The sequence below is a fragment of the Gossypium hirsutum genome, chromosome A09, assembly GCF_007990345.1.
Source record: "Gossypium hirsutum isolate 1008001.06 chromosome A09, Gossypium_hirsutum_v2.1, whole genome shotgun sequence".
Classification (NCBI taxonomy): domain Eukaryota; kingdom Viridiplantae; phylum Streptophyta; class Magnoliopsida; order Malvales; family Malvaceae; genus Gossypium; species Gossypium hirsutum.
The window spans coordinates 64,286,121-64,422,509 of NC_053432.1; the positions used below are offsets into that span (position 1 = coordinate 64,286,121).

Below are 136,389 nucleotides of genomic sequence, written 5' to 3' on the forward strand. Positions count from 1 at the left end.
TTTCGTTAGGAAATTTTAATGTTTGGGTAGTTAATTAAAGGAAAAGGACTAAATTGTAAAAGGTGTAAAAGTGGATGAGATGATTAAATAGCTTAAGTGTCTAATGAGAGAGGATTTAAAAGGAAATTAGACCCAAAATTTATTTGGGCTGGATGGCAAGGGCGTGAAATCAGCAGGAAAATTGATAAATTAAGGGAAAAATTAGAATATTGCAAAATTAACTAAATAAAACTAGGACTAAATAGGAAATATCTAGATTTCTCTTCATTTATCTTCAATTCCAGCAGCTAAAAATGCCATAGGAGGGTTCTCTAAGATGGTATTCCATAATTTTTGCACCAAGTGAGTTAATCCTTGCCTTTTTCTTGTAATTTTTGTGTTTCTAAGACTTTTACAACTAGGTCCTACTACTAAATTCATTAGTTTTTGATTTCATGGATGAAATTGAAAGTCACCATGGTTGAGTTCTGTAAGTTTATGATTAAATATAATGAAATTAAAGCTTTAATTTGTTTATGAGATGATTTTATTAGGTAATTTCAATAGAAATTGATTTTTAGGACCTAATTGTGAAAATATTTGGAATTAAAGTCTATTGCTGAAATTTTGATTCCTAAAGGTTGTAAACTAGTTTAAGGTGATAGAATAAAGTGTTAATTGAGAAAAATCAGCTCAATTGAGGGGCTAATTGAGTAGGGATGAAATTGTTATTTATTAAAAGCTTAAGGGAAAAATAGTAATAAACAAACTTGCACTAAGACAATATTGGACAGCAGCAGTAGACTAACTTTGAAAAATCACCATAAATTGTAAGAATCGAATTTGAAGATGAACAAAATATGAAATTAAAGCTTATTGAGTCTAGTTTCTCATAGAAGAAACGGTGTAAAAAATGGATCTATAAATCATAAGATATAATGAATTTTGTGAGATAAGGTCAGAATGAATTCCAATTCCCCTGTTTTGACTTTGAAAAATCATAAAAAATTTAATAAAAATAATTATCGGCTTAAATTTATATGCCTAGAATCCTGAATTAGTCTATTTTCAAGAGAAAGAAATGGAAACATCATCTAAATTCTGTATGAAGATATAATTAATTTTTAGTGAAGAAGGGTCAGAACTGTCAGACAGCAGAATAGGGGTGAATTTAAAGAATAAACTGTACTTATTGGCTAAACCAAAAATTCTGAAAATTTTATGGTAAGAAAATATATGAGTCTAGTTTCAGGGAAAATTAACGGATTTTAATTTGGAGTTCCATATCTTGACTTATAAATAATTTAGTGACTATGACTCAAATAGACAGCTTTGAATAAACTATAAATAATAATAATGAAATTATAGAAATTGTAGCATATGAACATGAAATGTATTAAATTGATAATTAAATTTATTTATTTAGATCCAGAAGATTCAAATACGAAGCTAGATCGATGAAAGGAAAAAGTTCAGGATTAGTAGATTTTTGTACACGAACAAGTATCAAGGTAAGTTCGTGTAACTTGAATTATATTCTTAAATGCTTGAAATGTATGTTATTGATGTGAATATGATTTGAATGTTCATTGTATGAAAATTGATGAAACATTGATATATTTGATAAAAAGGGGAAGAAATCCCTGTTGGATGGAAGGAAAATTCGATGGATCTCTGAGAAGAAATTGACGGTAAAAAGGATCTAGCCCGGACGGGTGATCCTATCTCTGATATAGCCCTCCCGAAGAATATGTGGAAAATGGATTTAGCCCAGACGGGTAATCCGAATTAGGGTCTGAATTTAGCCTGGACTGGTAATTCAGATCCAAGCTCATTAGAGTAATTGACGTTGCAGGGGATTTAGCCTGGACTGATAATCCCGACAATACTCTATGAGTTTATATTGCAGGGGGTTTAGCTTGGACTGGTAATCCCGCTGCAAGGATGAGGTTCGCGGGAGTGTGCTATCTGAAATTGAAATGTGCGCACATGAATATGAATTGACGGACCCGGAAATGTACACTAAAAGTGTACCTCTGAAAATCCATCGAAATTCCGAGAAATTCAACGGGATAAATATGAAAAAATAATAAGGGAAAGAAAATCATGGTATTGATGAGTACATCAATTATGATATATATTATTATTGACACAAGGAAATTATTGCACTAACTTGAATGTTGAGTTTTGCATATTAGGGTAATAATGCATTGAATGGTGTTTATTGTATTGTATTGAAAATATTAGGTAAGTATAATTCTTGTTACATGAGCTTACTAAGCACAAAGTGCTTACCCTGTTTCATTTTCCCCTGTTTTGTAGTGTTAAGAGCTCGGAGGTCGGATTTGGTCGGAGACACATCACACTATCAACCTCAGGATTTCGGTATAAAAAAATTAATTCGTAAACTCCGGTAATACCTTATACCCTATTTCGACAATGAATACGGGTAGGGGGTATTACATTCAGTCTTTGTTGTCTGAGCTTTATGCTCCTGTTAAGACAAAGGCGTTGGTTTGGTGCGATAGTTCAGCTGCTATTGCAGTTGCAAGCAACCTTGTCATGCATTCCAAGTTTAAGCACGTCGAGTTGGATCTATTCTTTGTAAGAGAGAAGGTTGCAGATGGATCCTTTCAAGTAGGACATATATCCAATCAAAGATCAAATTGCTGATATTTTGACAAAACCTCTCTCAATAGGTTTATTCAGCAAGTTTAGAAGCCAGTTACAAGTGGTGCCAAACAATCGTGAAGTTTTGAGCAGGGAAGAAAGTTGATAAAGCTCGGGGCATGTTATGAATAGCTTTAGTATTAGTAGACGGTAGTTATGTAGTTAAACAAGATTAGTTAAACGGTTAATACTGTTAGTTAGCTAATACGAGTGTCTGTATTAAATACACCCCCCTAAACTCAGTAAATGATATGATAGAATTCTTCTTTTCTCATTATTGCTGTTGTTAACATCTAGTGACTAAATTGTACCTTTTTTTAATTAAGTGACCACAAAAAAAACTTACCCATAGTTTATTGACTAATGGTATAGTTTACTCTTTTTTAACTACAGTAAAAAATATTTTTGAAAAGTATCATAAAAACATGATTTAAAATTTTAATTATTTAGCATTACAGTTAAAATATAAAAAGAATTAAAATATTTATTTTAAATATGATTTTATAAAGTAAAAAATAAATGAATTTAAATTATATTCAAATTTATTAATAATATGATATAGGATAAACTGCAAATTCAGTTACTCTTAAATTATGTTTTAATCACTGAACTTTAAAAATATATATAATCCCTAACGTTATCGATTTGTTTCATATTTTTTGTCTGTTTGGTCATTGACATACTTCTTTTTTTTTTTTTTTTCTTGGAGGTTTGTATAAAAATTTAGATTGTTTCATTGTTGTCCTTTATTTTTGGATAAAAAAATATTTGATTCTTCAACTTGAATTTTTTTTGTTAATAATAATCATTCAACTTGAATTTCGTGGAAAAAAGTTATCTTTTTTAACACTATTATTAATAATCTCACTAGTCCAATCAATAATTTAAAAAATTATATTCTTATTACACAAAATATATTAAGATTATTTCAAAATTTAAGTTTCGATCTCATAAGAAAATTATTTTATACACCGTTAGTGAAATTTTCTAAACTCCACAAACTAGTTAAAGGTTTGACAAGTGTATTATAAGATGTAATAAAACAATTAATTATATAAGTAAATTCACCACTTTTCACACTCTCAAACTGTTTGTGAAATTGGAAAAAATTCCATTATTACAACCAAAGATAAGAAAAGGCTTTTAAGTGTTTACTGAACATTTATTGGGCCTAAACCCAGTTCAGAAAAAGAGCCCAACTCAAATCTGAGCATTGGTTAAACGGTTTTGAAAAGTGGATCAACTATATTTGATATTTTATTTTTGGCATAATTTCAAATTTAGCATTCAAAGGTGTTTTTCTTTTTATGAATTTGATTATTATTTTTTTAAACTAAAATGTTAATCTTTTAACGATGTTGGTATGACTACCCATGTGATAATTCATGTGTATTTTATGTTAACATGACACCATTTATTTTAAACATCACGCATCAACAAATAATATAAAAAATGAAAAGTTTTTAAAGATTCAAAAAAATATTAGCATGAAATATATGTGAATTGACATACGGATTGTTATGTTCAAAAATTTAACATTTTAGTTAGTATTTTTATTAAAATAACAATTTGACTCTCGTTAAAAAGTTAATAATCGAATTCGACTCGTTTTTAAAAGTTGAATGTCAAATTTAACTCAAAAAATAATAAAATTAAATTGATAAAAAAAATATAAATTAAATTGATATTATGCCCCCTTTTTTTCTAGGATCATTTGAAATCGGATGGAATAAAATAATTCAATCAGGATCCGAGGTGGTCCAAACACTGTAATATAATCGGAAATATGACTTGGGTTTCAACAAATTATGCTTCAATGATCAGCACCAGTTTTTTTTATAAAAACCTTTTAGTATTTATTTATTTTAATAATTTTATATATATTTTTGTTGTTTTTCTTTAGAAAGTTTATTTTTATTTTCATATTTTTTGAAAAAAAAAATAGAATCGAAAATAAATTAATAAAATGCGTAAATATAAAAGACTAAATTTATTATTATGTCTAATAAAAAAGTTACATAAGCCTTCCGTTAATTATTTAATGGAAAGGTGACCATAAAAATCAAATATTTTTATAGTTATATGATCAAAATAAAAACACTTTCATAATTGAGTACTATCCGAAAGAAAATAGGAAACATTGAAAATTAAAACGTAAAAAGGAAAAAAATCTTTTTCTTTGGCACATTTGGTAAGAAACATGAAAAAATTAAAGCTGAAAAATTAGAGAAATGAAAATAAAAATATTAAAAACTACTTCTTCTTTTTTTTACGATTTGATTTACACTTTCTCATTTTCTCTCATTTTATTATTACAGATCAGAACAATAAATAAATGAAAATTTTTGCTATTTTCTCCTGTCTCTTTTATTTCTTATTAAACACATCTAAAATTCATTTTCTTTCCTATTTTTCACTCCAGTCATTATGTATAAACAATTTTATCTCAATGCATCAAATATAATTTATTGAGTAAACTATCTGGATAGCCTTCCAAGTTTTAAGGCATTTTTGTTTTGGTCGCCTAATTATTTTGTTATTTTAATCACTTTAATTAGATTAATTGCACTCCCCCTCTTTTCGGTTACCAAATATAATATTAGTATAACAACAAATTAAGCACTCAATATTTACTCATTTTATTAATTTTATCTTATTTTAGAAAAAAAATATAAATTTATCCTTCAATATTTATATACTTTTATCAAATTGATCTTGATTATAAACATTTGAATAGTTTATCAATAAAAAATTCTAATTTTTTAAAATTAAATATAAATTTTTTAGATTTCAAATTAATTGGTTTTATTTAGTCGAGTTATTTTAGTTTTAAAATTAACTTAATTAAGTAATTTGAATTGAAGTGAAAGTTTGATTTTTACAATTCTAATATTTGAAAATTCAAATAACAAATTTATGTCGTTTTTTGGTTTAAGCATTTTTTTTTTAAATCTGTACTTTGGGATAATACCCATTTAAGTTACCATCAATTTTGAAAACAAGTGAATCCTATTCTTTTTTAAAAAAAAAAATAAATTTAAACTCAACCAATCAAAGTTGTAAAAATAATATAGTATTAAAAATTTAAAATCTTAAAAATAAAAAAATTCAAAAAATATTAAAATCTTAAAAATTCAAAAATAATGAATTTAAAATAATATTTTTTATTTAAAATCCAAGAAAATGAAAATTAATAAATTCTATAAAGGTTTTGAAAAAATTACAAAATAATCTTTAAAATTCCAAATATTCATTAAAATTTCTAAAAAAAAATAAAAGGACAAAATATTAAAATTTTTTAAAAATCTAAAATTATTTTCCCTCATTTTGCTTTTAAAAAAGTTTTCAAATGAATGATGAACAAGTTTTAATTAGGCTTGCTTAAATTCTTTTAATTTAACTTGAATAAATTTATGTTGATTGTGCATTACTTCAATAAGTATTGTTGCTATTACACAATTAGAATGATATGGGTTCAAATACGTTGAAGCGTATTTTTCCTTCAATTTAGATGTGTGGAGGGATTATGGGTAAAAGTAAGCTCTTTTCATTAAAAAACTTGAACAAAATTATTTTATTCAACTCGACTCAAGTTCCATTTCATTTCTCAAAAAATATTTCAAGTGATTCGATTTCTCTCTCAATTAATATAGTACCTTTCACTCTACTCTGTCAACACTTTATTATAATGCTAAAAGTAGTATTTTTGATTTTTTCCCAAGCTATGAATCCTCATAAATGGCATAGTACAAAGAGAAATAAATTATGTATTGGATGTTCTATGAAAAAGATAATCAAACCACCTCCCTTAAGTGCTAGTGCTAGCATACAAGAAGGAGCAATGCAGCTCAAACGAATGTGAGCGGAGCGAAAAATGTAAATTACGAGAGAAGCGAAATACACGAGAAAGCAATTAGCTTCTTTGGTTTTGATTATGAGGTGACAATCACAACTTACATGCAACAATATTTATAACCTTGATTTAATAGCTTAATTTCATATTTTAAGAATTAGAGAATAAATACTATATACCATATTAATGAATTTGTTTAATGACATGTTTAACATTGTGAAGGGAGGCAAATTTTCTCAAGAGAATCTTCAAAGTGTCGTCCATCGATAGCTAACAAACTCTTCAACGGGCCAGTATTGTCTCCAATCAAAATTTTATCTCTCGACTCTGCAAAGAGCTTAAGGTTACCTAAAGAGACGACGAATTCACAAAGGGAGAATGCCTCGTCGAAAAAGATCATGAGTGGTACATAACCATCTACTAAGGAAATTTGGACATTCACTTGGTAGTGTTTAACCCATACTCTTATATGACATCACAGCATCTTATGAAAAACATCTTACCAACAATGCAAAAACTTCCTCAATGCCTCAGACAAGGTCATTTTATAACATTCCATTTAACAAGAGGCTATTGTTATATGTTTACATTGTGTTTGGATGACTTGATTAGGTTGACTGACTATCATGTATGGAGACCTTGCATTCTCAACTTTTGGGATAATCTTATCAACATTTCTCCTCACCAAATACTACATGACTACGGACACGTAACCTTTACACATCCTACACTTATCCCATATAACTTTATGAGCCATATAAGACTCTTCTTATTACCCAAGTAGGGGTAGACTCATTAAGACAAAAAAAATCATAAAAGAGAAAAGAGCTCCTCTTCTTTAAAAAAACCCTTTACAGCTCTCATACTTGGAGAATACCTTCAACCTTTAACCACTTACGTAACTCTTAATTTTCCGACGAACTATCATCAACATCAACAGCTAAATTCATATTTTCTCATCAATAGATATATATCTACTTATATTTAAAATATTTATTATATCATAGAGACACAAATAAATATGAAATACAATATGTAAGGATTGTGAGATCTAAAGAACAAATAACTAAATTCCAATTGCCAGCGCAAGCACTGCTTAATGCTAATTGTCGCACCAATAATCATTAATTATTTTTGTAAACTCTTTTTTTAAAGAAGGTTCCAGCTAATTATTAACTCCACGCAGCGATCTTTTGGTCGTCCCTTGTTTTGTCGGTTCCACTTAAATAATCCAAGTCTAACTGAATTGCATAAAGCTATATTAAATTCTTTCTTATATTACTAATATTATTATTAGCGACATCTATTCTACACGCGCTAGATGAACGCGTGAGGATATTTGTCGCCTTGTCGGTGATAAATGATCCTCGTGTAAATCTATTTAACATATGGGAAATTTTGGATTATTATCTTCTATATAAATGTCCAATATTCAAGTTAAAAAAATTTTTAAACTGATGAGAATTTTTTTTATTATAATATTAAATGACATTTAAAATAATTATAATAAACTAAAAAGACTTGGAAAAGAAATATATTACAATAGTTATATTTAAAAATTGTGATAATTATAATATAATTTAGAGAATAGATTACGATAATTATTCTTGAAAAAACGCCTTTTTTATTTTTTTTCACACTTTTTTAAATAAATATTGAAGTTTTATTGATTATCTTAAAATGTGGCTGTAATTTAATACGTTTTCACTTATTTTTTTATTTATGTATTCATTAATTATAAATAAAAGTTTATAATATTAAGAAGACACTATAAAAATATATATATTACAAATTAATTTAAAAAATATAATTTTGTTAAGTATTCATTTAAATATCGAATAAGTTTAGTAGAAAACATTCGAAAATGACTATTGTACACTGTATAATTAATAGAAAACGACGATGTTTATTTTATGAATTAATATTTTATGGAAAAATAATTTTAAATTTATAAATTAACGACATATTTGTAATAATAATTAAATCTTGAATAAATTTTAATAGAAAAATACCTTTCTTGACTCCCCGAAAGGAGCTACCCTTACTGGATTGCGTTAAAGGAGCGTTCGAAGCTTAGCTCGGCATCAATCTGCAACTGACTTCTTGAAAGAATAAGCAATTATTAGAAAGTATTTAAAATAATTTGTACTAATAAATTTAAATTAAAATATCATAAAATTAATTTACTATTAACAAAATAAATCAAGCGGTGAATGTTTAACAAACATAAAACAATTAATTTCAAATATTAAAAATTTCAATTAAACAAACTTAATTAATTTAAAAAATGGCATAATGATTTATTTGGCCCTCTAACTTTATAAAAAAAGTCATTTTAGCCCTCCATTTAATTTTTTTTACCTTTTTTAGCACTTAAACTTGTACTGTTTGTCAAATCACTTTAAAATGGATGAAAAAGTTAACTTTTTAACTTTACTGACATGGCATAAACGTGAATTGCCACATAGATGAAATGTCATCATTTAATTAATCTTTAAAAATTTAAAAAATTTAAAAAAAAATTATTTTTTTTTTAATTTTAAAAATTAATAATTAAATACTGATATGTCATCCACAGCGGGCTAATATCTTTTTAGTTTTTTATGAGAGTTAAAAATATAATTTTACTATTGTATTGACTTATATATTTGTAGTTTTTAGAATGACTAAACCAAAAAGTATCAATTTTGGGGGGACAAACAATAATTTTACTATATATTAGCATATAATTTAATCGATTTTGGGAGGTCTAAAACATAATTTTCTCAATTCAAGGGGCCAAGGCCCCTACTTGCACCTTTATGCCTTCACCCTAGATTTTAGGTAAGGTGAGACTTAAACTTGAACACTCAAAGTTGGAGCCTCAACTTTTACCAATTGTAGTAGGACATCGTTGCCGTAAGAAAATGATAAAACTATGTACGCTTCAAAATTTTAGAATTTAGTCATTATACTTTTATTTTTAGAAATCTAGCCCCTCTATCAATTTCAAAATTTAAGTCTATTTGTTAACCATGTTAAATTTTTTTGTTAAATTCATATTAATTACAATCAATTTTTTAAATTATATGGCTACTAAGTGAGTATTTTTTTTATTTCATAATATCACACCAACAAATTTAACAAAAAAATTAACAGTATTAATAATTAGACTTAAATTTTAAAATAAAAAAATAAAAGACTAAATTCTTAGAAATAAAAGAATATATACTAAATTTTAAAATTTTGAAAAATAAAAAAATTTATAACATAATTTAATCAAAATAAAACATTACTATTTTAAATTATCTGGAAAAAGTACGACGGAATGAGTTTTAATTGAAAAATTAATTGTAACTGCATCATCGTAAATCACATGTGTCGGTTCCGACTTGAAAAAAAAAGATGAAGAGAAGTTTCTATGACAGTTCTAATTTTTGAACAAGTTGATTAAATCACGCAAGTGTCTTCAATTATTGAATTAAATAAACATCACAATAAATAAGGATTAGAGAAAGGAATCAAATAAATGATTTATAAATGCAACGGTTTGTCTGGTGATTCGTCAATTTTATTATGTTATAACAATGTATATTAATTTTGAACTTCAATAATCAGCTGGGTCAATTAAATTGAAAGTTAAAAATTTTACTAGTAAAATATAATTAAAAATAATCATTTTGAAATTATGTTGTGATTTGGTAGTTAGGTATTCATCTAAATTAATTATATTGTTATTATGGTTTTACCCTCCCACCAAAAATGAAAATAATCATTTGAATAAATAGAAAATATTAAAAATTAGATATTTTGATTATTTTTAAATTTATATGAAAAATGATAATTTTGAATTTTTTTTTATTTTTAGGTTGTATTAAAAATTTTAAATTTTCATTATGTTCCAATTAATTTTATCATTAAGCTTTTGTATATGTGAACTCTTGTTAGTTTTTAGGAGTACATGTTAACATAGGGTATTTGTGTTTTTAAGAAGGATTAATTTTCATAAATTGCCCTGAGAATTAGGGTGTTCATCACTATAGGTGTGATTTAGGTTTGAGACGTGTTAGTTACATTGTTATTAGAACTTTATCTTTTTTTTATAATTCATCAAAATAAAAATAACTTACAAAAGAGGTTAAAATATGCTATTAGTCCTTATATTTTTATAAAATTTAAGATTTAATTCTTTTACTTTGAAAGTTAAAAATTCAACTATATAACGTTTTCAATTTAAAAATCTTAATCTAAAAATTATGATAGTTTATATTAAAATTTATTAATTTAGATATTTATTTTCTGTCAATCATGCAGCATATTACATGAGGTAAACTTAATCAATATAATTTAAATAAAAAATACTTATAATTTTAATAATTCAACTGAATTTTTTAAATAAAATAATTATAATTTTGAACTAAATCTTTAATTTTCTCGTAGTCACTAACAGCATATTTTGACGTTAATCAGGTTGGAAATTAAAATAAGGTACAAAATCTCATAAAAAAAAAAAGACAAAGGTGACCCTCCGTAACGAACACGGTGCACACAGTAAAATTCCTTCGGGATTGGTGCGTAGCCGAAAAAAGAAAGAAAAAGCGCGTGGAAAATGTTTTGTTGAGAAAATTAGTAGTGAATTTAATTTTTCATTTTTCTGCTCCAGAAGGTGTATTAGCCCACGTGACCATCGAGATATACAGCTCATTGTGAGTAATCCCAGTCGCATCACCATCATTCGTACAACGCCATGGAATACGGGTCCACCACGCATATTTTTATTTTACAACTTGCACAACTCCAAACCAATACTAGCCTCCTCCCCCATTCCAATTTCAATCCGAAATTCAACGCCAAAAATTAATAATTCCTCCTCATCGTTGTATGCTATTTCTATCAAATTTTCTTTATCAATTACAATAATTTTTGGGCACGAGTTCCCACTCGGTTTGGTTTAATTAGTTAATCAACAAAAGTATTTAATTTTAAATCTAAAATATATTTAAAAATTAATTTTTTATGTCTTTTGTTATGGTATTCATCATTACCGACCCGCTACCCAATTACCCGATCGGGTTCCGGCTCGTAGTTTACATTGTTCACACCCTGAGTTCGTGCATGAGGTGTTCGCGTCCTTCAATGAGCTCACATAATGTGGATTCACATTACTATGCAGGCTAACCCACACATAGAAAACATGTTTTAATCTTAGAGTAGGATGTGTTGGCATGCATTGGGACTTACCTATGACGTCACAGCCATGAACAATAACAGTATCATATAAATAGAGAATTTAACCCTTTTGAAAGGGATATACACACAATTTGGTGCGTTGAGCATGAACAGACTTTCGATCTTTAAATAATCAGAAAACCAAGATGATTCACCTTAATAAGAATTTCCCTAACAATTTCCTATCGAACCAGGTAGAAGGTTCTAGCACTGACAATCAACCCAATAAAATAGACCTTTTTGTTGGTTGGTTTGCTGATCGACTAGAAAATTTGGGCAACTTAGGTCAAGTAGGAGCCTCCAATTCTTTTGATCTCAATGCTCCCTCTAGTTAGGGGCCGTCATTTCCCTCTGATCAGGGAGTATCGTCACAACAAATATTTGTTTTACAGGAGCAACTGAGGTTGATGAAGGAACATAACTCAACAAAAAGCTAGGTTTGAACAACAAGTTTTTCACAAGAGCTACTAAGAAAAAACGAAGAGCTGAGGAGAAAGATGCAATTTGACCACTCTAATTTTCAAGACTATGTCACTCCTTTTAGGGAGGAGGTTGTGGGAGTACATGCAAAGCCATGACAGAATGAGGTGGATGCTTTGCGTAGAAATGTTCGAACGTTGCACCTTGATGTGCAATATATGAATTAGTTGTTTTGTTCTAACAACCTTTTTATCTCCATAAATAGCAGTTGTGAGCTACCATCCGAGTTTAAAGTGCCGAAAAAGATGATTAAAGGCAGGATAGATCCATAGCCCATCTCATGCAGTATAATGATTACATGAATGTATTAGGGGCCTTAGATGCGACGAAGTGTAAAGCTTTTTCGACGACTCTTAGGGGAAATGCGAATGATTGATATTTATCTTTACCTCATGGCTCCATTCAAAGCTTCTCACAGTTGGGACATATGTTTCTGGAAAGATTTCGAGTCCATGGGACAATAACGAGCACTTTTATGGGTTTGATATTAGTGAAATGGAGGGATGAATAATCTTTGTAGGATTATGTAAAGCGATTCCATGCTACCACGTTGAACACAAAGAAGTTAGAGAACCAATAGGCCATTGATGCCTTCATCATAGGAGTCTAAAAATGAGCACATGCAATATTCATTTATTGACAATAGGCCACAGAGTTTGACTGACTTGTATGAGAGGGCGCATAAGTTCGTTGATTAGAGGAAATTAAAAAAAATCGTAACACTTTTCAGAGGGATGACATGCACTTTAGGGGTTATCATGGTGTGCGCAGCCAATAAGGTCCTCCTTCTTAAAGCCTCGTATACAAGATGGGGGACAATAGATGAATTATTTGTAGAATGAATCGCTAAGGGTATTTCATATACCTCAGGGAGAGCACACTAGAAGGTATGTTATTCATGGAAAATTTAAAGCTTATGTTCCCTAAATGCTTCGCGTATCTACATTCTTAATTAGGTTAAGAGTTTAAGCATTTTTCCAAGCCCTCCACCTATCCGACGTAGTCAGTCAAGAACTAACTTAAGAGGCAAATGTAATTTTCACAATGGCATGGGGTACAATACCGAAGATTGTTTTTTTTTTGAAAGATGTAATAAAGAGAGGCAGTTAGAAATGGCGAGTTAAAAGATTTTGTGCCTCAATATGCCTCGCCATTATGTTAGAGTTCACGGGGCGTTGATAAAGGTAAACAAAAGGTTAAAAGCATAATAAATGTGATAATTGATACAAATGAATAGTGGGTGACTTCTAACATGAAAAGAAAGGCTCATATTAGAAGTGTGATATCAGTCAGTTTGTCGAAGAGGCTGTTACGTCAATAAGACAAGTGGAGAGTAGAATTTAATGAAGAGGATGAGGATTCAACATGTGATGAGGAAGAAAATAACCCTATGGTCATATTAGAAACTATAACAAGATTTTGAGGTTAAAAGAATTTTTGTTGATAGTGGAAGTGTTGTAGAGGTGTTAACTTGGGACACGTATAAGATGATAGGGATAAAAGAGTAAACTTTGAAGAAAGCTAGCCCTTTATATAGTTTTTCGAACCATCTAATCAAAGTGAAATGGTGTATTACCTTACCTATTACCTTAGGAGATGGCAAACAAACTGCCACAAAATATGTTGAGTTCTTTGTGGTAGACCATTCAATGGCTTACAGTACCATTTTTGGGCATCCTATTATGAGAATTGATAAAATAATGATTGCCACTTTTTGTCTGAAGATTAAATTCTCTACTAGGACGGGGATATGTTTCATCAAAACAACTAAGCAGTATCATATGTTGTCAGTTAAGCAAACGCGTGAGCAAAAGCCACAGGGCCAGAGTTTGTAATAGGTAAAGGTGGCTAGCCAGGTTTTAGATTTAGAAAATCTGGATTTTAGAAGTGAAGAAAGAATTCGCAAGCCAGAAGTTGTAGAAATCATAGAAACTTTGCAATTTTTTTATGATAACATGGATAAGTTGGTAAGGATCTTATTAGAATTAGTAGAAGAAGAAAATGAGGACTTAGTCTAGTGCTTGAGAGAGAATTTAGACATTTTTGCCTAGGCAGCATTGAACATGCCTCGTGTGGATCCTCAGGTGATTTCTTATTGGTTAAATAGGTACTTCGAGGTTAAAGCAGTCAAGCAGCAAAAAAGAAGGTTTGCTCCACAGGTTGTGGAGGCCACTAGACAGTAGGTATGCAAGCTACTTTCAACGGGATTTACTAGGGAGGTGGTGGACCCGGACTGGATGTAAAATGTTGTGATAATGAAAAAGGTTAATGGAAAATGGAGAATGTGTATTAATTTTACTAGTTTTAACAAGGCTTGCCCGAAGGATAGTTTTCATTTGTCTTCAATTGACAGATTGGTAGATGCGTCATTAGGCCACAAGTTCATAAGCTTTATAGATGTGTTCTCTGGGTATAACCAAATTCCCATAGCTCTAATAGATCAAGATGAAATAGCCTTTGTCACGAAAGATGACTTATTTTGCTATTGAGTTATGCCTTTTGGGTTGAAGAACGCAGATGCAACTTATCAGAGATTGGTTAATAAGATTTTCAAAGAGCAGATTGGTAGTAGTGTTGAGGTCTACGTAGACGGGATATTAGTAAAAAGTTCTACACTGAAAGGGCATATTGGCGATTTTTCTGAAGCTTTTGTTGTTCTGCAAGCCTTTAATATGAAGTTAAATTCAGATAAGTGCACTTTTGGTGTAAGAGAAGGGAAATTCTTAGGCTTTCTGGTTTCAGAGAGAGGCATAAAGGCTAACCTTAAGAAGATTCAGACCATTCTAGATGTACCCCAGCGCTTAACGGGGAGAGTGGTCACACTCAACAAGTTTGTCTTCAGAATGGTAGATAAGTGCTTACATTTCTTTAAGATCTTAAGAACTTCTTTTAGTTGGACAAAGGAGTGCTAAGTTGATTTTGAAAAGATCAAGTTTTACCTCATGTCTCTATTGCTTTTGATGTTACCTCAAGTGGGGGGGACTCTTTATTTTTATCTGGCAACCTCTGAAAATATAGTAGCAGTAGTTTTAATTAAAACAGAAGGGGTTCACCAATTTTCCATGTACTATGTTAGCAAAGTGTTGTAGAATGGCGAATAAAGATACTAAAAGACACAAGAAAGTTTCTTTTCAGTTTAATAGTGGTAGTTCGCAAATTGTGACCATACTTTCAAGCTCATCCAATGACGGTCATGACAAGTCAACCCGTCAAAGAAATATTGTCTAAAGTAGATACCCCGGATAGAATGACCGAATGGGGAATTAAGCTAGTAGAATTTGGAATAAAGTATGCCTCAAGAACAACAATCAAAGCTCAAATCTTAGTTGATTTCATGGTGGAATGTTCTTTAACAGATCATTAGAGCCCATAGGAAGCTTTTTAATTTGAAACAATATAACTCACATAAATGATGCGATAGTATGTCACATTGATTATTGGAATTTTATTTGACAAAGTACTCATTTTGCTTCATAGTATTTTATTGCAAATATATATATTTGGTTCTAAAAAATTTTTCTTGTTGATTATACAAGATGTAGTAGTTAGCTGATCATAGGACAAACTAGCCTAACAGCAAAGCTAAAATGCTGGACAGTTCATAGGGACAAACTAGCCTAACAACGAAGCTAAAATACTGGACAGTTTATGTGGATGGCTCAACAATAAAGAGGGGATTTGGACCGAGCATTCTTCTTATAAACCCTGATGAGAATGAATGGTAGTATGGACTCTTATTTGGCTTCCAGGCATTTAATAATGCTGCGGAGTGTGAGGCATTAATTCCTAAACTACAATTAGCTTTACAGTTTAGGGCAAGGGAGTATGAGGTATTAATTTCCATATCTTCTCAGCTACTCATTCAATTTGGCAAGACAGAAGTCAAACAGTTATCTAGGACAGAGAATACCAAAGCTGACATTTGATTTAAGTTAGTGTCCTCTATAACTATCGAGCAAAAAGGGAAAATTTTTTAGAACATAGAGCCACCCTAAGTTGTGACACCCATCAAGTGCTTAATATGAGTCAATAGAAAACATGTATGACCCTAATAATACAAGCTCTATAAGGGGAAAATCACCAACTCGAAAAAAAAAGCTCGCTAAATACAACATAATGCTACAAAGTACGATATTATTGTTTGCATTTAATATATTCTTGTATCAACAAGTTCTTTGACCCTCATTCAATTAAAATTGTTTAATCTATCACCTTTAGATATATCATGTTGGAGGGTGTTCTTTATAAAAAAAGGTTATTCCCAACCACTTTTGAGATGTCTCGATCCCATTAAAGCTGAATATGTTATGAGAAAGATACACAAGAGAATATATGACAATCATTTAGGAGGAAGACTATTAGTAGAAAAGGTTCTCAGGTAGGGATATTACTGACCAATTGTATAAAAAGATGCACATTACATGGTTCACACTTGTGATTCTTGCTAGAAACATGCTCAAGTGCAGTGATCACCAACTGAGCCTCTACAAGTGATGTATGGTCCTTGGACATTTGCAACTTGGGGAATAGATATTTTAGGTCCATTTCTAGTAGCCACAACTCAGAATAAATTCATAGTTGTAACTGTGGACTATTTTACTAAATGGATAGAAGCTGAAGCTCTAACTGCAATCATAGAGAGAAAAATGAAATATTTTCTCTGAAAATCCATTGTTTGCAGGTTTGACATTCCATGTTTGATTATAATAGACAATGGAACCCAACTCCAGGGAAAATTTAAGAACTTCTTTAAGGACCTACAGATTTCTCTTGCTTAAAGCTCTATAAAAACACCTCAAACGAATGGTAAAATAGAAGCAATGAATAAGAAAATCCTAACAACTTTAAATAAAAGGCTGATAAGGCCAAAGGTGCCTGGTTAGAAGAGTTATCGGGAATTATATGGGCCTTGCAAACTTCTCCTTACACAGCAATTGGAAAGACAATATTCTTACTAGTATATAGGGTAGAAGTAGTAATCCTTGTTGAGATAGGCTTGTGATCCCACAGAATATCACATTTTGATGAAAATGCCAACTAAGAGGCCATCAAACTTATCTTAGATCTTATTGATGAAGTCAGAGAGACAACAAAAATTAAAAATGTTGCGCGAGCTCAGCAAATTGCTCGATACTTTAACTCTAGAGTGAAAAACAAACAATTTCATGTGAGCAATCTAGTCTTGAGGAATATTGAAGCCAGTTTTCCAACATCACAACAAGGAAAATGACCCTAATTGGGAGAGACCCTACAAAATTGTTGAAAAAATAGGCTATGGAGCTTATAGAATAGCGAAAATGGATGGTCATGTTCTTTCTCGTACATGGAATGTACGTTGTAATAGTCTATTTTCAGTGGTGTCAGAAACAATAGTTTCGAAACCGTAAGTTTGACTAGTGAGTCAATGTTTTATTATTTATTTAATATTTATTTGGTTATTAAAGTATCGTATTAAAATATGGTTAAAAATTGTAATGTTTAGATGACTAATTAAGTAAAAAGGACTAAATCGTAAAAGTTGTAAAAGTTAATTGCTATTAGTTAATTATATTTAATGATTGTGAATTTATGATTTGAAGGATTTAAAAGGTAATTAGACCATAATATGTTTGTGTGGATGATTATGGGTTAGTAAATTGTTAAATTTATTATGTTAATTGAGGGTAATTTGGTAAATAGGTAATTAAAACATAAACAAAAGAAAATAAACAAGTCATCATCATCTTCCTTTAGCCTTTACCGAAATTTAGAAGAAAAATATCCATGGGAAGAGCTTGAACATTCGGCAGTCTAGGGTGCTTGCATGTAAGTGATTTTTGCTTTGGTTTTTAGTAATTTTATTTTTTTGAGATCATTGAAGCTTAATTTAGCTAGACCAGGGATTAAATTGAAAAAAATTAAAATATTAGGGCGTTACCATCACGGAGGTATATGTGTTTTTGAATTTAATTGATAGATTCATGAGCTTGATGTTTAAATAGGAACATTTTGTCAAGTAGTTTTAATTAGTTTTGATTATAAGGATTTAGTTGTTATAATATTGAAATTGCCATGGTTTTGATTGTAAAAATTCTGTTATTAAGGGTTGTAGAGGGACTATAATAAATTCAGCTTAGGGGTTTTTGGGTTAATTGTGTAAATTTTGCAAGTTTTGACATAAAGACTAAATTGTATAAAGGATGAAATTTTAAGGTAAAATTGTAAAATGTTAATAAAAGGGATTATATGCATAATTTTAATTTTTTAAATTTATTTTAAGTGGATAATTGAATTAAATTTACTATCTAGATTAAGAAACAAATCAATCGGGCACAAATTGTGAAAAACCAAAGTTAGCAGAATAGTTGTCGGTATCGTGTTTGTAATCATTTTTTAGTAGGCAAGTACGTAAATTGTTTAAACTTATTAATTTTTGTTTTTGGTAATATGTTAACTATTATTCATGTTATGAATGAATTAACTTGATTGGTATATGACATTTAGTGAATTGGACTAAATTGTAGCATTAGCTAAATTTATGATTATGTCTGAAAAATGAGAACTATATAGATATGTGCTTGTAGTGGTAAAATGTGAATAAAGTTAAATGGTTTGGATGTGGAATGTGGCCCGTATGAACATCGTGAATACTTAGCATACAAATGACATGTCATTAGGGTTATTTACTGTTTTATGTGCTGGTCTTGGATGCCTTACCGAATGTTGAGGTCTTATATTTGTTGCGAATTCTCCACAACTCGTGTGAGCAGTATCGTGTATTCTAGCATCCCGACCTACAGCTCGTGTGAGCCGACCCATTTTATAGATTGTGTGAGCATCGTTCCCACGTATCCGACGTTATTTCATTTGGTTCATTAGGTGATAAATTCATAAATGGAAATGAATATATGAACATATATATGAGATTAGTTATGTGGGCGAAAAAAATTGATATGAACATTTGAAATGAAATGAATTATGCCTAATGAACATGTGATGAATGAATTGAATTCTTTATATGTTTTCTTATAATGTTTCATGTAATGATAAGATTAAATGTTTATATTTATGAACTCACTAACCTTGTGAGGTTTGTGGTGCGTATAAAAAATAAATGAGCTTATGAGCTATTTAATGAAATTATGCATGAATGGTTTAAGTAAATTCCTATTTGATAAGTTTAAGTTTAATTTTTATACGAGCTTATTAAACATTGATTTGCTTACGTCTGTTGCATTCTTTCTTTTTAAATCATTGGAAGTTCAACTCGGAGCTCACACTATCTGTTCATTGACTTGGTAGTTAGTTCAATCATTTTGGTTTGATTATAAATTAGCTGCCTTGTGTTTTGGTTATGTGAATATGAATATTTACTTAATTGACACTTTTGTTATAAGTATATCCATATATATACATGTATATTAGCAAGTTGATTAATGCTTTGTGTGATTAGTTTGAAGTATTGTAGGCTGCTATGGTAAAAATATTAGGTACTTGATTGTGAATGATAAATGTGTACGGTTTAATGCTTGAATTGTGGTGCCAATGAGGGCATATTGGTTAGGTACTTAGGTTGGATATTTTTGGTATGTTTTAGCATGTTTTGGTGTGTTTTGAATGTGTAAATATGGATAGAAATGTTATGGCTTGAAACCTAAGATATTGTAGTTGAAATGACTTGGGTTTGAAGTTATTTTACCTAGGACACAATTTATCACATGATCGTGTGCCAAACACGGTCACCTTATACGGTTATGTGACCTATTTGATTTTTGGTGCAGGATCATCCACACGGTCTCAAAGAGTTACACGGCCATGCGACCCTAAGTTACATGGACTTATGTTGTTACATGGTTTGGCCATACGATCTAGGCTGTCACATGACTTAGCCACACAGCCATGTGACTCCCGCTTTTAGTTTTTACCATATTTTTTTGATTTGTTTCAGATTAGTCCATACTTATTTCTAAGCTGATTTTAGGGTTGTGTAAGCTCGATTTAAGTATCGTTTTAGTATTTATGCTATGAATAATGAATGATTCTTAATTTATTATGCTTAAATACTTATTTGGATTGTGTTAATGTATTATTGGTCTTGTTAACTATTGTAATATCCCATAACCTTATTCCGAAAACGGAGATTAGTTAGGGGTGTTCCACATGCTATCTGAAAAAAAATATGTATGGATGTTCTACTCCCATTTTCAATAAAGATACAATCTTTGCAAATGTTGTTTAGTTTGTTTATCATGAATGACCTTGTATAAGTTAGTTGATTTTCTATCGCTACTCCAAACAGCTCGTTAATTTAAAATCAAAACTGATATTATTAAGGCTTATTGACTAACAATCACAACTTAAGTTCATTTGATTTCCTATCATGAACAATTTTCTTTGAGTTAGTTGATTTTCTATCGCTACTCCAAGTAGCTCACTGATTTACGATCACAGCTGATATTATTAAGGCTCGCTGATTAATGATCACTAAGGGTGAGTAAAACTTGATTTGATTTGAAAAAATCGAAAAAATTTGAATATCGAGTTAATCAAATCGGGTTATTTGAATTATTCGAGTCAACTCGAATAACTCGATTTGAATTTCGAGTTCGAGTTGAGTTGAATTTCACAGTTCGAATAACTCGAATAATTCGAATAACAGATTGGTGTAAATATCCTTTTAGTCGCTATCAACTTTAAAAAGCAAATTGGTCTCTCATAACAAAAATTACAAAAAAATTCAATATAATTTTCAAAAATTCAAAATATTTATAAAAATTTCAAATTTTATATTTTAAAAAAAGTATAAAATTTTTAAAAATATAAAAAGAAAGTTAAAATTTTAAAAATTTTCTAAAATAATAATTTTGGGACCTAATTAATTATTCAAATTTATCATACTCATGTATCTTATTTTATTATTATTATTTTGCTTTGAATTTTTTTTTTCAATTGTATATGATTTCAAATTTATGTGTTTTAACATGGAATTAGTTATACTATAGCAATATTTTTATTTGACATGCTTAATTTTTAAAATTTAACTCTAACAGTTTCACTTGATTCGAATTTCATTTTGCATGACTTGATTCGAAAAATTTTCAAATTGAGTTATGAAGATAAAATAGGACTCGTGAATTCGATTAACTCGAAAATTTTTCACTGGATTCAATCCAGCACTCACCCCTAATGATCACAACCTAAGTTTATTTGATTTACTATCATGAACAAATTTTTTGAGTTAGTTGATTTTCTATCGCTACTCCAAACAACTCGTTGATTTAGTATCACAGTTGATATTATTAAGGCTCATTGATTAAAAATCAAAGCCTATGTTCATTTGATTTATTATCGTGAATAATTTTCTTTGAGTTACTTGATTTTCTATCGCTATTCCAAACAGCTCGCTGATTTAAGATCACAGCTGATATTATTAAGGCTTGTTGATTAGCGATCACAACCTAAGTTCATTTGATTTCTTATCATGAACAATTTTCTTTGAGTTAGCTGATTTTGTATCGCTACTCTAAACAACTCGCTCATTTAAGATCACACATGATATTATTAAGGCTCGCTAATTAACGATCTGAGCCTAAGTTCATTTGATTTTCTATCATGAACAATTTTCTTTGAGTTAGCTAATTTTCTATCGCTACTCTAAACAACTTGTCGATTTAAGATCACAGTTGATATTATTAAGCCTCATCGATTAATAATCACAGCCTATGTTCATTTGATTTCTTATCGCGAATAATTTTCTCTGAGTTAGTTGATTTTCTATCACTACTCCAAACAGCTCGCTGATTTAAGATCACAACTAATATTATGAATGCTCGTTGATTAATGATCACAACCTAAGTTCATTTGATTTCCTATCATGAACAATTTTCTTTGAGTTAGTTAATTTTCTATCGCTACTCCAAACAGCTCTCTAATTTAATACCACACCTAATATTATTAAGGCTTGTTGATTAACGATCAGAGCCTAAGTTCATTTGATTTCTTATTGATACGATCGCGACCTGGAGTGCATCAAGTTCGAGCAAGGACTCAATGGTGCTGCCTCAAGGACCAATTACGTGAGCTCGAGCTAAGCAATTCAAGGAGGCCATTTCGGCCTTAGTTAATCAAGTGTGGGGCGAGGCTTTGGTTGGAGAAATAGATCGAGTTGGGACCAGCTTAATAAAGTGTCCTTGCAACATTTTGCAAACTAATTTCAGCTCAATTTCCGCTCCTTGAACCAGTTCCAACTAAATTGAACTTTTATTTATTTCTTTTAGCTTTGCATTTAGTTTGCATTTTAATACTTGCATTTAAGTCTCTTAGTTTAATAAATGAGTTGCTGGTCATTAATACAACTCATCTTAGTTTAATTAAATGAGTTTATTTGATGAATTTAATATAATGAGTTGCTTCTTTAATTAATCTAGTTACTAGGTTAATTTATTGGTGCATGAGTTAAAGTTCATTAAATACTTCTGTTGCTTCTTTAATTAATCTAGTTACTAGGTTAATTTATTGGTGCATGAGTTAAAGTTCATTAAATACTTCTTTTAATTAACTAGTTGTTGGAATAAATGATGCATAAGTGTGTGTTCATTTATTTACGTAGTTGTTAATTTGTTTAAAGCTTAATAATTGAATAAATGTGACGGTTACATATGTTTTAATTGCAGGTGACTTTTCAATTCACAAAGGCTGTTACGCATTCAATAAAGGAGACTTTTCAAGTTATTTTGGTTACAAAAGAGGGGGCTGTTATAAAGGAAGCATTAAGCATCATTAAAAGAGAGTTTAAAGGAGCATTTCATGTCCTTTAAAATCTGGTAGCAGCTTGTTCAAATACCCCAACGTTTTTTTTGCCACTTAATGGACAATTTATGCATTGCAAATTTCATTAAAGTGACTGGAGTCTATTCAACTAGCCAAAGGGAAAATTAAGAGTCATTTTTCAAGCCTTTAAGGACATTAATTCAGCTAGTTAAAGAGAGGAGTTATTGACTCTAGAATTTCAAAAGTCTTTGATTTATAATTAGCCTTTTTAATAGCACTTTACTATGTGACCATTTGGCTAGCTCATTTTAGCCTTATAAATTCTTATAACCAAGCCTTTTTGACACTACTTTTTGGAATATTTTTGTTAATGATATTCTGCCAAATTTGTGAGGCAAACTTTTCTCTGTTTTTGTTCAAAGATTTGTTGGCTACCTAGTGTTCTAGTTGTGTCATCCATTTTCTTTGTTGAAAACCGAACTTATCACTACTCGTAGTGTGGCGTTCAAACATGCCAAGGTTCCTACTTTGCTAAGTAGTGGGTCGAGGTTCTCATATTCTCCATCCGACCACCTTGAAAACTTATAAACATTTGGGTCAATATTTTCTAATATTGGTTCGTGTTTGTTTTTGAGATCATTTTCATTTCCATTCCATTCCATCTTTTCGTTTCATTATAACCAAACCTACAAAAACTTTATATCCATAAACCCATCTACATAAACTTCATATCCATAAACCCATATTTGAATCCTTTTACATAGCTTCTGCCATTATTTACGTTAAAACATCCTTTTGAACAAATCGAACGCTATTCCTTCGTAGACAATCGGGCAAACTCACATACGACTCAACTCACCCCGAGGCGGATCGTATCACTTATTATGAACAATTTTTTCTAAGTTAGCTAATTTACTATCGCTACTCCAAATAGCTTACTAATTTTATATCATAGTTGATATTACTAAGGCTCGTTGACTTACGATTACACACTAAGTTTATTGACTTGTGATCCTGCGTAACCTTTCTTAAGTTGATTCATGATTGCAACTTAAATATGATGATTTCAGATCCAAGTTAAGTTGAATAATTCAATGGTTCCTAATCACCATTTAAGTTATATTCGTTTAACTCATTTACAATGACCACTTAGTTATGTAGTTTGCTCAAACAAAATCATGATCAAACACTATAAGGTTTCAATAAAAGAAAAATATACCTCTTTCCATTACAAGATAAAAACAACAAATACAATGAATAGAATGAAGTCATGAATTAACACTAATATCTTAGGGGTCCGCGAGCTCTTCACCTTCTCTTTCCTCCACTCATTCGTTAGCATCCCTTTCACACCTAGCAGTAGAAGCTACACTGGTTTCAACAGGAGTATCAGCAAAATGAAGTCTGATGGAATTCTTCCACTTTTCCACAAATTCCTCCCAAGCATCTCTAGAGGGTAAGCGTCGAAGTTTACCCTGCGAGCATCAAAGGGACCGCCAACCACTTGAGCATGCAGCAGGAAGTTAGATTTAAAATCTGGCAAATAATCCTGAAAGCTTTGCATAGTATTAACCTTATACTTTTCCAAAGCCTCTTCATGAATTTTCGATAGATTAGCCATAATAAGTCTATGTCGCTTATCCATACTTTTTTATGGTTGCCTCCAAAACAACCTTATTAACTTGCTCAATTGCAATCTCTCCATGTAATTTTTCAATATCTTTTTCAGTGAAAATGAGGCAATTCTGTAACCTCTTATTTTGATCGACTAATTTTCTATTTTCTTCATCTAAGTGCTTGTGGAGCTTGCGATCCCTCTCCAGAACCCCCATAGTGGATTGGTGAGCATTTTAAGATTCCATCCTCCTTACCTCCTCTTCGCTAATACCTCCAGCGATCCCTACACTTGCTATAGCAACTTCAGTCAAGGCCACTTGATAAGATAATATCAGCTCCTTCAACGATGGTTTCTTCACAGAGTTGGATGATGCAGAAGGAAAAATATGCTCATTTACTTCTTGAGGCATAAAATCCTTCCACTGTTTTCTTACTATAGTAGGGCAATAAGGAAATTTCTACATGCTTAGGTGTTCATGCCACGAAAACAACATCTGTGTCTCACCACTAGTAGTGTAACACGCTTAACCTATCTCTGTCACCAGATTAGAGTTATGGAACATTACCAAACAATCGAAACATCATTTAAGATTAAAACATCTCAATAAAATCATTTTACATTAATTAAATAAATCTTATTAAAAACTTATCAAACATATGCATTTGGGCCTTAAATCGAGCTTTTAAGGCCCTAAAAATTATTTACAAGCAATTCGGGACTAATTTGAAACAAGTTAGAAGATTTGGGAAAAAGTTACAAAATTTGAAAACAGGGATCACACGGTCGTGTTTGTAACAACCCTTTTTCAATAGCGTCAAAAATAGTGGTTTCAGAACCACGATTTCAACGAGAGAATAAATATTTTAATATTTATTTAAAGTCTATGAGATTATAATAGGGTCGTATTAGGGTTTCGTTAATAATTTTTGTAGTTTAAATGGTTAATTAGATAAAAATGACTAAATCGTAAATGTTGCAAAAGTGGGTTTCTATTAGTTAAAAGGGCTAAATGGCTATGGAAAGGAAAGTTAATGCACTTAGATGGTAAATATACCATAATTAAGTTATTGGATAGTCATGGACAAGATTTAATTAAATTTTTTTATTAGTAATAAGGGCAAGATGGTAAATTAGTAAATAAACATAAAATTAATTAGGCCAAATATCATCATCTTCCTCATTTCTTCAAGCCTTGACTGAAATCACCATTAGAAAAAGAGCTTGGAGTATTTGATCACTTGTGTCTTGTGCATGGTAGGTTTTCAAGTCCCGATTTTATTGATTTTTATGTTTTTGAGCTCGTATTAACTTAATCTAACTAGTCCAGGGGGTTAATCTGCAAAACTGTTAAAGGGTGATGGACTTGCCATAATTGTTTTTGAATGTGTTTTGATGTTAATTGGAATATTATTAGTCTTGGTTGTTAAACAAGCATGTTTTGTTAAAGGATTTTTAGTAAATTTAGGGTTTAAGGATTTATTCATGAAAATAGTGAAATTTCATGGTAATATTATGAAATGATGATTTAAGTGGGTTGATATGAGTCCCTAAGAAATTTGGCTAACTTGTATGGAGGTTAAAATAGTTAAATTTCAAGTTACGAGCTTAAGGAATAAATTATGAAACGTTAAAATATTAGGGGTAATTTTATAATCTTACATAAATATGAATTATTGATTGAATTGAATACTTGAAGTACTTAATTGAATGAAATTATCTATTTAGATCAAGATAAACAACAACCGGATTTAAATTGAGGAAATGCGAAAGCTTCGGATTTGTTTCCAATTCCACTATTACAATCATAGTTGTCGAGGTAAGTTCGTATGAATTATAATCGTATTAGTGTTAGTTAAATTAATTTATATGTTATATCGTGTGAGTTCTAAATGAACTTGAATATACATGCATCGATGCTTTGAGTAATTGACAGATAAATAATCCCATTTGAACCTTAAGAATTTTTAGGATACGAATGACATGTGGTTAGGGATTTCATGTTTCAGGTATTGGTCTTAAATGTCTTACTGATGGCTGAGGTCCAACATTTGTTCCGGATTCTCCACAGCTCATGTGAGCAGCATCGTGTAACTAACATTCCGAACCATAGCTCGTGTGAGCTATTGAAAAGGAAATGTTATGGTTATATGGAAAGACACACTATATGTGAGCATTCCAAAGTGTCTAATATAATTCTAAATGGTTCAATGGGTAAGCAAATGTTAAAGGCAAGGTATGTATACAATTGAACAATGGTTAATGATCTTATGAAAAGGTTAGTGAGTTAAATGATATGTATATGAAATCTACTTACGATATGATTGAACTCATATGTATCATGTATGAACTTATTAACTTGTGAGTTTGATAGTGCTTGTATAGGATTTTACTGAGCTTATGCTCTTGATAATGATATTATGCATATTTTATAATGTGTAATTAAGAAATGGTAAGTTATGTTTGAGTTTATACGAGCTTATTAAGCACTAGTTGCTTACGTTGTTACTTTCCTTTATTTCGTAGATTACTGGAAGTTCGATCGGTTGAAAGTTTGACGAAGATCTATCACACTATCCAGCAACCATTTTGATAGTTTTTGAGTTATTCTGGCCATGATTATAAATGACATGTATAGGACTTTGTGTAATGGTAGTTCGTGAATGTGTTAATGGTTGATTTGGTATGTATATGCTTTTGAAGTTTATGTTTTGTTTGATGAACGTTGGAGTTTTGACAAGTTAGGTCATGTTGGCCACTTTAGGCACTTGTAATGTATGATCATTTTTGGTATGTTTGTGATGATATGTAAATGGTTGTATATGATTCATTTGGTAGTCAAAGGATCTAGATTTTGTGCTTGAAATGTGGTTATATTGACTTGTTTTGATTAATGGTGTTTTGGTATAAATGTGGTGAGACAAGTTGTTTCGAATTGGTATGTTTAGATGTGATTGAATGATGCTTAAGCCTATTGAATGTGTGCACAAGTGGAGTGGTTGGATAGGTATGTTTTTACCTTGAAATAGCTTGATTTTAGGGTCAAAGTTTGGAACATACGGCCTAGGACACGGGCTGTCACATGGCCTGGCTACACGGCCGTGTGTCACTTGTAAGTTTTTAGTGTATTAAGTCAGTGTGTTATACGGCCTGCTACACGATCGTGTGCCACAAGTCAGAGAGTTACACAGTCTGGCGCATGGCTTGCGACATTGCCATGTAAACTAACTGAGTGACACGATTTGAGACATGGGTTGGAACACGGCTGTGTGTCCTTTTGTTCGATTGTTATATGGCTTGGAACATGTCACACGACTGTGTGACCCCTGTTTTCAAATTTTGTAACTTTTTCCAAAATCTTTTGATTTGTTTCAAATTAGTCTTGAATTGCTTCTAAACTGTTTTTAGGACCTTGAAGGCTCGATTTCAGGCCCAAATGCATATGTTTGATAGGTTTTTAATAAGATTTATTTAATTAATGTAAAATGATTTTATTGAGATGTTTTGATGTTAAATGATGTTTCGGTTGTTTGGTAAAGCTCCGTAACCCTAATCTGGCGATGGAGACAGGTTAGGGGTGTTACATGTAGACAAAAATTTCATTAAACTTCCAGGAGGGTCATGTTGAAAAATCACACCAAAAGTGTCTTTTGTATGTGGTCTTGGTGGAGGTGGAGACCCAGAAGGAAAACCAATAGGAGAACGAATCATAGTAGGAACTGTAGCAATGATGGCCACATCACCAGATGTCGCAGCACAATCCTTCCATTTCTTTCAGTGAAGTTCCCTTATAGGGTTACCCTCATCTTCATTGCTTAGAATAATATTGACAGCTCCAACAATAGTCTTTTGTTTCTTTCGACTACTTGCGCTTCCTTCCTCAGCAGAAGCACTAGAAGGACCTCCATGCATATTTTGCATAAAAGATCAAATGTTCATGTATTCGTTGATCTCCTTAGATAAACTTGGTGATTCCCTGAACTCTCTTTAACGACGTGAGTTGTGTCTGCATCACCAACAAATCTATTATTAATGCCAACAGAAATCATAAGAGGCTTCGTGTAACACCCCTTACCCGAGACCGTTTCCGAAGTCGAGCACGAGGCATTACTTAGCTTATCTTACCAATTCGGAGCATAAAAACTAGGTTTGAAAATTTATTTCATTATTCGCAGCAAATCTGTCCAATCGCGCAGCAGTTACTAAATTAATTATAACTTGAGCTACAGAATCGAAATTTAATTCCGTAAATTTTCCCTGAAACTAGACTAATATATCTACTCACCATAAAATTTTTAGAATTTTTGGTTCAGAAAATTAGTACAGTTTATTAGTTAAAGTCTCCCCTGTTTCACCACCTGACTGCCCTGACCTCTAGTCACTAAATATAAGTTTTCTCACTGTAGGATTTTCATATGAAGTTCTTACTTGTTTCTACAGAAAATAGACTCATTAATAAATCTAAGCATGTAAATTTCAACTCATAACCATTTTTGTACAATTTGTAATTATTTTCTAAACTCAGAACAGAGGACTCCAAAAATAGTTCTGACCCTATCTTACTAAAATTCACATATCTTAAAATATAAATTTCCTTTTTCTACACCATTATTTTTCCATGAAAATAGACTCAACAAGCTTTAATTCCATATATCATTCACCCTCTAATTCATTTTATACTATCTTGGGTGATTTTTCAAATTCACGTCACTGTGCTGCCTAAATTCTGTTTCTTTGCAAAATTTTATCCTTTCATGATTTCCATGCATAATTTATCACCTAATCTTTCATAACAACAAACACCTTCATCCTTAATCATTTTAATAACCATACATCATCAAATACTTACACATCACTCATTAGCAAAATCATCATTACAAACATACAAAATAACTAAATCCCTATACATGCCATAACTCAAACGTGTTTCGATATAAAATACCGAGCAGTTGTAGTTGATAGTGTGGACGATCTCCGACTTCTTTAGGATCCTTGAAGTAGCTTTGCAATACTATAAGAGAAAGAGAAATAAAAGAAGTAAGCATAAAGCTTAGTAAGTTTACTAGCAAATAAATAACAATATTTAACTTAAATAATTAAACTCAATGTCTATATCTCTAGTTTACTCTTTAGTTAATCTCATACTAGTTCTCTTACTTGTTTACTTAGAATATTTGTGTGCATAACTTACTCAATCCTTGCTGCATCGTTGAACATCAATTGATAGTATAATAAGTTCTTAAGTCTTACAACTTACCTGAGCTTGCCATTTATGCTTTAAACTGAACTTTCATGAACATGATTCGTTTACAAGCCCGTTGAGCTACATTGGAATAATAAGGATACTCGGGTCTCTTCTGATAATAACATGCCAAAGCCATGTCCCAGACATGGTCTTACATGGGATGTTCTCGTGATGGTGCCCATGCCATGTCCCAGACATGGTCTTATAGGGGACCTCTCATCTCGGTGCCAACGCCATGTCCCAGACATGGTCTTACATGGGACCTCTCGTCTCGGTGCCCATGCCATGTCCCAGACATGGTCTTACAGGGGACCTCTCATGATCTTAAGGATGCCAATGCCATGTCCCAGACATGGTCTTACATGGGATCTCTTTACCCAAATGTCATGACATTCGTATCCAGTACCATCCTTATGTATCAACGGGACTTTTAAATTTTAATTCTCTATCATTTCATGCTTGGATCATCATCAAATAAATTCATAAAATAAATTCATAATTGCTGGAAATTAACAGCATTAATAATAAATATTGAAATATTGCATTTATTTACCGTAAACTTACCTCGGTACCAATTATAGCCAAATTCACCAACTTAGTCTTCAACTTTATTCTTCCCTTTGTCTAACCTCGAGTTTCGTACTTCTTGATCTAAAATAGTAAATTTAACTTATTTAACAATCACATTCATTAAAACAGCCCTCGACTCTAACTTTTTCAAAATTACAATTTTGCCCCTAAACTTTTACATAATTACATTTTTGCCCCAAGGCTCGGAAATTAAACTTCATCTCTTATTCTTATGTTTTATAACATTCTGAACATTTTTCCCTTCTATGGCAACATCAAATTCCCACTCTAACATGTACTTATGAACATTAGGTATTTTTACCGATTATGTCGTTTTACTCGTTTTCACTTAAAATCGCTTAGCAAAAGTTGTTTAACATAATTTCTAGCTTCATATTCTATCATAAAACATCAAAATAAACACTTTTCACCTATGGGTATTTTTCCAAATATAAACCCTAGGTTAAATTATTGCTAGAATAAGCTAAATTAAGCTACCGGGATCTCAAAAACGTAAAGAACATTAAAAACGGGGCTTGGGATCACTTACTATGGAGCTTGGAAGCTTGAAAACCCTAACTATGGCTTCCCCCCTTGCTGATTTCGTTCATATGAAGAAGATGATGATTTTTGCCATCTTTTTCCCTTTTAATTCATTTTAATTACTAGATTACCAAATTGCCCCTAACTTAAAAATTTTCTATTTCACTTATCTCATGTCCATTTTTGTCTACCAAGTTACCAATGGTATAATTACCATATAAAGACCTCCAATTTAAAGTTTCATAACAATTGGACACCTCTAACATGTAGAACTCAACTTTTGCACTTTTTACAATTTAGTCCTTTTGACTAAATTGAGTGCCCAAACGTCGAAATTTTCGAATGAAATTTTCAAAAAATCATTTTGTAAAATTGTAGACCATAAAAATATAAGAAAAATAAAATTTTTCTCATCGGATTTGTGGTCCCGAAACCACTGTTCTGATAACCTCAAATTTGGGCCATTACACTTCGTGCTACCTCTTAATCCTCGGCAGGTTTAAAGGACTGCGAACAAGGCTTTAATTTATAAAAAAGTATAAAAATAATTTGCAAGCTTATTCTTTTTCCATAACATAATAAGTCTTAACTCACCAGTGGCACCATGTAGCCATGTGAACTGAGTAGGCAAAATTGAAACGGTGTCCGCACCATTATCATCACCAACATGCCTCCATATATTAAAGCTCAGATCTGCGAGGCAATAGTGAAATACATTTCTCACAGTTACCAACTTCTCTAGCTTCAATACACGGCCTAGCCGAAGCCGATAAAATTAAGCCCACCCCACTTTCGATATAATATCTTCTCTTCGTAAGCATTCACTTTTGATAGGTGTAAACCATTCAATAGAAAAGTCAAAACCAACCTTAAATTTACTCTTTACCCATATGTACTTACAGTGATTCAATTGAAGGTTCAAAGACCAATTGGAAACAATCAATTCCAGTTTATTGCGATGAGTAAAGTAAAATAAACCCAGCGAACCCCCTCGATTATAAGCCTTGAGTTGGTACAGATTCTGGAAAACAGAAATTAATGGGGCCTCTTCTCGCCGGCCACATGAAATAAAGTAAGCCATCACGACCCACCATGAGAAGCCAGATAACTCCCCCAGAGCTGTCCTATACTTGTCAAGTAAATTGTAGAAAAATAGATGGAGTGAAAAATGAAAACCTACTTCTAGTACTTGTAAGGGAAACAGAAAACTTCCATCAGTGGTGTCACTCAATTGCCTTAACCCTTCAACAATCGAGAACTTATAAGCAACATTGGGTATTTGAATCCCTTAGCAACCAAGTGACTATTCATCTATTCTTTCTTGGTGCTATAAGCATAGGCTTTCGTCTCTATAGGAGTATTCACTTGACGGTGTTATGAAGGCTCACTTCCTAAACCACTACGGTTACCTTGGATAATACAACCACTTCCTTTTGCCCTAACGATTGTGTCCAAATAAACCCAAAAAAATCACAAATACAATTTGCAGATTTTAAGAAAATTCCTTTGAAACACGATTATCCTTTTTAATTGCAGCTCTTTCTAAAAAAATTCAAATTCAAATGGTTTCATTCTTAGGGTTAAGGTAACCTCATTTTAAAAGAATTTTACACTTTAACGATTCATGTGTCCAAGAATGAAGGCACAATCAGTTGTATACAATTGTACTTCTCCTCAACATGTAGTGAAGTGTATATGATAATCTAAACTGAAAAGTGTATACAATAAGTTTCTCTCTCAGTAATCTCGCACCTCGCGAAGCCAAGTTCTCAAAAGAGTCACTTTATAACTCTTCTTCGAACTAGGTGGGGGACAAATTATTATGGTATTCATCAGTACCATCCCGCTACCTAGTTACCTGATTGGATTTCGACCCGTAGCCTACATTGTTCGCACCCTGAGTTCATACATGAGGTGTTAGTGTCTTTTAATGAGCTCGCACGATGTGGATTCGCACTACCATGCAGGCAAACCCATATATAGAAAACACGTGTTAATTTTAGAGTAGGATAGGTATTGGCATGCAATAAGTTTCTCTCTCAATAATCTCTCACCTCGCGAAGCCAAGTTCTTAGAAGAGTCACTTTATAACTCTTATTCGAACTAGGTGGGGGACAAATTGTTATGGTATTCATCATTACCATCGCACTACCTAGTTACCTAATCGGATTCCGACCTGTAGCCTACATTGTTCGCACCCTGAGTTCATACATGAGGTGTTAGCGTTCTTTAATGAGCTCGCACGATGTGGGTTCGCACTACCATGCAGGCAAACCCATACACAGAAAACATGTGTTAATTTTAAAGTAGAGTACATATTGGCATGCATAAGAACCTACCTACAATGTCACATCCGTGAACAATAACCGTATCATATAAATAGAGAATTTAACCGTTTTATAAGGGATATACACATAAAAACACTCTTTTAACACTTTTAATTTATTTTACTAAAATCTTGATCAATATTAGGAATAAGTGGGTGCCTCAATTCTAGACGTCTTTGCACATTTATATTTTGATTTTGTGAAAGTATTATAATCATACAGATAATTTAAATTGATAAAGTACGTACTAGCCGAGATTTTCATCAATGGTTATCTGCGTGAAAAATATACCAATTTAACATAACTATCCTCTCAAAAAAATAATGTTAATGTAAACCTACAATCAAGATTTCAAATTTTTAAATATTTACTTATTTAATAATGAATGAAATATAGCTTATTTTAATTAAACTAAAAAGAAAAAAAAATCACTTAACTCGTTCATGATATACATATTTTGCACAGAATTAATCCAAACCAAACCATCAGTTGTTTTATAGATAAAAATTTATGGTATGATTGAAATAATTATCCTCAGATCCAATCTAAACACGGTTCACCGGGATCCTGTGCACCCAACATTAGCCCGCACCATTTAAATCCTCCACGTGTACCTCTTATCGTTCGAGTACACCGATTTAGCTACATTCGCGAGTACGCATTAATCCGGCCTCATCATCTAGTGTAACTTTGTAAAAAAGGGTCACCGTCTCTCTGTCAATTCCTTCCTTCCAACCACATATATACAGCACGCCCCTCTTTCATTTTTCTCCATCTCCATTTCTCTCAGCTCATTTCTTCTCTTGTAACACTGCTAATATTTTTTTTTATCGTCGTCTCCGTCGTTCGAAGATTATAAAAAACCGGCGTCGTTTCAAATGGCTACGAGAACGGATCTTGATGGGAGGCCAATAAAGCCGTTGACGATATGCATGATCGGCGCCGGAGGCTTCATCGGCTCCCACCTTTGCGAGAAATTGATGTCGGAGACGCCGCACAAGGTGCTCGCCTTGGACGTTTACAATGACAAGATCAAGCATCTCCTCGAGCCTGACTCTCTCCCTTGGGCTGGCCGTATTCAGTTCCACCGACTTAACATTAAGCACGATTCTAGGCTCGAAGGCCTCATCAAGATGGCAGATCTCGTAATTTCTTGCCTTTCTTGCTCTCTCTCTTTTCTTATATCATTGATACTACTTCCTTTTGCTGAAAATTATGCTCAGGCGGATCTTTTGCTGTTTCTCTTTATTTTCCGCTTGACTGCTTTTTCTTCGTTTTGTTTGTTTAGTGTTCCCTTTTGTTTTAATTTATTAGATCTCATGCAATCTTGTTTTTGTTTATGTGATTTTGAAGTTCCTCTGGAGCTAATTTTCTCCCATTGTTGTTTAAAAGCTAGTTTCTTATTATCTGTTGGATTTATTTTGTTGAGTTTCAAAAGTTCTTGCTGAATTTATGGCGATTGATTTGGTTTTTATTGTTTTTCTGGCAATGTAGACGATAAATCTTGCTGCCATATGTACTCCGGCAGATTATAATACGCGTCCACTAGACACGATTTACAGCAATTTTATTGATGCACTTCCTGTGGTAAGCATTTCTCTTGTAATGGTTTTTTGTCATCTTTTATTTCTCTTTTAGTTAGATTGATGTCGATGTGAATGAGGGGGGATTTGATTGTTACTAGCTTTTTGAGATCGAAGTTGAAGTCAGTGCTGTGAACTTGTGGTTTGATAGGTGAAGTACTGTTCAGAGAACAACAAGCGTCTGATTCACTTCTCTACTTGTGAAGTGTATGGAAAAACTATTGGAAGCTTTCTTCCTAAAGATTCTCCTCTCCGTCAGGTAACCTTTCACTTTCCTTTTTTAATAGCTTAATTGAGTATCTCTTGAAAAAGGATTTTACATCTATGCTTTGCTTTTAACAGGGTAACATGTGTGGTTTTGTATAGATCTTTCGGTGCTCTTTTTATGTGAAAGATTCAATGTTTATTTTTTGATTTATATGTTTTATATTTTAGTAGGAAAAAAAAATTGGAGTTGGTGTTGAGCTGAAATGTCAAGCTATTTTAAATGAATGAATCTTGAAATTGGATGGTCTGCAGACATTGGTCAATGCCCTCCTAAAAAAATGGAGGGTCGTTGGTGGGAGTTTATGTGGTTGTTTGGTTCAATGTAATAGCAACTTACTGTGATAGTTGAATGGTTAATGAGGTCTTACTTAGTCTGTCAAGTTGTACTTATGAGTTGTTTATAACAAGTTATGCCAATTTTATTTGCTGGTCAGCCCCTTTATGCGCAAGCAGTATCAAGCCTTGCAAGATCTTTATTCCTGCACTGATTATTGATATTATCTTCTCAAGTTTTTAAATTTTGTTGACTATCATTTATTTTCTTTCTTTGTCAGTCATGTTTATAACCTTTTTCTATAAAAAAAAAAAAGGAGACTTTTGGAAAAGCTCTTTTATTAATTTGTTTGCTTCATGAGGCTGAAGGGTTCAAAGTATGCCATTTTTTTAAAAGACTTTTGTTTATCAAGCAATCTGCTTTTTAGACGTATTTTATGTGTATGGCTAAATCTGTGGTGATGCTGAGAATGATTTAGTATGCTTTGTTTTGTTTTTTTCTCCTTTAAATTTTTAAGTTTCCTTTAGTGTTATTGTTCCTTTTCCCCTCCCATATTTATAGATGTTATTAATATGTTCATTCTCTGATTTATGTGATATAGGATCCTGCCTACTATGTTCTTAAGGAAGATACTTCCCCCTGCATTTTTGGTTCAATTGAGAAACAGAGGTGGTCCTATGCATGTGCTAAGCAGTTGATTGAGAGGCTCATTTATGGTTAGCATCTTATCAAGTAGCCTGTTCCCAATAGAGATGCTTAGAATTATATTAACTGACTTAATTTTATATCGATTTCAGCTGAAGGGGCAGAGACTGGGCTCGAGTTCACTATTGTGAGGCCTTTTAACTGGATTGGACCCAGGATGGATTTCATTCCTGGTATTGATGGTCCTAGTGAGGGAGTTCCCAGAGTTCTTGCATGCTTTAGTAATGTTAGTCGAACTCTTTTCCTAATTCTAGGAATCCTAGACGCCGCCTATAATTTCTCCTTTCAATTCTTTGATAGTTATATTTTGAATGTTAATTTTTCTTTTTCCTGTTTAGAATCTCCTACGTCGTGAACCACTTAAGCTTGTGGATGGTGGCGAATCTCAGAGAACTTTTATATACATAAAGGATGCTATTGAAGCTGTTCTCTTGATGATTGTGCGTATTAACTTGTCTCTTCTTACTCACCCTCTTCCCTCCCTCATCCCCACATCTAGCCAAACGCAGAAATTAAACTAAGCTGTTGGGTTTCATTTGTCCAGGAAAATCCAGATAGGGCCAATGGCCATATTTTCAATGTGGGTAACCCGAACAATGAAGTCACAGTTAGGCAACTTGCTGAAATGATGACTAAGGTGAAGCACATAGTTTCTATAGTTCGTATTTTTATTTTTTTTATAGTGGTATATTTGATCACATGTAATTTATAACTACATGCCTTTGGGCTCTTCAGGTCTATGCCAAGGTTAGTGGAGAAACTGTGCTGGAGTCTCCAACAGTTGATGTCAGCTCCAAGGAATTTTATGGTGAGGGTTATGATGATAGTGACAAGAGAATTCCAGACATGACCATAATAAACAAACAACTCGGTAGGTTGTGCTTTTCTTAGTTGTTCTCGTATGATCTTTGGATTTTTATCTTGTAAGTGAATTGAGCATCTGATCAATTGTTTCATTACGGCAAACAGGTTGGAACCCCAAGACATCCCTTTGGGACTTGCTCGAATCTACCCTAACCTACCAACACAGGACTTATGCCGAGGCTATTAAGAAATCCATAGCAAAACCTTCTGCATCCTAAAGGAGGCTAGATGTTTAAACCACGGCTAAGAAAGGATCATGAAATGTGCTTTATGGCAAATGTTTCAATTCTTCTTTCCCCCGCTTCTTTTAGGAAGTCTTTAAATATATCATATATGTTGATCTTCTTTATACCCCCCTTTTTTTTTTTTTGTCTTCCCCATGTTGGTAGTCAATAGCTCACTGTAGCTCTGGCAGCTATGTTATTAGAATGGTTTTATGTGGAGACGTTCTTACAAGGGGAATGGTATTGTTTTAGTATTATAATTATTATTCCAGTGGAGCTTTGAGATGCAGCAGCATGTTGGGGGCGTCAAATATATTACACAAAAGGAAAGGATATACTGTTTTTATGGTTTTTTAGATGGTTCTTTAATTTGTCTCACCTGAGTTGTTTTGTTAATTTGTTTGAACCTCTTCACTTGCTCATGGTGTTATTATTATTTTATTCTTTTTCTCATTCCCTAAGCAAATCGAAGGGAAGAGACTAAACTGCCTGTTTAGTCACTAGTAAGAACGTCACGGTGTTGAAGAATTAACAGCAGAGTAACTAAATAAAACAAATTTGAAAATTTAGTGATTAAATTGAAATTTTGACAGTTAGGTGACCAAAAACAGAACTACAGTGAAAATTTAGTTCTCAATAAGTAGCTTACCCTAAAAAAATGGTAAAATAGCTCTTTTTTCTGGTCTAGGTTTCATAATTTTCACCGATAAACTATTGCCGTATAAAATGGCAACTATTGGTATAAGTTCAGATTCTACATTTAGATTTTATAGTTTTCGGGTTTAGTTAAAATCTACATTAGTTTTTATGGTTTTGGATTTAGTTATTGTATTTTAGTGTTGTTCTTTTTTTTTTAGTTTTTGTCATTTTGGAAATTTGAAATTTTAAACTTTGACTAAATAAGACTTGTTTATTTATTAAGTTAAATTTTATTATTTTTAAAATCTTATATAAAAATCTTATTAGAATAGGGAACTTTACCTGTAGACAAAATGCAATGAGAACCATCTTGGCCATCCTCATAACGGGCCTGCTGAAAACAACGTTATTTGTCAAAGGCTGGCCGACTATTATAGACTCAACCATTTCAGTTGTATTCAGTTGTATGCTGATTAGGGTGTGTAATCGGTTAATCGATTAGTTAATTGAACCGAACTATTATTAATTGAATTAATCGAATTTTTTAAATTTTTAACTGTTAATTGAACTGAATTTTTTAAAAAAAAAATTAACCGAACAAAACTTTTTCGGTTAATTAGGTCTGTTAACCGAATTAACCAAAATTTATATATATTTTTTATTTTTAATTAAAACAAGTATAAAGCACATAAAAATTAATCGACTTAACCAACCGATTAATTTATATTTCCAAAAAATTAACCGAACTATATTATAATATTGTTTATTAAATTCGGTTAATTCGGTTAACTGATCGATTTTGAACCGAATTAACCATTAACCGAACTTCTAAAAAATTATTAACCGATTTCTGACCGAATTAATTCGGTTAACTGACCGATTAACCGAATTCAGTCGGTTAACCGAATTAATTCGGTTTTATCGGAAACTTACACATCCCTAATGCTGACTGTCACTAATTGTAATTGGTAGCACGATAGAACCTCTTGGTTGGCGAAGCCATAAATAGAGCTTGCCTTTTTTAATACTATTTCTTTGAGGCCTATCTATTTGAACGCGTCGTAAAGTAGTACTTCTATTTGCTGTCTGTCAACCAATGTTCTCCACTTGGAAGTCCGCAATGATTGTCATATCTATTAGGGATCGTTACCATCAGTGTCTGAGAAATTAATCGTTACCATCAGTGTCTGAGAAATTAACTTCATCTCTTTCATTGAAACTGATTTGCCAGGCTTGAACTAGGTGAGGCCTTTTAAGTAGAGCACTAACAAACATGGTGTTTCTTAGATACGGTCCTTTTGTGTGTTTGATTTTGCCCATTCCTCATTACCGTCGATTATTACATTTATCACCCCTTGATTATCTTCTTACCGCGAGCCTTTTCTTCTCTTGATTCGCATAAGGTTTCTCTTGCTTGGAGTCCATTTGGCGGGGGATCTGTGGTACATACTTCTGTGCACAGCTGAATCAATTGCATTTTTGAGGTTTACAGTCTTTTGTTCTGTGGTTGGAGGTGTTATGAAATTGGCATTTATGGGTAGAATCTCTTTTGTACTGGTTGGGTCTCATGGGAGGCGGGGGCTCTAAAATCCTTGATTTTCAAATTGGTTAAAGATATAAGCGGGGGAAGCAGTGAGAGAAGTGTAAGTTTCAAATCTATTGTAGGGTGTTCACTTTACTTGTTCCCCATGTTGCTGGCGTTGTCTATCATCTCTGCCAGTCCTTTGACGTTAGGGAGATTTGGTAGGAGCAGAGGAACATCTCCCCCAAGTGTAAGCCGAAGGATTTCTCTTTTGATGTTCATGTAGAGAAAGGCGAGCTTTGCAAGGGCTATTAAATCTCAGAGGGGAGGTTGACAGAGGATTTAGACGGCGGTTTTGCCCCTTGAAACTCTTCTTTCAGCGTACTGGTGGGCGCTTTCGTAGAGGGTGGAAAGTCTGTCTAGCTAGTCATTTATTAGCGCATACTTGAGGTGTTCGTAGTTTATACTCGCATTGAACACCTAGATGGCCCATTCATCTGTTAAACCCTTAAGTTTCATTGTTGTTGTGTTGAATCTAGGAACAAAATCCCGAGGTTTGCCATCTTAATTTCTACTTGATGGGGAGTATATATGCCAGGCTTTGTTGTAGTATCTTGTTGGAGAGGAATGTAATCATGAACACGTCCACCAACTCATTAAAGGAATGGATTGACCCCTTTGTTACGAAAAAATACTAGGCTTTTGCTTGCTTACTTAGATTCATAGAAAAAGCCTAATATGTTCACGTGGCTGCTATACTAAACTTATTGATCCTCGGATAGCAGCAAAATTATATTTGACTTGAAAATTTTGAATTATTTTTTAAATTTCGAGTTAATCAAATTGAGTTATTCAAATTTATCCAGTCAATTAAAATAAGTATTTCAAGTTTCGAATTGAGTTAAATTTTACAATTTAATAACTCGAATAGTTTGAATAATTCAAATGATATATTGATGTAAATATCCCTTTGGTCACTATCAATTTTAAAAATGAATAAATTAATATTTCTTAACAAAAATTTTAAAATAATCAAAATTTTAAAAAATTCAAATAATTTTTAAGATTAAAAATACTTATAAAATTTTCAATATTTTTATTTTAAAAAATTTAAAAATTCTAAAAAATATATTAAAAAAGTTAAAAAATTATAAAATATAATTTTGGGGCCTAAATAAGTAAATTAATTATTTAAATTTAATATAATAAAGTATTTTTTTCCTCTTATTTTGCTTTGAAAGAGTTTTTCAATATATATGGTTTTAAAATTTATATACTCTAACATGGAAATAATTGTACTGTAATAATATTTTAACTTGATATGTTTAAATTTTTTAAATTCGAACAATTCCATTCGATTCGACTTAACTCATATTTATCGGAGATAAAGTGAACAAAATATTTTAGAGAAAAGTGTTAAGTGTTGTTTGCATAATATGGATAGTAATTAAATAAATAAAACTCTTAAATAAACCAACCTACCATAATTAAAGAGTTTTATTTACAATATATCTCTTGGAATTAAATATAAACTTTTTTTAAAATAATAATGTACTAAGCTAAGTATCTAGACTTGAACTCATATTACACTCTCTTCATCACCGTGGTCGAACATTACAAAATGATTCATCTATTTCATTGATTTCTTAGATAAATTAATATTCATTATTTCTTTGAAGATTTCGCAACTTACTTTCTTTAAATTAATTTTGTCGAAACCATTTTTTTGGAAAATGACAGTCGACTTTGATTTTGAAAATGGAAACGAAAAAAGGGAGTCGCCACCAATCCTTTTTGATGAGGTGTGATTGGGTCACCTCAAATTAATCATTTTAATAAAAGTTAAGATTTACTAAAACGATAATTTTTTGGTCTACGAAAATCAGAAAATGAGTTCGAGAGTCGGTTACGCACGAAGAAGGATTAGCACCCTCGACATGCCCAAAAATTGGTACCTAGTTGATTAATTAGTGTCTTAGTGTCGAAAATTAAAAACTTGAAAGACTTTGAAATACAATCCCTCTTTTGTAAAAAAAAGGCTCAAATGTTAAAGACCTTCTCGTCTCAAAGTGATGAAATGTCACATCCAGTAAGTTAGGACACGACGTCTCGAACTTTTGAGAATGAGCCTGTCTTTTACTTAAAATTCGTGTATTTTAGCCTCTTTTTTAAAAGGGTATTCGATTGTTTAGAGTGAACGAGAAAAGTCGAAACCCAATAAGTTAGGGCATGATATCTCGAACTTCCAAATACCGGATATTGCCTTTGTTTGCAAAAACCTCATCTCGAGGTGACAAGATGTCATATCCAGTAAGTTAGGACACAACACCTCGTATCTCCGATAATAAGTACTTTATTCAAAACTCGTGTTGCGATTTAAGAGGATTGTGTCGTTATTTAGGTTAAACGAGAAAAAATCGAAACCCAGTAAGTTAGGGCACAATTTTTTCGAATTTCTAAATACGAAGCTTGCTTTATGAAAGAATTATTTTAATGTATCGAGTAAAACTATGACATGATTTATAGTGAAATATAAAATAAAATTATGGTACTAATATGTATAATAACATAATAATAGGCGTGACAGTGTTAATAACAATAATATGAGCAATTATAAAAAGATGAAATAAAAGCAAGGCTAGTAATATAAAAATATAAAACAAATACATAAGGGAAATGAAATAAACGAATACATAAGTAAATAAAAAAAACATGACAACATAAAAATGATAATGAAGATGAAAACGATAATAATAATAATATTGTTGATAATAATAATAGTAGTAGTAAAAATAATAATACTAATGATAATAATAAAAGTAATAATAAGAATATTAATATTAGTAATAATAATAATAATAATAATAATAGTACATTAATAATGATAGTATATGTTAATAATAATAATAATATATAAAAATAGGAAATAATATATGGTAAAAAAATAATAATAATAATAACAAAAATAGTAATAATAGTATGTGAAATAATAATTGTAAAAAACTAATAGTAATAATTATATTGATAATACTAATAATAATAGTAGTAAAAAATAAAAAATATAAAAATAATAATAATAGTAAAAATGACAATAAAATAAGATAATAATAATGATAATAAAAATAAAAAATAAAAAAGTAATAATGGCAATACTAATACCATAATAAAAGAAAAAGAAATAATAACATGTAAATAATAATAACAATAATAAAAATAATATATTTATAATAATAGTAGTAAAAATAATAAAATTAACTAATTTTATAGTAAAGTAACCGAATAATTAAAAGGGGATTAAATTGAATTCAAACAGAAAGTTTGGGGAAATCTAGAAATATATAAAAGAGAAAAGGACTAAATTGCATGCGCAAATACCCATGAGGGACTAAAATGGGCAATAATCCCTCGCTTCAAAACGCGCAGCATAAGGAAGGACCAAAATGAAAACCAAAATAAATTGCAGGGTAAAATTAGAAATAATGAAAAATTAAATTTCAAAACAATAAAAAAGCAGAAGGGCTAAAAGTGCAATTAGCCCTTCCACTGAAAACACGCGGATCCTTGGCCTGGAACGGGTCGGGTCGTGCGTTAAGGCTCAAAACGACGCCGTTTTGGCCCTTTATTTAAGTGAATTTTCCAAAAAAAAAAAATCATTTCAACACCCCTTTAAAAAAAACTTATCCCTCCCCTTTTTCTCTGAAGTGCTTCCCCCCTCAGGCCAAGCTCCGATGAGCTCGACGCCGTAGGGTCGCCGTCAGCCGCAGTCTCCGGCCACCGTGCACGGTGGCCAGAAATTCAAAAAAGGGTATATATTTTTTCTTTCTAAATTTTTAAAATATATATGTGTATTTGGTAAGAAAATAAAAGAGAAAATAGGTTCAAAATAAAATAAAATAAAATAAAATAAAATAAACAAAAACGAAAATAAATAAAACTTTTATTTCGAAACCTTTGAACTCTATTTGGTGTTTCTTACTATGATTTTGTGTTGGTGTTTTAAACTTTTTGATGGTACTTCCACCCTTTTATGTTTGAATGTCTGTTTTTATTTCCAAGCAAAAAAAAGTCCCTTTTAGTTTACATTTTTAGGCTTTTATAGCTTGATATTACAACTATTCTTGCTGTCATTTCTTCTCCGATTTTGTAGGTGCATGGGCGGTGCTGATAGGGTGGTGGAGCAGGTGAGTCAGAGGGTAGGTGGCCGAAGGTGGTGGCAGACCTAGGTGCGACGCACCTAAGGTTTTTGTTTTTTCTTCTCTTTTTTTTTATTTGGGCTATTAGGGTTAGTTTGGGCTTGGGTTGATATTTGGGTTTAGGGATTTGGTTTGGTTTTGTATTATTGGGTTAGGATAGGTTGGGTTTTAGGCCGAGCAAATTGGGCTTATAATAGCTGCCCCTCTTTGTTCGTTATCGTGTAACGAGAACAGAGCAAAGACTTTTAAGAAAGACCAATTTTTCCTGGTCTCGTCGAGTCTTGACTTATGTCGTGCTCCTCTTCTTTAGCTTGCCTCGTTCCAGTCCATTGCACTTTTAAGAAGATAAGATCTTCAACTTCAATCTGTTCCATTGCCACTTTAGGGAGATGGAATTTGTTTTGATCTACTCTGCTGCAACTTTAGGGAGATAAGACTTGCAACTTCAACCTGCTGCACTGCAACTTCAGGGAGATAAGGTTTGTTTTGATCTGCTTTACTGCAACTTCAGAGAGATAAGATCTGTTTATTCATAGCTTCAATCTGTTCCACTGCAACTTCAGGGAAATAAGATTTGCTATCTTCAGTTTGCTCCACTGCAACTTTAGGGAGATAAGACTTGTGACTTCAATCTACTCCGCTGAAACTTTAAGGAGATCTGCTGTGGCTTCGAGCCGTTCCAATGCCATTTCAGGGAGAAGAGATCTGCTGAAACTTTAAGGAGATCTGCTGTGGCTTCTAGCTGCTCCAACGCCATTTCAAGGAGAAAAGAATCAGCTGAAACTTCAAGGAGATCTGCTGTGGCTTCTAGCCGCTCCAACGCCATTTCAGGGAGAAAAAATCCGCTGAAACTTCAAGGAGATCTGTTATGGATTTTAGCCGCTCCAATGCCATTTCAAGGAGAAGAGATCCGCTGAAACTTTAAGGAGATCTGTTGTGGCTTCTAGCCGTTCCAACGCCATTTTAGGAGAAAGATCTGCTGAAACTTCAAGGAGATCTGCTGTGGCTTCTAGCCGCTCCAACGCCATTTCAGAGAGAAAAAATCTATAATTTTCAGCCTGTTACCCTACTGCTTAGGGGGTCAAGGCTCATTGCCTTCAATCTGTTTCCCTACTGCTTAGTGTGATAAGATCTGTAAATTCAGCCTGTTACCCTACTGCTTAGGGGGTTAAGGCCCATCACTTTCGATCTGTTTCCCTACTACTTAGGGTGATAAGATCTGTAAATTCAGCCTGTTACCCTACTACCTAGGGGGTTAAGGCCCATCGCATTTGATCTGTTTCCCTACTACTTAGGGTGATAAAATCTATAAATTTAGCCTGTTACCCTACTGCTTAGGGGGTTAAAGCCCATCACCTTCGATCTGTTTCCCTACTGTTTAGGGTGATAAGATCTGTAAATTCAGCCTGTTATCCTACTGCTTAGGGGGTTAAAGCCCATCGCCTTCGATCTGTTTCCCTACTGCTTAGGGTGATAAGATCTGTAATTTCAACCTGTTACCCTACTACTTAGGAGGTTAAGGCCCATCGTCTTCGATCTGCTCCACCACTACTTAGGGAGACAAGATCTGTAATTCGGCCTGTTACCCTACTGCTTAGGGGGTTAAGGCTCACCGTCTTCGATCTGCTCCACTACCGCTTAGGGAGATAAGATCTGTGAATTCACCGATGTTGCTACACCGTCCTCTAGGGACATGATCTGTAGAATCGGTTTATGTATCTATGTTTATGCCAAATAATTAGGATGCTATGATCGGAATGAATCAAATGCTCCTAACTAGATGTGATGCTTGTGTCAAATAATTAGGATGCTATGATCGAAATGAATCAAATGCTCCTAACTAGATGTGTTATGCTTGTGTCAAATAATTAGGATGCTATGATCGAAATGAATCAAATGCTCCTAATTAGATGTGTTATGAATGATATATGAATGCAGAAATGAAAATGATCTTTTTTAAAAGGCTTAAGGTATCATTGCTCATTGTTCATCAGGAATGACGTATCACGCTGCCATTTTGTTCGGCTGGTATTCAGAAAAGTCAAAGAAACAATCACATTCTGCTCGGCAAGCTTGCCCCGCTGAAATTTCAGAATTCCTTCCACTGTTCCTTCTGGGACATAAAGTTTGTATCTCCCATCGTAACTTCAGGGGAATAACATTTGGTTTCTTCCATCCATCCTCTTGCAACTCAGAGGTATATGATTTGTATCATCTTCAATCAATTTGATCTATTACACCATTCTCTGGGTGTAATGACCAGATGTATGTGCCTGATATTTACATGAATGCAGAGTATCATTTTTCTTTTCCCGAGAACGATCCTCTTTTACCCTTTGGTTGACATTGCTCATTTTCGTCGAGATTATATCATCGACGTGATGTCTTGTCTTTTTGTTCAACAAATAAAAATTCCAAAGAGATAATCATCTTTCTTCAATATTTCCAACCCTTAGGCTTGGTGAGTTTTAAACAATAGTCCTGTTTCAGGTTCTTGTATTATTTAGAAGCTTCCAGAGTAATATGGAAAACTTCTTTTGTGAAAGTATTATTGGTCCACGAATCTTCATTTCAATGTAAAATGCTTGAAAAAGATCATAACAATAGACCGAAAGGAAATTAATCAAGAGCATAGCTCGAAGCAAGTGAGTTAATCAAGGATCGCAAATACAATTAAGAAGAAAATTTATTGGGATGTATCTTGAAATGAATAAGTTAATCAAATATAACAAATTCAAAATGGGTAAAATAGAAGATTAGGTGCCCCAGACATCGCAGCTTGAGTTTTTTTGTACCAACTTCTTGAGGATCTTTCTGAGCTCAATATGTGTTTAGGGGATTCAGAGTACTTTGTCGATGCCCCAAGACGTAGCATACTTCTTCATTGTTAATTCAGGCATAGCAAGACTGCTGTATGCCCCACTTTGATCCAAATTTAAGCCGTCCTTTTCGGGTTTTCAACTCGAATCCCTTTTGGTCTCAAGGCGCCCTTTGCAGGTTTTCACCTTGACCTCTCTTTTTTATTTTTCTCTCTCTTTTTTTAAGTCGCCCTTTGCGGGTTTTCACCTTGGCCTCTTTCCTTTTAGGTAGAATACTCCTTGACTGGATTTGAATTCACCAGTTTGGGCAAATCTTTGCCATCCATCAATGCCTCTCCAGAACAAGCTTTTTTTACTACATAAGTTCCTTCCCAGTTTGGCATCTACTTTCCTCTAAAGTCATTTTGTATAGAAAGAATCTTCTTCAATATCAAGTTCCCTTCGTGGAATTCTCTAGGATAAACCTTTTTATAGTAAGCTTGCATAAGTCATTTCCGGTGCATTAGACCTCGACAGATAGCTTTCGACCCTCTCTCTTCAAATTCAATTGATCCTATCGGGATTGGATCCATTTTGCCTTATCCAACTTCAGCTCTAACAAGACTCGGAGAAAAAGAATCTCGTCTTTGAAATTGATTTTATCCCATAAACCCAAGAGCAATGTGTTGCCCCGGCTAAGGTCCTGGACGACGTTTGATAAGCATAGAGGATAAATGGTGACTTCTTATGCTAATCTTTACAAGTCTCGGTCATCTTCCCCATGATCCTTAGTTTGTTGTTTTTGTTTTTTTTATTTCTTTTTTTTTTGCCTTTGCTGCATTGCAATATAGCACCTAATCTTTAAACAGACTGTAAAATTTTGACATTGTGCAGTTGTGTTAGACATGATCTTTTCTGGCATTCTTTGTTGGCATTTTTTTTTTTGGAATTTGATGATTGCCTACTTAGTAGCATTGGCTTATAAAACAACTTTTACCCTTTTCGTGAAGTAATCGACGACCCTAAAGATGAATCGGTATCGGTTAGAAGCTTTTGACTAGATCAGCCTCATAATATCCATGCCCCACATATATAAAATTTGTGAAGAAATTGAGGAGGCATAAAAGTCTTGTCTTCCTCCTTTTGGCATTCATTGCTTGACTGATACAATCCCCTTCCATGGTGGATCAGCAGTACCCGAACCTCATGATTAGCCTAGCAATCGAAAAACCATTATCATGTGCTTTTCGAACACCTCATAGCATTCTCACGTCTTAATAGCCTAGGCATATCTTGATACGATCATGCAAAAACATCATCTTTGAATTGGGAATAACTCAATGATGTCTTGCTTTGTTTTTGTGGTGAGCTAGGCTTTGATCTTCACCTCTTTTCTTGCAATGTTCACTGACCTTTTGTAGAGTAGGATTTGTTTTCATCTTGTTCTACCATCCTTAACAAATCAGGAGATATGTTACAATCTTTGTTATTTTCAAAGTCCTAAGATCCCTCTAGACACATATCTCGCTCAAAATGAGATTCTGGGTTAGTAGTAGCGTTACTCATGTCGTTGATATCTGGGTACCTATTGTAGGTACAATGGAAGATTTCAAAGCATAAATGAATCTAAGAATGATCATTCGTGTGGTATGATCATGAACGAAGAATATTTGAAAGAGAGTTCAAAGAACAAAAGAATCTATAAATGGAAATAAAAGAATATTTGTTCAAACAAAAATGCATTTTATTGAAATAAAGATTTTTGGACATAAGCCTATTTCACAAAAGGCTTCTTATTGCTCCTAGGCTTAAAGCAACAAGCTTGTTTTGAAAATTACTCTAAATTGGCTGTAAGAAATACAAGGATCTCTTCCACAATCCCATTGTTCAAAACCCTTCCCGACTCATTAGGGCGAATATCTGATCAATTTTATTTTCCAATTCTTTCTTTGGATATGGCATTGATGCTCCAATTTCCAAACGTTCCTTCTGGGCCTTCGACTTCTTCAAAGAATTCCAACTCTTTTGATTAATGTAATGCATGTGATGAAATGCAATGCAAATGCATGGAATGAATGCAAAAAAGAAAAAGAGGCGTTGATTCTGAATTCAATTCCATTAGAACAACTTTTCTAGAAAATAAATTTCTTTACATAAAACGGATTACATATGCGGCCTTACTCTAATATTCCAAGCGAAGACACTGATCTTTTTCATAACCGGATATTATGGTCGAATCTTGCAAATTTTTCAAAAGATGTCTCTATTATCTCATTTTTGCTTGATTTGGACTGTGACCCATTGCTCACTTATCCCTGCGATACTCGTTAGTTTCTTTAAGACATGATAGCTCTCGAATAACCTTTGTTGGCTTGGATCCTCAGGCGATGAAGCAAAGTCATGTATTCCTTCATGAACTATTAGCCTTCTCTTGTTGTTTACTCAGACCATATTCGGACGACCGTATTATATTCCACTTTATCAAGAAATCCATTGTCCATGACAAGCTTTTCTATTTAGCAATCGAATGTGATTCAACACCTCTTTTCTATAATGAAAATGCAATGCAATCAAAACAAAAGCAACATGCTAGCACAAGAGAAATAAACAAAATAGAGTACCTATCTAGGTGACCACTAGGGTTTGGCGTGGTTCTACCTAAGGTGGGCTCCTAAGTCTCTCTATATGTGTTTCGTTCTAAGGAAGCGTACCTGAACCAGTAGATTCCTCGATCTTCACCCATTATAGGCTCATATAGACCGAATTCAGTTCAGGGGAATACATTTCCCTATGGCTACACGGAGATGAAAATCTCACGAAGACATAGGTACAAATGTATCCCGAAAGCGATCCACTATCCTACACGGAGGTGAAGACCTCACGAAGGAATAGTTTCTCACTCCCACTTAAAAGGGTGTAACCACGCGGTCATGTAATGCAATGCGCAGGTATATACAAAAAAGCTCGAGGCAAATAAAGAAAATATGAATAAAATGATGAAGATCGTAACACAAGACGGATAAAATGCAATGAGAGGATCGTATATCAAAACCAAATTTTCAATCTTCGACAAAAAGATAAAAGTTAATCAACTTGTAGCTTGACTCTCTTATTTGGGTCCCCAGTGGAGTCGTCAAGCTGTCGAAACCATTTTTTTGGAAAACGGCAGTCGACTTTGATTTGAAAATGGAAATGAAAAAAGGGAGTCGCCACCAATCCTTTTTGATGAGGTGTGATCGGCTCACCTCAAATTAATCATTTTAATAAAAGTTAAGATTTACTAAAATGATAATTTTATTGGTCTACGAAAATCAGAAAATGAGTTCGGGAGTCGGTTACGCACGAGGAAGGATTAGCACCCTTGACACGCCCAAAAATTGGAACCTAGTTGATTAATTAGTGTCTTAGTGTCAAAAATTGAAAACTTGAAAGACTTTGAAATACAATCCCTCTTTTGTAAAAAAAAGGCTCAAATGTTAAAGACCTTCTCGTCTCAAAGTGATGAAATGTCACATCCAGTAAGTTAGGACATGACGTCTCGAACTTTTGAGATGAGCCTGTCTTTTACTTAAAATTCGTGTATTTTAGCCTCTTTTTTAAAAGGGTATTCGATTGTTTAGAGTGAACGAGAAAAGTCAAAACCCAGTAAGTTAGGGCACGATATCTCGAACTTTCAAATACCAGATATTGCCTTTGTTTGCAAAAACCTCATCTCGAGGTGACAAGATGTCATATCCAGTAAGTTAGGACATAACACCTCGTATCTCTGAGGATAAGTATTTTATTCAAAACTCATGTTACGATTTAAGAGGATTGTGTCATTATTTAGGTTAAACGAGAAAAAATCGAAACCCAGTAAGTTAGGGCACAATTTTCTCGAATTTCTAAATACGAAGCTTGCTTTATGAAAGAATTATTTTAATGTATCGAGTAAAACTATGACATGATTTATAGTGAAATATAAAATAAAATTATGGTACTAATATGTATAATAACATAATAATAGGTGTGATAGTGTTAATAACAATAATATGAGCAATTATAAAAAGATGAAATAAAATCAAGGCTAGTAATATAAAAATATAAAACAAATGCATAAGGGAAATGAAATAAACGGATACATAAGTAAATAAAAAAACATGCCAACATAAAAATGATAATGAAGATGAAAACGATAATAATAATAATAATAATAATGTTGATAATAATAATAGTAGTAGTAAAAATAATAATACTAATGATAATAATAAAAGTAATAATAAGAATATTAATATTAGTATTAATAATAATGATAATAGTAATAGAAAAAAATAAAAAAATAAAAAAAGTAATAGTAATAAAAGTGAATATAATAGTAATAATAATGGTAAATACAAATAGTAACAACAATGATACAAATAATAAATAATCTAAAGTTTGAAATTATTAAAAAAGATACAAATAAAATAAATGATGAAATATTAATAATAAGAGTAATGATATATAAATAAAATAAGTGTGCTAAAATATATATATTAAATTAGTTAATATAAAAATAATAACATATAAGTAAATACAAAAAAAGAAAATATTATAATAATAATAATAATAGTAATAATACAATAGTAACAATAATAAAAAGGTATAATAATAATAACAACAATAATAATAATAATAATAATGGTAATAGTGATATTAGTAATAATAATAAGAAGAAGAAGAAATAAGAGTACATTAATAATGATAGTATATGTTAATAACAATAATAATATATAAAAATAGGAAATAATAATATGGTAAAAATAATAATAATAATAACAAAAATAGTAATAATAGTATGTGAAATAATAATTGTAAAAAATAATAGTAATAATTATATTGATAATACTAATAATAATAGTAGTAAAAAAATAAAAAAATAATAATAATAGTAAAAATGACAATAAAATAAGATAATAATAATGATAATAATAATAAATAAAAAAAGTAATAATGGCAATAATAATAATACCATAATAAAAGAAAAAGAAATAATAACATGTAAATAATAATAACAATAATAACAATAATATATTTATAATAATAATAATAGTAAAAATAATAAAATTAACTAATTTTATAGTAAAGTAATCGAATAATTAAAAAGGGGATTAAATTGAATTCAAAACAGAAAGTTTGGGGAAATCTAGAAATATATAAAAGAGAAAAGGACTAAATTGCATGCGCAAATACCCAGGAGGGACTAAAATGGGCAATAACCCCTCGCTTCAAAAGGCACAACATAAGGAAGGACCAAAATGAAAACCAAAATAAATTGCAGGGTAAAATTAAAAATAATAAAAAATTAAATTTCAAAACAATAAAAAAGCAGAAGGGCTAAAAGTGCAATTAGCCCTTCCACTGAAAACACGCGGATCCTTGGCCTGAAGCAGGTCGGGTTATGGGTTAAGGCTCAAAATGACGCCGTTTTGCGGTTTAAGGACCCAGGCCAAAACAACGTCGTTTTGGCCCTCTATTTAAGTGAATTTTCCAAAAAAAAAAATTCATTTCAACACCCCTTTAAAAAAAAAACTTCTCCCTCCCCTTTTTCTCTGAAGTGCCCCCCCAGGCCAAGCTCCGGCGAGCTTGCCGCCGTAGGGCCTCCGTCGGCCACCGTTGCGGTGGCCAGAAATTCAAAAAAGGGTATATATTTTTTCTATCTAAATTTTTAATATATATATGTGTATTTGGTAAGAAAATAAAGGAGAAAATAGGTTCAAAAGAAAATAAAATAAAATAAAAAAACAAAAACGAAAATAAATAAAACCTTTATTTCGAAACCTTTGAACTCTGTTTGGTGTTTCTTGCTACGATTTTGTGTTGGTGTTTTAAACTTTTTGATGGTATTTCCACCCTTTTATGTTTGAATGTCTGTTTTTATTTCCAAGCAAAAAAAAGTCCCTTTTAGTTTACATTTTTAGGGCTTTTATAGCCTATATTACAACTATTCTTGCTATCATTTCTTCTCTGGTTTTGTAGGTGCATGGGAGGTGCTGACACGAGCGGTAGAGCAGGTGAGTCAGAGGGTAGGTGGCCGAAGGTGGTGGCAGACCTAGGTGCGGCGCACCTAGGGGTTTTGTTTTTTCTTCTCTTTTTTTTGATTTGGGCTATTAGGGTTAGTTTGGGCTTGGGTTGATATTTGAGTTTAGGGATTTGGTTTGGTTTTGTATTATTGGGTTAGGATAGGTTGGGTTTTGGGCCGGGCAAATTGGGCTTGTAACAGATTTTTTATTTGTTTTCTTACAAGGTAGAATTAGGGGCTTTTATAAATTGTTTTTAGGGAGGGAAATTGAATTATAATTTTTAAGAGATTAAAATATAAATTTATTATATGTTAATTTTATTATTTCAGGATTTAATAGAATTTTTCTCATTTGAGGCAGCTAAATGTAATTTTATTATATGTTAATTTATAATTTAATCATTTATAAGGGGTTGAATTATATATTTTTTTTCATTTTAAATGGGGCCAAGGCTCTTGTCTACCCCTTAAATTGACCAATCTATTTGGGTGGAGAGATTGATTGTAAATACAAGTGCTAATAATAAGGAATTATTGTGACTAATTGAAAGTTGCAGATTTAATCATGTCATTAAGTTGCAAAGAGTTTCCTTGTGGTTAACAATGTATTCCATTCACATCAACAACGACTTCTTTACCCTTTTTTGTTTGTTTTTTGTAATCCCACCAACACGAAGTATTCATGGTATAAAATAGTTCCTTACTGTTCCAATTATTTCTAAAGGTCATATTGGATAAATGGACATAGAACACAATGCAAAAAAAAAAAGAAAAGAAAAGAAAAGTGAGAAGTACGCAAAAGTTGACAACATTTTAGTGAGGGAAAAGAAATCTACGTTGAATAAAAACAAATTCATGCGATAGACAAACATGAGTAATTGATTAATAAAAGTAAATGTGATAATATGACTTTAGAATCATGTTCTAATGATGATTTAAAAGATAGAGACGGGTCACTTTGTGAAGAAGAAAGTTGGTGAACAAAGCGTAATAGAAGAAATTTTAAATTATTAGAGTTGTTCACTAAAGTATAGTTTAGATAAGTTTGAAACATTTTATCCTCCTAAAGAGTTGTTTTTTAATGTTATCGTTGGTGAGATTATCTCATGTTTTTAATGATATCGTTGGTGAGATTATTTCATATAAAAGATTGAGTGTAAAGAGGTTGAAAGTGATAAAAACCAAATTGACGGCCCACACCTAGTGCATAATAGCATACACAAAATTAAAATTGAGAAAAGAACGAGTGAAAAGAATGAAAAGAAACAAATATGTTGTATATGCAAAATAGAGAAGTGGTTATGTTTTAACTAACTATAACTTGAATTTGTCTATTGGTGTTTATTTATTTGAAGATTTTAGTGATCTACCGAGAGGAGCTCAATTACATTATTATTCCCCCCCCCCCAAATAGAAGATTTTACATGTGGGAGTGAGATAAATTGAACATTTAAAGTTTTCCACTATTGGAAAATATAAACATCACATATATAATAATAGTAATTACATATTATTTACTATCATAAAAGATTAGTCAAAATTAAAAGCGATGTAATTTGATTAAGGTTTATTGAGCTTTAGTTATTAAATAAAGTATGAGTTAAATATGTGTAGATACTCTAGTAACTAATTTCTAATTGATGATGGGGTGATTAGAAATTAGGGTTAATGTGCAAAGGTTATACATTAGGGTTATGGTCCTCAAACTACACATAACGTAACTTTTTTAATATCTCATCTTTAGAAAAGAGAGAACCATCTTCTCTAGATTACTTGTGCGCTAATTTGGAAGATCAAAGCCATAAAATTTGAAGATTTCAAGAAATCGATGAATTCAAGTACACTTCCATATCTAACTTTGTTCTTAATAATTTTACATGGTAGATCCTAATTTATTAAGCTTTATTTCAAATTTATTTTTAGAGTTCTAACAATAATAAATAAGCAAAGGTAAGGAGAATTCGAAAGTTGATGCATTATCAAGAAGGCATGCCTTGAAATGCTAGAATGTGTATTCTATTAATTTTTGCTTTGTAGATAATGCATGACCAATTCTTATTTAGAGAGAGTAAGCTTAGCATGTTTAATTGTTCCAAGAGTGATTATAGTGATGGTTTAATGGATTTTGTTGGCGTTGGTAGAATTTTAGACTTGAAATTTTTACCCTATTATTTGAATGATTCTTCCTTAATTTCTTATTAAATTCTGGCATGATAATCCCATTGATTTTGTGGTAGATTTATTTAGGTTTGAGAGGATTAAACTAGGTAATTTTGTTGTGTTGGACAGATTTTGAATGCATGCTATGAGTTTGACAATTCAACAAATCTTGCTAAATTGAACTTTATGAAGATGGAACACTTGCATGATGTTCTTAAAAATATTGTTTTAGACATTCTCACGGTCTGCCGAGTTTTTGCATGACTTCACTTGACACTGCAATGCAACAACAAAAACAAATGCATTCATCAGTTACGTTTGAGTCATTAATTTTCTTGTCTTAGATTCTGTGATATTTAATTTTAAATTTGAGTGGTTAAAATGTACGATGAACCTTTTGCAGTTAGTGCTGGGGCTGATCTTGAAAGGGCTGTGCACCCCACACATGCCTGGGAGTTTGTTCGTAAGGTCATAGTTGATGCCAGAAATGCTGGCAGCTAATGCTTTGACGCAGTTGCAAGCTGATTGGCGCTCTGGAGTTGATTGGGCAGCCGCGTTGAGAGATCTGATCCCATTGCAGCAAGGTGCAGGCACGCCAACAGCACCGTTGTTTCTCACGTAGGGAATGCAGGGTGTCAAGGTTGATATAACTTGGCCACAACTTATGGCCCCTTTAGCCAGGGGTGCACCCACAATCAAGCACAAGACCATAACCCATGCAAGCTTGACGGACATAGTGCTAGCCATATGATTCAGTAATTAGAAGAAATTAAGCAAATTTTATATAACTTGTAAGGAAAGTTGATTGTTGTGTGCTTAGGGCTTGAGGGTTTTTATAGCCAAAAGTTTAGTGAATTGGGATATGACAAGAACAAAAAAAATTAATTGCATACCAATACAACACGTCAGGAGTTGCCAAATGTCGCTCAATTCAATACAAAGCTTTTTTTCTCTCCTTCTCATGTTTTGGCTTTAAGGTTTAGTATCTTTAATGCTTGGAAATTAGGTTCCATCCACCACTATCGGTTTTATCTTGATCCATATTATAATTCTCAATTAGTTTGAATTTTAGTATAGTTTTTGGTATAATATTATCGCTTTTTCACATCGATCTGGTCTTAACTCAATTTTAAAAATTACTAGAAATCTATTTATTTTATAAACCTACACATTATTTTGAGATAATTTATCTCTTTACATTTTGATAAATCTAGAAATATATATACACATAATGATAATTACAGGATTTGAACCAAAAATATTATATCCTTTTCTATTTTAACTTTACCATTCTAACAAAAGCCTCATTTATTTATTTTTATCATTTATTTTTATATATTTATTATATAAATGTTTTCACCCACTAATATATATCAATAATTTTTTTCTTTTTATTTATAATAAAAAAAACTACCAAGAAAGTTTATCATCCACTTAAATTAATTATTTGTTTTAATTTTAATTTATTTTTTGAAATATAATTATTTTTAATGAATACTATTATTAAAAAATTGTTTCTCATCCGTAAAGTATAAACCATACTTTTCATACATTTGAATGTTAGCCCTCCTACTATATTATATAATGTTATATATCATGTATAATATGTTATATTAATATTTTATATATGTTTTAATGGTTAAACATTATAATATCATTCAATACTATATATTTTAATATAATCTATAATATAATAATAATTATATATAGTAATACATTATATATTAATTATTATTGTTTATAATTGTATTGGTTGAAATATACTCTAAATCCCTATATTTTCCATGCGTATATGAAAGTTAGCCCTCTTATCATATTATATAATACTATATTATACCATTTAGTAGTTTATATATATTCATAAATGGATAAACGTTATAATGTTATGTAATATTATATCTTTTATTATAATATATAATATAATAATAGTTATATATAATAGTAGTACATTATATATTACATATTATTATATATTATATATTACTGTTTATTATTATATTAGTTGAAATATACTCTAAGTCCATATACTTTTCATACATTTGGAAGATAGCACTCCTATATTATATAATGCTATATCATATAATATATTAATAGTTTATATATATGCATAAATGATTAAACATTATAATATCATGTAATACTATATATTTTTATTATAATCCATATTATAATAATAGTTATATATAATAGTAGTATATGATATATTACTTGTTATATATTATTATTTACTATTATGCTAGTTGAAATATGTTCTAAGTCTTTATACTTCTCATACATTTAAAAATTAGCCCTCCTACTACATTTTATAAGGTTATATCATATCATATATTAATAGTTTATACATATATGCATTGATGATTAAAGTCGAGCTTTTTCGGGCTTTAAGTCGAATTTATCTTAGACTCGAGCCAGATTGGTGTCAAGCTTTCTCGAGCTCAAGTTTTGTTGGCTCAAGTTTTCTCGGAATTAGATCGTTACGAGCTCAGATTAGCATGGGCGGACTTTCGAGCTCGAGCCTGTTTTGCCAGCTCTAACGTGGCTTGTTTTCGCCAATGAAAAAATGTCATGTGGCATTTAGATTTTTTTAAATTAAAAATATTAAATTTAAATTAAAAATAGAAAATTATAATATTAAACATTTCAATATTAAAAAAACACTATTGATTTTGAACTGTCATTGATTGGCGTTGACTGGTATTGACCATTGTTGACCGACAGTTGGTTAGTGTTGATCGGCATTAATCTGCCACGTGACACTATTAGAATATGCCACGTGTCCTTTTTTATATTTTTTTAATATTATATATATTGTATTGATTAAAAATGTAAAAATCATATATAATTTATAAAAAAAATTTATAAAATTTATAAAATTCTAAAATATATAATTATAATTTTAAAAAATAAAAATAATATATAAAAATTGTTATAAAAATTTAAAAAGCAATTAAATTTCAAGTTATTTCAAAAAAAGACCTTGAAATTTAAATATCTTTTTAGAATTTTATAAAAAATAAAACTTTTTAAATTGTTTTTTTTACAATTTTTACAATTCTGTTACATTTTTGTAATAATATTATTAATTTCAACCAATTCCATTTCAATTATTGTATTGTTTTGTAAATTTTATTTTTATATATTTTTAATAATTTATATATATATTTAGATTTTATATATTTATTTCTATTTCCATTTTTTTTAATGTGTATATACATTCAATAAAAGAAAATATTTTTTTTACATATAGTTGCCATATTGCACTCTGTGATTGGCTATCAATTTTTTTTAACATCTGTGAAAAAAATAGATTCAAAAATATAACGAAGAGATTTTAGGTACCAAACTGAAAAGTGATTGATACTTTGAGTACCAAATTGAAAGAAAAAAATTGAAGTACCCAAATGAAAAAATAAATATTCTTCAAAAGCCAAATAATAAATTAAACCTATAAATAATATAAAATTACTTCTAACCAATAGTAGAATTGTATAATACATAAAACATCCATTTTTATAATAATAAAATATTTATACACATAACCTTTTTTTTTTTGGTGATAAAAACAAAGAAAAACTAAATCAAATTATTAAGATCATAGAAGCCACTAGCTTTGTTAGATTGTAAAACTGTTAAAAGTTTCGTAAGAGCTTTAGCAAACACCCGCACATTAACCTTCCAGTCAGATACCATCTTAGCTAAACGGTTTGCAACTAGATTTCACTCCCTCATGATATGTCTTATATGCCACTATTTTATATGCTATAAGGCCTGAATGATCTGCCTGATCAAAGCGGAATTCGAAATAGCTGAAACCCTTTCCTGAATTGCTTTAATCACCTTTAGACTATCAGATTGGATCAATATCCTATCACACCCTCGTCTATGTAAAAGAATTACCCTATCCAAAATACCCCAAAGTTTAACATCAAATACTGAACAGCTCCCAGACAACGATTATAATCGAGGATCCAAGCCCTTCTCTGATGACGTAGAACCCATCGACAGAAACAATCCCTGCATCAGACTTAACGGAGCCATCAGGATTTAAGACAAACCAGTTATCTGACAATGGATTATCTAGAACAGAAGATGAAGCCTATCTGATTCTTTATTGTGAGCCAAAAGGTATTGCTTAGCCTAACTAATAGAAACTTTTATGATCTCAAAAGAGCTTTAAGATGATCCTTGAAAAATGAAATAGTTCATGTTCTTCCATAATTGCCACACAAGTAATCAAAAGAGACTCGACCAACTAGCCACAACATTAGACACTCACACGCTAGAGTATAAATTAAAACTTATCCAATCAGTTAACTCGTACATGAAAAGAACTTGTTTTGCTAACTGTGTGGAACTACTTGTAACCAGACATCTTTTGCAACAGAAGAATCTCCAAGCACATATAGAACACATTCAAAATTATGTCGACATAACAGACAAGAGTCGTCCTGTCCAATACCTCGCCTTACACGCTCCACATTAGTTAGAAGTATCTGTTTAAGGATGAGCCAAAGGAAAGACCTCACTCTTTGGGCCCCTAAAACTTCCAAATAGACTTCCACAACGAATCTATAGGATGCCAAGAAAGGTTCAGAGCTGGGAAAAAATGATAGAAAAGTTGGAAGAGGAGAAAATTCAGCTGGGGATAGACATCGATATCCAAAATTTAGAAGCCAAAAAAATGAGAAAGGGAAAGAATAAGGCTAAAGAAGACTTGAATAGTTTACAAACGGAGTACAAAAAACTTCGCTTATCAATAAGGACTGCTGGGTTGGGCAAAACGTCAGGACAATGGTGATAGGAAATCTAAGAAGAGAAGAATAGAGTCTATTAGTGGGAGAAAGTTCCAAGATGCTCGAGTCTAGTGGGATGCTATAAAAAGAGAATTGTTAGAAAGACAAGTTGAAAAAGTTGGACTGAAAGCCCAGGTAGCGGAGTTGGAAAAATCTTTGCATCAACATCGTAGTTGCAACTTTGTGACTAAGTTGAAAGCAAGTCGGGCTAAGAATGAGAAGTTGAAAAAAAAGATAGAAGAACTTGAGGCCTCATTGTGAAATTGTAAACTCCAAATTGAGCTTCTCGAAGAAACTAGGGAAACAAACAATGAATATTAGAAAGAGCAACTCCAACGGCCGTGTTAAAAAGAAACTAGAGATCATGTTATGAGCGAAGCTTTGGCCTAAGTACAAGAAGTGGCTGACCACTTGCATGCATTAGCCATTCAAGTTGATGTTCTGAGCTTGAAATATGAATTGGAGTCGGATCGTGGCCAAGAATTAGCTTGGTTTCTTAGGAAAGTTAAGGTTTTGAGTGTTAAGGTAAGACCATATATGTGAAATGTATCTGCTTTATGTAAATAAACTTGTCTTCTAGTAAAGTTGTTCTAAGGGAATTGAACTAGAATCAATGCCTTTTTTTGCATACATATTTACCATTCATTAGCATTGTATTTCTTTAAATGCATTAAATTTTTGGACATCATTGATTGTTTTATTCCACCACCAATCGTATTCTGGGGTTATCATATGATTTGCGGTAAATTTGTTCATCTTGTGAGTTTGGTTCCATGCGTTCGAGATTTCACGGATCTTCTTTTTATAATTGTCACCCTTGTATGTGAACTCACATTGGGCCAACCATTGTGTTGCTAGAATAAACTGCCTCAATCTGTACTGCCTTAATACTAATAAATAGGCATATCCAACAGCTCCCCATATTCCAAACAAACGGACCCAATCAAAGTCTCCATATCGATAAAGAATTTTATTGGGAATCGTCTAAGGTGCTTGCCATTTAACATCTTCATCTCGGAGACTTTGGAAAATTACCATCCGTTTTTCTTCAAAGATGTTTTTTTATCTTTGAGTAGCCAGAAATTCCTTCAATGGAGAATAGTATTCAAAGAACACTCGATAGGAGACTTTTTCCATCTTCCAGAAGTGGCTATAGAACCAGACTAGCAAGAGTTGTGCACAACCAATAAATCTTCCTTCACCCTCTCTTCGACAAGCATTCAAAGACCTAAAAATTTCAACCAAGATTGTTGGGACATGAGTGACCATTTTGTTGAGTCGGTCAAACAAATCTGAACCACATCCTTTATATATCCTAATGCCTTAGGGAAGATGACTAACCCATAAATACTTAAGGCAAAGACATCGATCTTTTTCCTTGTGTCTAGGTGTACCAAGATTAAGCCCCGTAAACTCTTCTAAGTGATGCATTTACTATCCCTTTTTCTTTAATTTGGGTCGCGACTCATTCCTCGCTCATCCTAGTTATGTTCATTAACCTCTTTAAGAAGATTGGGACATTGGTGGCTCCAGAGTAGGCTTTATTGACCTGGACCTTCAGGCAATAGAGTAAAGTGGTGTATTCTTTTACTGTGGGTACCATGTCTACTCTCCTTTAGCTGAAATAATCGTAATTCAAAAATTGACGTCTTAGTGTCGAGAATTGAGAATTCAAAGAAAATTTAAAATGCAACCCCCCTTTTACATGATGTTATTTGATGATATTAAAAATATCGCTATCTAAATTAAATTTGATGGAAAAGGCTCTCTAATTTTGAGTCGATCCAGATGAAAAAGTAATGTTCCATAAGTCAAGGCACAACATCTCTATTGTTGTTCTCTGTCTTTGTTTTGTAGGTTCTTGCATGGTGGTGGCAATAGTCAGTCGAGTCAACGGCAACGGGAGTCGTGCAGTTTGCCATTTCGGTGCAATCATGGCAGAGGAGGCGTCAGATCCTTGGACGTTGTGCCTGCTGACGTGGCGAGGGCAGCGGCGTTGAAGGTTTAGGGGAATTAAGGTTTTGGGTTTAGGTTTTGGGCTTGGGTTAGGATGTTAGGTATTGGGTAGTTTTGGCCTTTTTTATATGTAAAATGGAATGTTATTAATGGACCCTTTTTGTTTATTATTTATTTTATTTATTGTGTTTGGGCTGGAAGAACTTGGGTCATTACAATCATATTTTACCGCAGTTTCCTCTCATGTCGAAATATGGAAAGACTGCTTGCATGTTGGAAGAAATAAAAAGTATCCACGATAGGACTTTTACCAAAAAGCTTGAAGAATTCCCTGGTGGCTCCGACACTTTCTTGTTTGCAGTAAAATTCTGCTACGGAGTTCATGTGGAATTTATAGTTAGAAATATAATAACAGTGTACTGTGCAGTGGACTACCTTGATATGACAGATGAGTATGGGAAGATAATTTACTTTCGAAGGCGAAAAGTTTCTTCCACAAAAATGTACTTCACAACTGGAAATATTGTGTATTGGCTTTGCAAAGTTGCGAATCGTGCATGCCAAGGGCAGAAAAGCTCCACATATTACAAAAATGTCTGAATGTTGTATCTACGATGGTTTGTATGGATCCAAGTTTGTTTGGTTGGCCCATTATGATGTATGGTAGCCTTCAAAGCCCCGGTGGAAGCATTCTATGGAATGGAATAAACACTAGGGCAAAAATACGAAGCGCATAATTTGACTGGTGGTTCGAAGACATCTCTTATTTCAGTGTAGGTTTGTTTGAAAGACTTATCTAAACAATGGAAGCAAGGGGTATTAGATATGAATATCTAGCTAGAGCTGTAACATACTATGCCGGAAAGTATCACCAGGCCTGGGCCGAGGGCAGAGTAGACCGAGTGGCAAAGCTAGGACAATCACGAGTTTTTGCTTGACTTCTGTTGCTGTTCATCAAAGGGATTTACTGGAAAACATCGAAAAGCTTCTCCCAAAAAAGAAGGGCAAGTCATTCTGCCGTATTTTACTTGGACTTCTTCGTGTTGCATCAATATTAGGTGTCACTCAGACATGCTTGGATTCTTTGGAGGGGAGAATAGGAATGTAACTCGAATTGGCTAGCCTTGATGATCTTTTGATTCCTTCTTTCTCGAATTCGGATACTCTATGCGGTACTGATTGTATAAATTCTAATTTGACATGTTTAAATTTTTTAAATTTAATTCGAACAATTTCTTTTGATTCGACTTGACTCTTATTTATCGAAGGTAAGTGAGTATAATATTTTAGAGGTAAGTGTTAGGTGTTGCTTGCATAATATGGATAGCAATTAAATAAATAAAACTCTTAAATAAACTAGCCTGCCATAATTAAGTAGTTTTATTTACAATATATCTCTACTAATTAAATATAAACTTTTTAAAATAATAATGTACTAAGCTAAATACCTGACTTGAACTCATATTACACTCTCTTCATTTGCGTGATCAAACATCACAAAATGAATCGTCTATTTGATTGATTTCTTAGATAAATTAAGATTCATTATTTCTTTGAAGATTTTGCAACTTACTTTCTTTAAATTATTTTTTTATTTGTTTTCTTACAAGGTGAATCAGGGGCTCTTATAAATTTTTTTAGGGAGGGAAATTGAATTAAAATTCTTAAGAGATTAAAATATAATTTTATTATATGTTAATTTTATTATTTCAAGATTCAATAGAATTTTTCCCATTTGAGGCAGTAAAATGTAATTTTATCATATGTTAATTTATAATTTAATCATTTATAAAGGGGTTGAATTTTTTTTTTCATTTTGGAATGGGCTAAGGCTCTTGCCTGCCTGCCTTAAATTCACCAATCTATTTGAATGGAAAGCTTGATTGTAAATACAAATGCTAATAGTAAGGAATTGTTGTGACTAATAGAAAGTTACAGATTTAATCATGGCATTAGGTTGCAAAGAGTTTCCTTGTGGTCAACAATGTATTCTATTCACATCAATAACAATGTATTCTATTCCAAATATTTCTAAAGGTCATATTGGATAACTGGACATAGAACATAGTGCAAAAAAAAGCGAGGAGTACTCAAAAGTTTGACAACATTTTAGTGAGGGAAAAGAAATCTATGTTGAACAAAGACAAATTCATGCGATAGACAAACATGAGCAATTGATTAACAAAAGTAAATGTGATAACATGACTATTTTAGAATCATGTTCTAATGATGATTTAGAAGATAGAGACGAGTCACTTTGTAAAGAAGAATGTTAGTGAACAAAACGTAAAAGAAGAAATTTTAGACTAATAGAGTTGTTCACTAAAGTTTAGTTTAGATAAGTTTGAAACATTCTATCTTCCTAAAGAGTTGTTTTTGATGATATCGATGGTGAGATTATCTCATATAAAAAGATTGAGTGTAAAGAGGTTGAAAGTGATAAAAGCCGAATCTGGCGATGTCACATGGAATGGAATTTGAAATCGAAGTTATCAAGTTAAAATCGTTTCCGTTTATTAGCTTTTATTTATCTTTCGTCCATTGCATAACTATTTTCTCATTAATTTGCTTTGTTTGAGAAAAAAACATATTCTGTAACGGAAGCATTTAAAACTGTGATATTTAACGAAAAACGTTCGCGTTTAGGAAAAACGTTGTATTTAATAAAACCAAGATTTAGGTGCAGTTCTAAAATTCATGGAAATAGTTAAAATCCAAAACAAAGGCAAATAGTCCAAAAGTCCCAATTTACATAAAAAAATACCCGAAAATAATAGAAAATAAATACTGTCACTGAAATTGAAACAGTTCAATAATCATGTGGTCACTGTTGAGCCCTTCGCAGCACCGATCAGTCTAAGGCTGAGGATTACCTGTATAGATAAAACAGGAAGGGTGAGTTTACGTAAACTCAGTGTGTAATCCCCATAGAAGACATACATACAGTCAAACAACAGATATAAGTCGAATGCAGTCTAGGGCCTAAGCCCATTACAGATTCAGATACAGTTTAGGCCTTAGCCCATTTAGATACAGTTCAGATATAACTTAGGGCCTTAGCCCATCTCAGATACAGTATGTATACAGTAGCAGAACTCGATATCCTACCCACCAGCCTCTACACACCATCTCTGACCATCCCTATACACCATGTGGGGTTTAAAACACCCACCCAGCCCTACACACCAAGTCGTACCGAATGCGGCACACATCAGTAATATTGCAGCTGAGCTGCCAGATAATAGGCATCAAAGCCTTTTAGTACACTTCCTCCAATAATCAATCATCCCACCCCAATGCAGATGCAACTAACATGCTCAATGCAAATATACAGAAATACATGCTAATATTCAGTTATTAGTCATACATACGGATCAGTAAACATGCATACATTTAACATGCTCATTACATATAGTATATATTTAAGTTACATGATTTAGGGTCTAAGTAGCGTTTACCGACCCTATAGTAGGTTCACAGTCGACTTGAGTGACCCGTGCAATCCTCGGAAACACTTTAGCTAAATGGGCCCACACGCCCGTGGCCTTGCCCGTGCGGATCACACGACTTGGCCCAGATATCACACGCCCGTGTGGCGTGTCCACGTGGGCCCACACACCCAGTTTGATTTAGCCGGTGTGGCCTACACGGCCATACTCCGGCCATCACATGGTCGTGTCTTGCGCATGGCCTGGCCTTCGTCGATCACATGGTCATATTGTCGCACACGGCCTACCACACGGGTGACCACATGCCCGTGTGGCGTCGACAGTGGCCTTTTCTACTTTTCCCGAAAACTCGATTTCTACGTTTCGGGTACAGGGAAGCAAAAAGGGAAAATTTGGCAAAACAAAAAAGGATAGAAACTGACGTTAAAATTGAAAGAGGGGAAAACAATTGTAATTCGAAAAAGAAAATAATTCATTAATTATCTCCACAATCCCAGAATTCACTCCCCCCTAATCTCACTAACCTACAACCACTCCAGAATCCCCACTCAGCCGAAATTGTTGTTCATCACCGTGCAAAAATAGCACCTATGCTCAAGCAGAGATTCAAACTCTAGACCTCCCACTCACCAACACACATTTTAACCACCAAACTAGCAATCCATTATGTTATATACTTACAAACAATTAAACTTAAAACCTTTGAGTAAGGTTAAGGCTTTATTCAGAAAGAGACAAAAATTCATTAAGATAAGGCTTGAACTTGGGACCTCACACATACACCCAGAACACTTAACCACTAAAGCAGATACACAATTGTGTTATAATTCTACAGAAGCAGACATAAGAAATTTTGGGGCGTTACACCCACGCCTAGTGAATAGTAGCATACACAAAATTAAAATTGAGAAAAGAATGAGCGAAAATAATGAAAAGAAACAAATATGTTGTATATGCAAAATAGAAAAGTGGTTACGTTTTAACTAACTATAACTCCAATTTGTCTATTGGTGTTTATTTATTTTAAGATTTTAGTGATCCACCAAGAGGAGTTTAATTACATTATTCCACCTATAATAGAAGATTTTACATGTTGGAGCGAGATAAGTTGAACATTTAAAGTTTTCCACTGTTGGAAAATATGGAAATCACATATATAATAATAGTAATTACATGTTGTTATTTGCTATCTTAAAAGATTTGCGCAAATTAAAAGTGATCTAATTTGGTTAAGGTTTATTGGGCTTTAGTTGTTAAATAAAGTATGAGTCAAATATTTGTAATACTTTAGTAACTAATTTCTAATTGGTGATGGGATAATTAAAAATTAGGGTTAATGTGCAAAAGTTATATATTAGGGTTATGGTCCTTAAACTAAAGATAACATAACTTTTTCTAATATCTCATCTTTAGAAAAGAATTAGAAAAGAGAAAGTCATCTTCTCTAGATTACTTGTGTGCTAATTTGGAAGATCAAAATTATAAGATTCAAAGATTTCAAGAAATCGATGAATTCAGACACGCTTCCACATCTAACTTTTTATTATTATTATTTATTTTTGATAATTTTACATGGCAGATTCTGATTTGTTAAACTTTATTTCAAATTTATTTTTATGGTTGTAACATCCATAGGTAAAAAAATAAGCAACAGTAAATAAGCAAAGGCAAGGAGAATTCGAAAGTTGATGCATTATCAAGAAGGCATGCCTTGAAAAGCTAGAATGTGTGTGCTATTAATTTTTGCTTTGTAGATAATGCATGACCAATTCTTATTTAGAAAGAGTAAGCTTAGCATGTTTAATTGTTCCAAGAGTGATTATAGTGATGGGTTAATGGATTTTGTTGGCGTTGGTAGAATTTTAGACTTGAAATTTTTTACCCTATTATTTGAATGATTCTTCCTTAATTTCTTATTAAATTCTAGCATGACAATCCTAGATTTATTTAGGTTTGAGAGGATTAAACTAAGTAATTTTGTTGTGTTGGACAGATTTTGAATGCTTGCTATGAGTTTGACAATTCAACAAATCTTGCTAAATTGAGGCGGAACACTTGCATGAAGTTCTTAAAAATATTGTTTTAGACATTCTCACGGTCTGCCGAGTTTTTGCATGATTTCTATTTAAAGTTATAATGATTTATTTAGTCCTTCAACTTTATAAAAAAAAAGTTAATTTGGCTTTTCATTTAATTTTTCATCTCTTTTAGCCTTTAAACTTGTATTATTTGTCAAATCACTCCAAAAATGGATGGAAAAGTTAATGTTTTTTAACTTTTCTGACATGACATACATATGGATTGCCACGTAAGCAATTAATTTAATTTTTAAAATTTAAAAAAAGTATAAATATATAAAAATATATATTTTAAAATTTTTAAAAAAATAATTAATTGTTAATGTGGGATACACATGGATTGTTACATAGATATCACATTTTAAAGGCTAAAAGAGGTAAAAATAAATAAATGGAGAGCTAAAATATTTTTTTCTATAAAGTTAGAAGACCGAATAAGGTATTATACTATGTTTAAATATATGAAATTCAACATAATGTTTAGCCTCTTTTGAATTCATTATTAGGGAAAAAAAATTAAATGAAATAAGTATTTTGAAGATTATTTATGGCCTTTTAACGGAGCAAATTTAGTTTTTTTCTTTAATTTTTAATTTTTAGATTTCAAAATTTATGTATTTTAAATACTATTAAAAAAATCTATTAAATTTATTGGGGTGACACTTAAAATGAAAGACACTCATTTGTTAGTCAAGAAAAAAATGAATCTAAGTTTAATAGAATAATTTTAATAGTGTTAACAATTAAATTTTTATTTTAAAAATTTAAAAATAGTGCAACTAAAATTTTTAAAATAAAAGAAAAGATTAAATAGGAAATATTTTATTTCTTCGTTATACGTTGTCATTCAATAAACTTAAAACTCATGCAATAGCTTGAGGTTTTATTATATTTCTAGGGACAACTACGACAAAGATAAAGAGCGCTGCTATCCCATGGATCTTTCTACATCCATTTTTATTATGTAGCTATATATCATTATTTCCTTTCCCATTTGCTGACGAGCTTCTATGGCCTACTTCACTTGACACTGCAATGCGACAACAAAAGCAAATGCATTCATCAGTTAAGTTTGAGTCATTAATTGTTCTTTGCCTTAATTCTGTGAGCTTTAATTTTAAATTTGAGTGGTTAAAATGTACGAAGAACCTTTTGCAGTTAGTGCTGGGGCTGATCTTGAAAGGGCTGTGCACCCCACACATGCCTGGGAGTTTGTTCGTAAGGTCATAGTTGATGCCAGAAATGCTGGCAGCTAATGCTTTGACGCAGCTGCAAGCTGATTGGCGCTCTGGAGTTGATTGGGCAGCCGCGTTGAGAGATCTGATCCCATTGCAGCAAGGTGCAGGCACGCCACCAGCACCGTTGTTTCTCACGTAAGGAATGCAGGGTGCCAAGGCTGATATGACTTGGCCACAACTTATGGCCCCTTCAGCCAGGGGTGCACCCACAACCAAGCACAAGACCACACCACATGCAAGCTTGAGGGCCATAGTGCTAGCCATATGATTCACTAATTAGAAGAAATCAAACAATTTTATATAACTTGTAAGGAAAATTGATTGTTGTGTGCTTAGGGGTTGAGGGGTTTTATTGCCAAAAGTTCAGTGAATTGAGATATGACAAGAATTAAGAAATTAATTGCATACCAATACAACACGTTAGGAATTGCAAAATGTGGCTCAATTCAATACAAAGCTTTTTTCCTTTCCTTCTCATGTTTCGGCTTTAAGGTCTAGTATCTTTAATGCTTGGAAATTAGGTTCCATCCACCACTATCAGTTTTATTTTCATCCACATTATAATTCTCAATTAGTTTGAATTTTAGTATATAATATTACCATAATTTTAATAGCTTTTACACATCGATTAAGTCGAAAATTACCATAAATCTATTTATTTTATAAACCGACACATTATTTTGAGATCATTTATGTCTTTTAACATTTTGATAAATCTAGAAATATATATACATATAATGATAATTATAGGATTTGAATTTAAAACATTATATCCTTTATTATTTCAACTTTAATATTTCAACCAAAACCACATTTAATTTTTTTTCCTTTTTATTTAGAATGTAAAAAACTATCATGGAAGTTTATCATTTACTTAAATTAATTATTATTTTAATTTTAATTCATTTTTGAAATATAATTATTTTTAATGAATATTATTATTAAAAAATTGTTTCTCACCCATAAAGTATAAACCTTAATTACTTCTATATAATGGACTCAAAATTTCCTTTATTATTATTGATAACTTGATAAAATAAAATGTAAAATATTTTATAAAAAGTGCGAATTTCATGTGTTTGCAATCGTTTTGTTTCAATTTTAATTTCATCCACCTGTCAAAATTATTAGATTTATACATAAATATAGGTATATTAATTTCAATGTCACATGCTACGTATAAGATATTATAAAATTATACAGTAATACATAAATTCATTTGATAAAAATATAAATAGTTTTTTTACCATATTATATTAATCTAAAATCTAAAATTAAAATATAATCTTTCTCTATTGTAATTTTTTTATTTACATTTGCATGTAAATCATTTAAATATGAATATTACAATATTTTATAATGAAAACTTATTAATTAGTTTGATGTATTTTCAATATTGTATTAACTTATAATTAGTTTTCAATATAAATATATATTTTTCAATTAAGTAGTATAAAGTTGAAGATATTTATAAACAATTTTAATTTTTTTATTTAACTATTTTTCTCATCATGAATATTGCACGTGAATATAAAAATTTACTTTTTATTATTGAATAAAAAAATCATTCCATTCAATTAATTTAAGTAATTATTATTATATAATTAAAACATATAATATTCTAAAAATAATTAAATTTCAAATCATATTTCTAAAGTTATATAAAGTTAAAATTGAAAATTTAAATATATAAAGCAAAATGATTAATTAACTATCATTGACAATGAAATTTTCTATTTTTATTCATCTTGCTTTCATTTCTTTTTCTTTTTTTAAATCTCTTAAAAGAATCTCTTACATAAACTTACTAAAAAATCTCTTAAATAAATTAACTTACTATAATTAAACAGCTTTATTTAAAATATATCTCGAATAATTAAATACAAACTCTTTTAAATAAAAAAAAATTCTAAACTAAACTAAGCATCTAGCGTCCTACTTCAACTCGTATCATTATCTCCTATTAGAAAAAGATTTGTCTTCAAATCTTGAATATTGTTTGATCACAATATAATGCTATCATGTGTTATTTTCTTGGATGTAAATTTTAAAATTAACAAAACTAAATTAGAGTTATGATGTCAAATGATGTAAAAATTTAATATTCGAGAAATCATCGAATTTTCAAGTTTAACAAATCGATAAGGAAACATGTTTTCTATGTTAAAAAAGGTGATGGTTTCTCCTACACCACCTCTAATCAACTTATGGTTAGCAACAACAATAATCGATAATTTGATCAAATCACAAAAAAAATGAAAAAATGAGTAATTATGTTGTATATGCAAAAAAGGGAGAAAAGAATGAGTGAAAAGAATGGAAAGAAACCAAATATTTGTAGGCTAAAATCCTAAGAAATCCTAAAAGAAATAAAACTCTTAAATAAATTAGTCTACCATAATTAAGGAGTTCTATTTAAAATATATCTCTAGTAATTAAATATAAAAATTTTTAAATGATAAAAGTATTAAGCTAAACACCTAGAGTCCTACTTGAACTTGTATAACACTTTCTTCATTCTTGAGATCAAACATTACAAATTGATTCGTCTATTTAATTGACTTCTTAAATCAAGTAAGATCCATTATTTTTTAGAAGATTTTGCAACTTACTCTTTTTAATTTGTTTTTTTTTTTATTATTAGTTTTTTTGCAAGATGTAATCATGGGCAAATCTTAAAATTTTTTTAATGGGGCGAAATTTGACTATAATTTTTTTAAGAGATTAAAATATAATTTTGTCATGTTTTAATTTTATTATTTCATCTTTTTTGGATTAAAGTTCAATTTTACCATATGTTAATTTATAATTTAATCATTTATATGGGGCTAAATTATTATTTTTTCATTTTGGAAAGGACCAAAGCCCTTGCCTATCCCCCTTAAATTCACCTCTAGGTGGGAATTAATCCATTTGAGTGTAAACATGAGTGCTAATGGTAAAGAATTATTATGACTAATCAAAATTTGAAATTTTAATCATGTCATTAAGTTGCAAAGAAGAGTTTCGTGTTGGCACATTCTCATACTTGTGGTTAACAATGTCTTCCGTTCACACCAACGACTTCTTTACTTGTTTTGTTTGTTGTAGTCTCATCAACAAGAATTATTCACGATATAGAAATCTTCTTTATTGTTCCAAATATTTCTAAAGGTAGCATTGGAGAATTGGCCATAGAACATAATGCAAGGAAAAAGTGAAGAGTACATAGAAAGTTGACAACATTTAGTGAAGGAAAAGAAATCTACGTTGAACAAAGATAAATTTGCAATACCGATAGACAAGTATGAGCAATTGATTAATGAAAGTAAGTGTAATCACATGACTATTTTAGAATCATAATCTAATGATGATTTAGAAGATAGAGATGGGTCACTTTATGAAGAAGAATGTTAGTGAACAAAGCGTAAGAGAAAAAAATTATATTGTCAAGGTTGTTCACTAAAGTGTAGTTTAGATGAGTTTGGAACACTTTATCCTCCTAAAGAGTTGTATTTTGATGATTTGGGTGGTGAGATTATCTCGTGTAAAAAGATTGAATGTAAACAGGTTGAGATGGATAAAAGTCAAATTTAAGGCTTAAACTTGGTGAATAAATAACACACACAAAAATAAAGGTGAGAAAAGAATAAGTGAAAAGAATGAAAAGAAACAAATATGTTGTATATGCAAAAGAGAGAAGTGATTATGTTTTAACTAATTATAACTCGAATTTGTCTATTAATGTTTCTTTCTTTTAAGATTTTAGTAATCTATTGAGAAGAGGTCAATTACATTATTCCACCCATAATAGAAGATTTTACATGTTAGAGCAAGATAAGTTAAACATTTACAGCACGTTTGGTTGGCATGAATAACCAAACCATTCCAGGCTGATTTGGTGGTAAACAATGATTCAATAGTTTGGTTCATCGAACCCTTTATTTGAAGAAATCATCATTCATCTTTTATTCCACCTTCTTCCGTAATGGTCATTCTTCACCAAACCTAAAGAATAGGACATTACAGCCTCCGCCAAATAAAGAAAAAAACATAACCTCCCATTATTACCCTTTACCACTCTCCTTCACCAAACACCACAAGCCACCACAACCCCAGCCCTGTCTCCTCATTCCCATTCGGTTATTCTCATCCTACAACGATCATCGACAGAGATCTTGACATTATAAAAGCTTCCCCAAAGTTAAGATAAGTAAGGTTATTCCCCTCAATCTCACTTCCATTGTAAGAATTTCATCTCTTTACTTATTTGCTTGTATTTCGTTAGTAAAGAGCTGTGAAAAAATGATTTTTCAAAAAAAAAATATGGTCGATTGGTTGATTCGATTGTTTTGGGGAAATTTAGGGTTAGAAATCTAAGCTTGTTTTTCTCGAATTGCATTTTGGTTTTATTGCTTCTCTGCTTATTTTTTGATTGCTTCTCTACTTGTTTTTTTGATTGGTTTTTATAGGCATTTCTATTTATTGCAAAGGATTTTAGGTTGTTTGTCTCAATAGTAAGGGGTTTCAATTTCAGGTTGGGATTTGTTGGGTTTTGGCTCAGATCAACTCCCGTGTAAGAAATTGTGCATTTATTTCACAGTTTAACTCCTTATTTCTCTTCTCCTAAATATTCTTCTCATTTGAATCTTTTCCATTATTGTTTTTAAACAACTTTTCATTTGGAATAACAGGTCAATCATAAGCTGGTTGACTGAACCGGTTTCCGGATTGGGTTTTTGTTTTGTATTGTAAGCAATTGATGCTTTTAGCATGCACATTGTTGGATACATATGTAAGGGGAAGTTAGGGAAGGAGAATATATAATGATGATGGATCACACACATGCATGTATAGAAACATAAAGAGTTAGGTGTAACAACTTATTTTTCAGTGGTGTCGAAAATAATGGTTTCGAAACCACAATTTTGATGAGTGGGCCCATAAATATTATTTATTTAATATTTACGAGTTTATTAGAGTGTTGTATTAAAAATTGGTCCAATAATTTTGATGTTTGATGGGTAAATTAAAGTACAATGACTAAATAGTAAAACTGTAAAAGTTATTTACTATTGAGTTTTATTAGTTAAATGGCTTAAATAGTAAAAATGAGAAAACTTATATGGTATTTAGACCATAACATTATAGCATGGAGGATTAAGGCTTGACTTTTACTTATTTTATATGTTGAAGTTGTATTAAAATAATATATATATTTATTAAACATTAAAAGATGGATATCACTTTCCTTAATTAGTCTTCCACTGAATAGAAAAGCATAAAACCATCATTTTGAAGCTATAAATTCGTTTGCACTTGTGTCCTTACATGTAAGTCCATTCTAAGCTCATTTTTAGTATTTTTTATATTTTTGAGATCATTGCAACTAGGTCCAGCTAAACTGTATTTCCGTTTTCAGAACTGATAAAGATTTTAAAAGTTGTCATTGATGAAATTGGAAGCTTAGGATGCTTAATAGCTTGACTGTAAGCTTAGATATGTTTAAAGATTTATTTGTAAAATAAATTTTGTTACTTTGAATATAAAGACTAGTTTGTAAATATGTCAAACTTGAAAGGTGAAATTCTAAAATTTTATTCTATAGAGGGTTATAAAAGGATTGAAAATTTGAGTTTAAATGTGAAAGTTGTAATAGTTTCAATTTTAGGGACTAAATTGCATAAAATACAAAACTTTAGAGAAATTGTGTAAAATAAGTATGATGACGTCACGAACTAACTAAAATACGACAAAGGCAAGCTCACCTTTTGAATGGTAGTATAGCTACGGTGAGTCGGGAATATCATATCCACAAGGACTAAAAGTACTAGTAATTACTATCTGTTTTTATTATCTAGCCTATAAATTGAAGGATTTGTTTTAAAATCTAATTTTAACTAAACTAATTACTAAGCGACAGAAAGCGAATTGAGAAAATAATCGAAGAAAACTTATAAGAAAGACAATACCCAAGAAAGAATCCACCTAGGCTTCATTTATTATTCTAAATCTGAATTAAACGATTTATTCATTTGACTTGATACATAGAAATCTCTAAATTATATCAATACCTCTTTTGAGAGTAAAAATAACTGGCTCTAAGTTGATTAATTAAAAATCTCTTTCTAATTAAAACCCTTATCGTCGCATTAATTCAATCTATAGATTCCCCTATTAGATTTGACTCTAATCTGGTATATTTATGTCGTCCTATTTCTAGGATTGCATGCAACTCCACTTAATTATGCCAGATCTACTCTTAAACAGAGACTTTTGCTCCACCGAATAGGCACATCAATCATGAATTAATATCCTGAAAACATTAAACATGAAGATAAGTAAACATAATTGAGATCAAGAAAAATTCAGAAAAATCAAATAATAAGATTTGTCATAGGTTTCATCTTTCCTAGGTATTTAGGAAATTTAGTTCATACTTAGAAGAGAAAACATCTCAAAAATAGGAAAACAACAAAACATAAAAAAAACCCAAAAACTTCTAAGAAATTGAATAGAGATCTTCAGTCTTGAAAGAGATCCTACTTTTGAGTTGAGCCTGTCGGTGTTCTTCGAGTCTTTTCTGCATTCTACTTTGCGTGTCCCATTTAGGTCCTTTTCTAGTGTGTATTTATGGGCTTTAAAATGCTCAGAAACCTTAAAAATTGAGTTTTTCCGTGTAACAGGGAAGTAGGGTGCGAAATTGACACGGACTAGCACAAGGGCATGTGGCTAGCCCGTGTGGAAATGCCTAGGCCGTATGGATCTTGGAAACAGCTCTTTTTGCCGAATTTTGACTCATTTTTTCTCCTTTCGCTCCCCTATGCTCACCTAAGTATAAAAACATGAATTTAAAAGATTAGGAGCATCAAATTAACTAATTCATATAATAAATCATCCAAAAATGTAATCAAGAATGAGATTAAAAACATGTTACTTTTATGGCTTATCAAATATCCCACACTTAAGCATTTGCTTGCCCTCAAGCAAAATTCTCAACTCACAATTAAATTAACCTTTCTTGTAACGTCCCCTAAACCTATATTGTTGCCAGAACAGGATTACGAGACATTACCAGTCAGTACAATATGATATAGACATTAATTTTAAATAAATGTTCACACTCATCATAATTTTAAAATGTCGTCCCCTTTAATGGGCCCTCGCGGTCCAATATGAACAGTAAAATCAATTCGGAGCTAATTTAGAATCACTACGAATCTATTTTTCAGAAATAGAGGCCTGAAAATACACTTTTCCGATAACTGTAAAAATTCGGGTCATTACATTTCTCAACTTGTAATTCTATCAATAATGTTTTTTCATAATTCACAAATAATCACACATTGATAATTTAACTAAAAGAGCTCTAAAGATCCAAACATCCAAGTCATTTATTTTTTTTAAGACATGAAAACATAAGTATCTCCCCTTATCTAAGTAATTACCTTTAATTCAAAACAACAAGATTTTACATCCTTACTAAAGATTCACTCAAATTACTTAAAGTGTTTAAGGTTCAAAAATTAAGCACTCAAAAATCAATTATGAAAAGTCATTACCATAGGCTTGCATGAAAATCAAATATCCACCACTACAAAATGATATGATACACAAATTAAAAGGTCTTTAAAGGGTTGTAACAGGGCTTGGGTTAAAGGTGTAGATAAAGGCTAAAAAAGAAGGTTAGAATCGAGATCGAATTGATAAATTACCTAACTAGAAAAATAAACTAATACTGAAAAATTACATCAATCCAAATTATTAAAGAATAACACGAGCTTCTTCTTAGAATATAAAATTAACTACTTAAGCTCAAAAATATAGAACTAGTAATAATCAACATAAATGCATTTTTTTTCACTTTTTTTTTCATTTTTTTGAGAACAACAGATAATAAGAGAAAATTTAACAACTAAAACAAAAGAACGTAGTTAAGCAACTAACCAAATCAAATCTCGACAAAAAGAGAGTCAATAAAACGGGAAACAATTCTCAATGAATCAAAAATGAGTTATGGGTTAATATTAATGGGTAAATCAAGAAACTATTTGTTAGGCTTAAAGGGGATTCACTAAGGGTTAATTATGAAGGTAGGCTTATGGGATAAGTGGGTTAAAACCTATGTGTCTTTATGATCTCAGTATATTAAATCAAAGGTGTGGTCTCGACATGTATAATCGAAGCAAGTTCTAGGAATAACCAATCAGTATTAACACACTCATAACCAATAATAGAGTGAGCAAGAAAATTGTATGCTCTAAAGGCTTAAAATCTCACAAAAATTATGGTTTTTGATGTTAATCTTGCAAATCTCAAACTTCAAGATAATACTTCAATTTAGGGAAACAACCTAAAATTTTTAATTCTAAAAATAGACTTATCATGCTTGATTCTCTAGTGTCTTAAAGTTTAAACAATCAATGCACAATTACCTATGAATTTAATCTAAAACACACCAATGGTAATCATAAATCAATAAGAATTTATTCTAATAGTAATGTGAGAAAATTAATTAAACACAAGACATAATTCAAGGATTTTTTAATAATTCTCTAGGTAACCTCCCCACAGTTAAGATGTACATTGTCCTCAATGTACAAACATATATAATCATAGTATAAACAGAATATCATAAGGGAGGGAGAACTAAAATTGCCCTGAATATTGGATGAAATCTTCATAATAGTGAAAAGTGAAATTGCTGTCAAATCTAAATGTAACTCATGATTCCAAGCAAACTAACAAGAAAATAAACACAAATAATAAAGAATATTAAGGGGTTATAACTCGATTAGAAATAACCATAAATATTTTAAAAGATAATAATGAAAATAAGTTGAAGAAAATAATAAAAAAATAAAGCAACTAAAACAAAATTAAAAAGAAAGATAAAAAAATAAAACAAAAATAATAATAATAAACTCAATGATACCAATTGTAATAATAATAGTAATAAAAAACTAGAAATAGCAAAAAAAATTAAAATTAATTTAAAATATAAGTATAAGAATAATAAATAAAATAAATTAGTAAAATAAAAAATAAATAAAATAAAATAAAAATAGGGTGATTAACCCAGTTTTCACATGGCTATAGACACACCCGTGTGTCCTGGCCGTGTGGGTCACACGGTTATGTGCCAAACCATGTGTGTTTTCATTTGCTTCTCCCACACCCATGTGAGATCCCACACGCCCGTGCGGCTCGACCGTGTCTCTCACACGGTCATGTGTCTTGCCCGTGTAACCCTCTGACTTTGAAAAAAATTAGCTCTAGGTTTCATGCGGCCGAGCTTTGTTAGGCCGTGTCTCTGTCGATTTTTTGGAAAAATTAAGTCCCAAGGTTCACACAGCCAAAGACACGCCTGTGTGTCCAGGCCATGTAGGTTAACGGTCGTGTCACCAGGCCGTGTAACTCTCTGTCGATTTCATTCAAATTTAAAAAACTAAGTCAAGGGAGCCACACGGCCAGGGACACGCCCATGTGTCCAAGCCGTGTGGGTTTTCAAAACACATTTTTTAGTTAATTAATGAGATAAAATTAGTAAATTAGTAAGGTTAGCACTCGGGTTGCCTCCCGAGAAGTGCTTATTTAAAGTCTAAGCTCAACTTACCTCGTATTCACAAGTTCACGGTGGTTCATGGAGTCGAGACTCCTCTTTCTCACTGTCAGTTCTATTATCAACATAAGGTCTAAGTCGAGTAATATTTACTTTAAAAGTGCCAAATTTATAATGATTTACCTCGACTGTACCGGATGGGAAAACATTCAGTACCGTAAAAGAAGTCGCTCCAGTTGTAATAAGCTCTGAAGTGGCCATTCGGGGGTCCCTTTCATCTAACAATACATGGCCCCCAATCTTAAATTGATTTGCTCCATTCTCTTGCTTGTCACGACGTAGTTTTGGCTTCACATCGTGTATTCTTGGTGTAAACGGGCCAATTTGCCTAGGTCCATGTCAAAGCCAAAATACCAAAATAAATCTAAAACCCATAAAAATAAAAACCAATCAATACTCCGGGTCCAGTTCCAAAATCCAATTACACGGCCCAAATATAGTGGCCCTAACCCTAGCCCCATTTGCTCAGCGCCGCAGCAGCCTCCAGCACTACCATGGCTCGTGCCTCCACGTCGACACCACCAGCAGCCTCCGTACGCGCCAGCTACCTTCACCACGTTGCCTCCGTACCTGCAAATGAAGACAAGCAAAGGACGACCACAACAGCAATAGCAAACAAAACAAGCAGAGCAATGACAAAAAAGAAAAGGAATTGTATTTTTCTTTGTCGTTTTATTTGGTTCGACTATAAAGCCAAGAACCTTTCCTTTTGTAAAAACGACGAACGGACACCAAGCAATCGAGTATAAAAAAAATATTTTTGAAGGTGGTTCATTTTTCGTTGTTCTGATTCTTATTTTTTCTCTTTATTTTCTCGCCTAGTTTTTATCCTTTTTTACTAAGATACACACACAAAAAGAGGGGATCCTTTTTTACGCATACATGTATAGAAATTAAGAGAAATGAATCAAAATAAAAAAATAAAAAAAAAAAGAGTTTTTGGGCAGAAGGTGATTATCCTTCTTTTGTTCTTTTTTTATTGGAGCAGGATTTGCTTCGTCCTTTGGTTATTTTCTTTCTTTCATTTCTCATTTTAATATAGAATAAAAAGGATTGGGATAAAGAAACACTCACCTGAATCAATCGGGTTGTTAGAGTTGCATCTTCCTCTTCGAAATCAAGCCCAACGCATTGTTAGCCATCTATTACAGTGATGGTGCGGCGATTGGGGGTGAGTTCTGGTCGGCCAAATGAGGGATTAAAAAGAGGCTAGGGTTTCAATTTCAAAAGGACCGATTGTTTTATTTTTTGGGAGGAATTGTTTGCTTTTATAAAAGTATTGAAACGGTACCGTGTAAAAAGGGTGGGGGGAGCCTTTTGCGCCTAAAATAGTCTATTTATGCAACAAGTCCTTCCCCTTGCGCACAATCTTCAATTTGCGTCCAATTTGCCTACCTTGTGTTTTAAAATTTGGCCTGCTAATTTGTGCATTGTTTCACTTTGATCCGCGGTTCCATGCAACATTGTAGGCACGAGATATTTACAAATTCAGTCCTTATACATTTATGCGCTTTGAGCATTGGTCCATATTATGATTACTTTATTTGCAAATTATCCTCCCTATTTTATTGCAGTATTAATTTGGTCTTACAGTTGTACAATTGGTTAATTTAAAATATATTTAATATGTTCATGCATTAATCCATGTTAATAATTTTGTTTGGCTACATTTGTATGATTATTTTGAGATTGTCTTTATATTTTCACCTTATGTATTCTATTTCTTTAAATACTATATATATAATAGTATACTAATCAATTTTTTTTTATAATAACTGTTATTTTGGAATGTTTAAAATTCTTTTTACATTATATTGTTTAAATACTCTATTATAAAATTGTCGTCAAAATATTTATATATACGTTGATACATAGATTATTTAAAATACTTCTTGATTTATGACACTTAAATGTTTTTATGTACATATTTAAGTTCTAGCCATTTTTCCATATTAATTTAAAATTTGTCGTATCCTTCGCTTTTAAATTATTTTATTATTAATCTAAGGTTTTCATATATTATTTATTTTAGATACACACTACTTGTTTTGTGTTGTTACATATTTTCCCATTTTAAAACTTGATGTATCCTTAAAATCGTTTTATCATTCATTTAAAAAATTTTCATACATTTTTATATACATATTTATATTTTATCCTCATATTCGATCCTCATTCATTTAAATTATTTTTTTCTTTTTTATATGTATATGGTCATTTTTAACTAGATACTCCTTAAAAAAGAAAGCATACTTTGTACATATGAGCATATATTTTATATATATTAAAGTTAACTTATTTCGTATATATATTATTAACCTTATATTATTTTATACATATGATTTCTCAAATTTTTTCTTACATTTCATTATATAGTCCTATGTAATATATCTTCTAAGTAATCATTATTTATATATGTATATTTATTGATACCTACATTTGATCTATATATATTATTAAATCCATGTGTTTCATGCATATAGTCTTCTTTATATATATATAAGCATGTTCTTAAGTCCATTATACAATTTGTTATAAAATTAATTTAAGCTTGTAGGTATTTCTATGTCTTTACAAATAATTATTTTTAAAAGTTATTTATATATATATATATGTTTTGTAAATCTATTTAGTGCATTATATCTTGTCATATATCTTTATTATTCTTTCATATTATATACATTATTGAAATTATTATGTACATTGTCAATTTTTTTAAATGCATTTGTGTCTAGAACATTTTACACGCAATTTGATTCAAATTTTTATTCTATAATATCTATTCCAAAAATCATATAGCTATCCCTAGTTTTCATGCAAATTTGTCAATCTATATATATGGGTCCATTTATTCGTTATTATTTTAAAACCGTTTTATAGCACATTGGCTTCTAATTGCTATGTTGTTTTTATATCTTGCATTGGTTATTCTATGTCATGCTATGTACATTATCGTGGCATATTATTGTATGTATTGCTTTTCTTGTGTGATTGTTATCATTTTCGTCATTGTATTATTATATCAATTATTCTCCATGCATTATTGTAATCGGGTTGCATTTTTTAGGTTAGCTATATTTAATTATTAGTTTGTTAGTTGATTGTATCTCATGTGTGTCCATCATCCCATATCATCGTTTTCCACTTGATTTTTGAAATGTGGTTTTATAAAATCCAAATTTTATGATTAATTTCGTCTTATTTCAAATCGAATTAATGCTTTTTAAGCTAGTTTCACAATTACTTAAAACTTCTTGAAAACGAAGGCGAGATTTGATATTTGGCAACTCGCAGAATCGTGCCCTAACGTGCTGGATTGCAAATTCGCGTTTGCTCAAAATAATCAAATGTCCCTTCAAAATTTCATCCATGTCTTCTAAAAAGTCTTGAAAACGAAGGCGAGGCTTGATATTTGGCAATTCGTGGAATCGTGCCCTAACGTGTTGGGTTGCAATTCCTCGTTTGCTCAAAATGTTCAAATATCCCTTCAAAATTTTACTCATGTCTTCTAAAAATCCTTTAAGATAAAGGCAATACTCGGTGTTTGACAATTCAGGAATCATGCCCTATCGTGCTGGGTTGTGATTTATTGTTTGTTCAAAACAATCGAATATTCCTTTAGGTTTTCATTCATGTTTACTAAAAACCTTTCAAAACGAAGGCGATGTTCAATGTTTGGCGATTTGAGAATCGGGCCCTATCGTGCTGGGTTGCGCTTTTTCATTTTTTCAAAACAATCGAAGATCCCTTCGGAATTTCACTTGTATTTTCTAAGGCAAGGCAATGTTCAATGTTTGGAAATTCGATGAATCGTGTCCTATTGTGCTGGGTTTAGTTTTTCGTTGAACCAAATAAGTTGGGCATCCTTTTGTAATTTTCGAATTATAAACTTTCGGAAGTCGAAACAAGAAGATTTTTGGCAACCAACTCAGGTTATTCAAATATTATTAAAAAAGAACCACATTTCAAAAATATTTTTAATTTTAGACATAAGGACAGTATTTAATCGATTTGGTACCAATTTTGGGCGTAGTGAGGGTGCTAATCCTTCCTCATATGTAACTGACTCCCAAACCTGCTTTCTCAAAGTTCGTAGACCAAAATCGTTGTTTTAGTAAATAAAAAATGTTTTATTAAAATAACTCAATTCTTAGGTGACCCGATCACACCTAAACAAAAATGATTGGTGGCGACTCCATGTTTTATTTTCAAAAGTCGATTCCCCCATATTTTCATTAAACCTAAATTTTTTTAAATAAAAATGATGGTTTTGATACTTGGTTTCTCCTTGACATGTGACGACCATTCGTCTAGTTCATCAATCTGAAGCCTTCGTTTCTCATGAGTTGTTCTATTTTTGTCATAAAGACTAGATCGTGGCTCTATCGCATTTTTCCTAGGAGATTCCTGCAAAGAAGTTTGAACCGTAACGTTACTCATATTAACAGAACTTAAACAATCACTGTAACACCCCAAACCCGGCCTAGACGTTATGGTCGAATATGGAGATACCACATGGAATGGAATCCGAAAACGTGTTTGTCGAGTTAAAACCGTTCCAGTTAATTAGCTCTTATCTTAATTTGATGTAAACGTATGTTTTTCATTATGTCTAAAATCGTGTCTTTTAGCGGAAGCTTTGAAAACGTTTATTTTTGAAAAAACATTGGTGTTGAAAGAAACCGTTATTTTAAGCAAAATTGAGTTTTGTCGTCTAACCGTTCTAAAACCGTAAAGCAGTTAAAAATCCAAATTTTAAATCCAAAACAGTCCAAAGTCCAAGAATTACACAAAAAATACCCAAAGTAGCGTAAATTCAAAAATTGAGTCAAAGCAGTACGAAACAGTGGTAGTCACGATCGAGTCCTCTACCGTACCGATCCGTCCAAGACTGGGGATTACCTATATAGATTAACAGAAAAATAGTGAGTTCTCTTAAACTCAATGTGTAATTCCCACAGTAAACATACATACAGATACACATCAGAAAATAATCATTTACAGTCCGGGCCTAAGCCCATTACAAAATCAACTTAAGCCTTAGCCTATTCGGATACAACCTCAGAATTATATTAGGGCCTTAGCCAATATCAAATACAGAATGCAGATACAATAAATCAGAATCTTACCCACCAGCCTCTACACACCATCTCCGTCAAGCCCTACACACCATGTGGGGATTAAATCAACCACCCATTCCTACACACCATACTGTATCGAAATACGGCAGATAATCAGAAAGTTACAGCTGAGCTGCCAGATAACAGGCTTAAGAGCCTTTCAGATACTTCCTCCAAGCATCATCAACCCACCCCGATGCAATGCAACATACCATAAATAACAGAACATACATTCCGTTCAGTACAAATATCATGTACAGTTAGACACCTTACAATCAAATCACATAATTAGAGGTCTAAGTAGAGTTACCGGCCCAAAAGTAGGTCCACAGTCAACTAGGGCGACCCGTGCAACCTTACAGAATATTTCAAAAAAATGGGCTCACACGTCCATGTGGCCTGCTCGTGTGGGCCCACACGTCCGTATGGTCCACACAGCCCAAATTGCCCAAATTGGCCTTGGCCATACGGATCACACGATCTGGCCTAGAATCCCACATGCCCATGTGGTCTCACCCATGTGGGATCACACGCCCATGTGGCCTACACGGCCCAAATTAGTGTAGCCTGTGTATTGCACACAGCCTACCTGGCCATCACACGACCGTGTCATGCATGCACAACCTGGCTCATCGATCACACGCCCGTGTTCCATCACACTGCCTACCATACGTGCGACCACACGCCCGTGTGGCATCGATAGAAAGCTTTTTTGGCTTTTCACCGAATCTCATTTTCTGCGTTTCGGGTACACACCTAGTTTTGATTGATACTAAAACAATCCCCGAACACTCTAGAACCTATAATTGACCAATTTCACTACATTAATCACTTAATCATTGAACTAAATACCAAACCCAAATTGGGATACCCATCCTTAAAGCGATGAAACTTACCCCCAATGTAACAGCCCGGTTTATACCCTAGTCGGAATAGTGGTTTCAAGACCATAAATTCAAGTCATAAAATATTTTAATATTAATTTTTGTGCTTATAATATGTTAATTAATATGTGTGAAAGTTTCGTATAAAAATTTGATCATTTGTGTGCTTAATTTAGAAAAAGGACGTAATCGCAGAAAATCCAAAAGTTGTATGCTATTGATACAAGTGTCTAGTTGGTATGACTTATTTAATGTGAGGTCCTTATATTTATATTTGACCATTGGAATAATGAATGGCCACAAATTTCTAATGTTAGTGGAATTTTAATGTTATGAAACAAGGTTAATTTAGTAAATGTGTAAATTAGTTAATAATTTAAGAAAACAAAAGACAAAATTTGATTCATTCATCTTAGTGGCCACCTAAATTGAAGAATAAAATTAGGTTTTGAAGCATAAAAACATTCGGCACTTTGAAGATCCATTAGGTATGTGATTTTTGATCCGTTTTTGATAACTTCTATGTTTTTGTGATTGTTGCTTTGTGTTCTATTAAGCCCATGCCTCAATTTCAGAATTTGATGATGATTTTGAGTTATGCCATTATTGATTTTGTGAGATTAGTAATATTAATTGATGAAATATGGAAGCTTGATGATAGATAAATATGTTTTGTATTGGGATTTTTGATGAATTTGATTATTATGGGCTAAATTGTGAAAATGAGATTTTGAGGGACAAAAATGTGAAATAAATGAAATATATAGGCTTATATGGGTTAAAGGAAAATTCATCCTAACATGTGCAATATGAAATTATATGTATTTTGTGATTTTATGAATTAGGTACTAAAGTGTTAAAATGTGAAAATATGAGAACTAATTTGTAAAATACCCTAAATATGTGTATATGGATTTAATTGAATGATTTATTGAATAAAAGAGTTAAATTTGAATTTATTAGATTAAGAACCAAAGAAAACGGAATTAGATCGGGGAAAGTCGAAAGTCGTTGATTAGCCGATTTCATCCGTTCGAATAAGTATGAGGTAAGTCGATATACAAATAAATGTGTTTGAATTGAATTATTACTACTTATATGTTAATGAATATTGATGAATGGCTATTTGAGTTGAATATAAAAAATCCGAAAAATTTCCGATAATGTGACGACGTCCGAAAAGTCCCGTACAAACCATAGGAATAGTTAGGATACATATGTCATGACATAGGATTTCGATATGTGATTTCGTGTAAGACCACGTCTGGGACACTGGCATCGATTTGAGAATTACGTGTAAGACCATGTTTGGGACATCGACATCGTATTTGATTTCGTGTAAGACCTTGTCTGGGACAGTGGCATCGATATTTGATTACATGTAAGACCACATCTGGGACGTTGACATTGTACGAGCTTTCTGAACTATCCGCGTATCCTATTTGATTTCGTACGATTCAACGTGTATCCCGAGAAATGAATAACTATGTGAATGTATATCCGATTCAGGTACATATGAACTATATATGGAATTTGGCAATGAAAGGTAAGTATGAATATGATCTTTTGATATGTAAACTACATGGAAATGTGATGTACTTATAAGTAAGCGATTATGACCAATTGAGCTAAATGAGATATATGAACTTGCTATTGTGTTATGCCGTGATTCATATGAATGAATTGGTTTATAATTGTGATATGTGATAAGTTTATTTGTATATGTCTTACTAAGCTTTTAAAGCTTACTTTGTGTTTCTTTCCATGTTTTATAGATCATCGAAGCTAGCTCAAACATCGGGATCATCGGGAACCATCATCACACTATCAACTACTTGTTGGTACTTTTGGGACATTTGTATATATTTGGTATATGGCATGTATAGGATAGTGAGTATATGATATTTTTTGTGTTAAGATTATAGCCATGAGATTTGGCTTACTTTTGGTTGTAAATGTTGCTATGTTTTAGCCATTTAAGTTGGCTTATGATATGTGCTTGAAAGGTTAAAAATGTGATGTATTTGATGTCTTATGTGTGGCTTGTTTATGTGATGCTGAAATGGTTGTGTTTAGATGGCATGATATGTGTATGTTTTGGTGAATTTGGCTGCCTATAAGTGTATTGAAATGATGCTATTTTTGTTGCTTTGTGTGCTTGAGATTAGGGTGGTAAATTGGCTTTGCAAATGACCTATTTTTGTTCAGATGAGCAGAGACATCGGCATGTGTCTCAGCCGTGTGCGAGACACGGCCACGGTCATATTACATGGCCGTGTGTCCCCTAGGTAGTCTTACAATTAAAAGTCAATCTTGAGCGTGGCCTAGACACACAGTCGTGTCTGGTGGCCGTGTAAGGCACACAGCCTTGGCATATAGGCATGTGTGCCATTTCGAATGGTACACAGGCTAGACACATAGGCATGTGGTTAGCCGTGTGACCCAAGTTAGTTTCGCCCACGGCCAAAGCACAAGGGCATGTCTCTAGTCGTGTGGTACAAGTCAGTATGTATGTCCTATTTTTACACAGCCTATGACACGGGCGTGCTTGATAACTGTGTGAGTTACACGGCCTGTTCACACGGGTGTGTGACCTGTGATGGCATAATTTTTCTAAGTGTCTGGAAGCTTTTATATATGATTGGTTTATTCCCAAACCACCCTTATACATGTTTTAAGGTTTCATATTACCTTGTAAGGGATAAATGTGAATGTTTGTGAATAGTTTACGATAATGATTGCATAAATGTATGTGATTAATTGTAATATCCAGTAATTCTTTATAACTCTATTCTGGTGACGGATAAGGGTCAAGGGTGTTACTCCCAACACCTCAAATCAGTCGATTACAAATCAGTACGGGAAGACTCTCGATTCTCACAATATGTTACTGCCAAAAACGTCAATAACCCTAAATTAACACTTAGTATTTACAACTTACAAAGCACAAAACTTACTTACCAAAACGTGTAGCCCATGATGCACAAGGGAACGAAAGGAAAAGAGCGAAATAAGAGAAAAGTTAAAGAAAGAGCAAAGTTTCGGCAAGATGGAGGAAAGGGAAAAACGGTAGAGAAGAAAAGGGAATTTTGCTTAACGTCAGAATTTTTGGGAAAAGAGGCCGGAATTTTGCAAAAAAAAGAAATTAATCAAGATAATTCCCAACTCCCCATATCCCTAAAATCTCTCCACTCAACCCACTACCCAGAATTTCAATTTGACCAAAACTCTCTCAGTCAACGAGCAAAAATGACATCCTTGCTCGCGCAGGGATTCGAACACAAGAACAAGACCTCCAACACACCAACACACATCTTAACCACCAGACCAGCAAGCCCATTTTGATGTGAAAGTACAAAGAATTAATATAAGCCCATTGAATACAATTAGGGCTTATTTTCAAAAATAACCAAAATTTTCCAAATGCAAGGTTTGAACTTTGAACCTCTCACACACACCCAGAACACTTAACCACCGAAGTAGACAGATATTTTGTATCAAAATTTACAAAAGCCAAAAAATAAATTTTTGGGGCGTTACAACTTTACCCACCTAAAAGAAAATTTAGTCTTCGAAATTTACCTGATCAGAAAAGACAAGGATACTGCTGCCGCATCGCATTCTCAGGCTCTCACGTGACCTCCTTAGACTATGATTTTGCCACAGAACCTTAACTAGTGGAATAGACTTCCTTCTCAAAACCTTTATGTCCTGCTCTAGAATTTGAACCGACTCCTCCTCGAATGTCAAGTCTGGCCTAACCTTAATCTTCTCAACCGGAACAATATGTGTGGGATCAGAGTAGTAGTGCCTCAATATTGAGATGTGGAACACATCATGATTGCAATCCAACTCCGAGGTAGCTCTAACTGATAAGCGACCGGTCCCACTCACTTCAGAATCTGGTACAGCCCAATAAACCTAGGGTTCAACTTGCCATTGCGTCCAAATCTCAGAACCTTATTCCATGGCGAGACTTTTAGAAACATGAAGTCCCCCATAGAATACTCAATCTCACGTCTCTTCAGATAAGCATAAAACTTCTGCCTGTCAGAAACTGCCTTCAGTCGATCCCTAATCAGTCGAACCTTATCTTTCGTCTCGAAAACCAACTCAGGACCCAAAACACGTCGCTCACTCAACTTAGCCCAATATAAAGAAGTGCGACACTTACGACCATACAGTGTATCGTAAGGTGCCATCTAGATGCTAAACTGGAAGCTGTTATTGTAAGCGAACTCGGCTAACAGCAAGAACTCCTCCCAACTACCTCGAAAATCAATCACACAGCTCCTTAACATATCTTCTAGTATCTGGATCACCTTTCCAGATTGGCCATCTGTCTGAGGATGGAAAGCAGCACTGAAATCCAGCTTTGAACCCAGAGCCTCATGTAGCTTTCTCCAGAATTGAGACGTAAAGCGCAGATCCCGATATGTAGAGCTTCGCCAACTTCTGAAGAGAATAATCAATACAAACCGGTATGAAATGATCAGACTTGGTCAATCGATCCATGAAAATCCAGACAAAATTCTTCTTAGTGGGTGTTAGAGGCAACCCACTAACAAAGTCCATCGTTACTTGCTCCTATTTTTATAACGGTATCTTAATCGGCTGCAGCAACCCCGAAGGCAACTGATGCTCAGCCTTAACTTGCTGGCAAGTTAAACAACGAGCAACGAAGTTAGTAACCTCAAGCTTCAACACTGGCCACCAATACAACTCATAGAGATCTCGATACATCTTATTCCCATCGAGACGTATAGTATAGGGACTACTATGCGCTTTCCTCAGAATCTATTACCTTAAATCCTCATCATTCGGTACACAAATCTGACCGTGAAAACAAAGTACCCCATCATTGTTTATCCCAAAATTAGAAGTGTCACCATTCTCAACCTGACAGAAACGCAACTCAAGAGACTTATCCCCCATCTGTTTACTTCTGATCTGCTTGATCCATATCAGTTTCACCTGAAGTTCAACCAACAGACTCCCATCGTCGAATAGGCTATGTCGAGTGAACATTACTATCAAATCGGTCATAGCCCTACATCTCAACGTATCAGCCACCATGTTAACCTTGCCAGGATGGTACTCAATGGTACAATCATAATCCTTAAGCAGCTCAACCCATCTACGCTGCCTAAGATTCAACTCCTTCTGAGTGAGGAGATACTTGAGGCTTTTGTGATCAGTGTAGATGATACACTTCTCATTATATAGATAATGCCTCCAGATTTTCAGTGCAAAAACCACTGCGGCCAACTCCAAATCATACGTTGGGTAATTTGCCTCATGTGTCTTCAGCTGACGAGATACATACACAACCACCTTACCTTCCTATATTAATACATAAGCCAAATCAACGTGTGATGCATCACTATAAACGGTGAACTCCTTTCCAGACTCCGGTTGTATCAGAACATGGGCCTCAGTTAGTACAGTCTTGAGCTTTTCAAAGCTCTCTTACTGCACATCACTCTATACAAAAGAAACTCTCTTACACAAAAGCTTAGTCAACGGAGTTATGATCAAGGAGAACCCTTCTACAAAATACCGATAATAACCCGTCAACCCTAGAAAGCTACGGATCTCAGACACATTCTTCAGTTGTTTGTAATTCAACACCGCCTCAATCTTACGAGGATCGACTCGTATCCCCTCAGCAGAAACTACATGTCCCAAAATGTTACTTCTCGAAGCCAGAACTTACACTTGCTGAACTTCGCATATAGTTGTTTCTCACGAAGAGTTTGTAGTTAACATGTAACTTTTTCAAGAGTTTAAGAAATTTACCAAATTACTCATTGGTATGGTCTTTCTTCGTTGCATTGGGATATGACACACGAGGTTTATATTCTTTGCTTACCAGTTTCTGTTCACTGTGGCTAACCTCAACCTTACCTTTACTTACGACAATTTCTTGCCTCGGTTCTGGTTCATGTTCTACTAACCCTTTATTCATCTCTTACAGTGATTACATGAAGTTGTTCTCTTGGGTTAGTATCGATATTACTTAGCAAGCTACCTTGTGGTCTTTCTAAAATCATCTTAGCCAACTAGCCTATTTGATTCTCGATCCCTTGAATTGACGCTTGCTGATTTTTAGGTGTTGTTTCAGTGTTTTAGAAGTGAGTTTTTGACACCGAAATAAACTTTTTCAACTTCTTCTCAAGGTTCAGTTTCTTTTCCTGCTGGTAAGGTGGTTGTTGAAAGCCTGCAGGAGGTTGTGGTCTCTGGTTTCCTTGACCACCCCAAGAGAAGTTGGGATGGTTCCTCTAACCTACATTGTAAGTATTACTATAGAGATTATTCTGAGGTCTAGAATTGTTACCTATATAGTTGACTTGTTCGTTCGTTGTGCTAGGGTTGTAGGCTAAGTATTCTGGATTATTCATCCCTCCTTCATTTGTATCACACTGTATCACCAGATGTATCTACGTAGTACCATATAAACCATCAATTTTCTTACTTAAAAGCTCTACCTGGTTTGTTAACATGGTGACCGCGTCTACGTTAAAAACATTAACTGTTTTTTATGGCTTTGTTCTTATGACTTGCCACTGATACTTATTCAGTGACATCTTCTCTATAAATTCATAAGCCTCATCAGGTGTTTTATTATTCAGAGTCCCACCGGCAGATGTATCGATCAATTATTTAGTTGAGGGCTTCAAACCGTTGTAAAAAATTTTAACCTGTAGCCATAGAGGTAACCCATGGTGAGGGCACCTTCTCAATAAGTCCTTATACCTCTCCCATGCATCATATAGGGTTTCTAAATCCATTTGTACAAAGGAGGAGATATCATTCCTTAGCTTGGCTATCTTGGCCGGTGGAAAGTACTTCAACAAGAATTTTTTCGTCATTTGTTCTCATTTAGTAATAGATCCTCATGGTAGGGAGTTCAACTACTGTTTAGTTTTATTTCTTAATAAGAACAGAAACAACCGTAGCCAAATGGCATTATCAGAAACGCCATTTATCTTGAAAGTGTAGCAGAATTCTAAGAAATTAGCCAAATAAGTATTTGGGTTTTTGTCCTGCAAACCATCAAACTGAACAAACTGTTGAATCATTTGAATAGTGTTAGGTTTCAGTTTAAAATTATTTATAGCAACAGCAGGTCTAACAATACTCGATTCAGTCCAGTTAAATTGGGTTTGGCATAATCGTACATAGTACGAGAAGCAGAATTCAGATTTATAGGATTTACAGCAACCACAGGAGGTAGCTGATTATTATGATTTTCTGTCATCTCCTCAGTATTAATAATACTATCATCTTGCTCTTCTATTCTTTTTCGACTTTGCTTTGCTTCTCTACGATTTCTACGAGCTGTACTTTCGATCTTACTGTCAAATACTAGAGGTCCTGACGGGTTTCTTCTAGTCATAAACTAAAGGAACCTGCTAGAAGCAAATAAAAGAAAAGTTAGTAAATTAAAGTAAAAACAAAAATAAAATGCAATAAAAATAAAAAATGGCTAAAGTAATAAAAATTAAGTGTTCCTAATATTTTAGCCCCTAGTAACAGCACCAAAAACTTGATGATGTCACGAACTAACTAAAATACGACAAAGGGAAGCTCACCTATCGAATGGTAGTATAACTACAGTGAGTCGAGAATATCATATCCACAAGGACTAAAAGTACTAGTAATTACTATCTTTTTATTATCTAGCCTATAAATTGAAGGATTTGTTTTAAAATCTAATTTTAACTAAACTAATTACTAAGCGACAGAGAGCGAATTGGAAAAATAATCGAAGAAAACTTATAAGAAAGACAATACCTAGGAAAGAATCCACCTAGACTTCACTTATTATTCTAAATCTAAATTAAATGATTTATTCATTTGACTTGATCCGTAGAAGTCCCTAAATTACATTAATATCTCTTTTGAGCGTAAAAATAACTGACTCTAGGTTAATTAATTAAAAATCTCTTTCTAATTAAAACCCGTATCGTGCATTAACTCGATCTATGGATTCCCTTATAAGATTTGACTCTAATCCGGTAGATTTATGTCGTCCTATTTCTAGGATTGCATGCAACTCCACTCAATTATGCCAGATCTACTCTTAAACAGGGACTTTTACTCCACTGAATAAACAAATCAATCATGAATTAATATCCTGAAAACATTAAACATGAAGATAAGTAAACATAATTGAGATCAAGAATAAATATTTATCATGTAATTCAGAAAAATCAAATAATAAGATCTGTCATAAGTTTCATCTTCCCTAGGTATTTAGGGAATTTAGTTCATACTTGGAAAGGAAAACATCTCAAAAATAGGAAAACAACAAAACATAAAGAAACCCAAAAACTTCTAAGAAATTGAATGGAGATCTCCAGTCTTGAAGGAGATCCTGCTTCTAAGTTGAGTCCGTCGGCATTCTTTGAGTCTTTTCTGCGTTCTACTCTGCGTGTCCCCTTTAGGTCCTCTTCTAGTGTGTATTTATAGATTTTAGAATGCTCAGAAACCCTAAAAATTAAGTTTTTCAGCGTAACAGGGAAGCAATGTGTGAAATCGGCACGGACTGGTACATGAGCGTGTGGCCAGCCCGTGTGGCTCACAGGGGCGTGTAGCCAGCCCGTGTGGAAATGCCCAGGCCGTGTGGTCCTAGAAATAGTTCTTTTTGCCTGATTTTGGCTCATTTTTCGCTCTTTTTGCTCCCTTATGCTCACCTAAGTATAGAAACATGAATTTAAAATATTAGGAGCATCAAATTCACTAATTCATATAATAAATCATCCAAAATTGTAATCAAGAATGGGATTAAAAACATGTTTCTTTTATGGCTTATCAAAGTAAAAGATGTTACATATATGACATGAGATTAATTGAATTGTTTGGAATTGATAATGTGAAATGAATCATTATATAGATTAAGAATCGAACCAACCGGTAAATAACCGAGGAAAAGGAAATATTGTGGATTAATCCTTGATCTTTCTTCTATTGTTGTTTTCACTTGGTAAGTTCATACGGTATAATTATGTGATTATATATATATTTTGTGATTGAATTGCAAATTGATTATGTTTGAATGTATATTTGAAATGGTTACATAATAGTATAAAAAGGTGAGAAATGGATTGAATTGTAAAGTATAGTCCTGATATGTTAATAGAGCCGGATGAATGTAAGATTGTTACAATTGACATGCCAATAGGGTTGATATCGCGCTAGTGTGGGATATGTGTAAAAGATGATGTGGAGCAAAAAATTTAGCGGAGATATCAAAATTTATGTTGAAATCTTGTATTTGTTATGGATTACCAAGCTTTGTCTCTACGAAAACCTTGATGTGGTGTAGTTATTGCTCTATTGAGATGTTTGGTATGGTGGAGGGATGATATATTACATGATACGATATTATGCCTACAGGCTTTGCACTACGATGCCTCGATGTGGTGTAGTTAATTCTTTATTGAGCTATTTGGTGTGGTGTAGTTACCTGAGTATTTGTATCTTATTATTTTAGTTCATTGGAATCATTGTTTAAAATGGTATATGATTGAGAATATGTATTGATATGATCAATTTGTTAATATGATTCATGTTATATATCTCCTATTGAATGATATGAAAATGTATCGTATTGAATAAATGAGAGATTTTACGATTGATACATGAAATGCTCACCTTGTTGTTGTAAATGTCTTGATAGAAAATTGTATTATAAATTAGTTATATTTGTTTACTTAATTGTGAATTGAGGTAAAAATATTGTTTAAATACCTATGAACTTACTAAGTATGTTAATGCTTACCCCGTTTCATTTTTTGTTTCATGTAGTTGTATCTTCTCGGAACTTGGCTATCGGATCACTTCCAAGGCTCACACTATCCAGCGTCATTTTCAGTAGACTTTTGTTTCATTTTGGCCCGATTATAAGTAGCATGTAATAGGGGTAAATTTTTTTTATGTGTTTAAGATTTAAACTTTTGAACTTGCTCATTTTGATATATTATAAGTGTAATGTGGAAGAATGGTGATGTTTTTTTGGTTAGTTGAATATTGTTTATGCATATATGCCTTAGTTGTTGAACATACTTTTATTGATGTGTTATAATACATCTTGAAATGGATTGGCATGATGAATGTATAGATAAATGATGTTGTCGTGTGAATAAGTTGAATGATCTGAAATTCTTGGTTTGTGATGCTGTCATTAAGGCATATTGGTTAGTTATTTAGGATATGTTTGTATGGCATGTTTTGAATTGGTACATGACTTATATATATATATATGAAACATTTGTTTAAGTGAAAAAATTATAGTTAGTATAGAAATGGAAGTACCTTGAGCATGTTTGAACTATGGTTCTTGTAGGGTTTAAAGTGGTATTGATGCTAGACTAATGTATTTTGGGTTACTTAAGACATGGTACTTTAATTTGAGCATGAATTGTGATTTTAAACTTATAACTTTTTGACTAGCTAGGAAAAAACATCGATATTAAGGATCAAGGTATAGATAATTTTCTCCCAAAATCGATACCTACAAAAAGGTACCGATAAAATGATTTTGATTCAAAACTTCCAAATTTAGCATCGATACTCATAATAAGTATCGATAATTCTTTCTAAAATATCGATACCTAAAATTGGTAGATTGTCAAAATGGTATTGATAATGTTTTTTGTATTAATACTTGTTGCAAAAATATCGATAATTATTTCCTCAATTTTGATACCTATTTTAAAGTTTTGAAATTTTTTAGATTGGTCCACATTTATGCTTGTATCTAAATGATTGTAGTTAAAAGTTTAATTTAGTCTCGTATTTATAAATAATTATTAATTTGTATATAAAGGCAATGATTTGAGATTGAAATTTGTTTCTGAATGTTCTGGTATGTGTAGTAACATCTCGTAGCTCAGATCCGACAACCAAGTTAAATGAAAAGTGTTACATTTATTGATATCAGAGCTACGATTTAGTAGATTCTAAGACTAAACGTAGTGTGTTTGGAGTCTAAAAATTACATGCCACTTATAACTTGTGATAGTGTGATGCTTTTGATCCAATTTGACCTTGTTTCCTTATAGATATAAAGATGTAGGTTGAATCTAACTGTGTTGTTACCAATGAAGTCGAAAGTAATGTCTCGGCTCTTAAACAATGAGCAAGTCATAGTTTGTCAGTTCTGCAGATGTCCGAGAATGAGGCGAAAAATGTCTTTTTTAGAGTAATAGGTCAATGGTTCAATGAATTCTTGCAAGCCAATCCTATGGCTCCACAACCTCCACCCCTAGTAAGCCTACCTCGGTACCCCCTAGTCCTCAAAGCTTGAACCATATACTTGTGCATCGACCTCCGATCGACAAACTTTGAAAATGTGGGGCCGAAGTGTTCAGAGGCAAGACAAATGAGAATCTTGCTAGAACTGAATTCTAGTTAGAAAATACTTAGAGGGTATTTGATGAAATGGCATGTTCACTTGACGACTATTTCAAATGTGTTGTATAACTGTTGAAAGACGAGGCGTGCTAATGGTGACATACATTGTTAGCTATCATACCAAAAGACAGAGTTAATTGGGAATGTTTCCGAGTTGAATTTCAAAAGAAATATGTTAGTAAATGGTACCTGGACAAGAAAAAGAAAGAGTTTCTTGAGCTGAAACAGGGAAACAAGTCTGTAACAGAATATGAACGAGAGTCTATACAGCTTAGTAAATATGCTTGCGAGATTGTACCAACCGAAGAAGAAATGTGTGTTTGTTTTGAAGACGAACTGAATGATGAAATTAAAATGTTGGTTGGAGCAATGGAAATATGGGAATTTGTGGTTTTGTCTGATCAGGCGCAAAAAATAGAAGAGATCTATAACAGTAAGATAAAAAGTTGAAATGAAATTTCGTGACTCTGGTAAATGAAATTAAATTCTCACGAAGTAGAGGTCATACCTTAGAAAGAGCTCTCCAGATAAATGAGTATCTACCTTGTGTAATACTTTCTGGCATCCTTTTTTTGATACCATACTTACACTGAAGAACACATACCCATAAAGTACCATCCTTTGAGGTTAAAGCATACACTATTTCATAAAAAAAGAGATATTTTGATCCCCCAAATGAAAAAGCCCAAGGCCTTCACAAGTGTGAGGTTGACAAACAGAGTCCTGGTTAATTAAAGCTATCTTTTTTGAACCATTCAAGGAACCCCAAAACGAACTGCCTGACCAAACCTTCAATCTCCGCACAAATTCCTTTACGGATCAGCATGGATTGCATAAAATAGTTTGGGATAGACAAGAGCATAGACTGTGCCAAAGTAACTCAACCTACAATAAATTGTTGTCTGGCATTCCAATTGAATAATCTGTTACGTACCTTTTCTACCACAAACCTTAATGTAATATTAGTAACCCATTCATGAAATAAAGGCACTCTTAGATATGTACCAGATTTTGCACCCTTTGAAAACTAAGGAAGTCGCTTATTCTATCTTCCATGGCCTCATCCACCCTACGAGAAAAGTAAATATTTGTCTTCCGAGTGTTAACCCGATGCCCCGAGAGGTCACAGAAATTATCAAGTGTCTCCTTAAGAATATGAGCTTATTGTATATCTGCTTTAGCAAAAATAACTAGATCATCTACAAAAAAAAGAAAACAAATAAGATAAGTTTGGACCTGACCTAGAAAAACGTAAAGGGCACCACCTACCATTAGAGATAGTTGAATGGATATCGTGACCTAACCACTCCATGTATAAAACAATTAGATACGACGATAAAGGATATTCTCATCGAATCCCTCTAACTAGCTTAAATTTTTGAATAAAGACTCCATTCCACCACACCTGTATATAGAGGTGTGCATGGGCCGGGTGGCCCGGCCCGGCCCGAAGGTCCTCCCGAAAAATGTGAGGGTTTGAGTAAAAATATAGGCCCGAAAAATGGGCTTGGACAAAAAAGAGGCCCGTTTAGAAAATGGGCCGGGCCTCGGGTAAGATTTTTTGGCCCGGGCCCTGCCCGGCCCGGCCCAATTTTAATATTAAATTATTTTTTTAAAAAATTATTTTTAATTTTAAGTAACTTTAGTATTTTACTTTACTCTTTTTGTTGTTTTTAATGTTATTTTAATATTGTAAAATTTTTGTTATTAATATAATTTAGTTCTTAATTTAATTTAATTTGTTTCAATTTTTCAATTTTAATATAATTACTTTTTATTTTATTTTTAATTTATGTATTATTTTAAGAATTATTTTAGTCTTATTTTTTATTTATTTTTTGTTTTAATATTTGTTTTTATGTTTTAAATGTATTTGATTTATTATATTTTAAAGTTTTTTATTTAATAAAAAAAGCAAAAAAAAATTAATATGGCTGGGCCTTGGCCGGACAAGGCTCGGGCCTACCATTTTTTTCTCGGGCCGGACTTGGACAAATTTTTAAGCCCATATTTCGAGCCAGGCCGGACCCGAACCTTAAAAACGGGCTGAAATTTTTTTATGGGCCCAACCCAAACCCAGCCTGGGTCATGCACACCTTTACCTGTATAGTAAAACCCATTACGAGAAACATAATAACCCTCCAAAGTTTGGAATACCCGCAACCTATAAAAAAAGCGGTAATAAAATCTCACTAAATACTATCATATGCCTTTTTTAAATCTATTTTAACCGTGATCCACCTCTTTATATTTTTCATCGAGGGAATAACGTCTGATATGCACGTCTGATATGCATAACTTTATTGAAAACATAATTTAATCAAATAAATTTAATTGTGATAAATATTATAATTTTAAAATTAAAATTGACTAAATTAAATTGCATAACTGAATCCACGTCTTATAATCTTAAAGAAAGAGAGAGATGATAATGTTTCAAATCATTTACCTTTTGCCTTCTCAGTTGTTTGCTTTATCGTGATCTGTGCATGCCTTGTTCAATTAAACATATTTATTCTCTTTTTTCAGCCAAAGGAAACACTGGTATTTTTTTTAGTTTATAGTGTATCTTCTTTTACAAGGTTGTCTTTTTCTTTTTTCTTTTCCTTTTTTTCCAAAGGGTTTAGTTTCAGTAGTAAACAGCAAAATTTAGGATCCATGAAATGGAGTTCCAGCTTATGATGCAAGACAAGGCATTTAGCTGTAAAGTTCCACGGTTGCCCACACGCCCCCTGTGTCTGTGTGGTTCTCTCTTTTTTTATCTGTTCATAAGATTTTAAATTTTAATCTCTGATTAGAATAAATACTATTATGCTTTTCATTTTAAAATTTTGATTTTGGTGGATTTTTCGTGTTGTGAGGGGCAAAGCATTTATTAAAGACCCCAATTCAAGAGTTGGGGTCTTCCCCTTTCTCTCTCAGTCATGGCACCTGCCAAGCTTTCTGGGTTTTGTAAACAAGGAAATGACTGGTAAGCTCCAACACTTGTTCTATCTCTCCAATCTATCTTTGTAATTGAACTTCTTTTACAATTCCTTGCTCTTTTTTCTTATCTGGGTTGTCTTATTTTCGTTCAAATTTGAGACTGAATTTGAAGTACTACTGCTTTATTTTTCATCTAATTTCATGAATGCATAAAAAAAGCTAAACCTCTGTGCGGCTTGATCAAGTTTTGCTTCTTCTTTTCTAGTTTTGGGTTTATAGAAGAAAGACAAAAGGGTCTATTTTGGCAGCTATAAGCAAAATTATTCACTTACAATGGAGTTAATGTGGTATGTTTTGTGATTTGGTTTTTATGGGTACAGGCTTTATAACGCAAGGCTGCCAAGTGATATAACCATTATTGTGGATGGTGTAAAATTTCATCTTCATAAGGTAAGTCAAAATTTTCGTTTTCATTGAGCACTTGGATAGTTGCATTAGCCTTCATGCATGCTTGCTCTTCTGAGTCTTACTCTTACACCTGAAACAATTCGACCTAAGAATTGAATAGCTATGACCAACTTGTTATGTTAAGCTTTATGATCATATTTTCTGTAACAGCTTGGTCTTTTCCTATTGTTCTGGTAAATGCAATTGTCATAAACTTGTGTTTTCCCCTTTGTACTGTACCTTAAGGTAAGACCAACATGGTGATGTTATGCAATAAAATGTCATGCTTTATGATCATATTTTACTGCAGTTTCCTCTCATGTCGAAATGTGGAAAGGTTGCTTGCATGTTGGAAGAAATGCAAAGTATCCATGATAGGACTTTTACCACAAAGCTTGAAGAATTCCCTGGTGGCTCCGACACTTTCTTGTTTGCAGCAAAATTCTGCTATGGAATTCAGGTGGAATTTACAGCTAGAAATATAATAACAGTGTACTGTGCAGCGGACTACCTTGAGATGACAGATGAGTATGGGGAAGATAATTTACTTTCTAAGGCGGAAAGTTTCTTCCACAAAAATGTACTTCACAACTGGAAGGATTGTGTATTGGCTTTGCAAAGTTGCGAATCATGCATGCCAAGGGCGGAAAAGCTCCACATATTACAGAAATGTCTGAATGCTGTATCTACGATGGTTTGTACAGATCCGAGTTTGTTTGGTTGGCCCATGATGATGTATGGTAGCCTCCAGAGCCCCGGTGGAAGCATTCTATGGAATGGAATAAACACTGGGGCAAAAATCCGAAGCGCAGAATCTGACTGGTGGTTCGAAGACATCTCTTATTTCAGTGTAGGTTTGTTTGAAAGACTTATCAAAACAATGGAAGCAAGGGGTATTAGATCTGAATATCTAGCTGGTGCTGTAATGTACTATGCCAGAAAGTTTCTACCAGGTCTGGGCCGATGGCAGAGTAGACCGAGTAGCAAAGCCAGGACAGTCGCGAGTTTTAGCTTGATTCCTGCTGCTGTTGATCAAAGGGATTTACTGGAAAACATCGAAAAGCTTCTCCCAAAAAAGAAGGGCAAGTCATTCTGCCGTTTTTTACTTGGACTTCTTCGTGTTGCATCAATATTAGGTGTCAATCAGACATGCCTGGATTCTTTGGAGAGGAGAATAGGAATGCAACTCGAACTGGCTAGCCTTGATGGTCTTTTGATTCCTTCTTTCTCGAATTCGGATACTCTATATGATACTGATTGTGTTGAACGGATCATCCATCATTTTTTGTCATCCGAATCAGGGTTAACATTATTTTCCCCACCATCACTAGACCTCTTATCCTCACCATCATTTGAGCCCTTAAGAAAAGTTGCTAGATTAATTGATAATTATCTAGCCGAAGTTGCTTCTGATGTAAATTTGAAACCAGGAAAGATACGTTCCCTCGCAGAGGTCCTTCCAGACTCTTCTAGAACTTTGCACGATGGGCTTTACAGAGCACTTGACATCTATTTCAAGGTTCTTTTTTACTGAACCAACTTTGATTTAAATGGAGTCTTTCCTTTTTGAGATTTTTAACTTCTATTACCATTGTGCAGGCACACCCTTGGCTTTCTGATAGAGAGAAGGAAGTCCTTTGCAACATCATCGACTATGGGAAACTCTCCATCGATGCCTGTGCCCATGCTTCCCAAAACAAAAGATTGCCACTCAGAGTTGTTCTCCAAGTCTTGTTCTTCGAGCAATTGCATTTAAGAGCAGCTTTAGCTGGTTGTCTCAATGTCTTGGAAGCTGAAAGTGCTCCTACGGGTCAGGGGATTGCCCCAACAGAGATAGCTGGTAATGTGACTGCCACTGGTGAAACCAGCCAGCGGATTGTTCAAAGAGATGGATGGGTGACAATTGTACGTGAAAATCAAGTTTTAAAAGTGGATATGGAAAGGATGAGGTCTAGAGTTGGAGAACTTGAAGACAAAGTCAGTAAAATAAAGCTAGAAATGAAAAAAGTGAAAAAATCACGTAACTCACTCAGTTCCCCCTGTATAGTTGCTGGGAAATTCGGATGCAAGCCTCTTTCAAAATCCTCAGATTCTCAAACGGATGTTGTTGGCAGCACAGGACTAACTCCAAGACCATCATTCGAGCAACCACATTCTTCCCGTCATTCCGGGCATCGAAAAAGTTTATCCTTGTTCCGAGATTTAACACTTGGAAGCTAACATCATCTTTTCAACATACAAACAGCAGGTGGGTGCTCTTTCAAAAGTCACTCCCTAACAAAAGATTTTCTTGTGTTGTACATGAAATAGTAAAAAAAGGGGTTCATATCACCTATAGTTTTGGTGTTTACACTTTGAAATCTTCACCATTCATGATTTTTATTTTGGGATCATTAAGGTTTGATGTGGAGGGGCATAATTTTCATGAATGGTCAAGATTTCATGTGATCTGTAGGTGATATGAAGCTTTAATAGCTTTGTTTGAGTCCATTAAATTGGATAGGTATATTCATTTAGGATGTTGAAAATTCACAGGCTTGAAAGTTAATAGGTGTAGCCCTACATTTTCTGTATTGGTGCCATTATAGAAGTAAATATGATTCCATTGGTTTACATGTATAGCTCTGTAAATCTAAGTTATAGGTTTGCTTTTTTGGCCAGTGTTGTAACTTATTTAAATATTCAGTGTATACACACATGTATAAGGATGTTTGAATAAATGTTTGTGAAAACCTTGAATCATTCTCTATCTGAAAACGTTTACTTTTCAATTTCGATTTGAACTCTGAAAATCGAACTCAAACACTATTTTGTCCAAATTGATGATTTACAAAAACAGCAAAATCTTTATTGACTTACAAATTAGAAATTGTCTAAATTACTTTTATATTTTAAATATGACATCTCAATTCAACGCCGTCGCTTTGGCCGAGTGGTTAAGGCGTGTGCCTGCTAAGTACATGGGTTTCACCCGCGAGAGTTCGAATCTCTCAGGCGACGATTTAAATTTTAAAATTTTTTCCACTATCAGATTTTTATTTTTTTGCCACGTCGATACCTTCCTCTACCCGCGTAGTACTTGATCAGAACTCCAATCACTCCGGGGAAGCCCTGTCTCGTTTCGAAGTTCAAAATCAAACACAAATGTCAATTCCAAGGCCCGCTTTATTGTTCTTTACTTTCTTTTACTCCCCCCAATTTTTGCTTCGCTGCCGTCTTTCAACTCTATATCTCCGGTCTCCGTGTTGGAAATGTCAATTTCATCAGCCCCAAGCTTCAACGTCTCAACTTTCTCCAATGGCGGAGCTAACTGTACAACTACGAATAAGGTGATAGGGACTAGAGCTTTCGCTTGTCTTAAATATATTAATAGCATCGAATCTCGTTTGAAATTAACTTCACCGGTATTAGTTCATACGCTCGTTTTAACTTTCACGAACCGCGACCTTTCGGTTCGCTGCGTTAGGCCGGATTCTACGGGGAACACTATTAGTGGTTCACTGGAAGGGGAAAAAGGTAATTTTGATGATGAATCTAGGGTTTTAGAGATTGGAAGCGGTGATCGACAGATAGATGACTTCGGCGGCGGCGGAGATAATGGAGGCGGTGGTTCATTCGGTGGCGGCGATGGCGGTGAAGGTGACAGTGAAGATGAAAGAGAGTTTGGGCCAATATTGAAGTTTGAGGATGTGATGAAGGAAGTGGAAGCTAGAGGAGTGGAGCTGCCTCCAGACATGATGGAAGCTGCGAAAAGGAATGGAATCCGGAAATTGTTCCTTCTTCGTTACTTGGATTTGCAGGTCGGATTATAAAGCTTTTACTTTTACTCTTTTTTTGTTGTTGCTTTTGTTTGATTGATGAGAAAATGGAGGGAAAATAAACTGAAATAAAAGTGTGAATCTTCATTTTTAAGGAATTTGCTTACACAAGCAACTAATAGAGAAATTTGCTTCATTTGATATTGAGTAATAGTACAATTTCTTATCATGGTGTTTAATCAGGAATAACTGTATTTTAGGGTCAAAAAGTACTTTAAATTTTTGTTTAGGTCAATTGAATACTAATGCACATTAAGGATAAAAAATGGCTTAGATTGGGTTGGTTCTTGTTAGTTTCCTCTGTTTTACTTTTACATTTGCAGCAGTTAATTGTTTTTATCATTTTTTTTATGAGTAGGCTATCTTATGCTCTCACTTTTCTTTTACCTTGTTGACAGGAATCAGTTTGGCCACTTGGCTTTTTAATAAAATACTGCTCTATGCTCCGGAACCGAATGCTAGCTGATGCTTCATTTCTTTTCAAAGTTGGAACCGAGGTTTGTTGAGTGTCATTTTTATATTTATTCGCAGGGTTAGCTAAACGTTAATGTTTTCTGAAAGTTTTTCATAACCATGTTAAGGCATTATGAATGTACTACCAAGTGACTATTTACATTAACCATATACCTTGGTGCCTGTCTCCTCATTATGCTGTGACTAGCATGATAAGCCTAACTGTAGTTTAGGGGCATGTAGTTGTGGTTGGTGCTTCAGTTTTCCACTTTTGATTTTTTTCTTTTGATGACATGATGCAGATAGTAATTGATTCTGGCTGCGCAACATATGCGGAAATGAAGAAAAGGGGAAAGGATTTTTGGGCAGAGTTTGAGTTGTACTTTGCCGATCTTTTGGTCGGTATAGTGGTTGACATTGCTTTGGTTAGTATGTTAGCACCATATGCTCGTTTTGGTCAACCATCCGCATCCAGAGGATTATTTGGTAGCTTCCAGCGTGCTGCTTCTGTTCTTCCTAGCAGGTTATTATAACATAACAACAGCTTTTGTCTTATGAAATTCTGAGCTCCTAGTTTCATGTTTGAATTTTATGTATTCCTTTGAGTTTGTTCATTGGTAGATACTCTCGCTGTTTGATAGTACAGTAGATTTCATGCTAGAGATATTTGTTCTTTAGGTAAAACAAAAAATTTTAATTTTGCTCTTTTCTTGCTTTATGTGTTTTTCTTGCCTCCTATCTAGTTCCAACTTTATATTTTACTCAGATTTAAATAATTTTTAAGACAATGTCAACTGTTCTGCTATTGCAGTGTTTTTGAAGCTGAAAGACCAGGATGTAAATTCTCAGTGAAACAACGGATTGCAACATATTTTTATAAGGTACCCAGAGCTGAGTAATCAATGAATTATATGGAATGTTGAAGCAGGGAGGTGATATTGCTTCATGTTCTGATTAAATGATGATGTCTCATTTAGTTAGCCCTTAGAGAATTGTTGTAGAGTATCATTTTCTTGCAGCGTCATAGCTCTTTGCATTTCCTCATACGGTTCCACTGCCAGTGTCTTCTGCTGTTAATGTAACATTTTTTTCCTCTTCAAAAAAAAGGAAAAGAAAAGAAGGATCAAGAACATTTTCTGTTTTTAGCTTATTTGTTGGCTTATTTTGGATCCAGGGTGTTTTGTATGGCTCAGTAGGGTTCGGCTGTGGTATTGTTGGCCAAGGCATTGCAAATCTGGTAATGACTGCCAAAAGGTACAGTTTTCTCATTGATACTTGTACCTTTTCATGGTTCACCGGTTATACTCAAGACTGTCTTGGCGTTTTTTCCTGCCCAAATTTCAATGTTTTTTCCTTCAATAATTTGGGTTTACAATGGAGTATGTAGGCAATCTAATTGCCTATTCCACTTCTTAGTCCCATCTTTCATCTTGGAATGATTTGAGTTGAGGTGCTTTATCTGAAAGCATTTATAGTATTGACTGTTTTTGTCATTTCCTGTTGAGGTATTTCTCACTTGTATAACTCTTCTAAATGATCAGGAGCATAAGGAAATCAGATGAGGACATTCCTATCCCACCTCTTCTAAAAAGTGCTGCTCTTTGGGGTATGTTTAAGCCTATTAAGATTCCGACTTTTAACTTCAGTCTCGTACTTCTTAATCGTTCTTTACTCCTGACGACCATTTCATTCAGTGCTCGAAGTAGTTGGAGCCTTGAATGCTATTTAAATAACTGAAAATCGGTTTTTATCTCGATCCTGCTTAACGGTTTGCCATCTTTATCAGGTGTTTTCCTCGCTCTATCTTCCAACACCCGTTATCAAATTATTAATGGATTAGAGCGTCTGGTAGAAGCATCACCAGTGGCGAAGCAGGTTCCACCAGTTGCAATGGCCTTCACGGTAGGTGTGCGGTTTGCCAATAATATATATGGTGGTATGCAATTTGTAGATTGGGCCAAATGGAGTGGAGTGCAATAGAGCAAAGCATATCCATCTTTCTGCCAGATCGGAAGACCCACCACCAGCCAGTGTGGCCATGACAATCACAAAAATGACACCCAGAGATAGGAACAAAATTAAAGAATTAGATACATAGGGGTGGTTGAATGATTTTTTCCATTAAGAGAAGCTTTCTTTTCTTCATCTTCATCAGGCTTTCTATCATGACAAGCCATTTGCATGGATTACGAAAATTCCGTGTTTTAGGTCAGTATTGCTGTTCATGTGGAGTTTTCTTTTTTTAGAAAATTCCCCTCTTAATACTTGGACTTATAAATTTTTTTAACTGGGTTTTTCTGAATAAATTAAAATATAAACTAAATATGTGTTGGATATATCAGTTTTTTTTTTCAAGTTACAGGCATAGGGAAAATTACTTGTTCAATTTTGATGCAGTTGACAAAACGGTTATTCTAGTTTTAATTCGATCACTCAACTTTTGAAAAATAACAAGATAGTGATTTTAACCATTTTTTGTCACAAACATAACGGAAAAGTGACATGGCATTTAACGAAGTCCTTGTTGTCATTAATCGGCTAGTTGGATGGTTAGCATCAATTTAAACAACCCAATTTATCACCAATTTAGGGTTTAAGCAATAGAAGAAGAGAAAAAGAAGAATAGGAGGAGAAGAAATGGAGTTGTTGACCTTGTGACCCGATTCAAATTCCTTCCAAAGGATTGGGCTTACCTCACCTCAACCTTAGTTTTCACTTGTTGGCATTTGGTTGTCCCTTTGGAATAACCGCTTCCTTTGTTCTGAAAATCATGAGTTCAATTGATTGTTTGGTTTGTCTGTATGTTCTCCTTGTTTTGCTTCTGATTTTGTTTTATGCAACTTGATAATGTTGGTAATGGAGTTTCTCCTCTTTTGTTATTCTTCTTTTAATTTTGTTTTACTTCTGATTTTGTTTGGATGCTACCTTTTTGTTTATATCATATCATATCTCAAACTTGATAAGTTGCTTCGGAAGATTTTCCTCTTATCGATTTGGTTGTGAGTACTGATAGTTTGACCCCAAATTTCCTTCAATCCCATTTCAATCTGGTTTTTTTTAAATTAATGACTTGGGGCAGCAGAAAAAGACAGTCGGATCCCAACTGTGGTGGCTCCTCCATTAGGGGTTGAAAAAGAAAAAAAAGATAGGGTGGTGGTTTGAAGGTCAACGATGGTGACGCCAAAGATGGTTGTGGCAGAGGCGTCGACGGTAAGATTCTTGGGATAGAGAGGAAGAAGTATAAACATATTGGGCCATTTACGCAAAAAGTAAAAAAAAATATTGGGTCATTTATTAAAAAAACAGTCACTCAACTTTGGCTCGTCCAACATGGCAAGTTAACTGGCCATGTTAGCTAGATAACTGGTCACGTCACCTGTCCAGTCAGGTCTATAACGGAAAGTGTTAATGGGTGATTAATTTGTCACTTTTCGATATCATTAGTAACTGTTTTGTTATTTTTCGAAAGTTGAGTGACTGAATTGAAACCAAAATGACTGTTTTGTTAGCTGTATCAAAGTTGAATAACTATTGATGTAATTTACCCTTACAAATAATACATTCAAACTATAATTAAGATCATATATATAAGATATAAGGTAAACTATACAAATAGTCATTTAACTATGCTTGTGTTCTTATTTTGGTTATCCAATTTTAAAAATTTTCAATTTAGTCTTGTTTTAGTCACCTGCAATTTAATGGAAAGCTTTTTTCTAACTGGTATGATAACACATTCAGACTTTAATATTTACCTATTCTATCAATTTGATCCTAGTTCTAAATAATTTAATAAATTTAACTGCACATTTACAAATTTTATCAAGTTCATCCTTGAATTTCCTAATCAAAACTTTTAACTTTTACAGTACATTTGGTTCACTGTAATGGAATAAGGCTGTAATTGAATAGAGTTATAATGGAATAGAGCTGTAATGGAATAGAGTTGTAATCAGTAATTCAACTGTTTGGTTGAATGAAATGGAATAGAACTGTAATAGTATTCTTGTGTTTGGTTGAATGGAATAATGTTGTAATAGCATAAGGAAAAAAATTAAAATGACCAGAATACCCTTAGCAAAAACTTTTTTAGTTGATGATTATTGTTATTAAATTTTAATAAAATTACTATTAAAAATAATTTAATAAAAATAATAAATAATTTAACCATATTTTAACATAATTATTATTAAATATAACTTAATAAAATAATATATAATTTAATAAAATTCTTAATATAATTATTATTATATAAATTAAAAAATCATAACTATTATTATGTTTTTATCCGTTTTTTGTGTCGTTTGTATTTCAATTATTTTTCCTATCCTCCCTTAACTATGTGTCATTTGATTAGCATTCATATTGTTGCAAGAGTAAGAGAATGTAAATTGTCTAGATGAATTGCATAGAGTGTGTTTATCTTTGTATTTAATAGTGAAAAAAGATTATGAATTCCACAATATCTATTCACATAATTTATTACTGATAAATCCCAACCAAAATAACTAAAATTGAAATTCAGCAACAACATGGAGGCCATGACAGTTTTGGTCAAATAGTCATAGCCCAAATACAAAATACAAAATAATACTAATTATCACCATAGGATCTTTAGCAGCTGAAAGATCATTAGCTACTGGACCTTTTTGCTTAGCTAAACTTCTATAATTTGCAATTAGGCCAGAATGCCTCCTGCGTGTAGGATCTGCTGAAGATCAACCAGAAGGTCTCGTCTCTTCACCTGTGGAAAATTTACCATATCATCATGTTACTCCAGATAGACCATGGGGCATTATCTAAAAATACTATGTGACTGAATATAATAATCAAGTAAAAAAATAAACTATTGCAATAAATGACCAGACAAAATCAGGAGCAAGAAAAATAGAACATGCCTAACTGACTATCAACAATTGCACCTGCAGGAGGTAAGTCAGAGCTAGTTCCAGCACCAGGGCCCTGGAAAACATTTAAAAATGCAACATACAATCAATAAAAACTAGTCAAAGGTGGTGCAAAGTGGATTATTACCCTTAGAGCTCTCTTATTCAGCTTGTTCATTATAGAAAATTGTTTGAGCCTAGCTTTCACAGTCTCACCCAACAGAACGATGCTTTCTTGGCATTTTGTAGCCATGGATGTTTTGCATACAATAGTTGGGATGATTTTTCATGCATAGAAAATATATATCAACATAAATAAAGCATGAAACATTTACAGAAGGTTACCAAGCACTTCCTGTACTGTAAGATGCTGCTTTGGACCAGGATTAAGCATTTCTTTACAAGGTCCTTTGCATTGTCCGAAACCTTAGGCCATGGTTCCCTCCTAAAGTTAATAGCAGAGTGAATAATTGCTTGTGTCACCCCCTGCTCAGTCTCTGTATGCAAACACAACTAGCCAGTTTAGACATAAGAATACCTCTAAAATGGCATGAAATTCTTCCTTAGCTATTCCAATTCTATCAGTGTCACTTGAATCAACAACATAAATTATTGCTTGTGTATTTGGGAAATAGCATCTCCAATATGGCCTATAAAAGATGCAGACTAAAATCATCACAAAGAAAGCAAATTGGAGATGAAAAATTCCGAAAAACAAAACTCCTTACTATGTAAATAAATGAAAAATGATGAATCTTCTTTTATCTCACCTTATTGTCCAGCTAAAGAGCAGCCAGAAAAACCCACAAGATATCCCCATATCAGAATTAAATAAATAGAGGAAGCAAAGTAAATTAGAGGTTGCATCTCCATTAGTTAGAAGACACACCACAACAGTTAAAGCTACTTTAACAAATCAATTGAAAATCTCATCTGTACCAAAAGTATTGGGATGTTTCCTTGAGAACACATAGCTTAAAAACAAGTACCTAATGCTTGTCTGACCACTTGCAAAAAACAAAACTACATTTGATTTAAACTAGAACAAAGAGTTAAATGAATGTTACCACTTTATAATATCTCACTGCTGATAAGAAAAATGGAGCTACATGTTTAAACTCAACAATTGAAACAATTTCTCTGTAAATTCAAGCCACAAAAGTTTTTGTTGATATAATCTTATACAATTCAAACTGTAACTAAAATTCCCAAAGGCCTTGTGGCAAATGCCAAAGCAAGCAGGCCAACCAGATAAATATAGGATCAAAAATGAAATTCAATGATTCAATTTTAAGTAAAAGGATTAAGGCAAATTCCAGTGATTCGATAAATTAAATTGAACTCCATTTGTATAAACTACATTAGCCGCTATTTCAGATTTGTTAACATTAACTTATCTAAATCCCATACTTGAAACTTGATATTGTTGTATTGTACAGTCTCTACATTAAACCCAATCACTGCAAAAAAAGAGTTCAAAAAAATGGCGCATCGAAGCTGTCAGTCATTTAGAAAAAAATAATGAAGACCCAAAAAAAGAATGATAAAAAAGAATTGAGAGAGTAGCCGGCAAAGGCAAACCTACTTGGAATTGTAGAGACTACCTCACCCATCTGCAGCCGATCTGTTGGAAGATGATCAAAATAATAATTAAAAAAAATAGAATATGGTCCTAACCTGAGAGGGAGAAGGCGTCGATGGAGCTTCAGACGTGAGAAAGGGAAAAGTTAGTGAAGAGGTTGGAAGGAAATGGGAAAAGGAACGAAAAAAAAAAAAGAGGTTTCAAAGGTGAGGAAGGGAGGAGGGTAAAGTTGAAACTGAGATGTGAGAAATGGCTATTCTGTGGGCAGCATGCTGAATGCTATTCAGCGTGTTTAGAGGAATAGAAGAGGGATTGAATGAGGCCGTAATAGGCATTACAGCCAACCAAACATTGGTTTGGTGGTGGGCTCATTGAATTGGGCTGTGATCTATTCCTCTTACACCCAACTAAACATAATGTTAACTTTTAAAACAGGGTATTTCACGTTTATAATTTTGTAAAACTCAAAAAAAAAGTAAAAATAAACTTATCTCAACTAACGACTCGTTTTCGAGTCAATTCCTGATATCAATCAGGTTACTTTAATTTTCTTTTTTAAAAATATAATATTTTATAATAGAGAAAATAAAAAATCTTTTGAAAAAACACTTTAAATATACTTTTATTATTAATAGTACGTTATTTCCACATAGGTATAATACTCGAAATTAGTTATTAAAATTAAAAATTAAATCCAAAATTAAAAAATATGATTTTGAAAATTCCAATTCTTCATTCAATAATTATATAATAAAAATTATAAACATTTAATTTTTCATAAGACAAAATATGGAAGAGTTGGGATTAGTTTTTAGGGTTCTTTCTCTCCTTTGAGAGTTTTTCCTCTGCTACTATAGCTCGTTTTCCTCTGCTTATGTAGCACGTTTTCTAGGTTTTGTTATTCTTTTTTTTATTGGTGGTCTGGGTGTTGTGAGGGTTTTGGGTTCTGAGATGGCTGATGTGAAAGGGGATTTTCAAGGGCTGTCGCTGGAAGATGTTGAAGAAGAGGAAGTTGTCAAATTAGAAAAACCAATCTCTAGTACTGGAGAATCGCTAGAGAATTACCTTGTCAGAACATTTCTAGCATCGAACGTGGTTATTTTCCGTCTATGAAAGCCACTTTGGCAAATGTTTGGCATCCTATAGGAGGGATCACGATTTCTGATCTATCTTATGGGAGATTTTTGTATAGACTGTTTCATAAGGTAGATGTTGATCGTATAAAAGTGAGAGGACCAAGGAATTTCAATTCACATCTTCTGATTCTGCGAAGGTTACATGATGAAGATGATCCTAAGACTATCCCATTAAACACTGTTGATTTCTGGGTTTTAGTTGAAGAACTTCGTCATTGATTTACTTCAGAAGTGGTGGCTAGACAAATGGGGAATTTCATTAGGCAGCTTATCCATTATGATTGTAAAGCTATTACTCTCAGCTATACCGAGGTTTTAAAGGTAAGGGTTAGGGTAGATGTGGAGAAACCGCTAAAACGAAAAAAGAAAATAGTTCTGCCAAATGGAACGATAAGATATGTGAAATTTGCTTATGAAAAGTTAACTCTATTTTCTTTCCTTTGTGGAAAATTAGGCCACAGAGAGAGCTTTTCTCCATTACGTGTTTTGTAGAATGATCAGGAGCTTTATTTTGGCTGGGATATTTCTTTGAAGGTTTCTTTTAAGCGTGCGGTGGCCCCGTGCAACAGGTGGTTGAGGGAGGAGGGTGGTGGTGCACTGGGAGTAGAATGGAGGAATTTTAGGGGGAACACCCTTGTCATAGGAAATATGGGGGCGAGATTGGTGCGACCTAGTAATGGGCAATTAAGGGCGAATCTTGGGTGAATAAATGAGGAAAATTTGAATCCAAATGTTTTGCCTATGGGATATGGTCAGAATAGGGGGTTAATTCGGAAGAATAACATGGATTTGGTTATAACGCAAGATGAGCCATCAACTGGGCTTTCGAGTGGTGATTTTGATGATATTATGGAGGAAGATGATCCAATGGTTAATGGGGAAAGCTTGAAGCGGCCTCGCCTTCATTTGGCTAATAGTGAAGGAAATAATAATAGAAATAGTGATGAATACCAAAATGAAATATCGACAGGCCTCGCTCAGCATGTCAGCCTTGAGTAATGAGGCTTGTTAGCTGGAACGTCCGGGGCTTGGGTAACCCTGGGACGGTTCGTCGTCTTCGGCACATGCTGAATGACATTAACCCCTCTATAATTTTTCTGGTGGAAACGAAATTACAGAGTAGGTGGATAAAAGGTGTTCAGAGATCATGTGGTTATTTGAATGGTATTGATGTGTCTTCGGTAGGGAGTAGTGGGGGGCTCTCCCTGGGATGGAAATCGGGTATTTCTATTACTTTAAGGTCATTTTCTAATAGTCATTTTGATGTTCTGATTAATGAAGATACTAATGGAACGTGTTGGTAATGCACTGGTTTCTATGGAGCGCCGCAAGAAACTCACAGGGAAGATTCAGGGAAACTGTTGCGGCAATTAAATGGTTATCCTACTATTCCATGGCTTATATTCAAGGATTTCAATAAAATATTATTTTTCTTTGAAAAGAAAGATGGCTTGCTTCATAGTGATAAACAGATGCGAGCTTTTAGTGTTGCCCATAAGGATTACGAGCTTAAGGATCTGGGGTATGATGGTGTATGGTACACTTAGGAACGTAGACAGTTTGCTAGCAATAACATCAGTGAGAGGTTAGACAGGGCTATTGCTAATGGTGTGTGGAGTACAACTTTTCAGCTTTACAAAGTATCTCACTTTACACATTCCTTTTCAGATCATTGTCCAATTGTTGTAGATACGGAGGATGATTACCATAGAAATCGGTTGCTACATTTTAAATTTGAGGAAGCTTGGCTTCTTGAGGAAACATGCGAAACTAAGATGGCACGCCTTTGGAATGATTCAGACGGTACTATACCTAAAAGACTGAGCTATGTTTGTTGTGGCATTGATAAGTGGTTTAAGCGGGTTCGTAGAGAAAAAAATTAAGGTGTCCTATTTGCGTTCTCGTATTGCTCATTTGACAGATGCTGTGTTGGAGGAGATGACGAATGCTAAATTGCAGATGAATATGCAGGTTGATAGAGAAGGGATCTATTGGGAACAACGGGCACGAGCAAATTGGTTAAAAAATGAGGATAGGAACACCATCTTTTTTCACAAGTTTGCATCTCAACGGAAGCGGCTGATAGAAGTAATTGTCTTGAAAACAGTGATGGTTGGATTGTGGAAGAAGATGTGAGAGTGGGAAGGATTGCACATGATTATTTTGTTAATTTGTTTGCAACACAGGGTGTCATTGATGAGGAGGATATTCTCTTAGACGTTGATAGGTGTATCACAGACTCGATGAATGCCGATTTAGATAGACCATTCACTAAAGAGGAGGTTTTTAGTGTTTTGTTGTCGATGTAGCCTCTAAAAGCTTTGGGTGAGGATGGTCTAGGAGCAATTTTCTATCAGCGTTTTTGGCATATCTTGAGAGATGAAGTGGCTGGTTATTGCATTGATCTTTTAAACGGTGAGTTCCCTGTAAACGTCATTAATCATACGCATATTGTTTTAATTCCAAAAGTTAAGAGTCCTCGCGGCATGATGAATTTCTGTCCCATAAGCCTTTGTAACATATTGTATAAGATTGCTTCAAAGGCTTCGGTGAATAGGTTTCAAGAAGTTCTTCAGTTCTACATTGATGAGGCACAAAGCGCATTTGTGCCGGGGCGTCTTATTTCTAATAATATTGTGGTCGCTTATGAGATTCTCCATTTCATGAAAAATAGAAGATTTGGTAAAGAAGGGTCGTTTTCTCTCAAGTTGGATATGAGTAAGGCAAAAACGACCATGTTGAGTGGCGGTTCATTGAGGAGATGTTATTGAAAATGGGTTTCTCGGTCAATTGGGTGGAACGGATTATGCGGTCTATCACGATAGTTACTTATTCAGTTGTGGTTAATGAGAGGGTGGGAGATAAGTTAACGCCATCTCGGGGTCTTTGGCAGAGAGATCCTTTGAGTTCATATTTGTTCTTAGCTTGTAGTGAAGGCCTTTCGGCTTTGCTTAGGTTGGCGAAAAGTAGTGGTGCGATAAAGGGAGCAAGGGTAGTGAGAGGGGCCCCGAGGGTTACTCATTTATTGTTTGCGGACGACAGTCTCATTTTTGGGTATACCATGGAAATGGAAGCATCGAGTGTCTTAAAGGTGTTTCAATCATACACCAAGTGTTCTAGTCAGTTGGTCAATTTTGAAAAATCTAGAGTTTTCTTTTGTTCAAATGTAAACATGGGGAATAGGTTAGATGTGGAGAGAACTTTAGGGGTTCATCATGTTGATAATTAGGAGAAGTACTTGGGTTTACCTTGTATGGTTAGTCGGAAGAAGAAGTAGGCTTTTGCTAGCCTGAGGATAAAATTTGAAGTCGGATATCTTCTCAGAGTACGATGTTGTTATCTATGGGTGACATGGAGGTTTTCATCAAATCCATTCTCCAAGTAGTTCCAACATACGCTATGATGTTTTTTTTGTTGCCAAGAACTTTCTCTAAAGAAATTGAAGGTATTCTAACTAAGTTTTGGTGGCAGAAAGCAGCTGACAAGAGAGGCATCCATTGATGTACTTGGTCATTTTTGAGTAATTCGAAGGATGATGGAGGGATGGGGTTTAGGGATCCTACGAAGTTTAATGTCGCTTTACTAGCGAAACAGGGATGGAGAATTTTAATGCATCCTACGCCGTAGATGGCGTGTATTCTAAGGGCCAAATACTTTCCTAATACAAGATTTCTTAGTGCTCAATTAGGTTCGAAACCATTGCTCGTTTGGAGGAGCATCTGGAGTACCAGGAAATTAATTGAGATGAGGCTTAAATGGAATGTGGGGATAGGTGAAAGCATTAATATTTGAAAAGACTATTGGGTGCCAAGGTCTTTACCTGGAAGAGTTTGAACTTCTAGATCAAGTAATATTGAGAGGGTATCTGAGCTTATTTTGCCAAATAGAATGGGTTGGAATCGGGATTTGATTGACTTACTTTTTATAGCTGCTGACTTACTTTTTATAGCTGCTGACGCAATCCTCATTCAAGGTATTCTTTTACCGTCTGTTCCTTATGAGGATTGTCTCGTGTAAGGCAGTGAACGTTCGGGTATCTACTCTGTTCATAGTGGTTATCGTTTATTACTCCAACAACCGACTTCTTTATCATTTGCACATGAAGTTTTCAAGCAAATTTAGGCAACTAGGTGTCCCCCGAAAATCAAAATAGCTTTGTGGAGATTTGTTCATGGTTTTGTAGCCACTAGATCATGCCTAAACAATAGAAGAGTTACAAATAACCCAAGTTGTCCGAAGTGTAATGTTGGTCACAAGACGGTGAACCATATACTAAGATTGTGTGCTAAAGTGAGAGATGTGTGGGTAATGATGGGTTACCCATTGCATGTGGTTAATGCTCAAATGAATTTCCATGACTGGCTTTCTTAGATATTGAAGATGCATCATACAACAAAACATAATGAAATTCGTGTTACACTGTGGGCTATATGGTTTGCCCGAAATCGTATGGTGCATGAGGGAACAAACCAGACTATGGGTGAGATTATTAGCTTCATTCGCAGCTATTGTGTGAAATTGGTCTCTGTGATTCCTACAAATAATGGTGTAGTTTCCAGCATTCAAGTTTGGTGGTCTCCGCCACCTGTAGGGTGGTTAAAATAAACGTTGATGCTGGGTTTAGATTAAATCAAAAGACAGCTGCAGCAGGGGTTGTGATTCGAGATGAAAACGGAAAAATTTTGGGGGCTTGCTACAAAATCATTTACCCTATCCTTTCGGTCTATGCAGCAGAAGCAGTTGTGGTGATACACTAAAAATTTGGGTTTTTTTTCAATAATAGTCGAAGGAGATTCAAGATCTATTATTGGGAAGATTAATAACCATGAACAGGATTTCTCGGATATAAGTGCTCTTACATGGTCCGCAAAGGAGATAGCAAAGGAGTTTCAGGCCTACGCCTTCCACTTTATTGGCGAATCTGGGAACAAAACAGTGCATGCAATGGCGCAATAGGGATTAAGTTAAGGCGATGATGGCTACTGGGTCGAAGATGCTCCTATGTTAGTAGAAGCAGTGGCTGCAAAAGACTGTCGTCTTCATGAACCTCCATAGAACTGTTGGTTTTCTTCGAAGGGTTGTGAGGATTTGTGTTCTGATGGCTCCAATTCTTGTTTGGTTGCTCTATCCAGTATTATTAATGATCTTGTTTGGTTGCTCTCTATCCAGTTCTTTTAATTGTTTCAGTGTTCCATTCTTCAATAAAAAGTTAATTGAATTTCCTTTTATTACATTGATAATTATTTTTTTAATTTTATAAACTCATAAGAGGTTATTATGTGTTCTATTTATTTTTAATTATTTAAATCCACAATGAGTAACATATATTACTAATAATTTGATTTGGTGTCAAATTATTTACTAAATTAACTAAAAACTAAATTTATACTAGTCAAAGCGAAAAATTAGTTTTTACAAATATTGAATTATTTACATAATTTTATTATATATTATATTGTTAAAATTTGTATTTTCTATTATTTTTAATGGTGTTTAGTTAATTTCTAACACTAGCTTCTTAAAAATATGAACAAAAAGGGTCATGTACCAAATTGGATAATTTCAACCATAAGTAAAACAATTAATAGATGTGAAATGCCTTTGTCTTAAAAGTTGAAAACTTTGATTAGGAAGTTTGAGTATCAAATTGATAGAATTTGTAATGTAAAGACTTAAATGATCAAATTGATAGAATGTGTAAGTATTGAGGATTGAATGTGTTATTATACTAATTAGAAAAAGACTTTCCATTATCAGTTGAATGGCGGGTGATCAAAACAGGAACGAATTTTGACGTTAGTGCGTAAATTGAAATTTTTTAAAGTTGGTTAACCAAAACAAGAACGCGAGCATAACTCAGTGATCATTTGTATAGTTTACTCTAATATATAAAATAAGAAACAAAAGTATATATGAAAACATTGAAATTTAGATTAGTTCTTTAAATTTCAAAATATTTATTTCCGTTTTTAGTTATATTTAAAGTGGAGAATTAAATTTTAATGATAAATTATATTAATTAATAAATATAATAAAGTAATTTTTTTAAATTTACATTTGTTTTTTAAAACAATAAAATATATTATTTTACTTATTTTTGTTTAGAAGAAAATAATGGTGTAATCTTTGGTAAAAACAAAATTTGTTGTACTTCTATTTTATTTTTTTATAATTTTAAATATTAAAATAAATAAACTTATATTGTTATCTATAATTAAATGTAAATAAAAATTATTTAAAAAATAATAATCAATACATATTTAATATACCTTCCCCTTTAATTTTTACATTAACGTTAATCAAATCAATCAAATTAAAAACAAAAAACGATACAAGGGCACAAACAAATAAACATTAATGCCATGAGATATCGGGACCAGATGGTAACGTTTGTGATGCTACCCTCCAAATGAAGTGATCATTCGGACGGTATCCATGTTGTGTCCTAAGATGTATCTACTGCAGTGGACAGCGAATAACATCTCTCAAAGGTTCTAATTTCCGATGCACACTGGAAGGTTTAGAAAGTACCGAATTCCGTTTGTTGTCATTGGTAATGGATAAGACGATAGTCAACTTGAATATTTACCAATTTAAGGAGAAAGTAACAAAGAAGGGCTGCATCATGCAAGGTTGAATACATTGATATCCACGAATATTAATTGTTTGTTTGATAGTTAGGGAAGGGGAATAGAGTTGCTTGGGGGTTAAACTCAAGTTCTCATATTATAACATAATATTTTTGCTATTAGGTTAAAAGATTTACTGACAAATTTAATTATTTAATATACGTTAACTTTTAATTGTTACTCATATTTACTTTAATAAATTAAATCAATCGGATGAATTTATAAATCAATGGAATAAAGATAACATATTTATTTAAATTATAAAGATTTTTTTTATGAACACGTCAATTTTTATTTAATTTTTAAACCATTTTAATATCATATATCTAAACTAACAAATGAGACATTTATATTATTATATTTATTTTATAAAATTTTAAGTGAAATGCTATCATTTAAAAATAATTTTAAATAATTTAATTAATAAGCATATCATCAACCTGTGCATGACATGGATAGAAAAGCTAGTTAATAAAATGTAGATGAAAAAAAATGTTTTAAGGAAAATTATTAGATAAATTGGTAGTAAATTTTTTTAAACTCCACAAATGGGTAGTTAAAGGTTTGACAAGTATATTGTTAAGTGTAATATAAAAATAAAAAAATTAATTATATAAATAAATATAACATTTATCATACTTTCAACTAGATTTCACTAAAAATGTACCAAATAATCACCCTCTTTATTCTTTCATGTACAGTGAACTAAATAGTGATATATATATATATATAGCGACGGAGAATCCATGCAAATTATGAGTTTCCAAAAAAAAACAGATTGAATGTAAACTCTAAACTATATAAGTCTAAACTTTTCGACCATACCGCCATTTTAATGATAAAATTTGATAACCAAAACCCAAACTGTTACTAGGATAAAAAGAAACAATACAAAAATCGAAAAAGCAAGATTTTTTATAGAAGGAAAAGAAAAACATTTTTTTGCTTAATAAAAAGAAGAGGATCAAAAGTGGATTATTATAAAGTCTTGATATTTAAAACCTATAACATCATTAGTATTGGTGATCATATTTGATTTAGGTCGAGTTCGGCTCGGTCTAAATTCTATTTGGAATATAGGTTTAAAATTTTGTTTATATTCGCTAATATTTGTAAAAGATTAACCCAAGTGCATTTCAGGCTTGCTCATATTATTTTTAATTTTTTTAATATTTACATTATTTTAATTTAATGTTAATTATTTTATATATTTTTATATAGTCATCTTAATATTATTTTAATATTTATATTATAGTAGTATTATATATTTAGTATATGTTTATTTTTTTAATATTTTATAAATTACATAATATATAAAAATAATATAATATACAGTATTATAAACTTCAAAATGAATTGGGCCAGGCTCAAGCCTTAAATGTTTAAGTCCAAACCCGACTCATTTTTTAAATGAACTTAATTTTTTTCTAAGTCCATTTTCCAAGCTTAATATTTTTACCTAAATCTTCTGCCTAATCATTAATAAGCAATGACATAACTCTCAAGCAAAAGATAGGAAAGATAGTGCAAGTGTTAAGAAGCAGGTAATTTTTAGCAATAAAGTCTGTCACCATAAATTATGTATCGATATCTCTATTATATAGATCTAAAATATTGTCGATCTAAAATAGTTAAAAATAATTATTCTATGTCAAACTTGACATACATGATTTACATGAATGTGTAGTTAATATATTTTATAATTATGTATTTTGACAAAAAAAATGTGGAAATCTATGTTTATGTGTAAATGTGACATGTAACTTAATTCAGTTGGTTAGAGCTCGGAGTTTAGGTGATGGGAAGGGCTTATGTAATAATTTTTCTTTTAAAAAATTTTAAATAATATATTTATTTGACACGTGACACTCCTGATGATTGTCGAAACCACCAAATATAAATTTTCTATACTCTAACTCAATTAAATAGTAATATAGAGAAGTAGGGTCGATCCCATAGGAATTGGAATTCCTAATATCTTTTTTACGTGACTAGATTCCAAAGTCGTGGCAGCTATTATGCCCACGACTTGCCGCATGCTGAACTGAAAAATAAATAAAAGGGAATTTTAGTTGATAAAGGTTAAAATAATAAATTGAATAGAACAAAATAGTAACAGAAAGATAATTGCAAAACAAATTAAATAATTGAAACTAAATTGGTAAATCAAATATGCGAATTCTTAACTTTGACTCGGTAAAATTCAATTTTGAATCGATCTTTAAAAGTGGATTTTTCCTTCCAAATGGTAAGCTGATTATAGCGACCAAAGACGTCTCAACTGCCACCTCTTCCTTGTGTAGTTGATTTCAATATGACCTGCAAATCGACCCTTACCGACTATCTAACCACATAACATGCGTCCGCAATTTAAGATCTCGAGAGCTTTACGATCTAGAAGAGTCCAACTTGAATTAATGGTCTCAACAGCGTGGGTCTTTTAAATCTTATCACTATCTCCCTTGAAAGAATCCAATTGGCCCTTACCCATCTGGACACGCCAATTTGTTCATGGGAACCCGAATGCGGTAGACAATCAACTCGTTTTCCCCACTGTACGCCAAATAACTCCAACCCAACGTGCGTTTTTTGAATTGAAATTGAATTAAATTTAAGGGATGATTATGACTATCCCCTATTTCGGAAAGATAATAAATTAAAAGGTTTTAGCACAGGTTCATATCTCACGGTTCTCGATCAAAATGATGATCAGCCTAAGGCTAAATGAAGATTAGTTGAACATGAAATTAATCATACTCAATTGAGGTATAAGACTGGAAAGGCAATTGTACCAAAATATAAAAAGAAAAAATAAATGGCAGAATGCCTAATGTAAGAATATGCAAATTGCTTTCTAAATTCAAGCATGAATTCAAGTCACAATTACAAGCCTTTATATACACCTCTCAAAGAGTTAACTTCACATGATTTACTCCTAAAATCATACTCAACAACCAATCATAAAATTAGATTTTTTTTCTAAATATAGGATATTGTCAAAGTAAAAAATATGATATTTTTTACCAGCCCAAAAATAATTCTGTAATTTTCAATTCAACCCCTCATCTTTGCCTTTTGTTCCATTTCAACTCAATTTTGCTTATTTTTGAACTTCGGCACTCCAATTGCGTCACTGATAAAATTCAAGTAAGAAATCACAATATTAATAGCATTCTATTCAAAAATTGACAAAAAAATAGGTGCATTAAACACATGAAATTAACTTTCTATCAACTCACATAATGGATGGTTTCTTTCCTCTAATTTTTTCTACATTTTAGAAAAATGATTAAATTTTAATATTGATCATTATATTGTGTCTAAAGTTGAGATTTAATTTGTATATTTTAATTTCTAACAAAACTTGGTTTGTATATTTTTATAATTGTAACACCTCAAACCCGGCCTGGACGTTATGGCCGCATCTGGCGATGTCACATGAGAGTGTTTTTGAAAACGCGTTGACCTTAGAACCGTTCCAGTTTTTATCTTTTACTTAGTTCGAAAAAAACGTGGACTAATCGATTTGCTTTAAAACATTTCCTTTATGCGGAAGCTTTTGAAACCCAGTAATTTTCGAAACCGTTTTTATTTACGAGAAATCTTAGTTTATTTTAGGACAACTATACTTTGTTGCGTTGCAGTTTATAAATCCATAATCAACAGTTCAAAATCCCAAATTTAACCCAAACAGTCCCCAAAGTCCATCATACATAAAATACCAACAAAACGTAAGCGATGTAACCACAAAAACCGTAAATAAGTAGCTCAATAGTGGTGGTCACCGTTGAGCCCTCCGCTGCACCGATCCATCAAGTCTGGGAATTACCTACACATATTAAACAGAAAATGGTGAGTTTTCGCAAACTCAGTGTGTAATTCCTACATAAATTATACACAATAGCAGAAGTCAGTCATATATCCAAATAGCAGCTAATTTGGGCCTGAGCCATTTACAGAACCGATGTGACCTTAGTCCACTCAGATACAGAATCATGTACGAACTGGGCATTAGCCCATCTCAGATATAACATGCATAACAAAGCAGAATAATAGAAATTATACCCACCAGCCCTGCACACCAACTCCGTCCAACTCAACATACCATGTGGGGATAAAATCGACCCACTCATCCCAACACACAGTGCTATACCGAAATATGGCATACAATCAGATAATTACAACTGAGCTGCCAGATAACAGGCTTAAGAGCCTTTCAGAATACTTCTTCCATTATAACACCAACCCCACCCGATGCAATACATCATACAAATATGACATGTTATAATGCAACTTAACAGATCATACAATTGGTCAGATAAACATCTAAGAGTAACATGCTTAATACATACATCTCATAGTCAGATCACAAAATCAGGGGTCCAAGTAATGCTTACCGACCCTACGGTAGGTCACAGTCGACTTGGGCGACCCGTGCAACCTTACAGATTATTTCAGAAATTTGGGCTCACACGCCCATATGGCCTGCCCGTGTGGGCCCACACTCCTGTGTGGTTTACCCGTATGGGTCCACACACCCGTGTGACCCACACGGCCTAATTGATCGAGCCTGTGTTTCGCACACGGCCTCTCCGGCCATCACATAGTAGTATCATGCATCCGTGTCACGTGCACACGGCCTGGTTTGTCAACTACACGCCCATGTAGCATCGACAGAATACTTTTTGGCTTTTCACTGAATCTCGTTTTCTGCGTTTCTGGGTACACACCTGTATCACTTTTGATGCCTAATTACTCCCGAGCACTCCAACACCTATATTTGATCAATATTTCACTCAGTTAATCATTTTAACAAACGAATTAAACTAAACCTGAAACGGAATATTCATCTTTCGAGCAAAAAACCACTACCTTCTATCGAACAATAGGAATTCCACGCCCTTAGAATGCCGATGAACGATATCCTGCCCTTCGATTAACACCTACAAACCAGTCGAAAACCCCTCTTTAACCAATATTTAGAAGAAACCGTTAAGACCAATCAAAACTCAAACTTACCGAAAGATCAAGATTAAGCGCAGCACAAAAAAAGGAGGTGAACTTGAATAAAACAACAAAAAAGACGAGAAAAGGAGAAGAGATGGAATTTTGGCAAAGGGAGGGGGAGAAGAGAATAGAATTTTGTCAAAAAGAAAACTGAATAGAAAAATTCTGATAACCCCCTATCCCAACTCCCCTTACTTTTCTCCATCCACCACCCCACTACTCAGACTTTTGGTAAACGCAAACTCTTAGCCAAAATTCGTAGTAAAATAATCCCATTTTCACCGCAGATATTCGAACACAAGACCTCCAACTTAAAAACACACCCCTTAACCACCAGAACAGCAGGCCTATTCTGTTATGATTCTACTACTAATTAAATAAAAGCCTAATGACCAAAGATTAGGCTTTATTCATAAAAATACCAAAAATTTCCCAAGTCATGGCTTAAACTTGTGACCTCACACACACGCCCAGAACACTTAACCACTGAAGCAGACAGATTTTTGTGTCACACATTCGTAAAAACAAGAATTTAAATTTTGGGGTGTTACAACTCTACCCCATAAAAGAAAATTTCGGCCTCGAAATTTTACCTGATCAGAAAAGGTAAGGATACTGCTGACACATCGAATCCTCCGGCTCCCAAGTGGCCTTCTCAGTGCTATGATTCCACCACAGCACATTCAATAAGGGGATAGACTTTTTTCGTAGAACCTCAATGTCGCGATCTAAAATCTGAACCGGCTGCTCATTAAACGTTAGATCTAGCCTAACCCCAATGTCCTCCACAGGAACAATCTGTATGGGATCAGAGGGGTAGCGCCTCAATATCGAGACGTGAAAAATATCATTAATGCGGTTTAACTCTAGAGGTAGCTTCAAATGATATGTGGCTGGTCTCACTCATATCAAAATTAGATACAACCCAATAAATCAAGGGCTCAGCTTGCCCTTGCGACCGAACTTCAGAATCTTCTTCCATGGCGAGACCTTCAGAAACACGAAGTCTTCCACAGCATACTCAATCTCTCAACGCCTCAGATCTGCATAAGACTTCTGCCTATTAGAAGTAGCTTTCAGTTGATCTCGGATCAAACGGACTTTGACCTTAATTTTTGAAACCAATTCCGGACCCAGAATAAGTCGCTTACCCAACTCAGTCCAGCATAAGGGAGTGCGACACTTATAACCATACAGTGCCTCGGAAGGGGCCATCTGTATACTAGATTAGTAGCTGTTATTGTAAGCAAACTCTGCTAAAGGTAAGTACTTCTCCCAAATGCCTCGAAAATCTATAATACAGCCCCTCAACATGTCCTCCAATATCTGAATCATCCTCTCCGATTGACTATCTGTCTGAGGATGGAAAGCGTTACTGAAGTTTAATCTTGAACCTAAAGCCTCATAAAGCTTATTCCAGAACTGAGATGATCGAGACAGGTACCCCATGCAACCTCACTATTTCAGAAATATAGAGCATGACCAATTTTTGTAGAGAAAAGTCTGTCCTGATCGAGATGAAGTGTATGGACTTGGTCAATCGATCCATGATAACCCAAACAAAATCTTTCTTAGTGGGTGTTAGAGGCAACCACTAACGAAGTCTATCATTACACGGTTCCATTTCTACATCGGTATCTTAACTGGCTGCAGCAAACCCGAAGGTAACTGATGCTCAGCCTTAACCTGCTGACAAGTCAAACAGTGAGCCACGAAGTCGGTAACCTCTCGTTTTAACCCTGACTACCAGTATAACTCTCGCAGATCTCGATACATTTTATTTCCACCAGGATGCATAGCATAAGGGCTACTATGAACTTCCCTCAAAATCGACTGTCTCAAGTTCTCATCATTTGATACACAAATTCGACCGCAGAAACACAATACCCCATCTTTATTAATATCAAAATTCGTAATAACGCCATTTTCAACTTAACAGAAACACAACTCAAGAGACTTATCCCTAATTTATTTATCTTTAATCTGATCAATCTATGTCGATTTTAGTTGAAGTTCAGCTAGCAGACTCTCATCGTTGAAAAAACTAAGTTGGGCGAACATTGCTCTTAGATCGGTTATGGTTCTATGGCTCAACGCATCGGCCACCACATTGGCCTTATCAAGATGATACTCTATGGTACAGTCATAATCCTTAAGCAGCTCAACCCATCTACGCTGCCTAAGATTTAGCTCCTTTTGGGTGAGGAGGTACTTAAGGTTTTTATGATCTGTATAGATGATACACTTCTCACCATACAGGTAATGCCTCTAGATTTTCAGAGTGAAGACAATCGCTGCCAACTCCAAATCGTGCTTCGAATAGTTAGCCTAATGAGTCTTGAGCTGTCGAGACACATAAGCAACTACCTTTCCATCTTACATCAGAATACAACCCAGACCTACATGCGACGCATCACTGTATACCATAAAGTCTTTACCAGGCTCAAGCTGTATCAGAACAAGAGCTTGAGTCAGAACAGTCTTAAGTTTATCAAAACTCTCCTGCTATGCATCAATCCAAACTAAAGGAACTTTCTTACGCAGCAACTTAGTTATTGGAGCCGCAATCAAAGAGAACCCTTCTACGAAATATCGATAATATCCTGCCAGTCCCAGAAAGCTACGGATTTCAAACACATTCTTCGTCTGTTTCCAATCTAATACAGCTTCAATCTTACGAGGATCAAAACGAATCCCCTTAACAGACACCACATGTCCTCAAAAAGTCACTTCTCGGAGCTAGAACTCACATTTACTGAACTTCCTATACAGCTGTTTCTCACGAAGAGTCTGTAGAACCACTCTGAGATGCTCATCATGCTCGTCTTCAGACTTAGAATATACCAGGATATCGTTAATAAATACTACCACAAATTGGTTCAGATAAGGCTGAAACACACGGTTCATCAAGTCTTTATGTGACAGCCCAAAATTGACCCTAGTCGGGAAGTGGTTTCGGGACCGCTAAACCGAGTCACTGAAAGGTTTGAATGTGATGTTTATTATCTAGAATATGTAATAATGAATGTGTGAAAATTTCAAGCTTCGATTTGGTCGATTGCATGTGAATTTAGTCAATAGGACTTATATGAGAAAATTTTAAAATGTGATAGGTCAATGCATGAGGACCTATTAGTGCATGTGGAAGAAAAAGGGGACTTGCATGTCAAATTCCCCCTCCCTAATATGTAGTGGCCGGCCATGCTATGGGTGGAAACATGTTGGGAACATGTTGGCCTAGTGAGGTATGTAGGATAAAATATAATAAGAAGTATGGGGAAATAAAGAAATGGAAAAAGGAAAGGATGGGTGGTAATTGTTTCTTTCCTCCCCTTTTGCCGTGAAAGTAAGAAGGAAAAACAAAAAAAAAAGTGTCCATCTTTCTTCATTTCCCCTTGGCCGAATGTTCTAAAGAAGAAAGAAAAAAATTTGTTCATCTTTTATCATCCTTGGCCGAAAATGCTAAAAGGAAGGGGGAAGAGCTTGAGAAAATCGGCTATGGTGGTTTGCTAGACTAAGGTATGTTTGATGTTGTCTTTGAGATGCATGCATGTTTTAAATAGCCCATGTTCAAACCTTGAATCTTGTTGATAACATGAGCAATCGGTCATGAGAAAGTGTTCAAGGAATGGTTGTTGTTCATGTTAGTTGGATGAGAAATGGTGAGTTTTGTGGTTTCATGTTAAAGTTAGGTGAATGATGATAGAGGAATGTTTGAACTATAAAAAGAATCGGCTACCTTGTTATGAGCTAGGGCCGAATGTGAGTTTGGTTGTGTTTGAATGTTACATGCTTGGTAGAATGGTGGATGAAGGTGCCGAATGTATGTGGGATTGATAGAGTCTCCAAATTGATTTTATGTGTGTATGCATGACCGAATATACGTGGTCACATGAGTAAGGAAATGAGTTATTTGATATGTGGTAAAAGTTAAGTACTAAATCGAAGGTTGCTAAAATTGCCATTTCTTAGCCGAATATGTGCTTGATCAATGAAGGAATTGTTGAAGAACATAGGTGAACTTGGTAAGGGCAATCGGCCTAGTGTATAAATGATATGAAGATTTTAGGAAATTGTTTTGGTTAGGTGTATGTATGATTAAGTATATTCGGCAATATACTTAAAGTGGGTACATGATATTACATTATAATTATTGAGCTTGAGTATATGGATATGTGTATATGTGGTCATATAATGACATCTTGGTTTGAAAATTTAATGATGTGTGATTGCCGAATGTGATAAATAAATTCATGTTATTGAGTTAAATATTGAATACTCTTATTTGTATTATTTAAGCTCAAGAACCTAAAGGAGAGGCGTCCAACAAGGGGAAATCGAAGGTCATCGAGTAGCCCACTCGGAATTATTTTACCCAACATAAAGTAAGTCATTAAGCATGTAGTGGGTAGTATTTCAAATGGTCATAATGTGTATGTATTGATGCTGATTGGAATGAATAAATATACATATATATGCATGTACGTATGTGATGATGAAATTGTTGAATGAATGAAAAGAGGTAAGATGTACTGAGTTGTTGATCTCGGCACTAAACGTGCGGGATAACCATTTATGACCATGAGATGGGCGCTAAGTGCGCGGGATTAAATTGTACAGCACTAAGGGTGCGATTTGACTATGTTGCACTCAGTGTGCGAAATGAATATGATGCACTAAGTGTGCGAATTGACCATGCGGCACTAAGTGTGCGAGTCTAACTATGTAGCACTAAGTGTGCGATTTGATTGTATAGCACTGAGTGTGCGGGCTCAATATACATTCGTGAATCATTATGGACACTATGTGTGCGACACTATTGAGTCGATCGCGGACAGCGGGTCGGGTAAGTGTCTTGAGCACGTGGCTAATAGGTGCTATGCTTATACTTGGTGTTGAGCTCGGTAAGTTCGAACCTATGTGACAAATATACTTGAAGTCACGTACATAAGTTTTATCGTAGGATGGGTGAAAGGTCGTATAGTCGTTTGATTGTAACGAAAATAAATCGATTTATGAAATTGCTTCAATGTCCTATTGATGAGTATATAGAATGTGAATGCATGAATTGATATGAAATTGAATTGATAAGTTGGAGGAACTATGGTATGGTTCGGTATGGATGGAGTAAATTGTCTCGTTCCATTTTGTTTCCTCTTGTGATAATGTTGTTGATAGATGGTAGTGCATTGCTTATGACTTACTGAGTTATAAACTCACTCGATGTTTCCTTGTCACCCACTATAGGTTGCTTGGTCTCATCTATTTTTGCGGGGTCGGGCCGTCATTGAAGTCATCACACCGGATAGCAAGTTTTGGTACTTTCTTCTTAGTGTGTTTAGAAGATCATTTTGGCATGTATAAGCTAGTACGTTGTGTTTGAATTATGGCATGTAAACTTTAAGCCATGCGAAAATGGCACGAATGTTCGATTGAATTGGATCAAGGGTAGGTATGAAATGGACCTAGTTACTTTCGTAACAGATGCTGGCAGCAGCAGTGTCATGAGATTGAAAAATCACTAAAAATAGTAGGAGTGGAATTAATTGACGAATAAATTATGTAATCGAAGCTCGATGAGTCTGCTTTCATGAGGAAGTAACGAAAAGATCATATGGGCAGTATATTAAGAGATAATCAGATTTTAGTGGGACAGGGCCAGAACGGTTTCTGGATTCCCTGCTCCGACTTTGGAAATTCATTATAAATTAACCAGAGATAATTAGGGGTCGTACCATATATGTGCAGATTCCTCTCTGAGTCTAGTTTTCATAGAAACAAACGACAACAGTATTGAAGCCCCGTGCAGGGAGATATCCCAGTCGTAATGGGAAAAGGTCAGTGTAGTCGACCCCTGCAACTTGGGGGACTTTGACTAATAAACTGTACTAATTGGCCCAACCAAAATTCTAGAAAAAAATACATAGATGGGCACATGAGTCTAGTTTCTGGGAAAAATTACGAAACTGATTTTCGAGTTACGAAACTCAAGATATGATTTTTAAAGCGGCTAGTACACAGATTGGGCAGTGTCTGGAAAATAAATTTTGTAAAGGGGTTAAAGCCAGTTAACACCTCGTGTTCGACTCCGGTGTCGGTTTCGGGTTCGGGGTGTTACACTTTAAATGTCGCTGGTATATTAGTCAAACCAAAGGGCATAACTAGGAACTCGTAATGTCCATATTGAGTCCTAAATACTGTCCTATGCACATTGACCTCCTTGACTCTCAACTGATGGTAACTCAAACGTAAATCAATTTTAGAAAACACAGAAGCCTCTCTGAATTAGTCGAATAAGTCATCGATTCTCAGAAGTGGGTATTTATTCTTAATCGTTAGCTTGTTCAGCTGTCGATAATCAATTCAAATCCTCATAGTTCCATCTTTCTTCTTTACAAATAGCACAAGTACTCCCCATGGAGACACACTGGACGAATGAACCCACGATCTAACAGTTCTTGAATCTGAGCCTCAAGCTTTGTAAGCTCCTTCGGTGTCATTCGGTAATGGGTGATAGACACCAGAGTTGTACCAGGAATTAACTCAATCCTAAACTCTATCTCTCGGCTCAGAGGCAACCCCGATAGTTCCACAGGAAAAACATCTTGAAAGTTCCTTACGGTTCTGATGTCCTTAACCAAAGAGTCCCCCGAATCTGAAACACTGACGTAGGCCAAGAATGTCTCACACCATTTTTCACTAACTTTTCTACCGCAAACATAGAAATCATATTAGTCAAGTAGTTACATCGTTCCCTAATCACGATTACCTCGTTGTCCTTCTCGGTCCTCAAAACAACTCTTTTCTTTACGCAATCTAGACTCACCCAGTGTTTAACTAGTCAGTCTATCCCCAGAATCAAATCGAACTCTCCAAACGAAAGTTCTATTAGATCAGCCAGAAATACTGTCCCTTGGACCTCTAGCGGAACATCTCTATACAATCTACTAACTCGGACATATTACCCCAAAGGACTTAACACAGTTACCTCATTATCAGTACTCTCGATTGGAATCCCCAAGGTTTCAGACACAGTACTAGCTACATATAAGTATGTAAAGCCTATGTCTATCAGTGCAAGATAAGGTACATCAAATATTAAAAACGTATCCGTAATAATGTCCAGAGCATCTCTGTATAGACCAAAACAGGCTGTCTCGCCTCAGTCAATCCAGTACCTCTGCCCGGTGCTCTCTGTCCTTGGCCCATGCTGTTACCACCCCTGGCCAAACCCCGGCCCCTAGGTGATTGCTAAACTACTCTCGCGGTTGTACAGTCTCAATAACCGGAGCTTGCATTTGACTAGTTCTCAATGGACAGTCTCTAACATGATGCTCAGTTGACCCACATCTCAAACATGCCCCAATAGTCCTCCAACACTCTCCCGGATGGCGTCTACCATAGTGCCTACAAAGCGCTACCATAGTAGGTGCAGCAGGAAGCCCAATTTTCACTGGCCTATTAGATCTGGCCTTTTTCTTAGGCCTCATCCCAGAATTTGAGGGCTCTAAATCCCTCTTAGTCTTTCCTCTATCTCGGTTTTGGCGCTCAGTGCGTTTTACCTTTTCAGCGATCTTCTCATTTTCAACTAGGGTAGAGAAATCATGCTCCCTCTATAGAGCTATCAGAACTCGCAAACTGTCCCTAAGAGCATCTTTAAATCGAACACAGCGCTCATACTCGGTCGCCACCATGCCTCGCGCATAACGACTTAACCTCAGGAATTCGGCCTCATACTCGGCCAATGAATGATCTCCCTGAGTGAGATTAAGGAACTCCTGCCTCATAGCGTTAATATAACTGACCCTCACATATTTACCCTGGAAGGCCATCTTAAAGAAATCTCATGTCAGTTGGTTGGGCTGGGTACCCTCCTTAACCGTCAACCACCACTAGTACGCCTCATCTCTCAGTAGCGACACTGCACCCTTTAGTTTCTGTTCGGGGGTGCAGTCGAAATCATCCATGATCCTCTCTATGGCCTCAATCTAGTACTCAGCCACATTAGGGGCGACCCCAGCGACACCCTTGAATATCTCAGCTCCATTGGACCGGAGCCATTCCGTAACCGACCCTCAGCCTCCAGTTTCGGTGTTAGGCCCAGTGACCTCTCCAAAATCCGTAGCATGGCTTAGGACAGTGCGTCGTCCCCAGCCGTACGATCATGAAACCAAGACCCAGTCTCTATCACAGGCGATACCGGTGTCTCACTAGTATCTAAGTTAGACAGATTCCTAGATGATGAGGATCCAGCTTGAGCCCCTCTACAGCTTCTGCCACGGCCTCTAGTATCCCGTCCACGAGTACTACGTGCGCTCATCGTAAATTTTTAAATTTATTTGTATTAACAATTTTATACATTAGTTAACAGTTCTGATATTTTATTAACAGATATTTTATATAGTACAATATCAGAATGTTTAGAGTTAGTTATCGCGAGTAGTAGTCTCACTACAGTTTTCAGTTTACACTACCTAGAGTGTTTTCAGTGTAATATACTGCCTAAAGTAGTTTCAGTATATTCTAATCATACTTTTAGACAATTTTAACAGAGTTTCAGAAACGTACAAGATCGGTGCTGGAGACTCGGTGTACCACATACTTATTCCAAAAATATTTCAAATTATTTACAAATCATTTTTTTAAAACCAATATCTAAAATCCAAATCCACAGCCGAGTTTTACAACCTTACTCTGATACCACTAAATGTAACAACCCAAACTTAGCCTGAACGTTATGGCCGCATCTAGTGATGTCACATGAGAGTGTTTTTTAAAATGCATTGACCTTAAAACCATTTCAGTTATTATCTTTTACTTAGTTCGGAAAAACGTGGACTAATAAATTTGCTTTAAAACATTTTCTTTAAGCAGAAGCTTTTGAAACCCAGTAATTTTCAAAATCGTTTTTATTTACGAGAAACCTTAGTTTATTTTAGGAAAACTATACTTTGTTGCGTTGCAAGTTATAAATCCATAATCAATAGTTCAAAATCCCAAATTTAACCTAAACAATCCCCAAAGTCCATCATATATAAAATACCAACAAAACGTAAGCGATGTAACCGCAAAAACCGTAAATAAGCAGCTCAGTAGTGTTGGTCACCGTTGAGCCTTCCGCTGCACCGATCTATCAAGGCTGGGAATTACCTACACAGATTAAACAGAAAATGGTGAGTTTTCGCAAACTCAGTGTGTAATTCCCACAGAAATTATACACAATAGCAGAAGTCAGTCATATATCCAAATAACAGCTAATTCGGGCCTGAGCCATTTACAGAACCAGTGTGAACCTTAGTCCACTCAGATACAGAATCAGGTACGAACTGGGCCTTAGCCCATTTCAAATATAACATGCATAACAGAGCAGAATAATAGAAATTATGCCCACCAGCCTTGCACACAACTCCATCCAACCTAACACACCATATGGGGATAAAATCGACCCACCCATCCCAACACACCGTGTTGTACCAAAATGTGGCACACAATCAGATAATTGTAGTTGAGCTGCTAGATAACAGGCTTAAGAGCCTTTCAGAATACTTCTTCCATCATAACACCAACCCCACCCCGATATAATGCATCATACAAATATGGCATACTATAATGCAACTTAACAGATCATACAATCGGTCAGATACACATGCTAAGAGTAGCATGCTTAATACATACATCTTGTAACGACCCAAAATCTGTGGGCACCGAAAAAGTGTGTTATCTGGCCTCTGTCTTAGTGAAATAAGTTCGAAAATAATTATTAACAATATTTATGAGTCTAGTAGTGTGTTTAATTAGGTTTTAATTAAGTAAATTTAGCTTAATTTAGAGTAATTAGTAAAAAGGATTAAATTGAATAAGGGTAAAAGTTAAATTATAGATTAAAGAAAAACTAGAAGGACTTAAGAGGAAATTAAACCATTTCCTATAGCTGAGGCGGTTTAACGTGGAAAAATATCAAAGATTTTATTTATTAAAATATATATATATTTATTTAATAATTAAGTATATTATATTATATTATATTATATTATATTATATTATTATATATAAAAGAAACAAATAAGTTAAAAGAAACAGAAATGAAAACGAAAACAGAGAAGAAACAGGGGAGAAAGAAGAAAAAAAGGAAAATTTAGGTTTCAAGGTTCAAAATTAAATTGGTAAGTCAATTTAATCCTTTTTCTTGTAATTTTTAAGTTTTTGGAGTTCTAGGACAAAATATGTCATGATTTATATTGAAATTTTGAAAGATAGTAGATTTCTAAACATGAGTTATGTTGAACAAATGATGGAATTGGGGGTTTATTTGATAGAAATTTTGATTAGAATTGAATAAAGGATTGAATTGTAAACTAAGCTATAAGTTTTGAGTTTTAGGGATTAAATTGAAATAAATTCGAAATTATGAAAATATGATAAAAATTAAGTAGTTAGATGTGAGTTTGGTAAGGAATTGAGTAGTAAAAAGGTAGGAATTGAGAAAGAAAATTATATAGGTTTAGTTGGGATTAAATTGGAATTAAAGTAAAAGTTAGATGAAAATTTCAGCATTTAAATTGTGTTTTGCTAATAATTGTGAAATTATTTTAATTGTTCGTAGCTAATATCGAGCCTGAAGCATTGGCCCAAAAAGGAAAAGGAAAGATCGTCGAGGATTAAATCTGAAGAGAATTCTGGTTTGTATCACTATAACTCAAGCTTTATAATTAATACGTGTTTAATTTAATATGTATGTGTGGTAAGTATCTTAAGGTAAGTATTTTAAGGTAAGTATTTAATGAACTGATAAATTTGTGATTGAGTATTAAAAATTGAGATTGATACTGAACTGAATTATGAGATACTGAATATTGTTTTGAATATCGAATTGAATTGTGAAAATTACTGAATAATATTACGTATACTGTATTGAACTGTAATTTCTGATGAAAATAAAATATTGTATTACCGTGAAAATTGATCGAAATAATAATACATAATTAATATTGAATCGAAATTGAAATTGTATTGGAAAATGAATTAAATACCCTATTAATTAGTCGGGCTAGTCGGATATAGTTGGCATGCCATAGGATATGGAAGAGTACGGGTTTTTGCCGGCTTACTGATCAGGCACTTATGTGCCGACTACTGTTACTGTTACCGTTACTGTTACCGATTTGACACTTTGTGTGTCGAATACTGTTACCGTTACTGTTACTGTTACTGTTTCGGATTTGTTCCGATGAGGTACTCTGTGTACCGTACTGTTACTGTTACTGTTATTGTTCCGGCTTCGACCGATGAGGCACTATGTGCCGTACTGGTGTGTTGGTTGGAATCCGTGTATCCGCCGTGTCCGAGTCAAGTTAATAGGGGCAAATAAAATAAATCTACTGATAAAACTAAATTTGAATGATATGGCATATGTGAAAGTTGAGAATTGAAATAAAGAAATAAGAATGATATATATATGTATATAATCGAATGATAAAATAAAAAGATTGAATTGTTCATTAAGTGATGATGATTGTAAGGTAAAAGTATGTGTATGATTTAATGTATTTAATTATAAACTGAATTATAGTGATACCACTGAGTATATGCGTACTCAGCGTACGGTTGTTTCCGTGCGCAGGTTGTAGAAGTCAAGTTCTGAACCAGCATCCAAAGCCAGACCCGACTTCAGCAAACTTTTGGTGATGTATATTTTCTTTTGGTAATGTGGCATGTACATAGGATGTGTATAAATGTTATTATGTTTTGAATATAAATGGTTTAAAATGTTAGTATTACAAGTTTAAGAATTATAATGAAAAAAGTTTATTCATTTCAATTTAATTAGTACAATGATAATTTTAAATTGATATTATATTGATTAAGTTGATTAGAAGGTATTTAGAATAGAAAATAAATGTGTGAAATAAATTGGTTGAATTGGTTATGTTTGAAATGAATATGGTTTAATTGCAGGGGGTTTATGTAAAATAAGCTGAAATGCTGTCGAAATTTATAAAAATAAAATAAAATAAAATAAAATAAAATAAAATAATAATAATAATAATAATAATAAAACTGGAATACTTCAACGAGTCCCGTTTCACTTAAATGTAAGATTTAGATTTGAATAGTTCAATATAGGGATTTAGTAATTTAAATTATGCTATGAATGTTATTTTATTAGTGAATTATTCATAAGTTGTCTGATACGTCTGGTAATGCCTCGTAACTTTGTTCCGGCGATGGTTCGGAGTTAGGGGGTGTTACACATCTCATAGTCAGATCACAGAATCAGGGGTCCAAGTAATGCTTACCGACCCTACGGTAGGTCACAGTCTACTTGGGCGGCCCTTGCAGCCACTGAAGCAGACAAATATTTGTGTCACACATTCGCAAAAACAAGAATTTAAATTTTGGGGCGTTACAATAATGTTATTAATTAATCCAAATAGTTAATATAATTAACTTTTCGATTAAGATATCATGTGGTTATATATAATTTGAATGCTCTGATAGTATTAGAAACTGATACATGGCTTTTCTTTTCTTTGAGGTTTGCATTTTTTTTACATTATAAGACAATAATAAATTTTTAATTTTGGCTCTAGACTATGTTGAAACTTGATATTTAATCTATATATTTTAATTTTTAACATAAATTGATCTATCTACTTTTATAACTTCATTAATTAATCTAAATAGTTAATATTGTTAATTATTTCAATCAAAACATTGATTCAAATTTTTTTCTTAAGAACTCTATTCTAATAAAAACGTCTTTTATTGGGACAATTTCAAAATGGTGTTTTTAAGAAAAATTTCTAATCAATATTTTCAATGTTATTTTGAGATATGAAATCAAATATTTTTTTTAATTTCAAAATATTACACTAGAGAATTTTATAGAACAATTTTCTTGGTAGTGACAATTGAACTTGAATTTTTAAGTCCAAAAAGTAGAGGACTAAATTCTTAACAATAAAGTAAGGGAATTAAATTTCAAATATATGAATCATAGGGGGACTAAAAACATATTTTAACCTTCAAATTTTTAGTTTATAGCTTGACACAAATAAATAATCAACCATCCTGAATTGTAAGCCATGAAGGATACTAGTAAAATACATATTAAAGAATAGGGTAAACTATACAAACAATTACCCAACTATTAGCGTATTTCTATTTTGTCTACATAAGTTTAAAATATTATATTTTAATCACTAACATTATTAAAATTTAATATTTTGGTCACTTCTCTGTTAAATCACTAACAGAGTGCTAACGTGGCCATTTTTCATTGGCAAAATAATAAACTTAACCCTCCAATGATTACAAATTCTATCAATTTGGTCCTAATTCTAAAAATTCAATAAATTTGACCTTCAACTTTACACATTATGTTAATTCAGTCTTGATTATTAAAATTTTAAAATTAAAAAAATTTTAAAAATAAAAATTATTTAAATGTTTATTTTTCAATAAAAATACATAAAATTTTATAAAAATACACACAAAATTATAAATAAATGAATACTCATTTTCTCTTTTTCTAACATTAAATTATTATTATTTATTAAATTAAAAATTTAATAAATAAAATATTTGAAAAAATCTACAAACCAGACTTAAACCATATTCAAACTTTTCATTTTTGAATTTTATTTTATAAATAAAAAATTATTTATTATACACTTACCTTATTCCTTAGTCCTCACTAAAATTGTCGAGTGTTGGGAACCGCCTTCAACCACCGACATTGATAACCCTTACTTCGAATTTATTGATTTTTGCATCTTTTGTCGTTGTGCTATTGAATTAGGAATTGGTTGTAGAACTACCAACATGGCCTTTCACCTATTGGGTTTCCAATACTTTATCCTCACTTATATATCCTCAATAAAGCTAACATTCAAGCACAACCTCAAATGCAACAAACTCGTTTTGGGCAACAACCTAAAACGTCAACCCTTACAATTTTCGACCTCAAGCTGTAGTTTTTTACTCAACAAGGTGGTCATTAATGTCAAAAAAAAAAGAAGGAAAAAGTTGAATCTACTTAAGTTTTCTTCATATTTTTCCCTTAGATTGTTTTATTTATAAAATTATCATTTTGATAAATAAATGTTATATTAGAAAATGAGAAAAATAGATGTTTATTTATAAATATTTTTTTTATAATTTTGTTTCTATTTTTATTGAAAAATAAACTTTTAAATAAATTTTTATTTTTTAAAAATTTGTTTATTTTGAATGCTTAAAAATCAAGATTAAATTGACATAATATGTAAATTTAAGGGTTTAATTTATTAAATCTTTTAGAATTAAGATCAAATTAGTAAAATTTATAAATTTCAAAAAATTAAATTTATTATTATATCAATAAAAAAAAGTCAGGTCATCATTTCGTTAGATTTTTTTATACAACACTCCATTAAGATTTAAGGAATAGTCTGAAATAATAAATTCCAACAACATT

The 136,389-nt window shown here is 33.1% G+C and overlaps 5 protein-coding genes, 2 long non-coding RNA genes, 2 other non-coding genes and 1 pseudogene across 11 annotated transcripts; 6 read left to right on the forward strand and 4 right to left on the reverse strand.

Moving 5' to 3' along the window:
• Positions 1 to 34,029: 34,029 nt before the first annotated feature.
• LOC107889045 (UDP-D-apiose/UDP-D-xylose synthase 2-like) lies at positions 34,030 to 37,445 on the forward strand. The gene is given in 9 exon segments (NM_001326754.1): positions 34,030 to 34,384; positions 34,734 to 34,826; positions 34,974 to 35,081; positions 35,965 to 36,079; positions 36,161 to 36,294; positions 36,407 to 36,508; positions 36,613 to 36,705; positions 36,804 to 36,939; positions 37,038 to 37,445. Coding segments are annotated over 9 exon segments (1,161 nt in total). The 5' UTR covers positions 34,030 to 34,117; the 3' UTR covers positions 37,151 to 37,445.
• A 17,213-nt stretch (positions 37,446 to 54,658) lies between these two features.
• On the reverse strand, positions 54,659 to 55,322 carry LOC107889044 (non-specific lipid-transfer protein-like). Its single transcript, XM_016813342.2, has 2 exons — positions 54,903 to 55,322; positions 54,659 to 54,784 (listed from the first exon to the last, which is right to left on the reverse strand). The coding sequence occupies exons 1-2, from the start codon at positions 55,253 to 55,255 to the stop codon at positions 54,775 to 54,777; spliced, it is 363 nt and encodes a 120-aa protein (XP_016668831.2). The 5' UTR covers positions 55,256 to 55,322; the 3' UTR covers positions 54,659 to 54,774.
• Positions 55,323 to 59,114: 3,792 nt separating this feature from the next.
• Positions 59,115 to 63,533, forward strand: LOC107890031 (BTB/POZ domain-containing protein At3g44820-like; annotated as a pseudogene).
• A 4,057-nt stretch (positions 63,534 to 67,590) lies between these two features.
• LOC107890271 (non-specific lipid-transfer protein-like) lies at positions 67,591 to 68,350 on the reverse strand. The gene is made up of 2 exons (XM_016814748.2): positions 67,934 to 68,350; positions 67,591 to 67,814 (listed from the first exon to the last, which is right to left on the reverse strand). The coding sequence occupies exons 1-2, from the start codon at positions 68,284 to 68,286 to the stop codon at positions 67,805 to 67,807; spliced, it is 363 nt and encodes a 120-aa protein (XP_016670237.2). The 5' UTR covers positions 68,287 to 68,350; the 3' UTR covers positions 67,591 to 67,804.
• A 6,437-nt stretch (positions 68,351 to 74,787) lies between these two features.
• On the reverse strand, positions 74,788 to 79,108 carry LOC121206119 (uncharacterized). Its single transcript, XR_005901103.1, has 2 exons — positions 77,747 to 79,108; positions 74,788 to 74,832 (listed from the first exon to the last, which is right to left on the reverse strand). It is a non-coding gene; the product is annotated as an uncharacterized lncRNA (long non-coding RNA).
• Positions 79,109 to 90,344: 11,236 nt separating this feature from the next.
• On the forward strand, positions 90,345 to 90,451 carry LOC121207251 (small nucleolar RNA R71). Its single transcript, XR_005902343.1, has one exon. It is a non-coding gene; the product is annotated as a small nucleolar RNA R71 (small nucleolar RNA).
• A 7,002-nt stretch (positions 90,452 to 97,453) lies between these two features.
• On the forward strand, positions 97,454 to 101,162 carry LOC107889043 (BTB/POZ domain-containing protein At3g44820). Its single transcript, XM_041076423.1, has 4 exons — positions 97,454 to 98,019; positions 98,354 to 98,423; positions 98,731 to 99,939; positions 100,020 to 101,162. Exons 1-4 carry the CDS (start codon positions 97,973 to 97,975, stop codon positions 100,638 to 100,640), a joined length of 1,947 nt encoding a protein of 648 aa, XP_040932357.1. The 5' UTR covers positions 97,454 to 97,972; the 3' UTR covers positions 100,641 to 101,162.
• A 176-nt stretch (positions 101,163 to 101,338) lies between these two features.
• Positions 101,339 to 101,420, forward strand: TRNAS-GCU (transfer RNA serine (anticodon GCU)). The gene has a single exon. It is a non-coding gene; the product is annotated as a tRNA-Ser (tRNA).
• Positions 101,421 to 101,533: 113 nt separating this feature from the next.
• LOC107889042 (protein RETICULATA-RELATED 1, chloroplastic) lies at positions 101,534 to 105,014 on the forward strand. 2 transcript variants are annotated; one of them, XM_016813341.2, is made up of 8 exons: positions 101,577 to 101,749; positions 101,887 to 102,220; positions 102,637 to 102,735; positions 102,994 to 103,214; positions 103,503 to 103,572; positions 103,866 to 103,945; positions 104,233 to 104,297; positions 104,478 to 105,014. In XM_016813341.2, the coding sequence occupies exons 1-8, from the start codon at positions 101,718 to 101,720 to the stop codon at positions 104,669 to 104,671; spliced, it is 1,095 nt and encodes a 364-aa protein (XP_016668830.1). In that variant the 5' UTR covers positions 101,577 to 101,717; the 3' UTR covers positions 104,672 to 105,014. The 2 variants fall into 2 exon arrangements, with proteins under 2 accessions (XP_016668829.1, XP_016668830.1); XM_016813340.2 differs by having other exon boundaries at positions 101,534 to 102,220.
• A 2,077-nt stretch (positions 105,015 to 107,091) lies between these two features.
• Positions 107,092 to 109,462, reverse strand: LOC107897567 (uncharacterized). 2 transcript variants are annotated; one of them, XR_005901104.1, is made up of 4 exons: positions 109,163 to 109,462; positions 107,923 to 109,037; positions 107,614 to 107,653; positions 107,092 to 107,435 (listed from the first exon to the last, which is right to left on the reverse strand). It is a non-coding gene; the product is annotated as an uncharacterized lncRNA (long non-coding RNA). The 2 variants fall into 2 exon arrangements; XR_005901105.1 differs by lacking the exon at positions 107,092 to 107,435 and having other exon boundaries at positions 107,586 to 107,653.
• Between the last annotated feature and the right edge of the window lie 26,927 nt (positions 109,463 to 136,389).

Excerpts from the sequence above, each read along its gene's own strand:
- LOC107889044 (XM_016813342.2), bottom strand. The coding sequence starts at position 55,255 with ATGGCTAGCACTATGTCCGTCAAGCTTGCATGGGTTATGGTCTTGTGC.
- LOC107890271 (XM_016814748.2), bottom strand. The coding sequence starts at position 68,286 with ATGGCTAGCACTATGGCCCTCAAGCTTGCATGTGGTGTGGTCTTGTGC.
- LOC107889043 (XM_041076423.1), top strand. The coding sequence starts at position 97,973 with ATGGCACCTGCCAAGCTTTCTGGGTTTTGTAAACAAGGAAATGACTG. Across the intron at positions 98,020-98,353 it reads TGTAAACAAGGAAATGACTG|GCTTTATAACGCAAGGCTGC; the intron begins GTAAGCTCCAAC and ends TTATGGGTACAG. Across the intron at positions 99,940-100,019 it reads CACTTGACATCTATTTCAAG|GCACACCCTTGGCTTTCTGA; the intron begins GTTCTTTTTTAC and ends ACCATTGTGCAG.
- LOC107889042 (XM_016813340.2), top strand. The coding sequence starts at position 101,672 with ATGTCAATTTCATCAGCCCCAAGCTTCAACGTCTCAACTTTCTCCAAT. Across the intron at positions 102,221-102,636 it reads TTCGTTACTTGGATTTGCAG|GAATCAGTTTGGCCACTTGG; the intron begins GTCGGATTATAA and ends CCTTGTTGACAG. Across the intron at positions 104,298-104,477 it reads AAAAAGTGCTGCTCTTTGGG|GTGTTTTCCTCGCTCTATCT; the intron begins GTATGTTTAAGC and ends CATCTTTATCAG.